We start from the raw sequence: 144,179 nt of genomic DNA, 5'->3' as shown, positions 1-144,179 counted from the left end.
GATTAATTCTGTCTCCATCCTACCCCCTTGCAGAGATTCCTGATGGCTCCAGCATCCCTACAGCAGCCAGCTCAGCCCTTCCTGACTTGAGTCTTGTCCTCCCTGAAATGAACAGGGCTAATGCCTTTATTAATGTTCAGCTCTTTATTAAAAAGATCAGCTGGGCAGGGGGCTCGACGCAGAGCTCGCCCCCGCGGTCGTAGCTTTCCCAGGCAGCCAGAAGGAAGGCGGCGTGCAGAGTCGGTCACTGGAGTCCCGAGCAGCAGCTGTCCTTTCTCCTTTCCTTGTGGCACACCGGTGGCCCGAGGATGAGGAGGCGTGGTGTGCAGAGTCTGTTGCTGAAGTCCAGAACAACAGCTGTCCCTGCTCCTTCCATGCTGGCAGCACCAGGGCTCTCTCTCTTTCTGTCTCCCTGCTTCTCACAACCTAATCTAGTCTGTTCTTTCTTAGGTGATGGCGACGGGTAAAAGTCAATCAGGGGATGTGTTTCCCTCTTCCTCAGCTAGGGCATTTGTCTAGACTCCTCTATTGTGTTCAGTTTTTGATTTATATTCCTCTTTATCTCCTAAAAATACTCCCATGATCCTAAGGGTTTTTTATTTGCATGTTAGTCCCAGAGTGGCAGCGTGGAGGGGTGGGAGGCCAGTTATCTCCAGGTAGTTTAGAGAAAACAAACAGAGCAATTAGCTAATTAGCATTTCAATATCAGTACTTAGCTAGAGTTAGTAGTTTTTTTAGTGTTGCCATGGGAACTAGGAAGGCCCTGCCCGCGTCTCTGGGGAACATGTGGAAACTCTTCATAACACTCCCCATCACCAAAATACAAAATGGGACTGGGGCCATTCTCTTCCTCAGGGCTCAGGCAGCTGCCAGGGATGTGAGAGGTGAAGTCTCTTTTTGGTGGGCTGAGAAATTAAACAGAGGAAATGCCATAGTCAGCCTGACCAACAAAATTAGGAAAAAACCCAAATGGTCAAGCTAAGAAACTTTGGTCTCATTAGTCTGAACAGCAGCTGGGTTTTGTTCCATATCCTCCTGATTTTCACCTCCTTCATCCAGCAGTAATTTTCCAGGGGTTATAAAGGTGGTTGTTCTACCTCTGTACAAACACACTCCTGTCTTTCAAATTTTCACTTTTAAAAATATATTTAATGGGAAAAAAAGTGCACACTGAGTAATTTATTGCAGCTGTTTCTGTCCTGTCACCAGGGAGATACCCAAAGAACAAGCCTGGCATTATAAGAAGGTGGGAAGGCTGGGGTAGAATTGAAATAGGAGATGGAAAAGAACAGGCAGAGGGGGGAGCAGAACCCCCCTGTGTGTGTGTACATCTGTGTCCATAATGTCTGTGTACATTTACTCACCATATCTGTGTACATTTAAATACATACCTGCACTGACGTGTGACAAACCAGCCCAGGGAGAGTTTATTCATTATTGCTGTTATTGGCAGGAACTTTTTCTTCCGGTGCCTAAATAGAAAGGAAACAAATCTATATTATTGTTTCACACCAAGTTGTACAAGATGCCAGTACACAGGTTAATGAAAAAAATGCATGAATTTGGATAGATATATAAAGGTCCCTTGGGTGTTCAGTCATAAATCTTTGTAGCTGGAAGGCAGAGCAGACATAAATAGGCCTGATATAACCAACTGTTTTACATACAAATGAATGCTTGCCTTTTATTTAGTTGACAATATTATTATTTTGAATCCAAGGAGAATATTAAATGAATTTTGTCATGCTGTCTCCATTAGGAGTGATCCCTGATCTGTGAATTGACTGTAGTGCAGGCTTTGGGCTCCACGCAGGGCTGTGGGACGTGAGGGGGTGTGCTTTATTTCATATAATGGGGCAAGTGTCACTGAAATGCACTGGGTTCTTTAGAGAAATATGCCCTCCCTGAAAGCTCCACTGGGAAGGAGGAAAATGGAAATAAATTGACTTATGATGGCCCCATACTTGTAATTATGGGTTCTGTACAATGGATTTCTACTGAACCGACAGCAGCAGAGAACTTATTTCTCTTTAAATATAAATTATTTCTTTCTCATGCCAGGCACTATGTGCTGGTGTAAGCTGCCAAGTTGTCAGTGCTAGCATCCACATTTGCTTATTTATTATCTGTGGGGCATGCACAGATAATAAATGCCTTCCCCTTCCTCTGCCTGGCAGCTGGAGGGGGTGCACAAGGTGTGGGAACCCCCAGATCCCCCTCTGGTGCTCATCCTGCTGGAAATGGGGCCACAAACCCCCAGTGCAGTGACACTGCTGCTGGGCCAGGCTCGCACTGCAGCCTGCTCGGTGTCAGGCTTGCAGGGGGGCCTTGAGAGGAAAAGGCTCCATCAGTCCCTGGAGTAAAAATAGATGTTCTGTGGGATTTCCCTGCAGTACCACCCAGCTCCTTGGAGTTACTGGTCAGTATTAAAAACATAAATAAAATGGTGCTTTGTTTATCCTGGCTGCCCACTGACTGCAAACCCAGTAAAAAAGGACTTGCTGCACTTTACTGGGCAGTAAAATATATCTGGAGGGACTGTGCCAAGCAGAATGAGGCTTTTTGAGTTAATTTTGTGAAGAGTGGCAAGAAAAGGGCAGAAGTGTGGCTTATGGGCCTTGTACAGCTTGTTCTTTAAATTGTTTGTGTGCCTTTGAGTAAGCAACACAAGAACAACTCCAAACACTCTGACAATGCTCTCAGCATTTCTTAAACACAAAACAGTCCCTGTGTGTTTGTCTGGGAGTTGGGGTTGGTCATTACTGAGCCCGGTCTTTTTGCTGAGGAGGTCCCAGCACAGCTGGGCTTTTTAAAAACTGTTTAGTAGAATCTGTGGCTCTGAGGTGCCTTTGAATGCCTGAACGTGATTTCCTCACTGCTTTTGTGTCTTCAAGCTCACAAAAACCATGGTAGGTAAATGTGATTATTTACCCTTTACAGACAGTGGATGGGACAAAGAAAAATGAAATGATTTGGTGAAGGTTGCACTCACACACGACCTGTAGCCAAGCTGAGCTCCCCACAGCTGGGACTCAGCTCCCACCCGTGGACCACCCTCCCACCAGAGCAGTTGGTGCAATTTTAGTTTTCCACCATCTTCCTTGGGGTAGAGCAGATGTTATCCCAGAACCTACAGGTGCCTCTGCATGGGCTTAAACAGCCTGAGGGAAAAATGAAATCTGAGAATATTGCTGAATGTGTGAGTATTGCTGAATGTGTGGAAAGGACCTTGGTCACCCTTCCAAATTATCCCTTTGTTATTGGGTAAAACAGGAGGATACTTGAATCTACTCAAATACTTTTTTTTCTTTTTTTTTGCCCAACCTGCTTTTGTTTGGCTGCTTCAGTGAGCTGGCTTCTCTTCTGGCCCCAGCTCTGTGCAGCTCCTCCTCCTGAGCTGCTGCTCGAAGGCAGATGAGTTATGCAGGAGGTGCCCTCCTGGTGCCTTTGCATTTTTTAGCACTGCCAGACACAACCATCCCGCTTTCCATTCCCTGAGTTTAGTTCCAGGCTATTTCTTGCCTCTTTGGGTGCACAAAGCAAAGCCCAGCTTAGCTGGGTTGCTACAGGTCTTTGAGGCTGGCTTTGCTCTTGGCTCACCTAAGCCATGGAAATATTGTAGCTATTGAAATTTCTATGAAGGGAAGTTTAATTTTAAAACAAAGCCTTCAAACAGTCAGAGCCAGCCAGCTCAGAGGATTGTGCTTTCAGAAAAATAAAGGAAAAAAATTAGCATTTGAAAGCAAATCTTCCTGATTCCATAATAATCTGGGAAATTAATATTTTAAAAAATTTACAGAGCACCACAGTATTCTTATTTCCTCAGAGCTGAGAAGCCTAAACCTAACAATGGAGGGTGCTCCTGAATCTAAAAATGTGGATATTTAAAATTTTAATCTGAATTCTCTCTCTGGTCTCAGGCAGAGCCCTTGAGAGGCAAGCAGGAGCCTTGGCCCCCTGTCCCTGTGCCCGTGGCAGGGCAGCTTTGCTCCTGGGCTGGTGCCCTGCTAGCAAACCGTGGGAGGTTCTCCTTCCCTACTGCATGGGGAGGTGGTGGGCTCTCCTCTGGAGTGTGGGGAGGTGCCTTTGAACCACAGCACTGCTGCAGCCCTGCTGGCCCTGGGGAGCCCAGCTGGGATCAGCTCTGCAGCAGCACCAGGGGTTATGGGCTGCTGATCAAAGAGCTGGCAGGAGAAGAGGGCAGGGGAAAAGGCTTCTGACAAATATGCAGCTCCTTGAACCACAAATGAAATAACGAGGAATCAAGTGCACCCTTTGCTGCTGGCTCCTCTCGCTGCCTCAGCGAGGTTTGCTGCAAAGCCAAAGCTTCCTTTGGATAGTTGTGTTTAAAAGAAGCCTGGCCAGCACGGGGGTGGTGGGCGTGTGGCCCTGCAGAGAGCCAGGCAGCTCTGCTCCAGGACCAGCTGCTGCTGCTCCCCAGTAAGACACAGGCTGGGGAATTAGGGCAGTGGGCAGCAGGGAAGTGTCTTGGAAGTTATTTTTGGACCGAATTATAATTAAAAATAACTGCAGGATAGAATGAGCATGGACTACAGAGGAAAGATGCAGAAGCACTTGGAAGTCTTTCTGTTCTCTGCTGTCCAGCCTGGCCGTGGGCACTCCAGGGATCCAGGGGCAGCCACAGCTGCTCTGGGCACCCTGTGCCAGGACCTGCCCACCCTCCCAGGGAACAATTCCTGCCCAATACCCAATCCAACCCCCTGTCTGTCAGTCTGGAGCCATTAATGCAGGATGTCCTCCTGCAGGAGCAGAACACTGCATAGCTGTCACTTTAGGAACTCCTTTAGTGTCCAGCTTCTACCTCCATCGTTATCAGCCCCAAATACTCTCGACCATAGTAAGAAAAGCAGCAAAAGCTGGGATCTGGGCTCAGACTGCCCAGATTTTTTGCCTTGCTGTTAAAGGTGCTGAGAACCACTGGGTTCACAGTCACTACAGATGCCCCAACACCACTTTATAAATCTTTTTGCCATTGTGGCAGAGATTCATCCATATCTCAGACCCTCTTCCTCCAGGTCTGCTGCACCACAGCTCCCGCCTCTGGGCATCACTTTGCTGGTTCTTAAAATCTCATGTTCCTCTGCTGCTGGAAATGTTGTAAAATAGCTTTGTTCAGCATGTTGTAAAGGGCTACACTAATAGCTAATAGTCTTGTTTCATTTTTCAGCTGTAAATAAGAAAACAAACAGCAGTGGACAGCGCTGGCTCTATGGTGTGTTTGCTAATGGGAGAAGTAGTTATTCACACACCTTTTGTTCATAGCTCCAAAAACAAAGGGAAAGGAGGAAAAGCCCTGTGAGCCCTGCAGAAGCAGTTAGCAATTTGCACGGGGGGCTGTCAGGGATCTCTGGCCGCCTCCCTGGGAAATGCCTCTGTGAGCCCCTCAGCAGCACAGGCTTCCTACAACGTGTGGCTAAATGCAACTTAACTCCTCTTTTATTTGCATTTAACGTGCCACGGCTGAACAGAGATGCAAGCCCAGGTAATGAGCACAACTGCAGTCTGTTTGTACAGCAAATAAGAGTCATATTTTCCCTGTACAATGCCCTGTAGCCTGGTGAAGGCTTCACTGAGCATGCTGCTCAGGGACTTGGAATTCTGGCTCTGGCTGCAATTCCTGTGTCTGTTGCGACCCTGGTGTGATTTCTTGCAGATTTTTCACAGCAAATTTCCTTTGGTGCTTCAATGCTGGCTCCTGGGCACGGCAGAGAGGAAATTTGAATGCTGCTGGCACAGAGCAGCTGCAATTAAGACATCAGGATCTGTGAAAGGGCTGCTGTCACTCAGCATATTGGCTGATATGAAGCATTTGTTGGCGTTATTGATTTAAGCTTTTCTGTATCACCTACTCCTTGTCACTCACTTGGTTTTTGTGGTTTACAAAAGAAAAACACCTGCAAAAGAACAGGAATCCCACCTGCCTGACAGCTTTTGCTGGTGTCCAGCCCGGAGAGAGGGAGGGGAGGGGGAGCTGTGCCAGCCCTGGGAAGCAGGAGGGGATTGGGATCAGCTGTGCCTGGGCTGTCCCCACCCCTGCCTTGTGATGAAGTCAGAACTTAGTGCTAGCCCAGATCTTCGCACAAAAGGATCTTCAGCATCAAATTTGAGGCTTTAACCCCCAGCTGGCAGCCAGGCATGGCAGCACTATCCTTTGGCCTCTGATATCAAGCTGACGTGAGGGAAATTTCTTCCTCTGTGTGCTTAAGAGGCCCCAGGAGAGCTGCCTTACACTGTGATTCCCATTGCTGCGTGAACAGGGCCAGGAGCAGAGAACAAAACACTCCTGCAGCTCTCCTGGGCACGTGCAGGGGATATTGCACTCCTCCAGAGGGAGGAGGCAAACATAAATACCTGTTTGTGCCAAAGGAGTTACTGCTGCTCTTGCACATCATCCGGGGGGGTGTGTGGGAGTGGGGAAACACATCTGTGAGTGAGAGCTCTGGGAAGGAATGCTGAAATGATTCTGCACGGAGAACCTCGTGTTCAGGTGCCTGGGGGCTGCTCTACTGCAATTCAAATGCCGTTAAAATAAGGTTTGTAAATGGGAGGTGTCTCTTTAGAGGGCGGTGATCACAGCTTTTATTTGGCACACAGAGATCTCCCTGTCCTGCTCAGAAATGGGAATAAGTTACCCTGCAAACTTCAGAAAGATCAGTGCTTCCTTAAAGAAATGTTTTCTTTTGCACTCAAACTGCCCTCAGCTGCAGGGGTCTCCTAACTTCACCTGCCCAGGATGAATCCTTCGGTCCAGAAGAGCCCACAGATCATGGTTTGGTACAACTTGTGTGAGACAGACTCGATATCAGTGTGAGACTTCTCCTCCATGGGGCTCGTGCTGGGACTTGTGGGTGTTTCTGTGGCACAGAGCAGGGTCTGGGGGTGTTTCTGTGGCACAGAGAAGGGTCTGGGGGTGTTTCTGTGCTGCAGAGAAGGAGGTCTGGGTGTTTCTGTGCTGCAGAGCAGGGTCTGGGTGTTGCTGTGGCATAGAACAGGGTCTGGGTGCTGTTGTGGTGGGAGCTCATGTGCAGCTCATCCTCTGCTGAGGGGTCAAAACTTGTGCTGCTGGTGTGGGACACTTGGGGATGCTGCTCTTGTTCTGAAGGCAGTGGATGTAGGCAAGTTCAGAAGACAGAAAGTGCTTCACCATCCATTATTTAATCTTTGGAGGAGAGAAAAAACTCCACGTGCTTTTTATGAGCTGCTCTTTTGCTTTGAAGATGTGAGCCTGAGTGAACTCCCTTGTGAAAGCCCTTGGGGAATGCTCTTTCCTCAGGCACGCACCTGGCTTTGGGGAGAAGGAGGAGGAGGAGACCTGGAGCTGTGCCCCGGCTGGGCAGCCAGCAGCACCAGCCGGTGGTGACAATGGGCATCGCTGGCTTCCAGCTGCAGGAGGGGACTGCAGCAGTTGCAGCGATGCTCTCTGGGACTGAGCAAGTGATGTGAGTGTGAAACAGCACCTCTGTGAGGCGTCAGCAGCTGTGAAACACGGCGAGCAGAGACAGGAGTGTGTGTGACCTGACTCTTCCCCTGATCAGCTCACAGGCTGTTGTTAGTTGGCTTCCTCCTCTGGTGTAATCCTCATAAAAAATAAACTTGGCTGTTTTCCACCAGGACTGGGGGGTTCCTTTTCTGTATTTCTTTATCCTGAGGCTTTGTCCATCTCCCTTCTTGTCTGCACAGAAGGGGGTGGTGAATATAGAGATGAAACACAAGCAGCCAGGAACTCCCACTTACTGATGTTTCCTGCATTGTCTGCCCAAGACAGGTGGGCTCTGAGGCTGGGGCAGGAGGTGAGTTTCCTTTTTGATGGATTCAAATAAGAAAGCATCTTTTAAGATGAATCCCTCCTCTTGTTGCTCACTTGTTCATTTTTAAACTGTGTTTTATTACTTCATGGGGTGTATTATTTCTGTTTTTCCACTTCAAGGAGGACTCAGATTCTTCCTGCTTTTTTTCCTAAGATCAAGCTGGGCTTTTAAGAGAGTGAGGGACTCCTTGGTGACTCCTTTCCTTCTCCACCCACTGTGAGCTGCTCCTGTCTACAGCAGGGCCAAGCTGCAGCAGGTGGGAGGAGAGGAGGGGAAACCCCTCTTTATTTATGTTTGAAGGTTAGAAATAACAGGGTTGGGGATGGTCATGAAAAATGCACGTCCCTCCTGTGGGAGCTGGCCTACATTTCCCACCAAATGCCTCCTGGCCAATGTTTTGAAGATACACCCCCTGTTTTGAGCTGGTTTTCTGTTGTTTCTCTGCTGTCTGCATGGATGCATTTGGATGATCTCATTCTCCCTGCACTGTGTAATTTTCCTTTGAGGTGGAGCTGGGGATGGATGCTCTATGCTGTCAGTGGTGTGTTTGAAATGTGGCCACCTCAGCAGCACCTCAGTGCCCCCAGATTCCATGAAAACTCCTCTGCAGGAGGGAGTTCAGCACTGCTGAGCTCTGGTGAGAGCACAGCGTGCAGGCTGTGCTGGTGGAGGATTCCTCTTGCTGCCACAGGGGCTGGATAAGCGTGGGGGGGGGACACTAAACTCATCATCAATTAATTTCTGTGTCTAGGCAGCACTGGCTCTCAAGCTGTGTGGCATTAGCAGTGGTGCAGCCCCACAGGGGGCTGCCCAAACTGCAGATCAAACTGCAGATTTGGTGTGTGTGGGCTTTCTAGAAATAGTCATACAAAAGGAGGCTGGGAGGCTGCTCCCCTGCACCCATGCATTTTGTGCCTATTGCCTTCATCTCCCTGCTCACACTGCGACTCTCAGACTCTGTCCCCTCCATTCTGCACCTCACATCTTTCATGCTTTCCCCAGCACATCCCATTTCCCCTGTGCAAGGAATTGCTGCTCCACACAGCTCAGGTGCTGGGCTGCCCTTGCACGGAGGGATGTGCACAAACAGGACCACCACAAATGTAAGCTGGAAGGGTGATTTGGCAGTCAAGTGGTGCCAGGATGTGCATGCTCTGGCTGCCCTGCTCAGGCTCCTCCTGAGCTCCCTGTCATCTCTGCTTTAGGTGGTGCTGCAGACAAGGACACTAATAACTTAAGTAATTACTCATGTCCAAATCAATTTGCTGCCCTGTCGGCTCCATTTCCTCTTTGGAGCCAATATCAGCATTGATTCCAAGTCACCCTTCACATCTCCAGTACTGAGTACACACTTCCAGTGACTTCTGCAACAGTCTGAAGGAAGGCTCTGCCTCCAATGGAACTTGTTTCCCAATTTTTGTAGTAGTTTAAATACCCTTATGTGGGTGAAAATTATTTTCCTGGTAGGTCGCGGTGATCTGGTAAAAAGGCAATCTGAATCCAACACTTTTGCTTAAAGTAACAACACACTGAAGTTTCTCCAACCTCCACCCACAGCTTGGAAATAGATGAGAGTTTTTGTCACCTTCAAAGTGGAAAAAGCTGGATCACCATCCAAACTGGCTGCTGGATGAGGGGTAAGGGGCTGCCTGGTCCTCAGTATCCATCCAGCTCCATGGAATCAGAAGGGTTTGGGTGGAAAGGAACCTTAAAGCTGATCCGGTTCCACCCCTGCCATGGCAGGGACATCTTCCACTGTCCCAGGGTGCTCCAAACCCCGTCCAACCTGGCCTTGGGCACTTCCAGGGATCCAGGGGCAGCCACAATCCTCTCATCCTGTGGGATGCAGCAGAACCAAGGTGTGCAGAGATCAGGGCAGTGTTGATTCTTTAGTTCCCATGTGTTGAATTTTTGGGAGCCTTTGCACCTGTGTGCCCTCTGTTGGCTCAGCTGTGCTGCCCTGGCTGAGGTGGTGGATGAACACTCCCTGTGTTTTCCTGTCCTGGGAGCTGATTTATGTTCTGCCTGCAAAGAATTCTTTATTGGACGTGTGGCCGATAAAAATGAATGACTTGAAAGTAATCAGATATTTTAAACTAGAAAATTACATATGAAATTCTCACCATCTATATTAAGATCTTAATTTAATGTATTTAAAAGAGTTACAATAAATGAAAATGCTAAAGCAAGACATTTAGTGCTGAAGTTTTCTGATTCTTCAACCCGCTGAAAGGATGGATGGAACCTGCCTAAAAACTTGCATTGACCTTGCTGAAGGGCTGCCTCCACTTTAAAAGCTGGTGTTTTCAGGAATTACAGAAAGAAAACTTAAAGTAATTTCATCCAGTAATAAAGCTCAAAAAATAATTAATTCAAATTTGATGAGAACAAAACCCAAAAGTTCAAGAAAAAGGGTTTTCTTTCTGCTGCCTCAGACATTATCTTCTTGCACCTGATTTTCATTCAATTAGCTGTAGCATCTCCAACGTTTTGGCCCCCCATGTTGGAAACAAACAATTCAATTTTATTGATCACATGTAGTTCTTCTTTTGTGTTGTAAATCAGATTGAAATGCAAAGCATGTTTTAATAAAAGTATTTTTGTTGCCTAGCACACACAAAGAACTTGTAATTGGTAGAAAGCTGTTTGAAATGCTGATTTGTGCATTTTTATTCCGTTCCAGTTGTCCAAGTACAGTTGGACAAGTGGAAAATAAACTATCATTTAGTAAATAGTAAAGGGATCACTTAACATTGTTTAACATGGCAAAAAATTGGAAAAACCAGACTGTGAATGAGTGCAGGTATCTGTATTTGTCTAAATGCATACAGATGAGGTAGTGAATTGAAAGTAAAGGCTAAATTTAATTACAGTTCATGTTTTAATGGTTTCCCACTGATAAGAATAAAACTTTCTGCTCAGCAGCCACTCGAAAGTACAAACAGAAATGGGATTGTGACCAGTGATTTTTGCTGGTTTGAAACACTTCTGTAAATAAACCCAACCTTGACAGGGAGGAAATGAAAAGACTTCCCCAATATTGGTGCAAACCACTGACTGCAGCAGTCCTGGTGCAGGATGGAGCTGCTGTGGTCCCTGGTATCCAGAGCTGGAACTGTCATCTTTTCTCCCATTCCTGGAAGAAAAGAAAAGAAAAGAAAAGAAAAGAAAAGAAAAGAAAAGAAAGAAAAGAAAAGAAAAGAAAAGAAAAGAAAAGAAAAGAAAAGAAAAGAAAAGAAAAGAAAAGAAAAGAAAAGAAAAGAAAAGAAAAATTTCCAGCCATTCTGAGGACAAACAGTGAGAAATAGCAACTAATCAAATGGGGTGTGATAGATGGCTGTTAAAGGAATAAAAATCTGCCCACACTGATAATAAACATTGCAGCTGCTTCCAAAATCACTCCCCAGGGCAGCTTCGTCAAACTTTAGTTGTGGAGGAAAAATAACTGTGGCCAGCAGAGCCAGTCTATTCAGTGATAAAAAAGAACATCAGGGGAAAAGCAGCGTGGAAGAGCAGCCTTGGTGCCTCTTGTGGCTTTTGGCGAGGATGCTGTGCCCCCCGAGTCACTGGGACAGGACTGCCCAGCTGGGTTTGAGCCTCACTGACTCTGCCTGGCTTCAGTTTTTCTCCTTCCTTGTGCCCTTCCTGTCCGTGTCCTTCAGGTGATGTTTGGCCAGAAGGTTCTGTGTAGGTGCAGAACTGGGGGGAGGAAGGAGCTGAGAGCTGCTCTAGCCCTCCCTGTGTGGTTCCTTTGGGGTACTCTCACTGATTCTTCTGCTGTTTCTGGCTCCTTGCCTCATCTGAGGCTCACCATGTGTAAATTTGGCGTAGCAGTGACCAGTCCTGCTGGAGGGCTGGAGGCCAAAGGGTGACAGGGGATGTGTCAGCCTTGGCAGTGGAGCTCTGCCTGCTCCAGGTGTAGTCACAGAGCTCTTAAAGCTGGGAACTCCCTCCCTCAATGCCTTTCTCAATCAGAGAAGCTCTGACAGCCCTTTTGAAGGCATCCCTTCAGTAGCAAGGTAAAAGCCAGGATGATGTCTGCCTTCCCATCTCCTTTCCTTCCCACAGAAAAGGATCTTTTGGGTTTCACTCCCCAAAACACCAAGAGAAGTGCAGAACTGATCTTGCTTTCACCCTCCTCCCTCCATCCCTCTTCAGGAATTGCTTCTAGAGGCTGCTCCCTCTTTCTTAACAATTTAACTCCTGTAGAATTCTATCCCTAAACTATTGTTCTCATGAAATGCTATGCTTAATAAAATGTGTGGCACATCAATAATTTAGGTACTTGTGACAAAACATAAAACTCTCTTAAATATATCATCAACTTTGCCTGGTGTTCTTGATAATTAAAAATGGATGTAATGGCAAAGTATTGTAGGTATTAACTCTGTTTCAGAGTCCTTGCATTTAAACCAGAGGCCATCAATTTTAAAATACCGTAAAAAGTATGGCAAGGTTTTTCAATATGTCTGATATACTGTCCTATCTATTTAAATTATTAATATGCAATGCAACCAACAGGAATTGAATTCTTCCCAGCATAAGCTCTAGGCAATCACTCCAAGAGGAGCTCAGTGAGCTGTGGGGGAGTGGAGATAAACCCCAGCAGGGGCATAATCCCTTCCTCTGGACTCGGGTCTCCTCTGCCTGGCTCCACACAGAGCCATTCTCACCTGTGCCAATCCCAATTCCTGCCTGCCTTGCCCTCCACGCTGCATTTCACACCTGGATTGCATTCCCAGAGCCAGACTGCAGCTTTATCTCTGCAGTGGGATCCTGGGCATCCCAGCAGGGAGCTCAGGGCAGGGCTTTGGGATTGCTGACAGGGTGGCTGAGAACAGAAACCAGAGTGGTTTTAGTATGGGAGGAGAAAATCAGCCCTCAGGCGCCTGAAATTAGTGCTTCACTGAGAGCAAAGCTGGGGAGTGTTGGTGGATGGACAGGTTGGGAAGAGAAGTATAAAATAACTAGGAGAAAAGAGAGATAAGGACCAAAACCATGGACCTGCTACCAGACCTTGGGTCAGACAGAGCACTCTGACAGTGGAGATCTGGAGCCAGCCAGGTTCTCACTCTGTGTTAGCAGTTGCTCAGCTAAAATTTTGTTTTCAGGGTAATACCTGTGCCAAAGTCATGAATGAAGGGAGTTCTGCTGATGCAGATCAGAAATTTGGGGTCCTTGGGCAGTGTAATACAAAGGCATGGCCCATGTTCTCCAGGGAATGCAGCTCCCTGGGGATAGCAGCAGAAGGTAAGGGCTTGACATAGCCCCAGTATTTTCACACCCATACACAATAAATAGATCCATTTCTTTGTGCTTGCTCCAGACTCTGCCCTACTGCTGTGGTTGTGTCTTTGTTTTGGGACAAAAGGAGTGAAATGAATAGGTAGCATTGTCTCTTCCACAGCAGCATCTCTCCAGGAGTCCTGGCTGAGGGAAAAGCTTATTTTAAGGACATGGAGTTGATGTGGGGTGAGGAAGAGATGCATCATGAAGTTCCAGAATGCAGGAAAATGTTCCATGCTGGGAATTGCACTTTGTTTGTAAAAGTGAACAGATTGAGCGGTGGGAAAAAAAAAAAAAAAAAAAAAGAAGAAGAAGAAGAAAAAAGAGCATTAATTCACTTTAGTTTGGTGCGCTGTTCCTGGACGTACTGTTTTAGGAGGCTGTGTCTCAGTACAGCACTCAGGGTACCTGGCCAGCTGATTAATATTTTCTCAGGGTGTGAATTTATTGCTGGCCTGGCACAAGCGGATGATGAGTTCATGTTTTTGATCCTGAGATTTACAGTGCTGTGCCATTAAGGAAACTGCAGAATTCTGTGTGTTTGGGTCTGGATTGGTGCTGCTGCTGTCCAGAGGAGCAGGGGGATCCCAATTCCCTCCCTTTTCTGTGCTCCTTTAATTTTCTACTCCTGCCCTGATCCCCTGTCTAACCCAGCCGTGTGAGGGCTCCTGTGCTGTATCAACACCCCTTCTAATCCTCTGCAGGCAAGAGCTGCAGGTGATATTTCAGAGAAATCCATGTGAAGGGAAAACTGGCAACTTTCACTCTGCATGAAATGACAAACGGCCCAAAGGTTGTTTTTTTTTGGGGGGGGGAGGCTGCTGTTGTTGGAAAACGCCAGTGTGCTGTTTGTCTTTGTAAATGGACTCCTTTTGTGGCTGTTATGAGAGTGTGTTTTACTTTCTGTTTAGTACCATCGTCATTATACACCAGGATGGATCTCCCCACGCAGCAGAGCACATAACAAAGAATTAAACGTCCTGTTCACAGGGTCACTAACAGTGATGAGTGGGGCTTCTCTACAAGATGGTTCTTTCTCCTTGAAGAATAGTGAAAACTGATAAAGATAATAGAAAACAAAGGACACACAGCATCCTCCTGACATGCAGTGTATGGGGAACACCTTCCTGGGCAGGCACTGCTGGGTGCAGGGGAGACAAATTCAGGAGGGGAGGCATTTTCATAGGATCATGGAATATCCTGAGCTGGGAGGGCACAAGGATCACCCAGCCCAGCCCCATCCCTGCACAGACACCCCAACAACCCCACCCTGGGCACCCCTGGCAGCACTGTGCCAACGCTCCTGGAGCTCTGGCAGCCTCGGGGCCGTGCCCATCCCCTGGGGAGCCTGGGCAGTGCCAGCACCCTCTGGGGAAGAGCCTTTCCCTGATCTCCAGCCTGAGCCTCCCTGGCACAGCTCCATGCCCTTCCTGGGGTCCTATCAGGGTAACCAGAGTGCAGAGATCAGTGCCTGCCCCTCTGGTGGGGAGGTATTTTACCTGGTCTCACCCCCCTTGTCCGTGTGCCTGACCTTTTCCCAGAAGCTCAGTGATGGATGTTTGTTGTGCTTTCTGGACAGTGACTTGTGGTGCTCTGCTACCCCTCAAATTCAACAGTTTCTTTTGGCTCTGGCCCTCAGTGTGCATTACTGCAACTCAAACATCTTCATCCTCACTCCACCCTTAGCAGGAGAGGAGGATGATCTGTCCATCTCCCTGTCTGAGGCTGTAGTGCTCCCAACATGAGGATTTACCCTAATTTACCTCTACAACTTCTCTTCTTAAAACAGAATCCCAGCTCCTTTGTCTTTCCTCACAGTGTCCCTGTCCATCCTTATTTTCCCCAGCATTTTCCCAGCTCAGATGGTGCTCACAGTGGCCCAGGATGGATCCTCAGTGCATACAGATGTGTTCCTGCAGTGAGAGCTGCTCTCTGAGCGTGTTTTCCACCTCGTGCACCTTGACACTGTCACCTAATCACAATTCTGTGCCTTGCTTAAAGCAGTGTCATGTAAAATGATGCCAAAGGCCTTGCTGTGGCCCTTGTATACAACAGTGACTGCCTCTCCCTGAGTCCTGCTGCCCTGTCATGGAAAAATATGAGATTGGCTTGATGTTTGTTCTTGACAAATCTGTGTTGGCTGTCCCTCACTGCCTTTTTATCTTTTTGGTGCTTAGAAAGTGTTTGCTTGACGATTTGTTGCAATATTTTTTCTGGGAATTGAAGTTAAGCTGCCTGGCCTGCAATTCCCTGCTATGTTTGCTGTTCTCTGCTCTTCTGGGACTCGTCACAGTCCCTGAGTTTTCAAAAATAAGTGCTAACAGCCCTCAGATTGTCTCCACCACTTCCAAGTACCTGGCAGTGAATTTCAGCAGCCCCAGCTGATTTGAAAAGATGTGATTTATATAAATATCTTCTGGACTATTGCTTTTCCCTTGTAGTCTGAATTCTTACCTTTTTGTAAGAAGTAACCATTGAAATATCTCTACAAATGAATCCATCATTTTTATTGGGAAGCATTACCCTCTGCAGTGACAGCTGGGAACAGCTCTGCTGAATGATGGAGGAGCTCTTCTCCTGGCCATAAAATTATTATTAATTTGACATAATTTTTTGGTTTTCAGTGTTATAATTTAGGTTCCTTACAAGCTCTACAGCAATATGCAACCTAATCTATTTTTAATTTTATTTCCCAGGTGTATTTCCTACTCATTTACACAGTCCTTAGCCTTTTGAATGTTTCCACAACTGACCTGTCTGTGGTCCAGCATCACTAGATGATTTTCCGTTGTTTATTTAGTATATGAAAAGATACTTTTTTATTTAGTATATGGAAATATATACAGATTTTTTTTTTTTTTTTGAATATTCAAAGTCAGGTAGGTCTAAAGGTGAGAATATTTTGTGCTGGAGTGGGTAGAAATTCCCTGGTGTGCCTCACACCTCTGCCATGCCCTGACAGGCTCCAGCCCCTGGGATGGGTATCCTGGGTTATCCCACAACGCCTGGGGGACATCGTTCTCAATTATCTTAACTTTCCTTGCCTTTAAGATAGACCAGGAGAATTTTCACTTTGGGACGAAGGACAGTTTAAACTGACTTTTATCTTTGTCTTGTTTTACCATCTTTTGTGACACCGTGTTAACAGGGATGAACAGATTTAACTGATAATGGTTCTATGACAACCTGCTAAACAAATCACATTGATGTTTTTCTTCCCTGCCTTAGGGATGGCTGGGGTTTGGCTCGAGGAATGAAACATCAGGGTTTTTATCTGTGTTTCAAAGCACTTCCCATCTAGTTTACAATGAAATGGTTTGACAGTTTTCAAGTAGGCAACACTTTGATCTATGTGTCAACTTGCTTTAACTCACTTCATTGGAACAAACAGGAGATGTTTTGTTCTACAGAACAAGTATTTGGTGTCTGTTGTCCCTGATATTTTTTAAATAAAAAGTCAGGAGTGTTTTGATTCATGCATTCCATCATGGTAGAACTTGTCAGTCACAGTAATGTGTTATAAGTTACAATAGAATTGCCATAAACTGGGAAAAAAAAAAAAAAAAACCAAACAAACCCACCAAAGATGAACAACAGAAATGAAACTAAAATTTCTCAATTCTGAAAAGAGATCCTTAAAGGAAAGTTTGAGAGAAGAGCATGTAATTTCTTAATTTCTTACTGGTGATTGGCAGAAAGGGGCATTTTTCAAATAACTTCATTTTCAAAGAAAGGGAATTGTTTGAACTGAAGGACATTTGGAAACAAAAACTAACCAGACAATATGTCCTTGTCCCTACTCTGAGATGCATAAACAACTCCTGTGTGGGTGCTAAACATTGGATCATGTTGGAAAACATCTCTGCCTGTTAATCATTCCTTCTTCTTGCAGGAAGGGCCTTGTCCTTATGTAGGAGCTCTTCTGGTACTCTGAACAACCTGCTCTAGTGGGAGGTGTCCCTGCCCATGGCAGGGAGCTGGAACTGGATGAATTTTAGGGTTTCTTCGTACCCAAATCATTCCATGACTGAGGATGATATCAAATAACCAGTTAGTACTGTATCAGTGCATTCCTACAAGACTGGCTAAAAAGAGAAGTACCACAAACCAATTCTTTACATCATTTGCAGCTCTTTTGCTTTGTAGAAACCCACTGGGCCCCATCCTGTCCCTGCCTCAGCCTGGCCCCTGTCTCTGGATCTCATCTGAGTGTTTCTTTTCCAAAAGATTTGCGTTGGAAAATGGTTATTTGAAGATCCTGTGTTTTTGCAGGTGCAGCATACAGAACTGGTATTGATTTGACAGTTTAAGTTTTCAGGGGGAAAAAAAAAGGCAGCATTTTGGAAATTGATGGGATTCAAATGACAGGTTTTGATATTTTTAGTTTGAAATAACGTTTTAATTCAAAATACAGAAAAGGCAAAGGGAGGAGAAATCAGAAGCCAAAACTGTAGATAAACAGCAGTTGATGAGATTCTTTTTCTTCTCTTTGGAAAGGCATCTAATAATTTCACAAAGGAAAAAAATACTAATAAAAAATTTTACATTTCTATTCATCAGGGCAAAGAAAAGTTCAAGATTCTGTGGCCAGTCCTTCACCAAGTGTCTCCCAAGAGTAAAAGAGCTGCAGCTGGGAAGAAAAGGCTCATTTCTGCAGTGTGAAACCTTCCATCCCTTCCCATTCCATCCGGCCTGGATTCCATCACGGGGAATGTTTACTCTGAAAAGTCCTCCCGGCAGAGTCAGAGCTGCACTGACCCCGTGGCTGCCACCCTGGGTCTGGATCCTGCCAGGGCTGCCATGCTGCTCCTGGGGCACAGCCAGGGCCAAAATCTGCAGCTGTTAAAGCTGGGCACGCAGGGGGCTGTGGAGAGACACAGTGAGGACTGTGTGCATGAGCTCCTGCCTCCTGAGCCACTGCTAAAACCAGCAGCAAGCTGCCAGAGGTGTGCCCTGCTCAAGCTATGCAGGGTTTGAAAGGTTTGGGTCTAAGCACTGGCAGGTCTCTGCAGGGCCCAGTCTAAGCTGACAGATTGGCTGGCTCTGTAAGCAATATAATAATGAATATAATTCTATGTAATTTCCAACTTGCCCATACCCAGAAGCCAGTTGGAATAACTAAAGAATCCTAATTTCCTTGGCACAAGGACGTCCTGTTTGGAATTGGGTGAATAGCACAGGATTTTCCATTCATCTGCCCCATGAAACATTTCGTCCCCTGCTCTTTGCTCTCACCTTTGATGCACAGACCCCTCCTATTTATTTGGTGGCAGGAGGCTTCCCCTGTCAGCACACAGGACACACTGAGAAATGTCACCCTCAGCCATGGTGATGCCTCAGGATTTAGTTTTTATATTTTTCACATTCTGTGTTGCTTTAGTGTGTAGGTCTGGGTTTCCTCTCAGGGGATGGGGAGCTCTCTGCACAGAGCAGGGAGACAAAACAATTCCTGCTCCAGCTGGGCACCAAGGACAAATGATCCAAACCTCAGGCCCAAGAGCACAAACAACATGGGCTGGAGAGAGAAAAACAAGGAGGATGGGACTGCATGGGCTAAAGCTGGAATGGGACAATGAACTGCAAGGTGCAAATGGAGCAGAACTGATCAAAGTGTGAGACCCTGTGACCTGTTGCACATTTTGTGACCATTTTGAATTGTGCTGCCCAAGGTGGATCTATTTGAGGCCTCTAAATAAATCCCTACTTTATTCTTTAGCTCCATCTAGTCTCTGCTCTAGGTCAGCCTTCCCAAGGCATCAGTGTCACCCTCACCCTGATGGTGTGTTCCTTCAGCCCAGGTTTTGTTGAGATTTGCCCACAAGACAATGCCCAGTCCCCAGTGCACTGTGCTTAGGATGGGGCTCAGGAACAGAGGGCTGCACTTAGAGCAAACCCAGGGCAAATCCTGGCAGCAGAGGGTACAGCTGGGTCCCGTGTGGCAGCACTGCTGGAATTTACAGATTGTATTTATCTCTCCTTTGCCAGGGCAGAGGAGGAGCCCTGAGAGCCCTGCAGCAGCACCAGGAGGTCAGGGCTCATCAGCCCTGAAGTGGGGGCTGCAGGGCAGGGTTGCAATTTGCTGAACAAACCATGCTTGGGCACGTTTCAGATGTGGCTGGGGGATACTGAAATGCTGGGAGGCAGATTTGCACTTTATACCTTTCTTTCTCCTTTGCCATTCCTGCATGTAAAGACATTAAATCCTTTTGGCCTTGAGAAAATTACTGCAGGATCTTTGGTGACTGCTACTTGTCAGGAGAGCATCCTGTATCTAAAGGGTTTTTTTTATTTTGCTATAAATCTCCAAAGATATTTAAGATCCGTGACTCTTACCTTTGAAAGTCTACTGTAAAGTCCTGGAACATGAAATACATGCACATAGAGAGAGCTTGGCACACAAGAGGACTCACCTCCAGCTTGAAAATTACTAAGATCTGCAACATTCATCCCAAAAACCTTGCTATAAATAAAGCTCAGGGAAGGAAAAGGCTTTGCTGGAGTTGCCTCAGCTGGGAGGTGGAGGGGTGCAGGGGCTGCAGCAGGGCATGGGGTGATGTGCTGCTGAGATTCCCAGGGCAGCTCCCATCCCAAGGCCTTTGGCTTGGTGAAAGGAACTCGACCCACAGCAGACAGAGAGGAATGGATACCCATGAAAATTAAAACATATCTCCTTTGCCTATTTTGACTTAATTTTGAGTTATAGTTTCACTTCTGCAACTATTTTTTTAAAAATTATTTCTAAACCCAAAAGTATAAGAAAGGGAAAAGTTAAAGTCTGAAATCCATTCAAAGCTTTTTAATTTGTGGATATTTAACATACTGCTTCACCTTGATGTTGTTTGAGTTCTTGGTGCTGAAGCTGAATTCTAATTATGCTCCAGTAGCTTTGCTTGATCTTCCAGACTCATATCACGTGGAAGCTTAAAAAAAAAAATAATCCAGACTTCACTTTTAATCTGTCTAATTTTTAACAATTTATCCTTTTTGAGATACCTGATTGCACAGGCTCTTTTAGATAACCACATGGTGTGTGTGTGTGTTCCATCTCTGTTGGCAAACAGCATATCTGATCCCTATGGAATGATCCACTGGGGAATGAATGTAATTTATCTCTAACAAATACAGATTTGGAAACATCTGTGTAGATTCAAGCTTAGGGAGCAGGACTGGGGAACAGGTTTCAGCAATGGGAAAGTGAAAGTGAGAGAGTGAGAAAGAAGAAAGGTACCAGGCAAATATTGCAATTGAATTAAGTCAGCTTGAGGAAATTAAATCACGGGAAATTGGAAAGTGTCATATTTTTTGATCTGGATTTCTGGCTGTTATGAGATTTTGAAGAGAGCTAGTGAAGAATATAGAAGATAATAAATTTTAATTATTTTTCCTGGTGACTCAGAGGAGAGGTAGATGAAGCCCTTTCTGATTTTGTGATAATTAATGTGACTCCCATGGCAAAGTGAAATGCAGTGATTAGTTATAAGTCAGCTGAACTCTCACAGCAGATTTTCAGAGAATTTCTCATTGTTTCAGTCCTGTTAACAGCCCAAGCTGCTATTCTTGCCTGGGCCTGTTCTATCTGTAGGGTGAAGCTCTGCTGAAGAAATCTGGTTGCAAAGTCCCAGTTAAACCCATGGCTAATTTAAAGTGCACAGTTGTGTATCAATAGTTATGAGTGTTAAATGTGTTCATGGAAAACGACACTTCTGACCCGTGAAAATGCAGATTTAGCTATTCCTTTAAAAAGAAAAGTGTAAGATGCTAGGAGTGCATTTACAGCAGTGCCCAGCAAGAGATAAATAGGGCACGTGGTCAGAGATGGTGAGAAAAGAGAACCAGGGACCTTCTTAAAGATTTCTGCTCTCAGTTTCTAATTTATGCCAGCTTGTAAATACTGTGGGTATCGTTTTGGTAACCACTCACAATCCAGGGGGATCACAGCTGCCATAGCCAGAGCTCCTGGGCTCTGGAGCACCAGAGGTGTCCAGCAGGTCCCAGCAGGTTGAAATTCAGCAGGGAGAGTGAGGGAGAACAAAGGCCCTTGCACACAGCAGAGGAGTTTCTGCTTCATTTTTCATGGTGACTCGGGCAGCCAGCGCCGTGCTGACAGAAAATGGGATGTGTCCTCCTCCACGGAGACTGGCAAAGGGAGTCCATGGAGAGAGAGGCAAACTCTGGGAGCGAGCAGATCCTCCTGTGGCTGTGCTCTGCAGGAGGGACAAAGGCACAAGGGAGAATTTGCAATGGCTATCCAAGGAGGTGCAAGTTACCTGCTCCTTTCTGGGACCTGCTGCCACCACCTCCTTCCAGAGCCTGGCTCTTCCTTGCTCAGGATGCTGTGGGAGAGGAAACCCAGGGGTTCAAGGGTTCAAGGGCTCAGGTATGACCACCATGCTCCCAGTGTCTTATGAGGAGCATGATGTGGAATTGGAGCCATAAAATCACAAATAGTTGGAAGGGACTTTAAAACTCATCTCATTCCATGGGCAGGGACACCTTCCACCATCCCAGGCTGCTCCAAGCCCTGGACACTGCCAGGGATCCAGTGGCAGCCACAGCTGCTCTGGGCACCCTGTGCCAGGGCCTCACAGGGAAGAATTCATTCCTAATATCCAATCTAACCCCACCCTCTGTCAATTTGAAGCCATTCCCCCTTGTCCTGTCACTCCAGCCTCTTGTAAGTAGTTTCTTTCCATCTTTCTTGTAGCTCCTTCAGGCCCTGGAAGGCCACAATGAGGTCACCCCAAAGCCTTTTCTTGTCCAGGTGAACAGCCCCAGTTCCCTCAGCCTTTCCTGCCAGCAGAGCTGCTCCATCCCTCTGATCCCCCAGTGCCTCCCTGGGCTCACTGTAAAAGTCACAAGTTTTTTGGCACCCTCACAGTGACCATCCTGAGAGAGTGGAGGGAGAAGAGGAGAGTGGGTGAAGGAAAAAGTTTATTATCTCCCCCTCCCAAAACCCCAAAAACTCCTTCCAAGGCCTGCAGGAGAAATGCACTGGAGGCTTGCTAAACATGCAATTGCTTTCCAAGGGGGGAAGCAATGAATGAAGGCACTGAGGGATCTGGTGGGCAGTGAAGCAGCTGTCCTCCTGTAAGTGTGGTTTTAAACTTATTTTTCTTAAAAATGTAACAATGCTTTGAGTAGAAAGGCTTTCAGGACTGCATGGCCACAAAAGGAGTCCTTCACACGTGCTGATGGTGAAGTAATTATTTTTGCATTACATTGGAACTTTCCTTTTGGAAAAATACAGGGCAGAAGAATCTGCAATTATTATTTTTCAGAAGTTCCAACTCAATCTCTTAGACATTCTCATAGAAAAGGCTGATGCTCCAACACATTTGAGCAGAATCTTTCCAAAACAAGCCATTATTTCTGCTTGCAGACAAAGAATATAAATGTTTATGGGCTCTCTATGGAGCAAATGTAGGGGCTTGGTTTATACCCATGCTGCCCTAACAATTTTATGTTAATATATGCCATGAGATTTTTTTTTTCCCTTCCCTTTCTATTTGCACTTTTTGCACCTCAGGTATTTATTTCAGCTCCCTGACAGGCTCTGAGAGGCACCTCTAGTTATTTTAAACAAATAAATCATGTCTGGTCTGTAGGATCACCCCAGGGTGAGGAGCCAGCAAGGCACCATTTCCAAATGCTGCAGTGATGGATTCCTGCAGCCCTGGGGGACAGCACGGTCCCCATGCCACGAGCCAGGGCAAATGACCTGTCAAACCTGATGCACTCACCTGCTGGGTAGGAGAAGGGAAGTTTGGGATGCTGCAGTTGACTGGGAAGGACAAATTTGGGTTTGGATACATTTTCTCTGGGTTTTCCCTCTAGGTGGGAAGTTTTTTGCTAAAATTTCCAAATTTTCCGATTTTCTCTGAGTGATTTGTTAATCTGGGTCTTGTTTCTGTTGTTTCTTGGTCATAAAATGTGGAATTCAGCTTAAATCTGGGAGCCCAGCAGGAATGATGCAGGATATGCCCCATATCCCCATTTACAACCTAATTTCTTTGTGGATGTTTTCAAGTAAAAATAGAAAAATAAATACATGTCAAAGCGAATCCTAGATACAATCTCTAATTAGATTAGGACCCAGAGTTATGGAATAATAAATTTTCTAACTACCATGGTACAGCTTCTCAGTGCTTTTAAGACTGATTTTTGCCTAAGGCCCTGGGAAAGTGACTTCAACAAAACTTAAAGAGATTAAGCCTGATTATTAAGGGAAGTTAGTTTTCCTGATGCCCCTTCCAGACACACAAGCAGAGGTGTTGTAGTGAGCATGTTAAAAGCCAAAGAGCCCCTGTGCAGCTCTGGCAGCTGCGTGGAGCATGGCTTAGTTCCTTTACCTGTGCCCAAAGCTGAAGTTAATAAGTCAAATGCTGACCTGCAGATGTGACAGTGAGATGATTTTTTACTTTCAGTCCTTCTAAATTAAAACACATGCCCTGGTGTTTCGAGTCTGAGGACTCTATTAATTTCTGTCATTGTGGTACATTTGCAGCTCAGAAGTGATTCCCAGCATCATCCATCTCCAGCCTGCTGATTTTATCCAGCTGAGCCATGCAGGGTCCATTGCTAAAAAAGAAACTTTATTTCCTCTTGGCCATTTGCTGTGTGAATCAGCAATGCTTTTGGCTCAAACTGGTTGATCACCCAGTGCTCCCAGTAACACACACAGGCACAGCCACATCCCTTTCCCCAGGAACAGGAAACAGCAGTGCAAGGACTGAAAATGTTGAGTTCAGACCCTCAGGAAATCACTCTGTGCATCACTCACCCAGCTGGGAATGCTGGCTGTGCTTTTGGCCATGCAGGCACGGGTTGGATGCTGCTCATGAGAAAGGTAAGTGCCTACCTGGATTTTAGGCCAAGCCTTGACCTAACTTCATGAACCTGGCATGCAGATTTTTAAATTTATTTTCTTTTTTTTTGGCTTTGGACAATAAAAGTGCATGCTGGGCTCATAGGACTGTTACTAAGGAGTAATTAGACAGTGGCTTTGAGAGCTGGCAGCTATTATTTCTCACCTGCAGTGGAGTTAGCAAGCCATGTACTTTGTTTTCCTTGCTTCACAGCACACTGCAAGTTGTATATGGAAGAGTTTCTCTCTGCCACCCAGGAGCATTTGGAAACCATTATTATTAATCCTTGTGGCCAAGAGTAGCACTGTGCAGGGCACTGGCCTCTTTCCTTTGGATGTGCAAGAACACTCTGTCTCATAAAAGCACACATCACTCACCATCCATCCTCACTCTCAGATTCTTGGGTTTGCTCTGTCCAAGGAAATCCTGGCTTGGGAGGGCCATGGGAGTCAGCGGGTGCTGAGGTGTGTGCAGAACCAGTTCCCCAGAGGAACTTTTAGCAAAGCTCCAGCTGTGTGTGGAGCAAGGATGTGTGTCACTGCAAGTGATCCCCAGGGTCCTGCCCTGAGTACCTGGCAGAATTCACAGAATTCACAGAATGACCAGGTTGGAAGAGACCTCCAAGATCATTGAGTCCAACCCAGCCCCAACAGCTCAACTGAACCTGGCACCCAGTGCCACATCCAGGCTTTGTTAAACACACTTGCACTACCTCCCCGGGCAGAACATTCCAGAACTTTATCACTCTTTCTGTGAAACACTTTTTCCTAATATCCAGCCTATATTTCCCTTGGTGCAGTTTGAGGCTGTGTCCTCTGGTTCTGTCAGTGCTGCCTGGAGAAAGAGCCCAAGCCCAGCTGAGCACAGCCACCTTTCAGGAGCTGTGAGAGTGCTGAGGTCAGCCCTGAGTCTCCTTTTCTCCAGGCTGAGCACCCCCAGCTCCCTCAGTGGTTCCTCACAGGGTTTGTGTTCCCAGCCCCTCTCCAGCCTCGTTGCCTCCTCTGGATGTGCTCGAGCGTCCCAAAGTCCTTCCTAAACTGAGGGGCCAGAACTGGACACAGCCCTCGAGGTGTGCCCTCACCAGTGCTGAGCACAGGGGTAGAATGACCTCCCCGCTCCTGCTGGTCACACAATTCCTGACACAGACCAGGAGCCATTGGCTGCCTTGGCCACCAGGGCCACAGCTCAGCCCAGCTCGTCAGCTCCTCGTGTGCCATCAGTGCTCAGAAGAGGTGAGCAATGAGCTAAGTTTGGAATAGTTTCTTCTTGGAAAATCAGGCTTTAGACAGGGTTTTACACCTGCAGCAGGTTACTGGGGGCTGCAGAGGCTGAGGGGCTGCTTCAGTTTTGCTGTCATGGTGCTCCCTGCAGAATTGGAGTGGTGCTTGTGGCTGGAGTGGCACAGACTGGAGCACCCATCCAGCAAAGGGGATGTGATTTTCCTGATGAACAGGAGGATGTTTTCCAGCCTGTAATATTTAAGTCAGAGCCCAGGAGTGAGTGTAACCTGTGGAAAATGCACCTCTTGGTATCCATTATTTGATATTGGCAAAAGTGAGTCTTACCCCCTCATTTCCACCTTAGTTTTGAAAATCTTTGGCCTTTTCTGGTCTCTCCCTCATGGTTTCTGCAGAGCAGCCTTTGCAGAGAGGTGCCACCAGGACCCTCTGCCTCTGTGCTGCTGCTGCATGCAGAGGGGAGAATGAATTGTTCTTTCCATGAGTATTAAATATTTTATTTTGTGACCTTCCTCTAATCAGATGCTTTATCTCAACCATCTATTAAAAGCAAAGCAATAAAAAAGGAATTTAATAAAGTTAACCTCCTTAAATTGTGTAATTGTCACTTTCCCAGGATATTAGGGAAGCTGTAAGGGGGAAAAATATGTACAGAGCAGTTTTTGGTGCATTGATAATTTATTATCTAATAATCTCTTCTCCTCCACACTATTCCCAGTTTTCTCATTACTTGTGTGCAGCACAACACCCTGTTGCTGGCAGCAGGCTGCTGTGCTCTGCAGAGCCAGATCTGCTCTGTGTCACTGGGGAACACTCTGGTGGCAGGAGGGGCTGTCCAGGCACAAGGGTATTAAAGCTGTTGAGTGAGTTGATTTCTCTCTGAATGCTTTAGAAGTGCAATGAGAGACAACTCTCCTGCCCCAAGGCTGTGGCAGGTGTTTCTCAGAGGGGCAAAACCATGGCAGGACGTTCAGCACAGTGCCAAAGAAAGGCATCCCTCAGAATCCCAGAGTCCCAGGTCACTTTGTATTATTATCACTGCTAGTAATGAAGGGATGGGACTATTTTTGGGCTAAGAACGATTTATTGCTGAGATAAACATCAGTCTCAGGGGCTGTGAGATTTATGAGCGCAAGCATTCGGCCATAGCTCAAAAGCAGTCACAAGTTCTTTGTTACAAGGCAATATAGAACTTTCTAAGCCAAAAAATAGATGCCACAAGGTTTATTTTGCTTTTCTGACCGATAGCCTTTACTGAATTTTGCTGCACTGTGGATATTTTTGTCCAATAGGCTTGTGTCTCACAGGCACACATCTGGCTCTATTAGAACTTCTAAACTCTTAGCTTACTTTATACAATTGCACCTCTACATTATAAACCCTTCACCACCTTATCAATGCAGTTTCTCATTACTTAAGGCATATTCTGACTTACAACTAGAGAAACAGAAGTTTATGATTTTTCTGTTTAATGTCTGTGTACTATATTTTTACATCAATCCAAGCTTCTTCCAAGGCTGCAGATCAAATCCTTCTGTATCTGTGGAAGTTTCTATCTTCCCATTTCCCACAGCTTTGGGTTGGAAAGGAGCTTAAAGCCCATCTCATTCCACCCCCTGCCATGGCAGGGACACCTTCCACTGTCCCAGGCTGCTCCCAGCCCTGTCCAGCCTGGCCTTGGACACTGCCAGGGATCCAGGGGCAGCCACAGCTGCTCTGGGCACCCTGTGCCAGGGCCTGCCACCCTCACAGGGAAGAATTTCTTTTTAATACCCAACTAAATCTACCCTCAGGAGGCCAATGTGGTGGGCACAGGCATCCCCAGGCATTTGTGAAGGTGGTTGCCATGAAGTTGAGACCTAGGTATGAATCAGACCCTCTGGATCCCCTGTTTCTCCCAGGGAACTGTCCAAGCTGATACTTCTGGTCTGACTCAACAACACTGATAATTTTTATTTACTGTCTTGAACACTGAGCAAGAATTGAGAGCACCAAGTACCTCCTTGGAGAGATCACAGGCTGTGCATCTGCTGCAGAGAGTTTGTATTTAGGTTAAAACAGAAGACCTGAGGTAGCTGAGGACTTGCAGGGTCTTGGAGACTTGCAGCTGGTAACTGCAGCATCTTGGAGAAGACAGAGCAGAAGTTTTCCTAACCCCTAACTGGCATCTGGAACTACCTGAAGAGGGCTGGGGTGAAAGTGACCTGCCTTGCTCTTCACAGGGATGTGGATCTGCTGCCTTGCCTGTCAAAAGGTGGTTCTAGCAAAATGTTTGTGGTTCAGGAGTGAAGAGGCAGTGCCAGGCCAGGTATGCACTGGGGAATCAGGGCTGCAACTGGAGAGAAGACTTCTCCTCCTGGCAGCTCCCTGTATTTAAAAGTGAAGAATTCTCTCCTTTTACAGTTTACCTTCATATGAGGATTCATGTGACAGCTTTACCTGCCAGAGGAGAGCTTCTCCCAGACATAAATTCCCACAGCAAGCCACGTCTGGATGAGGAGGTTATCAAGGAAGAGGGAGCATGGGTCAGATGAGTGATGCCTTCTGCAATTTGCAGTTACAGAGCACGTTTGAGGACACACAGGAGAGTGTTACTGCTGTGCTTTGGGCTGGGCAGATGATGGATGTGATGGGATTGAAATGGTGATTACAAAGAGCTGGGGAATTAAATGGAAAAGCTACTGGTTAAGAGCCAAATGTAAATTTGTTTCTCTTCTTCAGAGCTAGATATGTGTTGGTTTGCATCTGCATTGCCCAGGAAGGGCTCAGTGCACAGGAAACAGAAGCTGGCACGTGCTGGAGGCACCAAAATGTGATGTGGCTGTGACTAACTGAGCAGAACCTCAGCTTTGACTGCTGGGCAGGCAAGCATTGCCTTCAGAGAGCAGAGCTAGGCAGTCTTGCTTATCAAGGAGAAAAACAGGATGATGTGGGGGCTGGTGGTCATGACTGAGGACACCTGAGTTCACATCTTGCCCCTGAAAGTGTTTACAGAGTGGCTGCACCCTTTGGGATGGGGTCAGTCAGTCACTGGTGCTGGGGACAGTCTGGGAGTGCAAATTCCTGGGGTTTGTGGGCTTTTAAAAGGATTGTTATGAATTTAAATGCAGGAAAAGCTCTGCAAAATCAAGATTCAGGAAAACAGTGTGCAGTAGCCAAGAAAAGGATTTTAACTGGGATTTCTCTCATGGTCTGCAGGCACAATGGGGTAGTTGGAGGCTGTGGTGGGAGAGGAGAGTTATCAGAATCTGACTTCTCTCTGTTAGTGGTGAATTTCAAATTCAGACTCAAACTCAGGAGCAGGGGAAAGGGCTTGGACCCTACTGCTGCCCAATCTAGTGATAGAAATTGCTGCCACTGCCCCTGCCCTGCTCTCCCCTCAATTCTTGTGATTTTAAAGTGTAATCAGTCTCACTATTCAGGAAAGTCTGGCATGTGTCTCCCCACCAACAACAGGGATTCTGATAAAAGAAGTCAACAAGGCTAATGTTGTTTTCAGTCACTAAATCTGACTTAAAGCTAGCCTAGGAAAAAGAGAATTCATCTCTGAATACATTGGCTGATGACTGACAGGAAAATATTGCACATGATGTAGTTGGTGTACATTTTCAATCACCTGTACAGCTGGCTGAATATTGGAAAAACGTTTTTGCAAATGTATCGCAGTAATTGGCAGAAAAGAAAGAAATTAATATTATGCAACCCACAAATCACTCCATTATGTGCCTACAGCAGCAAGGGCTTCCTAAAGCAGAATTGGATTCAACATCAAAATCCCCATTTTGGGCTTCCCAGGAGCTCTGTGAGGAAGGGAAGTGTGCTGATGGGGGAGAGGGGCTGATGGAACAAGCAGGGTGAGGTCACCTGTCCTGTGCCCAGACACTGGCACTGGCTGGGCCCTCCTGGCCACCTTGCTGTGACCAACAGCAGTGGCTCTGTGGGAAACTTGCCCCTGGCAAAGGCAACTCTTACAGGCTGACAGCAAGGCTGGAACGGGGGGAGAAGCCTGGCAAAATCAATGGGAATGTCAGTTAGGAAAGATAATTGATCATATTGGCAGGTGGGAGAGCAATGGAGTGGAAGAGGAGGAATAATCACTGGGGAAGTTCAGAATGGAGGCAGACAGGGCAGACAGGCCCTGACTGAGTTTAACATAGGAAAAAAAAAAAAAAAAAAGATTTCATAGACTAGTGGCCCAGTAGGATTCAGAATAAACTTAGAGTCTTTAGTTCAGATTTCCTTTGGCTCCAGGCAGGACTTGAAGTGCTGACTCAGTTTTCTGAAAAAATGATGCTTCTCCCTCCCTTTGACCTGCCTGCTCTGTGTGCACCTCCCTGGACTATCAAAAGCCTCAAGATTTCTCCAAGGGGCCCAAAAGGATCTGAGCAGACAGGCCAGACTTTGTGCCCTGTCCTATGGAACAGGGCACAGACAAACCCTAATTCCTGCTGGCTGGGTCCCTGCCTCACACGTGCTTATTGCAGCTGTGGGACTTCTCCTCTGAGCTGTGTCCCTGGATCTGAAATGAAAGCAGTGTAATTGGGTGCACCACCATAGTGGCCAATGACAAACAACATTTTTCTGCAAGCATTTTTCCTCCTGTTGCTGAGAGATTACATCTGATGTTCTAAACCAGCATCGCTCCCTGTTGGTACCACCTTCTAGAAAAGCTTCTTGTTATTGCAGAGTGTTCACTGCAGCAATCTAGGTGAAATTATTTCTTTCAAGCTAGAAAGAAAAAAAAAATGAAGACAGAATTTTTGTCTTGTGTTGTCCAATATTTGAAAACCCCTGGAGAAAAATGAGGGAGATCGACCCAGACCAAGATGGGGAGAAATTATCATTTTTAAGATAAGAGGAGCAGGGTGTAGGTGGGGAACAGAAGGGTGCAGACAGCCTGGGGGGATGCTCACCCTGTTCAGAAAAGGAGCCTTGAATTATACAATGCAAAGTAGGGTTTGTGTAGGAATTTCCCCTGACCACAGATGGAGATTTTGGAGGGAAGGAATCTAAAGTCATCAAAAAGTCATCTCAGTGAGTTTGTGAATCTACACTGTGATGTTTTAAGAGAAGGGAGGTGTCATTTATCTACATTTAATTGTCCTTAATGTCACCTTCCTTTATCCAAAAATAAACTTTTCTAAGCCTAACCCTAATCCTGGGCATTTCCCCATGGTCCAGGGCATCCTGGTTTGAGGGCTGTCAATCCCACAGGCACCATCCTCATCGGGCTGGCTGGCAGGAGGGAGGTTGTTTGTTGGATTTTGTGAAATTCTTTTCTAGAGAGAACAAGGGCTGTGGGAACATCAGATGCCTGGAGCCCACCTGTCAGACTGCTTTTGTTAAGGTTTGAAGAATTGGCCAATTTCAATGCAATTTAACTGACAAGAGCTTTAAAAGGGAATAGGTTTCTGAAAAGCTCTGTAAAAATAGCTGGCCAGGTAAAAGAGAGACTCTTCCATGGGCTTAGTTGAGGGGAAACTACAGCATGAACTCACGTCTTGGGGATGTAAAAATATCTGCTCATGTGTTTTCCATTAGAAAGTAGGACCCAGTAATTGTCCTGGCTGAACAGGAACTTAGGTGTGAGAGCCTCTCTTTTCCAGGTAAAAGAAGGGAGGGGACCTGCAGGGTTTGATGTCCTCCATGTTTGAGGCCTTGGGGACCATTGGAGGCCACCTAAATTAAAGTGGACTTTTGTGGGAAGAAGAATCAAAAAGGAACAAGACCATGTTGAAGGAAATAACAGGAGCAACCAGTTCCAGGAGAAAATTAACTGCTCACAGTTCTATAATCCAAGGGCACTGTGGTACCTTTGTAGAAAGCTGGTGGGTGTCTCCATCACTTTTTTTACAAGTGCAGAAGTAGAGACACAAGGGCATGGGAAGTCTCTGAGCCTCCTGGTTCACCTCTCAGCCTCTGTCAAGGGCCACTTTATTTTCTTGTAGTCAAGGAGTAGCCAGGGGGAAAGGAAATGGAACAGCTGTTTGTAGCTGCCATTTGTAATGGAAAACTTGAGTGGTATTGCCTATTTTTATATAGGATTTTTAGAAAGTCTGGCAGGATTGATTTTAAAACTGTAGAATTAGAGAATCTCTGACATCTGTAAGTCAGTTGTTCTAAAGGTTAATAATTTCTATTAAAAACAACTTTTGCTTCTTACAGAGAGTTTCAAGGTGAGGAATGAAGGCACAGCTCTGCTTTCCTTGGTGTTTTTGCTTTGCTGGCTGCTACAGCCAGAATTTCTTCTGGGGCCTGTGCACACTGACAGTGTGGCTGCTATATTTAATGTTGTTCCCAAATGTCTGAGCAGGCAGGTGGCTGACCTTCACACCTGGCTAAATAAATCTGCTCTGCACTCCCTGCACTGCCAGGAGACCACGTGCAGAAGCCACATGGTGGGGCTGGCAGGAGCCTGCCCTGCTGGGGGAGTGTTCTGCAAGCTAAAAAAGAAAGTTTAAACCCATCAGGATGTCTCTCTGAGCGGGGAAGAAAATCGATCGGAGATTATCCTGAGCCTCGCTCCCAATCAGCCCGAGGTGGTGGGAGAATTGTATCCTCCTGTGATTTAATCAAGGCAGACACAGCGTGGTCCAGACATTCCTTGGAGGGTGGGATGAAGACTGGGATGAGGCTGGGGGCTGGGATGGAGGCTGGGATGAAGCTGGGATGAGGCTGGGATGAAGCTGGGATGGAGGCTGGGATGAAGCTGGGATGGAGGCTGGGATGAGGCTGGGATGAAGCTGGGATGAGGCTGGGATGAGGCTAGGATGGAGGCTGGGATGAGGCTGAGATGAGGCTGGGATGAGGCTGGGATGGAGGCTGGGATGAGGCTGAGATGAGGCTGGGATAGAGGCTGGGATCCTCATCCCAGCGCAGGGTATGGCAGCAGGAGCAGGGCTAGCACATCCCCTGGGGGCAGCAAAGCAGGGCCTGGGTAGATAAACTACCTGAAAAATGGTCACACTCCATTCCCTGCTCAGCCTCCCCATCCATGGCAGGGCTGGCTAATAACAGACAGATCCTCAAATGGCTATTGAAGCTGCTGTGAGGGAGCTGCTGCACTCTGCTAACTTTCAATAATCGGTGAAGCAATGGCAATAGAGTTTGTGCACTGCGGTGGAAGAGATCTATTAAAAGCCCCTTCCAAGGGAAGAACAGTTAATTGAAACCATGGTGCTTGTTTTAATTGTGTCTGTCTGTAAGCCTTTGCTGGAATTGCTCTGTCAAGGCTGCTTCCCCTCTGCCAGCCCTCTCCTCAGCTGGGTGATGCTACAGCGTCGGTGCCTTTCACAACAGGCTTGGATTTACTGCTGGGAAGGGCAGCAGGACTTCAGGGCTGCTCAGCCTCCCTCCTGCAGAGAGGCAGGGATCCATCCCTGGCAGTGTTCAAGGCCAGGCTGGATGGGGCTCTGTGCAACTTGGCCAAGTGGAAGGTGTTCCTACCCGTGGCAGGGGTGGGAAGGGAAGGAGATGCACTGGTTTTGGTTCACGAAGCCAGATTTGGAGCTTTGCTGGGGCCAGTCTGCCACTGTTGAGTCAGGAACAGGAGTGAGGTGACACAAGACTCTAGGTCTCTTCAGGAGTTACCAATTTGAGTTTATTAGAAACTTATTCTTTTATACACTGTTCTGACACAGGTGGATATGATTGGTCATTTAATCAACACAGTCACACTATTGGTTAATTAAGAAGACTCTCTGCTAAACATCCTTATGAGAAAACAACTGCTCAAAACACTAGTTGTAAGATTGTTTTAATTCTTTTTCTCAGCTTTCTCAAAACTCTCCAGAACAATTCCTGGGAAGGTTTATCTGGCTTTCTTTCTCTGACCAGACTGTCGCATCCCCAGCATTCATCCCTGAGTGCAGAGGTGGCATTTCACCACCAAAGGATGGTGAAAATCACAAATGCAGATATGCAATGCCACGTCAGGAGAATACAGAAACACAATCAGCACCGAGATACCCCAGCTCAGAGCCAGTCTGGGGACAGGCACAGGGTGCTGTGGGGCAGGTTTGGACTCGGCTCATGGCAGTGGTGTGTGATGGAGTGGGAGAACTGCCACGATGGAGATGGCAGTGGTGTGGTGGCAGCTCCAATGCTCCCAGTAATGTTGCCCTGATTTTTAAGTGTTAAGTTTTCTTTTATAGTTCTTTTGAAAGTTTTAAAGTTCTCATAAAACTTCTTTAACCTTCTAATAATGTTTACATATTTGAGAGTCAGAGTTCCCACACAATCTCATGTATAAATAGAATAGTTTACACATTTCTCTGTGGGTGGAGAGAAATGATTAATTGATCTTTAGACCAGTGTGGTTGGAGAGGTGGTAATTCCATCCTTCAATCCACGGTCACCTTTAGAATTCTATGAATACCAGATGTTCGAATAAAACTTACTCTTTTTCTCTTTTGAACTCCCCAAGCATCTGTGTACTCATTTCATGTCCAATGGTGACACAGTAACTGCTGGGAGTGCTGTCACTGCTGACACCTGCCAGCCTGAGCAGAGGAGACCAGGAAAGATGGGATATTCCTGATGAAAGTGACCCCAGCAGAGCAGGGTGAGGAGGAGCAGTGCCAGGAGAGACACCCGAGCGTGAGGCGAGCCCAGGGGCAGCCGTGGCAATGCTGGCTGTGGGGAAGGGATAATCCTGCACGGGAACAGGCTGGTGGGAGGGAGCCAGGGCTCAGCACCACAGGCTTAACCCAGCCTTGTGCCAGAGCTGTGCTGTTTGCCAGGCTGCTGTGAAATCAGAGGAAGCCCAAAGAGCAGTTTCTGTTGTGCATTTGTGCCAGGGAGGTCAGAACCCAGCAGTGCTGGGCTCCCTTGATGGGTGCTGCTTTCCCAGGGCTGAGATGAATGCTGAAATTTAATAACTGCAAAGTTAATCAGTGAAGTTTATCTGTGTTCTGTGCCAGCCTAAATCTCCTTGTTTGGCCATTCCCTCCTTCAGCCAAACCATTATTTTGCCTTTGGGGAGGGCCTGGCTGCTGGTGTGCTGAGCAGGGCTGGCTCTGCAGGGCACATCACCTCTGCCCTGCTCCTGGCACCAGGGGAAGGTGATGCCATGGGGAGGGCTTAGAGAGAGGAAATCCAAAGTGAGAGTGGTTATTGCACGGCTGGGAGGGACCAGCCCAGTGGGGTGAGGAATTCTCTCCCCTGGGGAAACCACCCCGGGGTTGGGGCTTGGCTTGCTCCCCAGTTTTGGAGCCATCCCTCCCCTCAAAATGAGCATTCAGCACACTCACTGCCCCAGCCCTGTTTGTGCTGTGCTGGCACGAGAAGGGGACCTAGTGTAAATTAAATTGAGTGTAAATTACCCTCATTTCGAAACCCGCTTTGCAGTGCCAAGAAAGTATAAAATGGTTTTAAGGCTACATGGGAACCAAACTTGTTGTTTTACAGATCTGATCACCTTGAGCTTGGGACCCCCTGGGAGGTTTCAGAAGTCTCCAGCAGAGTCTTCTTTGTTTGCATGGATTAAAACTGTAAATATATTTAGGCTATGAACACAGAATGGGAAGAAAGGAAAAGATTAAAAAATATTATGTATTTCTGATTTTTAGGTTTATGTTCTTCCACATGAAAGTGTGAATGACATTTATTTGGCTGGCTGCATAATCCATGTTAACAAGACAATTAGTATGTGCTGAAAGTTATTATTTTCCTCGGCACGTCAAAGTCAGGACTGCTGCTAGATTTGGAATAGAGCCTTGATTAATTTCTTCTTTGCGGTAAAAGATAATATTGAATTTTTCTCCAAAGATCTTGGCAGCATGTAATTAATATTTTTTTTCCTGCCTTAAATAAAACGGAACAAAACACAACAACCTAACTGAGGAAAAACTCAGTAAAAAATGGACGTTTCCTCTTTGGTTGTGTGCTGAGTGAATTCCATGTTTCTGGCAGGCACAGAGGGACAGCCAGGGATAGCTGCAGCTCTCTCCTCCTTCACGGAGCAGGCACAGGACTAACAGGGGCTCTGTATTTTTTTCAGGTGTCCCTACAGAGGAATTTTGCTGGACTTTCTCACCTCTTTTGGAGCACACTCAGAAGCCTTTGGGTGGCAGAATCTGGCGTTTGGAAAAAAACCCAGTGCTGCTGCATAAAGTGACTGTGTGTGACTTAAACTAGAGCCTAAGTCCTGTGGTCACTGCTCAGCTCTGTTCAGGGGCAGCAGCCTGGGCCAGGGCTTGGTGTCAGGTGCTGCAGGTTTTTTCTGCAGCAAGGCTCCAGGTAGTCTTTATCAAGGCAGTTTATCAATGCTCTTATAAAAGCACATTTCATAGCAGCGTCTTCCACTTTTCTATTAAGTTTTCCTGCCCCTTTCCCTGTTCCCCACCCTGTGGCTGTGTGAGCTGCCCTGTGCTGAGCAGGGCTGCTGCTTCCCTTGCCCTGGCAAGGATCTGCTCAGCTTCAGAAAGTTTTGCAGCCATGGCTGAATCTGAATCATCACAAAGACCCAAAATATTGAATTTCAGATGTCTTCTGGTGTCTGCATTCAGCTTGGAGGAGAACAGCCCCTCTCTCCCGTGGCTGGGAGGGATCAGGGCTGGAGGCAGGGGGGGAGGGCAGGGGTGCAGGAAGGGGCTGGGGCAATTATTTGAGAGGTGCTGAGTGCAGAGAGATGTGGGGTTGTTGTGAGCATGTGGGTGACTCCATGTCTCAGATTTCACATTCACTTCTGGCACAGGACTTTGGTTCCTAAGGGGAAATGAAGCCTGTCTTGGCTGAGGAGTGGGGGCAGCTGAGTCTGGGAGGAGGCAAACACAGGAACCCCAGAAATGCTCCATTTTAGCTTGTCCATTTTATCCTGTGGTCCCTGACTCTGCGCTCATCCTTCCCATGACACCACCCACAGTAAGAGCAGCGTGATTCCTAGGAAGGGAATAAAGACTGAACAGCAAAGGAGCTGCTTTATGAGCAGTTTATATCAAAAGGGAGACAGAGCACAGAAAAATAGGTTAAGTGCTGCTGGTCCATTGCTGGGGAAGCTGTGTGCCCCTCTCTGGTACCCAAAGTGGTGATCACCCCTCTGGGGAAGGAGGCTGCCATGGCTGGGGTACCCAGGGAGGTGGGCAGCATCCTCACAGATTTGATTTCCTGCTGGTCTCCTCCTGGCATGGTGGGTGTCCCTCTGCCCTGGCTTCCCCACGGGCCACAAGGGCAAGAACAGTTTTCTGCAGAGAGCAAGTGGTTAATCCTTGAGGCAGAATGATGAACACCCCTGGAAAGGTGAGGAATAATCCAGCACGAGGGCTGGAGGGGTGCAGTAAATAAGGCAGAGGTTCCCCATGGAATGAGAATGAATTTAAGCACTCAATAACTCTCCTGCTCCCCAAGCAGTGTCTGAGCTGGATGGAAAAGTGTGGCTAAATCCCAAAATACACTTCATCCAGGGGGACAGGAGGAAGTGGCTCCTCCCTGGCAGGAAGAGTGGAGAGGGCAGGTCTGCACATCCTGAGCTGATCCCAGGAAATGCCACCTCCCCCAGGAGTGTGATGGGTGAGCTGGGGCCAACTGGCTTTGACAAATAGCAAATACGGCAGGGAAATTGATGAAAAACTGCAGAGAGGTGAAAAGAGTTAGGGTTAAGCATGAAGACTGTAAGTGTTCCTGGCAGCATGACAATCTTCAGAATCATATTTTGATTTCCTAGATGAGAATGTTTTATTCAGGAAGGTCAGAGGTTTCCTGGCTGGCCACCACAGATAAGTGGCCAGGTTTGCCCCTCTTGAAGATGGAATCATAAACATAATTGCTGCATGTGTTTTCTTTTTATTCAAAACCAACTTCTTTATCCCATCTCCCTGCAAATTGTTTGTTGATGAGGAACTTTAATTGCTCCAGAGAGCTGGTCCTGTGGGTACAGCTTAATTCCTCTTCTCTGACACCCTGGTGGCCCCAAGCTCTGCTGCTCCAAACCACAGTGAACTCATTTAAACCATTAACTGTGATGGCAGCAACATGAGCCTTTTCAGAAATGCTATTGGGTGATATGTGCCCAAAATCAGCCCCAAACAAAGGTTAATTTCATTCATCAGGAGATGCAATTAAACCCCTTTAGCTGGGAGCTGTTTTTCTGGGCTATACCACCTGTTATGAGCATTTCAGGGGTCGTGATTTCTGCATTTTCTCTTGCTATCCAACACTAGAATAAATTAGGCTTCAACAACTCTAGACGTAAATAATTCCTACAACATGGGTTTTTTTTGGTTGTAACTCGGCCAATCACTGTTATTATTTTCATAATTATGCCATTCTCCATCTGCTTGATGGAGTTAATGTCTCACTTTGTCAATCACTGGCCTATCATCCTTCCGTGTCTCAGCAATAGACAGCCAGAGTATGCAGAAATTGGGCTGTTTTCCAGGCATTGAAATGACAATTTTAGGGCCTGTGTTCGTCTTTGTGTGTGTTCATTGACTGGCACTCAATTCTGCTTCACCAGGGAAGATGAGGAGGGGCTGAATCCTGTGTGTTTCGTGGTGCTTTTGGGCACAGCTGGAATGCAGCAAAGAGGGACTGGTCTCTCAGGCTCCTCTTCTCCCCTCACAATGACACTCCTCTCCAAAATGCAAACCAAGGAAAGCCCTGCATGGCTACAGGCAGACAGGGGGGTGTGTGAAAGAGAAAGTATCTCTGTGCACAGCCATATGAGCTGTACCTTGCAGAAACCAAGCCCCTGTTTTCCCATCTATGTGATAATATTGATAATTATCAATAATCATCGATAACATTGATTACATGTTGGTAATTCCAGCAAGAAATGGCAGTGGGGTGAAGTGTGGTCAGGTGTTTGAGGGCTCCCAGAAAGGCCCAGTTCTTGCTGCCCCCCCCCCCCATTTTTAGGTGGAGAACTTTGTGTTTTGGGTGGCCCTTTGTGTTCTTCTACTTCTCCATTTTATATGGTCCAGCCTTGCCAAAAAGGAGTGAGACAAAAGTGAAGGCAAGGTCACCGTCAGAGACTGTGGGCTGGGTGGGTGAGCAGGATTTAATGTGCTGCTAATCACAGCTGAGCACTGGCTGGAAAACCTGCTGGAAATCTGGGAAGAACCCACCAGACAGCCCACCCTGGCCTGGCACCCTCCTGCACCCCACCAGTGGGGTGGGGCAGGCAGGAGATGCTCCTCCGCCCCATAGCAGGTTTGAGGGGATATTAAAAACATCTCTGAGCTTGCCCATGTGGGGTAAGCTGAGCACAAGCGGTTCAGATGGACTCAGACTGGTTTAGGTACTAGGAAAAATTTCTTCACTGGAAGGGTGGTTTGATGCTAGAACAGCTGCCCAGAGAGGTGATGGATTCACCGTCCCTGGAAGTGTTCAAAAATCTGGGGACATGGTTTAGTGGTGAACACAGTGCTGCTGGGTCACTGCTTGGATGCAACGATCTCACAGGGCTTTTCCAGCCAAAATAATTCCATGATTCTGTGAATAAAACCAAGGGAATGGTTTGTGGTTCAGCCTGCTTGTGCCAGCACAGCTCAAAGTGGGGCTGTACAAGATCCCGGGATATTTTATGTCTCCCCAAAGCTCATGATTGTGGCTGAAATACAGAACCAGTGCAGCACCCAAGCTGGCTCAATTAGAGCCAGTTTGGGAAGTTCTGCTCAGCCATTCCCTAAGGAAGGAAGCAGTGATTATTTGTGCTGCACAGCAGTTTGGATACCTGTAAGCAGGCATGCATCCTGCTAAATGTATCCCTGGTAACAAGCTGAGGCCGTTGCCTAATTAATATTTCAAATATTCCCAGGCTAGATTGATATACTGTAAATGAACAGTGTCAGATGACAACAGAAATTAGATAAGGAGCAGCTGGAAGTGATCTGCTTGTGTTTAAGATCTAGCACTACGAAACTGTTTTTATTACCAGCAGCTCAAAAAAACTTCAGGGATTTTCAGAGAGATGCTGCTGATGGTGGGTGAGAAGGGGGAGCTCATCTTCAGGCTCCCCAGTACCCACGGTGAGGAGCAGATCCTTCATTAGCACCAGCCAGCATCCCTGAACTGTGTGGTGCCAGCCATGTTCATTAGCTGCCTGTAATTAGCCAGGGGTCTGGAAATGGCATGGAGGATTAAGGGTCAAAGGAATTCTTTCTGAAATTCTTTACAAAATGAGGAGCTGAGCACAGAGATTTGAATTTCAAGTGAGGATGCTCTCCTTAATGGAAGGTAGGATTTCTTCAGTGATCACTAAGGGCTACAATTTGTAGGTTCCCCAAGCAACAAATACAGCTGCACCACCTTCATCCTGGGGACACATTTGCCTATTTCTCTTAGTTATTATCTGTCTTGATGGAGGGTTTGCAATTCATTTTTGGCATGTTATTTGTGGAGTGTGGATTTGGTATCAGATCTTTGATTGCTAATAGATTATCCAGTTTAACACCGTGGTTATTGTTACACTTGCCTGGACCCAGAGTCATGTTATTAACTTCAGGGGAGATGCTACATCCCCTTCACCCTGAGTGGTTAACAAAAGTTTGAAGGCTGGCTGGTTTGTTTCTGTCAGGATGAGAAAGCAGTGATGTGTGGCAGCTACATTTTCTGTGTAGCCCTTTTTTAATCATTCACACACGCACAAAAAGGAAAATGAACATCTGTCTTGTTTCCTTAAGCACAATAGGGAGAATTCAAGCAGATTCTTAAACCAGAAATCAACACATCTGTTACACCAGTGAGTGCTGTGACCAGAAAACTACAGGAAAACTGAATCTCTCAGGTTCCATGGAGGTGATTTCTCCTGGTTTCTGCCCCTGGCCCACACAGCAAGTGAGCAGGAGGGCAGCACTCTGCCCTTTCCTGCCTCCTGCTGTCTCTCACCCTTGCTGATGAAGGTCCTGACTGGCAGAAGAGCTCCCTGACAGATTGGCCAGGCAGTCCAGATTGCCTGGAAGAGAGAGTCTGAGTCTCCAAGTCTTGGAGAACTCCTTCAGGATGCTCGTTGTGTACCAGAGCTTGGAAAAGGCAGCTGGGAGAGGTCGTTGTCCCATTGACCCCATCTAGAGGGCAAGAATCAATGTCTCTCTGAATGTCTCCTGCATTGCCAGCCCTAAAATATACTGGATATCATTGTAAGATACTGAAGAGTGCTCTTCTTCTGGTAAGATATATTCTGTTCAACAGTGAACATCTATCAACTCTATTCAGTGTGTGTTTGACACTCATGAGTTTCAGGGGTCTGTGACTGTTCCTGAGTCCTGGTACCAGCCACGTGGATTACAAATCCTGTTGGGAAACAAAACGACTCTCTGGTCATTTACAAGGCATGGCATAAAAAAGATAAAATGTGGTTTTGGTTTGGGTGAAGAACACTTGCAAAAGGGAACCTCTGTGATAGTAAAAGCAATTGCAAAAAAGGAAGAGGAAAATATTCCTTTTATGAAATGCAAACTCCCTGCTGTGGAAAACTATTGAGGCAAGTAGATGAGTAAGATTATAAAAAGGATTAGATATGGATTATCCAGGATTAAGGTAATGAACTCTCTTGGATAAAATTCACAAGTGGCTTTCATCCTGATGTGTTTGGGGTCCTAGATAAAACTGTTATTTCTAGGTAGATAAAAACTGCCCTCTCCTGCATCACAAGGACCAACAGCTGTTTGTGTTTGCTTCATTTTATTCTTGAAAAGCCCTCCCAGCTCCCAAAGTGAACAAGGGCTGAGTGTAAAGACCTCATTATAGTGAGTGGTAACATAGCATAGATGAGGTGGGATGTAGCTGGATATAAACTGTGCACACGGGGGAGAGAAACCACAGTGTTACACACACATATAAATGTCCTTACCTATTCATGTGTGTACATACACTCTGATGGTCCTTGACCTCACCAGAGACCTGAGGAATGAGATGTTGGACTTAAACCAGAGTCCCTGTTGAAGTGAGAGCTTGCTGAATCAAACAGGTCATTTAAGCGTGAGGATTTAGCAAGGAATAAACAGAGAACAAAGCAGATCTTGCTGCAGCACTGTGCAAACACAGCTGATCTCTGAGCCCAGCTGCTGCCAGGCCTGGCTCCCTGCTGCTGGATGTCCTGCAGGCTGGACAAGGGGCACAGAGCAGCTTTTCCCTCGGGACCAACAGCAAAGGGGCCAAGGCGTCCAACCTGGAAAAGCAAAACTGGAGGGGAGGGTGTGACATGACTGAGAAAAGCAGGAGTGGCTTGGATTGGGAAGTGAGGTTCACTGCAGCTTCTAAGCACGTGCAGATCCAGAGCTTTGATCCACAGCAATATCTTCCACAAGGATTTGGCCTTGAGGGCAATTCGGAGCGGCAACAGTCCAGGCTATCAGCTCCACCCTGTTTCTAATAAAAGAGCTATTGCTTGGTTGTAGACAGCGAAAAATAATTTTCAGATGTTGCTGCTACTCACAGCAGGGTGTAATAGAGACTCATTATCATTCACAAGTTTAACTTAATTACATTTTCTTGAAGGATTTTATGCTGTCTCTGTGGGAAGGGGGGCTCATCTGCATACATTCAGGGGCTGTCTTTTCAAACCTTGGTAATATCTATGGTAAATGCCAAAGAAAGTTGGGGAATTACTTTAGGACCTTCATTTGATCAGTGCAAGCTGCAGCATGGATTCACCAGACCCACAGGAAATATTATCGTGCCCAAAACCTGAATTGTTATACAACAAGATGTTACCTTGCTCCTTCTGTGTGTATGGCTTTCATCACATGGTCTGAACATGAGTAATTTCTTCATTGGTCAAATCTTGAAGGCTTTTCTGGCTTTATTCTTATAGAAATTTTCCTCCATAGAAGCCTCAAGGCATCACTGAAAATTGAAAAAGCAAAATAAAATTTCAGTCTGGGATGATCAAAGCATTCCTTGTTCAGCCACAGATGATGTCTGTGGGCAGCCTGGTGCTGTCTGGGTGGGGTGGGGGGTCCTTCTCTCTGTTGTGGGCACCCAAGGGATGCAGCTCTGCAGGTCACCCAGCAGTTGGGTGTGGGGAGCCCTTCTCTGAGCCCAGCTCCTCCAGAGGCTGCTCTGCATCCCTGCCCTTGGACCTGGCGCGCCACGCTCCGCAGGGTCCATCAGGGAACCAAAAATACCCAAACACAAAATCCCTTTGGGCATTTTATTCACGGCTCAGCTGTCGCGAGGGTCAGCAGAGCTTCAGAAGCCTGGGAGGACTCTGCAGCCTGAGCCCAGCCCAACAATCACTGCTGCAGGGAGAGGCTTGGGGTGGGTGGTCCTAACCTCACAGCAGCGGGTCAGGGAGGGTGACCTTTGCAGGCAGGAACAAAAAAGAGGTGAAAAGAGGTGAAATCAGCCGTATAATTAGCAGTGTAATTAAACTTTCTGCAGGGCAAGGAACTCGAGAGGCCAGCTCTGCCTCCTGTGAAGTGCAGCAGCACCTCCAACCCCTCTGACTACAGAGGAATGAAAGCAGTGCTGGGGAGTGCTTCACTGATGGACAGCACAGATCCAAAAGCAGTTCTGGTTGCAGGTTTAGCAAATGTCTTTGGGGTTAAAATGGAAGGATTTAGCCGTTGTTATTGCCTGGTAATGCAGAAGGCCCCAGTGGGACAGAGAAAGGCTGAAACAAAGCAAAAGTAATTAAACAGAAGCAAAGCAGGCAGCACTTCTCTGCTGATAATCTATGCAAAGGACAAGGTTTCTTGTTTGGACAATCAATAAACTAGCCCATTTCATTTTATTTTTGTGTGGTTGCATGTAGTGGTGTATTGTGATAGAAACATTGTGAAACATTGATTCACAGATAGAAATATATCTGGGTTGCTTGTGGTTTATTAAGAAGATCAAGATAACAAGTGCTGCATTATTGATCTAACCCAGAGGGACACTTCCTTTTTTTCTGCCTGTCAATGAAATCCCATTGTAATTATTTTTTCCTTTTTCTCACTCTTCCTTTCCTCTCACCTCTCCCTGTTTCTCTGGGGACGCAGTAATGAAGCAAGCACAATAAGTGTCAGTCAGGACTGGCAGTGGGCAGGAGAAGGGTAGAAGGGACACAAGCAGAGGGACTGCAAGGAAAGAGCATCTGCCAGCTTGTGTGGGAGTGCTAATTCCCTTCATCAAGGCTTAACAGGGTCAGAAGCTTAACAGGACCTGAAGTGGCCCTTTTTGTTTGCACTTTAGAAATCTTTAACTGTGAGTTTAAATCTCTATTTATTTATATATGTTTATTTATTAGGCCTGCCTACCGTGCACAGCTGGATTTACCAAGCACTGGGATGGCAGTGGGAAAGGGAAGGGCAGAGCTGGTGATTTATGAGCAGAAGTCCTGCAAGTAGACAGGTTGAAGTGTGTATATCAGTTATGACCACAATGCAACCGTTTTTGGGACAAGCACAGAAAAAAGACATTTCTTGGCTCTTGCCTGGAGAGGCAATCTTTGAAACAAGACCAACATTTAGTGGGGCAGGGCTTGGTGAGTCCCAGATGAAGCTTTGGTCTCCTGTGTCCCTCTTTGGGTTCTCTGAGTGAATGTTTTGTCACCTGTCAGTATCAGGTCACGCAGAACTGGGCAGGTTTCAAGCACACCTTGTCTTCTCTTCCCTCCCCAAGGTGTTGCTCCTCCTGTGAGTTGGAGATCTCTTTTCAGGCAGACACTGATGTTTTTCTATCCCTAATTTTTTCATGTAGCCATGGGTACCTTGGCTGTGCTCTTCTTATGATCAGCCTGGAAAATTCCAGCTGTGCAATAAAAACCATTAAAGCTTGGGAGGACAGGCCAGTTGTCCTGTCCTTTGCTACAGCGTCACCCTGAAGTGTCTCAAGGTGCCCTTACAGCAAACCAGTGAAGAGTCTGACACCTCATCTTTACCTGGAGGGCTAATGCTGGCCTAGAGGTGGAGGAGCATGGATGCCATTCTTTGCTGCTGCAAAGGTGATGCTGCAGCTTTTTGCAGATCTCCACTCGCCTTCCCATGGACCTGCTTCAGCACAATTCAACTGGCTTGTCCACTCGGAGGATCTGGGGCATATTCCTGTCCTTTATATTTTTTCTATTTTTGTAGCTTTGTATTTTTATGCTTTTTATATATTTTATTGTATATTTTTAACACTGAGACCCATTGATCTTAAAGGCCTTTTCCAACCTAAACAGTTCTTTGGCTCTGCAGTTCTACACTCACCATAAGATCTTGTGTACTCAGCACGTTGTTTCCTCCTCACACCCCTGGGGCTGCAGCCCAGGGCTCAGTGAGACCTCAGTGCTCCCAGTGCAGCCCTGCCAAGAGCTGCCTCTACCCAGCACTTGCTGCTGTTCTTCCTGCTGCCTCTATTTGTTGTTCAGTTTGTAGAGGCTGAGTTTTCCCACTCCATACATCCCACAGCCCTATAAAATTGAAAAGACTTGCCTGGGTGTAATTGGGTTGTGTTTTGTTTATATAACCATAGGAATAACACATTTGAGAGAGCAGCAGAGCAAAAAGTCGAGCACAGCAGAGTTAGGAAGAGGCCAGGATGAAACTGGTTTGTACTTTTGCCTTGTGCACACACATGTTCTGCCCATCTTTATTTGCAGGGCCATATTGAAAAGCTCCCTGTCAGCACTTTGTGTCCTTGGCAGGAAGATGAGGTGCTCTAACTCTCCCAGTAAAAGCGTCACTCACGGGCTGGTTTTCCTTTCAATATAGGAATAATTTTGTTTGTTTTGTCCTGTTTTCTGAAGCATTTCTGAAACTCATTTGGACTGAGCTGTTTCAAACCTCTTTAGCCTGATGTAGGCACTCCAGATATAAAATTCTAACCTTGTGGAAAATTTGTCATTATAAACCTAACTTGATAAGCTCTGATAAAGGTCATTTGCTGGGCAATACTTCTGGTCCTGATGGTGATGCATGTGGCTGACAAATACAATTTATTTATTTATAGAAGAAAAATACAGGCAATCTGAAGAAACCTGAATTTCCCTCCTTATTTGAGAAGTGACAGACAAGTGCTGGAGTGAACCAAGGCTCAGAACTCATAACATGACAGAGATGAATGGTGCTGCCATCAGCCTTCTCACTGGCCTAGGAATGGGTGCTGAAATTTGAAAGGTTTGTGAGAGTTGTTCAAGCCCAATGGTCACTTTGTGTTTGTGCCACTGTCAAGGAAGAATAAGGCAAGTCCCAAAAGCAGTTCAGGCTTTCTGTAATTCATAACTACACTGCTGGTTTAGGTGGATGTGACAGGCAGGTAAACTCACTTTTGCCCAGGCAAAATAACAACATTTCCTACAACAGCACCAGCTTTACTTGCAGAGGTGGGAGAGGCCATGAATCAGAGAAGATAAATTTTACATTCAGAGGTAGTCTGGCAAGTTCTTATGGCACTTAATAGCTGGCATACTCCCACTGCAAGGGAAGGAGAAAGCAAATTCAATCATTTATGTTACAAAAGTCCCACTGCTCTTTATTATGTGCACAGATGGTGTCTCGGGAGCTTTGCTGGCTGGCAGTGCTCTGCATGCCTAATGCCAGGCAGGGAGCAGTGCTTTTCCAGCCCAGGTGACAATGGGAAAACTCGTTTCTTTCCATTTCATAGAACCATGTGGGTTTCCAACCTCTTCCATTTTTACATTGCATTTAAACCAACCTTCCAGCAAAAAGTCAAAATATTATTGCAGAGGCAAGGGCAGAGAGAACAGGAGGTGCACCAAAGAGAACAGATGATGCACCATGGAAGTGAAAACCTACTGCAAACAGAAGAACAAATATAGAGGTATTGCAGGACATCTAATGGGACAGGAAATGGAGTTGCTTTGTCTTAAATCCTTTCACATAATGGAGACTTTTAAAGGGTAAAGTGTGAAATCAGCTAAATCGGTGGAAATCTGTCAGTGGGGAATGGAATGACCTCACCCAATGGCTTCTTGTTTTTATGAGGGTTTTTTAAAACAGCAACACCTCCCATAAGAGCTGCATTTGTGCAGCTATTTACACCCAGCCCTAGACTGGCCTTTTCAAATGAGTGCCATGTTTCTTGAGCTGCCCACTCTCTGCTGCAGCAGTGTATCAATCAATTGCTCTTCTTCCCTGTTGCCTGGCTTTGGGAGCGTGCTCTCAGTAAAAGTTACAGGGCTCTGGAAAGGTCAGATGTGCTCAGCCTCTCTTTACAAGTGCTGCTCTAAGAGTACCGTTTACTTTAGGCAATAAAACACCGGGTCTGTGCCTCCCCCCTCCAGCCTAAAGGTCTTGCAGCACTTAACAGCTATTGTGTTATGATATACAGCACAGTAGCACACAGCAGAGCACCACCCCACCTTCAGAGGTAGGAGTAAAAGAAGACACAGAAGACTTGCATGACTTTTGAAAATCACAGATCTTATCTCAAAAATGCTTTGGGCCAGTAGAATTTAATTCCGAGGTCCTAAGGGCTGATTGAATTTGGCATGGATCCATCTGATTTCATGCTGATAGAAGAATTTGTGTCAGCTGAGACATTTGGGGGCTTAAAAAAACCAAAAACCAAACAACCCGGAGGAGATAAATACCATCATGTTGTAGTAGTTGCTGGGTTTAGTCTTTATTTCTGCTTCTTGTGTGCTGTTGGATGGAAGTGAGCTGCACATGGTCAGAAGGCCAAAGGTTTGTGGAATAAGAACAAATATTTCACTTTCAATGCACATCTGGGGTGCCGGTATATTGAATATGCTGGAGGTTGTGGATTTAATGTCTGTGACATCTATCTGATTTATTAAAGAAATATGGATATTGATCTATCACCAATATCCAACTGTGATGGACAAAAACTCTCTAACAGTTTAAAGTTAGAAAGTGTATGTTCATTGCGGCGCCGGGCAGCGTGCGGGATAGCTCCCAAATACACACTGCACCTTTCCAATGATTACAGAGTCCTTTTATCCACACCAGAATTGAATACCCAAAATACAAATACATATTCATCATTTTGGTACATCCCTTTTTGGTACATTCCTCGCTTCGTGTGCTAATCATTCCCAAAGCTGTTAAGCATGCGTAGTTTGTTCCTTGAAATGGGTCGGTGGTCCCTTTCATGGGGAGGGGTCCTGAAATGAGGAAGTAAATGAAGTCTTCCTCATTCTGCCCTTTCTACCTTTTCAATGCAAATATGACAAATGAACCTTGGTAGAACTCCCATTCCCTGTCTTCAGTTGGTTTCAGAACAGAGGAGGCCCACAATTGTCTTATGTTCCTAAAAGCTATTTGTCAGTTTCTATATTCTTCATTATAAACCCAGCTAACGAAACTTTGTGTTGACAAGCCATCAGTTATTAGTTAACTACTAACTCTTAACTTCATCAAGGCCTACTTACAGAATCCCTTTATTTTAATTAACTCTAGTAAGGCTTATCTCTAACTTAAATCTTAGCTCCTCTAAAATCTCTAAATCTCTTAAAGTTTATGTTTCAAATCAGGCCAACTCAGATAGTGACTGCAAAGGATTTCAGGTAGAATTTCTTCTGTTGCACCCCAGTCTAACTAAACCTGAATGATTTCACCAAACCACAGCCTCTGGGCTGCCTCTGGCTCCTGCAGCAGAGAGGTAAAAGTGAGTTCCACAGGAGAATATCTCAAGAGTTCTTGATTCTGGGCTTGTGCCTCTACTTCCCCTGGATGTCAGCAAGTTTGAACACTCGGGTTCCTCTGATATTCTAGACCTAACTCTCTCAGAGCTGAACACCCACAAATGGAGACAGAGCTTAGTGAGAATTTTGTCCTGGATTTTTTTCATTTTCCCACTTTCTCTTTAAAGGGTCTTTGCTACAAAACTTTCCAGATTTCCTTGATGATCTTAATTAATGAGGCAGTTTTAGAGCATGTTATAGGCCTGTCCTCTTTCTCTGTTTAGCCTATAATCAGTGCTTTTCTCTTGGTCTTCCTTACTGCTTTATTGTTTGGGAATTAGAAGGCCAAAGAAAAGAGCAATACATGTTGGCCATGCTCAGATTGCCCTGATGCCCGGGGAGAAGTGGAGGTCATGCTCAGGGCTCTGAGGGGTGGTCATTTGCCTTAGCACATAATGCTGCTGACTTCTGGAAGAAATTTCACATTTCCAGCCTTTCACCTTCACCAGTGCCTGCAGAGCTGACCCGAGGGGCTGGCCTGAAGGGAGCTAATGAGATAACTTGCACTGGGAAGCTGAAGGAGTTGATAACAATGAATATTTAAGTGGTAAAATTTTCCACTGCCACCACTGAAGGTTTTTTTTTTTTTCCCTACTAATTACTGCCATTAATAAAGTCCTGCCAACACCTGACTAATGAGAACTCGGCACCAACTTTACTCAAACTATGGCCTTTTGTTTTCTTGGTTGTGTAATGTGTGTGACAGTTGCCAGGTTGCTGAGCAGGAAGGTTTTCGAGAGGTTAATAGAATATGGAAACAGCCTTACAAGAATTCCATGCCGATGAAAATATAAATTATTATTGAAAATAAGCTGAAAAATTCAGAGAAATGTTAGTTCTGCTTGTTTCCTGTCAGATGTTCAGAGAGGTGGCTGGTGGTGTCTTCTGCTTTCTAGGCTGGCACACTGAAAAACCAAATCTGAAGATGTTGCAGCTCATTACAATTAGGAACACTGGAGTAGAAAGGCTTTAAAGATCACTTAACACTCCAGCTATTCTATGTTTTGTTTTCTGCTGCTGGAAGCCAGGATAGAGTCTGAACTCTTGAGTTTCAGTTTGACTTATATACACCAGTTTATGAAAAGCAGTGCTCAGAGAAAGGAAAATAAAAATCTCCACTTTCTTTGTTCAGAGCTCTTTGTTGAGGCTGTGAACTCACCTCCATCTGGATGACTCCTTTTATGGTGTTTAGATAGAGGTGAAATTCCCAGACTGTGTGCAAGAAGTTAACCAGCCCCTCAAGACACCTTGCTACAAAGAGTGCTTTACAGCTGAAAATTAACTTCTTTGCAGCTTATCCATAAATCTTACTGAAGAGGAAGCTTTACTTATTTTTAACTCTTTCTGAGTCAAGTGCCTCAGTAGTTGACCCTGATGGGCACAGCATTGTTTCATTTTGAGTTCTTGTGGAGTGGGGATGTGGTGGGAATGCCTCCCAGCTGAGTTTTGTAGGCTTTAGGGGAGTCTGTGCAGGGCAAGCTGTGATGTGGAAGTCAAACCCTTCCCTCAGGAGCAGATCTGAACCCTCTGAGGTGTGGAATGGCTGCTGACAAAGGTGGGGGGTGTAACTGCAGAACCAAAAAGTCAGCCTGAGTCCCATGGAGGAGATTGGGGCTGTGAATTTCAGTTGACACCAGTCTTTGGCATCATTTTAGAGTAGTTTCATGTTTATACAGTGTAATTGCCATTAAATGCAAGCTCTCTGAGCTTTATTAAAAATAGCACCACATTAACCTAATGAGTTTTTACAGAAAGGGTCGATAACATTTATTAAAGGGTGTATATAATGTGTTTGTCTGCAATAAGAGATTGACCTGAGAGGTCTTTCTGATCCCAGTTGCTCCTGTTCCAGGCAAACCATCCACGAGAGGATACCAGAGCCTCCTGTGCCACTGGTGGGGCTGTGAAAGGAGCGTAATTGAAAAATATTTTAATGCTTAATGAATTTGTCAGCTCTAGGAAGAATATTTGCTCCCGTTCCCTATTGTGACAGCCTCCTTTGGCAGTGCCACCTCATGGAGCTGGTGCTTGTGGAGAAGGTGGTTGGATGCCATGGGACATCAGGAATTACAGAGGGGTTTTTGCAGGAATGTTCATTTATCAACATTCATAAATGAACATTTCTCCCCACTGCCATGTCTGGTCCTTCTCTGTGGGTGATCCAAGAGGTGGCAGCTCCCAAGCAGCAGCAAATTACTCAGGGTGGCCTGAGGGAAGGGCGGCTCTGTGCTCCTGTCCCATTGCCTCTGGACAGGTAAAGTGCCTGCAGTGATTCAGGGACCTTCCTGCCATTCCTCATCGTGCTCAGGACAACCCAGCTCCTGAGCTGCCTGAGTCCAGGACATCCCTTTGGCTGCCCTGGCTGTCTCCAGACCCTGGCAGGGGGCTGGGAGACCTTGGCACGAAGTCAAAAACACCCGTGGCTTCGATTTTAGCCCGTGGGAGAGGCTGCCAACTCTGTATGAGGAATTAAAATCCAAAAGGGTTTGAGTAGTGTAATAGGGGAATTGACACAGGGTGGAAAAGTAGAATTTTGGGGTTTTTAGAATGTAATTCAGGGGTACAAGATGGAGGATTTTGGGTGTGTCCTAGCCTTCTTCTCCTTCTTCTTGTCCTCCATGTCCTGCTGTGATGGTGACACTTTTCTATTGGTTTAAGATAGAGATTCACTGTCTAACATAGCTGATGGCTATTGGCAGGAAATTGTAAACCTACCACACGTAGTTTTGAGTATATAATGTGGGAGCCACCCGAGGCTTGAGGCAGACTGCTGTGGTTTCTGTACTAGATGGACCTTGGCAGGTCAGAGAAAGAATGTTATAGATAAGGAAAAATAAACAACATTGAAAACTCGACCTCACACATTCCAGACCTCTTCTTTGGCTGCACGGGCTGGGGAACGAGGACTTTTATGATCTTGGGGTCAGCCCAGCATAGAGAGCCCGAGACTGAGTCATGGCCATAAAAGCAGGAAAATAATGGGGGTGTCGCTGTGGAGCCTCTGTGATACATTTCAGCCGTGCTTTTCCTTAAAAATAAAAGGTTGAAAGGAATTGTAATTGAAATGAGCCTGGTGAGGGTGGGGATTTCCCTGGACAAGGTGGAGCAGAGGTCAGAGCTGGAGTGTGCAGCGTGATGTGACCAGGTCCTCAGTGCTGCCTGCCCACAACACTGTGGGAGTCAAGCCAGGCTCTTCTAAACATCTGTATTCCTATTTTTTCATCTCTCTTTGGAGTCCTTAGGGCTTATAGTTAAAACTGCCCTCAGCAAAGTCTGGTGTTAGAAAACTGAAAATTCTTTAATTGCTGGATTCAGCCCATCAGATTTGTTTCCATGTAACTTCTGGGCTTTCTGGACATGGGATCCTGAAGAGAAGCAACTGACACCTCTCTTAGGATGATTTCAGCTGTGGGGTGAATGAGTGCAGCTCCCCATCAAAAAGGAAAGCCCTGGAAAGCGGCAGCAACCCCCTTTGCCATTGCTTCTTCCAGGGAGTGTGCTTAACTGTTGGCATTTATGCTGTTGTTGGGGGTTTTTTTAACTTAAACTCAAAATTTAAGTAAATAAAATAAATGAACAACCAAAAAAAAAAAAATCATGAACAAAAGGTGGTAGAGTGTGAGATGGAAAGACTGGTGCTGAATGGCAGAATTGATGCAGGAGATCCTGGGGAGAAAACTTCAGGGAGCCCAGGGAAATAGAAGACCAGGAAAAGGGGTAGAAGGGGAGAAAGAGCAACTGTTGCTCAGAAGATGAAGAAAAAGTAGCTGGAAAAGAGGTGGTGGAAAGATGGAATCACCTGATGAGGAGTTTTCGGCCCTTGGTGGTGCAGTCAGGAAGGGAGCTATGTGTAAATATTTAACAGGGAGGGTGTTGAGGGGAAATTGCCTGCAGCCTGTTTGTCTGGGGCAAGGTTTCAGCTGCTCTGCCACGTGCAGGGAATGCAGCAGAGCCCTGTCAGTCACCCCCGCGGCCAGCAGGGACAGGACGTGACAGGGATTAGAACAGAGAGAGCCAGGCATGAAAAACTACTGCTCCCACAGACTTGGAAATAAAAGCTTCAGATGGCATTTTTTTATTTCCCTGTGTTGTGCCTTTGTTTTTAAAAGGAGGGAAAAGAACAAGGTTATTTGTGGAGGTGTTAAGCAATAGAAAAATCCCTGTCTTCAAATTGCTGCTGGTTTCTCATTTTTTATATTTTTTTCTTTTATCCTGCATGCATCACTCTGCAGCATCTTCATAGGCTGAGGGATAAAACATGACATAACTAAGATGTACAGTGTGCTTTTTGGCTAAATGGTGGGACTGGTGAAACATTACAATCATTTTTCTGCCTTTTATTTGAAATCATAAAGAGTTAAGTGCATCAGATTGCTGGGCTTATTTTTTCTTCTCCTCTATGAATGAAAAATTGGAGGAGGAGTGTGGTCGTTAATTTAGGAGTTTGTTGGGAGAATATACTCACTATGACACCATTAATTGAAATAAAGAGCAGGAAACATCCTGAGCCACAGGGAAAAAAATGCAAGGGAATGTTTGGCAAAGGACATAAAATATGAGATCTCGGGGTTCAAATTTACTGCTAATGCAGTTTCCAGTTAGCACTCAGTGGGGAATGTTAAGGAGCAGGGAGTAGAGCAACAAGGTGGGCTTTGGGAGAGGATCTGGTGTGGAGGTTTTGTCCCAGTGTCTTGCAAATTAATAGATATTTTTCAAAGTATATTCACTGAATCCCTACAAATGAGCTACCTTTCAATCTCTCTGTTTTAAGGAGTGCACAGTAATTGTGGAGCAAGTTTCCAAATGTACCTTCCAATTAAGGTAGACACTAAATCTATATGTAGATACCCAATATTTGTGGTTTTTTTGGCATTTTGCTGTCAGAAAATGGCAGCAAATAAATAATAAAAGGTGTCTCTGGGTGCCTGGGATGATTATTTAGGTACATTTGTAGATGTCTCAGAGCACTCTAGATGTTAGAAAGACTGACCAGCAGAGGATCATTTATTATAAATAACACCCAACTAATAGTCCTGTAAACCCAATGTGCTGCTGTTGAAAATGGTTTCTTTGTCTTCAATTCTTTTGATTATCCTTTGTGCTTTAATAGGATTAAATAAAAAGAGTACATGAAACCCTAGAAATGCTCTTCTTTTCCTGAGGAATATTAGTGGAGGGAGGTTGCCCAGAGAAGCTGTGGCTGCTCCCTCCCTGGAATTCTTCAAGGATGAGGCTTGGAGCAGCCTGGGATAGTGGAAGGAGTCCCTGCCCATGGCAGGGGGTGGCACTGGATGAGCTTCAGGGTCCTTTCCAACCCAAACCCTTCTGTGGTTCTATAACATTTACCTTTGATGCCTCTCTTATGGAAGACATCTCTGAGTTCAGAGGAAGGGGAGGAATTTCCTTCATGGTGTGAAGCCTCTCCCTGTGGGCCAGCAGCCCTGCAGCATCCGTGTCAGCTTTGGCATTTCTGCCTGTGACCTCGGTGATGGGAACAAGGAGCTGCTTGGATGGGGCCAGGTTCCTCTGGGTGTGTTCCTGACTCTTCCACCTTCCCTGGCCCCATCAGTGGTCCCATTTCGGTGGTTTCTGAGGGTGCTACACAGCTCCATGCCTGAGGAAAACAGTCCCCTGAATAAAAATAAATTGACTTGTAAACACTGGCAGAGATAAGAAGGGACTCTGTGGTGGGAATAAGCGCGTCAGGAATGCTGCAGTGACAAGATCAATTTGCTTCGATCAGTGCCTTAGACTGCAGCAGCAGCTCTTGTCTGAAGGAACATGTGCCCAGGGAATGTGTAGGATGGGCTCTCGTGGGCTGCCTCTGCTCCCAGTGGGCAGATTAAGTGTCCCAGCAGACAGAGACAGAAGTCTAGGAAACATAATTGTACACCTGTGTATCTTCTCTCAGAAGATGCTCTGCTTTGAAGTTTAAAACTTTAAGGGTGGGATATTAGCACAGAAATTAATTTTTAGACAGCAGTGCTATCTGGTTAGAGTAATTGCTTATTATCTGCTTCCCATGGGTTTGAAGCTCTCGGAAATGACTATTTACATTTCTGTGTGTGCTTAAAGGCAGGAGAAAATTGCACTCCATCGTTTCAAACTCTGTTCTGGCTCTCTGAAGTGCCAGGAGGAAAAGAGAGTTTAGAGAAAACTTTCTCCTGACCTGTCTGCTCCAGGAAGTTCCTGGGTTGGAAAGGACCTTAGAGACATCTCATCCCATGGGCAGGGGCAGCTTCCACCATCCCAGGCTGCTCCAAGCCCTGTCCAACCTGGCTTTGGACACTTCCAGGGATCTGGGGGCATCCACAGCTTCTCTGGGCACCCTGTGCCAGGGCCTCAGCACCCTCACAAGGAACAATTTCTTCCTAATATCCAATCTAAACCTGCTTTCTGTCAGTTTGAATCCATTTCCCCTTGTTCTGTCACTCCAGGCCCTTGTAAATGTCTTTCTCCATCTTTCTTGTAGGCTCCCTACAGGTGCTGGAAGGGATCCTATAATGTCTCTGATTTTTAATATTATTTAAGCCACGAGTGACCTCAGTGCTGGTGAGTGGCCGTGCTGGGGTGGGGGAGATAGAGAAGTTTTATTCTTTCTCTTTGTATTTCTTATTTATTTATTTGTTTGTTCCAAAGTCTACAGTAAACACTGCCATAAACTATGCTGGTGTAAAACAACTGCAAATTGAGGCATTATTTCATGTTATTTGTACCACAATTTTATTGCATTCACAGTTATTTACAGTATGTAAATAAGCTTCATAGTGTAGAAAAATGTTCTGCTATAACTCAGTTGTTTGAGCATTAAAAAGAAGGGGAGGGAATCAACCAAACCCCATAGATGCAGGCAGCAATAAGAGATTATGGATAATAGTATGGATATTTTTTTTTGTTATAGGATTAGCTCTGTTTGAAAATAGCACCCATTTCCTGAAACACTGAAATCTGTGTACTTCAGCTACCTGCATTGTGTTATAAATCCATAATGACTATTTTCCATCAAATGTTGTGTTACAATTTGAATTATTAAATGCTAAATTGCTGTGTATGGATTGTAAAGCAATGAGAATTTCCTGCTAGTTGAAAGGGAGAGCTACTGTGGGTAAGAATTCAGTCTTTGATGAGCATTGCAGCGTCTGTAGACAAAAGCAATTATATGCAGATGGAGCCCAGGCAGCACGAAGATAAATGGAAGGTCCTTTTAAATTCTGTTTGCAGCATTCCCTACATGAACATGGACTGCAGTGTGATTGCTGGCTTTTTCAGGGCTTAATTTTCATCCCACTGAATGTAAAGGTAAAAACTTGTATTCATTTCAGCAGCAGCAGGGTGGGGTGCTTTGGGAGTAGATTAAAGCAGGATAAAAATTTTGGGGGAGAGAGAGGTAGCAAACTTTGGCAGAAAAATATTACTTGGGTGCAGGTAGTTTGAAGAGCCTGTTCAGGTGGGGAAGAGGCTTCTGTTCTTACCTTTATGCTTTGTATTGGTGTGCTGGGTGCATTTCCAGGACCCTGATTGAGGGGAGTGTCACATTTTTCCCTGGAGGAACCGCAGTGTTTGGCAAATATAGCATGAAAATAAGCCATTGTAATAAAAGGCAGTAGAAAGGAGAGATCCATTCTGGCAGTCTTGGCCAAAGAAAGGGATTTTTGAGAGCCAGGTGAAGTTTGTGTTTGGTGGACCCAATGGGTGTGCCACCAATGAGGAGACAGGGTACCTGCAGGTGGTGTGTTCCACGTGGTTAGAGGAGCCAGTGGCCTCCCTGGACAGGGATGAATGGACACTGTCAGCTCCACACGTTTAGAGATCATGGGAGGATGGGAGAGGTGCTGTACAGGGTTCATAGGCAGTCATGAGAACGTGTTTCTAGAAAATGAAGTCCCATGTCAAGCTGTCACGGGTGATGCTGGTGTGGCTGTGTCTCACCCAGCCACTGCTTGTCTCCTGCTCCCTGTAGTTACTGACAGCACATGATTGCTGCTGAATGTGAGCACAAAGCTCTTCATCCTGCTTGGAATTCATATCCTGGTGCACACAGAGATGAACTCTCAGCTTCCCTGCAAAATATTTAGAAAACTAGACAAATCCCTTCTGTCAACTCTCATCATGGACTGCGGTGTGGAGATGGCTCTTTCCCTTCTTGTTAGGACAGGCAGCCTGCAGGGCTGCCCCTGCCTGCTCAGAGTGTGCTGGAAGCTGTGCTGGCTTGGAGGGACTTTGTTTCAGGGGCAGTTAATCTCCTTTTTGGGCAGCAGGATTTCCCACTGCTTTTCCCACTGCTTTTCCCAGCAGCCAGATGAATGCACCTGCATGCAGCGTGCTGTCACACTGTTGGGTCTGGCTGGGAGCTTGGCACCTGTAGGAAAACAGAAAGTCTTGGAAGGCCTAAAAGGTAGAAAAAGCAAATATGGTTAAAATCCAAGTGCTGGGTCACACCTGAGTGGGGGTGTCTGCCCTGCCATGTGTGGTTTAGCCTTCACTCTGTCCTTCTGCCTTAGCTTCTGCTTTAAAGCCCTCTCAAAGGCAGAGGAAGGTGCTCCAGTGGTTGTGCCATGCCCCAGGACAGAGCAATATGTGCTGCACCCTGTCCGGTGCTGAGCTGCTCTTCCAGCGTGTGGAGATGTGTGGTTGAGATGTATCCACCTGGATGTTTTGAAAGCACGTCAACATCAGCTCTTCACAAAGCTCCTTTGGATTAAAAACCATGGAAAACATATTCCTAGCCCCTCTTTAAGCCTGATGGCACTGCAGTGGTGCACAGAGAATTTGGAGTGGTTTGAAGAGCAGAAAGAAGCTGCTCCTTCATTATTATTTTTTTCAAGCAGCACACACCTGGTTTCTCAACTTTCATTGAGACTGATGCTGTCAGATAGGAATCTACATTTCCTTTCACCCCCAAGTGCATCCCCCTGACACTTTTATCTTTGCTTCCTTTCCCCTGTTTCTAGGAATCAGGTCCAACATCACTCTCCCAAGTTCAGGGTTCTGGGATTTAATTGGTATCAGAAAAACCCCAACCAGCAGAGCAGGATGAGCTGTGTCCAGGGCTTCTCTCTGTGTGTTTTCCATGGCTGTCATGGCCAGACTCCCAGTAATGTGCTGCAATGAATCAGCACCTTGCAGACATGGAATAAATTAGTCTTGGGAAAAGAACTTTACCATAGAAGCATCATAAACTTTGTTGTATTACCCTAAGGTGCCCAGTAATTGCTGTTGATTGGAAGGGAAAAGCCATCCAGAGCAGAAATGCAATTTGTTGCTGTGGCTACTAGCTCCCAGATTTATTATCTCTCCTCATTTTCCCTTAGTGTTGTAAAATACACCACACATTCAGCTTGCTTTCTTTTTTTGCTGTTGTTTTGTGGTTGTTTTTTTTGAATTTATTTCAGAGTAAACCCTGTCTGCAGGTTTATGGCACTGGCAGGTGCAGCATCACTGTGGACCTGCACTGTAACTGCTCAGTGCTGGCATTTGTTCAGAGGCTGCCACTGAAGCATTAAACACCTTTTGTCCTCAGTGTCTCGTCCTGAGGTGGAGCCAACCTTGGCTCTGTGTTAAGGGAAAAGTGGAGAAAATATCTGGGATGTTGAGTGGCCACAGCAAGAGTTTTCACAGTTTCAGGGTTCTAATGCATATACACATATTGAGGATGAAAAAGAAATACATTCGTTTCAAAGATGAATTGCACGTGCAATGTTTTATACTTATAAAAAAATGTTTTATACTTTATATACTTTATATATACTTATTGAGGAGGCAGCATGAGGCACAGAGAATAATTTCAGAGTGTGAGAGAGCAGCGTGCAGTCCCAAGGAGGAAGGGAGGGCCTCTCCCTAAAGGAAGAGGCAGAGTTGATTCTCCTGTTCCTCTCTAGGATTTTTGGGTGAGCTTGGAAAAGTCCTTCCAGCCCCTGAGTGCAGTAGCTGGTGCTGAGAATGGGCAGGTATTGCTGTGAGGTGCCTTAGACTATTAGGGATGCTATTGCTCCTCTTCACACTGATAAAACTCATTGCAGCGTGTGCATTTCTCCTCTGCTTTCATTTGCACCTGCCTCCCACTGATGGGATTTTGCTTTTCATGGGGTGAGTCCCAAATTCCACTAATTTATCTTAAAGGTATGTCCTGCAGAACAAAGCCATGTGTTAGACATGGCACGGGAAATTGTTATACCAGAAATGAGAGCTAATGCATCAAAAGAGCAGTGTCTTCTTCAGAGGCTGCTTTTTAGCACAGTAAATAAGGAAAAGATGTTGTCAGCTCTTACATGGTCTGGGAGTTAAGAAGTCTTAGTGGTATCTCCTTGACAGGAGCCTGGGAAACTGGCTCTTGATAGAGGAGTCTCTTGGGCCAGCTGCAGCTAAGATCTCCTAATTTCCTCTGAAAAGATGCTTAGAGCTTTATTTGGACTGCCAAATTAATATTTTGATTAAACATCCTGATTTACCATTTGGAAAAAGAAAAAAAAATAGTATTTTTTCCTCACTCTGGAAGAGAATTAGGCTGGCAGAAGAAGAGAAATTCAGTAGGGTACAGGAGACTTGTGAAGCAACCACTGTGCTCTTCTGGGTAATAACCCTCACTTTTCCCTTCCTCATGTGATTTGTCTACAGGGATCTCATCTAAAGATCCTTCATCTATCCAAACAGAGGCTAAAATCCAGCTCCTTACCACCACCTCATACTCTTTGCCTATTGCTGCCTCATGTTTTCCTACTGTTTGCTGCCCTGTGGTTCCCAGGCTGGGCACGCCTCTGTTTTCCAGCAGGTCATGGGTTTCTGTACCCTGTCAGCCACTTTGGGACTTTGTCTCCCAGTCTGATGTTCTTGCTCTCTGCCCTTTCACTTTGTGCAGCTCCTTGCTGTGCCATTTCAAGTTCCACAGGCAATGGAGCTTTTGTTTTGCAGCTCCTCAGTGCTGTGGGGTGAGGGCTCGTTCTGGAGAGCTGAGACTTTATCTCACTCAACACGGGGCTGCATTTTCCAAATAACTCAGATTTTGAACTGCTCAGGCAGCAAAAGAACTCCAGGTTTTTGAACATGCCTCACCTATTAACTCTCTAATGATGGACTTGATGTTTGTTAATAAAATGGGATTTGCTCTGGGATCTTGATGGCAGCCTGAGCTTTTCTGCAGACATAAGCTGCAGCTCCTGGGTGCTGTGCACTTGCAGAAACACAAGTGTTGACACGAGGCAGAGAAGGATTGTGCAGCCCAAAGGCAACATGGCCCATGAGCTCAGGCAGAGGTGCCATGAGAGCCAGCACACTCATCACCACAGTTCACTAATTACCTCAATTACTGTCACAGCTTCCTGATCCCACGCCAGCTTTTGAGCTTGTTCCTTGATCCCTGTTTAATGGCAGCGTTCTCCCCTTGTTAATTTTTATATTTATGGCCCCTGCCCTCGTATTCTTTGGGTCTGTTAAATTTTCTGCTCTGTGAAACTGTTCAGGATTCATTGTGACCCTTGTGCTCCTCCAGCTGCTGGGCACCAGAGCCAGCCAAAGTTCCCAAAAGCTTACAGCAAAAGAACAGGAAACTTGAAAATTCTGATGCAACAAGTTCAAAGTGGGCAAATATGAAAAGTGTTCTTGGAATTCTTCGGCCTCTAGAATGGGTTTTGTGTCAGGAAACCTTTTTACTCTAATTAAAATAGGCACTATTTTTTCACAGGAATTAATTAAATTAATTAATTAATTAAACACATAATCTCTATGTGTTGTCTCTGGAATTTGGGGGATTTCACATTCTTGTTTGGCTCATATTCTCTATCAGATAAAAATAGTGGATTTTAAAAATGATGTTACAGCATCCTACAATTTATTTGTAGTTGCCATCAAATACTATTTAAATTCAGTGGTTGGATATTCTTATTTCATGTATAATAGGTCATGGATTTCATTACATTCATAGACTGAATTGCTGTTATAATTTAAATGAAGGCTTTTTTTTCCTGATCCAATTGAAATTATCACTTCAGCCATAGGTTTTTAAGAGAAGCAGAGAGATTAATGTAATAACCCAGGCTAACTTTTTGACTAACACAAGTCATAGGATTTCAGTCACTGACGTGTCCACCCCAAAAACTTCTGGCTGACCTGGAATGAAAATATGTGTATGTGTGTATAAAATTCAATCTTCTTTGAAAGATAGGAAATGATGGAAAAGCTACTGCATCCCTTGGCAATCTGTTCCAATTTGTTAGAATAAGCTCTCCGAACTCTTCCTCAGACCTTCATTCAGATAAGGTTGGAATCATTTAAACTGCCTGTCTCATCACTTCTTTGCCTGCAAATGTTTACTGTTCCCAGTGCTTCCAGCTGCTGTTCAGGTCATTCCCACACTTAATTTCAAGAGTTCATTGGAACCTTTCATTCTATGTACAGCCCCCTGCATTTTCCATGGCTGTCATGGCCAGACCCCCAGTAATGTGCTGCAATGAATCAGCACCTTGCAGACATGGAATAAATTAGTCTTGGGAAAAGAAATTTACCATAGAAGCATCATAAACTTTGTTGTATTACCCTAAGGTGCCCAGTAATTGCTGTTGATTGGAAGGGAAAAGCAAGGTGTCTTGTTGTATTTGAAAAATCAGAAGTATTTGATTGGCTTCCATAACAAAATGGTACAGGAGCACCTCACACAAGGAAACAGGACAAGTCAGCCTGATTGTAGGAAGGTGTCAGCTAACCCCACATACTGCTGGGTGGGTAAATAAAGGAAATGGTGCTTGTGGTTCTGATTTTCCATCTGTAGATAACACAGTCACTTTTGGAGGCCAGTCCTGGTTGAATCCCAGGATCTCACACTCCCATCTGGAGCAGACTCTCCATTCCATCAGGGAATGGCCTTGGAGCACTGCCTTGGAGCAGTGCAGCCCAGGTTCTGAGTGTGCTCTGAGTGCTCTTTGCACTGAGGTTTGCCCTGGAGGCAGCAAGTGAAGCTGCTGGGGTTTAGCTGGGGTATTACTTGAGGTGCATTGCACTGCTGTTAGAGAATCAAGGAGTTATTTAGGTTGGAAAAGACCTCCAGGATCACCGAGTCCAACCTGTGACGGATCCCCACCTTGTCAGCTAAACCAGAGCACTGAGTTTAGCCCAGCTTTTCCTTGGACACCTGCAGGGATGGGGACTCCCCACCTCCCTGGCAGCTTGTCCCAGTGCCTGACCACCCTTTCAGTGAGGAAGGTTGAAGGTGTGAATCCAAGGGGGCTGGTGCCCTGCTAAATCCTGGGTTTGCCCCCCACCATCAGGTCCATGCTTTCAGTCTGGGCTCACCCTGGCTGTTGCAGCTCACCTGGTGCCTGTGGAGAGCACAGCTGGCTTGTTTCATCTCCTTGCTCATTCTGCTTTGTTTCATTTCCTTCTGACTCTCTGCACTCTTCTACCTCTCTTTGCTCCCAAGCCATTGCCCTGCAGCCCTGCATTGCCCTTCCACTTGGCCTCCTGTTCATGGTCACTGTCCTCTGCCTTATTCCCCTCACAATTCAGTGTTTCCTTGTAAATCCACCTCAGCTGCTCCATACCTGCCCTGTGCCTCCAGGCACTTCTGCCAGCACAATTTCTGAACATTTTGTCGATGTTTCCATCCCAGTTACCCACCGGATCTGCTCACTGCCTGAATTCTCTGGCTTTTTAGCCGATCACATCTCTGGGCATGAGGGGGAAAGAAATAATTGCTGCAGGGCACAGGGGTCAGGGTGTTTGGCTGCTCCTCTTCTACTCTTTAACAGCCTGAGTGTTGGCAATTAACCATGGTAAAAACAACTGCCTGTTTCCAAGTATATTTATGAGTATATTTTGAGAAGACATGGAAATCTGGAAATCTAATAGCTAGAATTTAAAATGCTAGGGTTCTTTTTATTCTGATCAATCAACATATTTTTTCCCTTGAGCACTGCCATTCTAGGACAATAACCCTCAATTAAAGGAATATTTAAACCTGTAAATTGCAGTGAACAGAAGTGACCAGAATTGGTACCCACTGCTGAATTGCAGAGCAGGGGTACTCATGTCAGCAGATGAGAACCTGCCCAGCACCACATCTGCCAAATCACTGGCTGAGCAATGCTTAATTAGCAAGCTGGAGCTGCCAAGGGATGCTCTGAGGGTGTGTGCAGGCACTGTGTGGGGTTTGCATCCCCAGAGCAGCCAGGGAGGGTCTGCAGCCCTCAGCTGATGGTTCCTGAAGGAAGGGCTGCCTGCACCTGCAGTGTGGGGATGCTGGAATCATCCAGGGGGTTGCAAGCCAGAAGGCAGCTCTGGAGAGGAGCCTGGTCTTGTTTTCCAGGCTCCACCACCAAAGCTGATGGAATCCCCTGGGCTTCAGTGGTTAAATGGCTGCTTAAATATTTTATAATACTTTGCATCTCTCAGTAAAACAGACCTGAGGCTGCCAGAGTCCCCTGAAGATCCCAGCCTTTGGCTATGTGGTGCTGAAGCTCTCTCCTGCTCGTGGAAGTCAACAGCAGTGATGTCAGGGAATCCAGTGGAGGTGCAGGTGCTGTAGAAGAGCAAGGGAAGCCAGTGTGGGATAAAGATTTAAGGAGAATTTTCTGATTTCAAAAGAAGTGACAGACTGCTGCATCTCTGGGACCCTGCAATCCCAGGGTACAACAGGGGGAGATGCTGCAGGAGTACCATGATGGATGATAATAAATGCTTCTTTGCATTAGATTTACATTTTCTAGAGAGAAATGTTTATTAGTGGTGAGTGATGGTGTGGTCTTTGGGGTTTTTTTCATCTGCTGTTTTCTGATCCACTGTTAAATCTTAACTCTTCACATTCTAGCTGTTGTTAATAATCTGAATGACCCTTTTCAGAGCTGACTGGCATTTGGGCAGGCTGGGCAGCCTGGCCCACCAGATCAGCTGGAAGTCTGTCCAAGTGGAAAAACAAAAGCAAAAGGAGTGGGAGGCAGAGCTGGCACAGCCTGCCAGCTCTTGGAAAGAATATTCCAGCTCCAGGGGGACTTGGAGAGTTGCTTCCTTTGGATCTTGCCCCAAATGCCACCTTGGCCTTTCTTGTCCCAGTCCCCAGTCTGGCTGGGCTGGGTCAGTTTGATTCCCACAGGATGCAGGGTGGAGCCAGGGCAGATTCCTGGATATCTGGGGGAGGAAACCTGGCCCTGGCCAAGTCCAAAGACAATCTTTTCCAAAAGGGTTTTGGTTGCTGCTCCAAAGTTGCAGTGATGCCAGCTCAGGAAATAAAGTAGGAAACAAAAAAAAAAAAAAAAAGAAAAAAAAAAGAAAAGAAACCAACCTTCTCCACAACCCACTGAATCATAATCTTTAAATCATGAGATTTGGAAAACAAATAAAATGTCATTAAATTTTTTATTGTGGTTTCTTTGACTTTTAATCTTCTTATTCTCATGGATGATATTGTTCTTCATTTAAAATTCCCCATAACCACAGACTCCTCTGATGGAGGCTGGGATAGTCCTTTCTGAGGAGAGTTGCCATGCATTAATTGCTTGTCTTGACTCTTTTCCTTCCCTCTTTGCCTACTTCACCCTACCTTTTTGTTATGCAGAGACCTGCACTGGAGCTACAAAATGTGTCTGGGGAAAATGATAGAAAAAATTAATGTGACTACTTCACACATATTATGTCTTCTGATTATTTTTTAATAAAAAATTATATTGCTTGCACAAAAGTTATACATGAAAGTGTAATTGCATCATCAACTGCTGTCTAATTGCTAGGAAAAATATTAGCCCAGACAGAGCTTAAGGTAACTTAGTGTTATAATTAAATCTAGAATCTTTCAATGTATCTTACAAAATGCTTCTCAGAGATTCCAAGCACTTAAAATAATTTTAAATCATTCTCATTTCTTTATACAGTTTCTGTCACCTCCATGGTGATATAAATTATTCAGTAATTACGGTAAATATAAGCTTAATTAACTGTAATTAACTGTCCAAATCACTACTAGTAATGTATATTTTATTTTAATTCTCTTTTGATTTCATGGCCTCAAGAGTAATTGCTTGCTTGGTGGTGGAGAAGAGAGTGAAACATTGGCCTCTGCAGAGTGATCTGGATGAGATGTGTGAGATAAAAACCCACCAGGAAGTGGGCATCACCTGTCTGGGCTGCATTCTCACCTGTCTGAGGCAATTCTCAGCCTCTATCAGTACCTACCTGTGTTTAATAGAAAAAGTTAAGGCCATCAAATATCCCTTGGGAATGTTGGTTATTAATCCTTATTCCTCGGTCTGTGACAGTTGGTCTCATTTTTTATTTTGCAGTGAAAAAAAAAAAAAATCACATGCACAGAGCTTGGGATTTATATCCACCCTACAAAGGGTGTGTTCCTGTCAAATCCATCAGAGGCTGCCAAGAGATTGTTGGTTTATTTTGTTTTTTTTTAATTTGATGGGAGAGGGAAGGAGAGAGGGGTTCCTGATACTTTCATTCAACTGACTAAAGAGCTCATGTCAACATTCTCTTCTGAAAATACAGCACTGGCCTGTGTGTGAAATGAGCTTTGAAGTGCAGAGCTGACAAAGCCCAGGGGGAAGCGTGTCTTTTATTAACAACTGCTGGTACACTGCAGCAACTCCACTGGAATGTTTAGAGGAAGCCTTTTCTGTGTGAGCAAGAAGGGTTTCTGGGCTGGGACAGGCCCTGGCTGTGGCAGGAGGCTTTGGTGACCCTTTGTCCTCCTCCTCCACCCCTGGGAGTGCCTTGAACCCACAGGTGGGAGGACCAGCACCTGACAGTGATCAGCAGTGAGGTGAAAAAGTCACTGTGCAATGGAGATCTTTGAATTTTACATTAGTGACATGGTGGCTGGTTAGGGTTTGGGGTGTTGGGGTGTTTTTGTCTTTTTTTTTTGGGGTTGTTTTGTTTTGCTTTTTGTTATTGTTGTTTTGGGTTTTGATGTTCTTTTTGGTGTAGAGGTGTCTTAGAGCCCCCAGATGGCATTTCAGTACTTCAGTGTCATGCTGGGTTCTGGTTCTTCAGGAGGGCTTAGGTGCTTTTGGAAAACATTTTAACAAAAAATCCACAGTAGTGTGTTATACATCTATACCTCTGCAGATGTATTTTAAATATACTTGCATAATACAGTGTGTGGACCCATTCTTTCCTTTCTTTAATCTACCTTGCACAAATGGAGATTTACCTGGGAGACACGAGCCTGCAGCTCTCTTCTCACTCTCCTTCCTGCAGTGATTTCCATCCTTGCTTCTACATCCTTCCTTTGCTTCACAGAGCCCCAAAATACATCCTGCCCACTGATGGGACTGTGCTGAGCACAGATTGGTGTCATTAGGAAAAAATCCTTCCTTGTGAGGGTGAGGAGGCCCTGGCACGGGGTGCCCAGAGCAGCTGTGGCTGCCCCTGGATCCCTGGCAGTGTCCAAGGCCAGGTTGGATGGAGCTTGGAGCAGCCTGGGACAGTGGAAGGTGTCCCTGCCATGGCAGGGGTGGCACTGGGTGAGCTTTAAGGTCTCTTCCAATCCAAACCATTCTGTGATTCCATAATCCTATTAGAGATATTCTTAAAAGCAGCTTAAAAGCCTGTCCAAGGCCAGAGGAAAAGCTCAGTACCAGTGCTGGGGTTAGACACTTGCAGCTCTTGGCTTTGAGATTTGGGGATCTGAGGCTGGCTGATGCAGATTGAAATACGAGCATCCTGAATTTTTCATGTTGCAGTTCAAGTATATTTGGGCTAGATTCATCAAAGGAATAACCGGGAGAGATATTTTTCATTTGTAGAATCCTAATGAATACATGACACCACTATTCATAATTTATCTGCTTTCGTATTTTAATTAATAGTTCTACTGGCCGTTTCTGATTTTTTTCCTCCCCTTATTTATAGAAAGCCATCACTTCAAAAATATTGAATCATGCTGCTGTTTGTTACCTTTCATAAGTTTTCCTTAATATTAAGACAGAGTGAACTTTGCTGTAACTTTTAAACACACAAATGAAAGAGAAGAATGCCATCTATTTTGCTGTTCCTTTGAGTCCTGTCAAAATTTGTGGTTTTCCTCCCCCAAAGTGCTGTAAAAGCAGCTGACATAATTTTAGCCAGGGAATGTGGGTTTTGTGCAGGAAGGAACCACTAGAGGACACCACCAGACGACACATAAAGCAAACAAACACTGCTGTAAACAGAGAAGCTGGGGGGGGATTAGCAGGGATGGGGAAATGCTGATTCCTAAGGTTTTGTGGGGATGAATGAAGCTGGCCTAACACCTCCTTACTGCCAGCCAGAACCCTTGGGCTGGGAAATCTTTGCACCATGCCCGGGGTTGTCCTGTGAAGGGCCAGGAGTTGGACTTGATGATCCTTGTGGGGCCCTTCCAGCTCAGGAGGTTTCATGATTCTGGGACTGGATTCCAAGAGCTTTATTTCCAATGGTTCCAGACCAGATCTGTTGGGAGGGGGCTCTCCCAGGAGCTCTGCAGAGCCTGCAGCAGGGTAGGGATGAGGGTGAGGTGACATTTCTCCCTTGCCACCCCTGCAGTGCTGGCCCTCAGTGGTTTCTGCAGGACAATCTTTTCAGGGAGGAAAACCCTCTTGATCTGCTGAAGCAGATGGTGGAAGTATAAAGCAGACCTCTCCCTTGCAGGTTGCCCTTTAAAAAAGTGGCTTCAAACACAAGGGAAGGTTTAAAACTTTCAAATCATAGATTTAATGACAGGATCATGATGTCAACAAAGCAATTAGGGCTGGGACATGGCACAAATGTCAACATTTTCCCTGTACAAAAGCTATACCCAAGCCTGGTACAATGGTTTTTAGATTTGTGAAAACACAGTGCCAAAATCTACCCATTTTAAGCATTTCTAAAATACTCAAGGCAAATTAAATGTGAAGTACTTGCAGAAGAATCAAGTTACAAAGTCTAATTCTTGGGCTCTTGTTGCTATTGGACATGAAATGAGTACACAGAAGTTTGGTAAGTTTAAAGGAGAAAAAGAGCCAGTTTTATTCAAATATCCGGTATTTATAGAATTCTAAAGGTGACCGTGGATTGGAGGATGGAATTACTACTTCTCTAACTACAGTGGTTTAAAGATTAATCAATAATTTCTTTCTACACACAGAGAAATATGTAAACTATTTTATTTATACATGAAATTGTGTGGGAACTCTGACTCTCAAATATGTAAACATTATCAGAAGGTTAAAGAAGTTTTATGAGAACTTTAAAACTTTCAAAAGAACTATGAAAGAAAACTCAACACTTTTAAAAATCAGGGCAATCAGAGGCTCTTGCCTCTAAACCAGAAGTCAGAGGCAAAAGGGGACAGGGAGATAAATATAATTTCACAAGACTCTGCAACTCTAAATGCAAAACCCCCACTAAACCTAGCTGAATAATTGCCTATTTTCTATGTATCTCTCATATCTGTGTGGTGTGGTGGATATCAGAGGAGCTGTAAGCTCTGAGGATTTCTTTGAGGTCTTTTAATCCCACAAAAATTATGTAAATCATGTGAAATCAGCTCTGATGCATCTCCAGTGTGATTTATGTAGATTAAAAGTTGGAGTGGCCAAAAAGCACTAGTATAATACTTTTTTTTTTATGGAAAACTGTGGGGTTTACATCTCTCAGAGGATGGTGTTGCTCTCAGGAGAGCGTTCCTGCCTTTCCTTTTTTTCAGCTGGGATCAGGAGTGGCACAAAGCTCATCCTTCAGATATGGAGCAGCGGTAACTTCCCTTCCAGGCTGCTGATGGCGTTTTCTCTGCAGGGACAAACCTCCACAGACAGAATTTATTCCCGGAGGAGCAGAGCATCCCCTGCTTCCAGTGGGGATTTTCACAGCCGGAGCAGCTCCTGCCTGTGCTCCCGCTGGGGAAGGTGCAGAGCAGCCCCGGAGTGCTCCCTGCCTAAGGAGCTTCCCATCCAACTGCTTCCTTCACCGATCTTTTTCCATTGAGTTCCCTTTCCTTTCCTCATTGCCTTCCCCCTCCCTCTTTACTTTTTCCCTTTTTCCTCTTATTTTGTCTTTTTGCCTCTTTTTTGTCTGCCTCTTTTTTCCTTTTTTTTTTGTCTTTTTTTTTTTTTTTCCCCCATCTCTTTCCTATCTTTTGGTCCCTGTATTTTTTTTTTTTTTCATCTCTTTTCTCTGCGTTTCCCCTCTCTCTTCCCCTTTTCCTTCACCTTGCTGTGACCATGTCTCTGTCCTGCCCTGCGGTGACAGCCCCGGTTCCCCTCGGAGCCACCCGGGCTGGCTCCGCTGTGTCCTTGCGTGTCGCGGTCACCAGAGGGGGACAGAGCCCCACGCACGGCACCCGCGGAGGGAACGCCACCAAAAATCCCCTGCCAGGAGAGATTTTGGGGTGGCAGCTGCGCCCCTGGGTGCCCCAAGCCCAGCTCTGGGTGTGATGCTGGTGCCACGCCAGGGACCAGCCTGGGGTCCCCTTGCTGTCACATGGCACCAGTGGCCCTTTACCTGGAAAAGATGTGTGTGCTTAAAAAGAAACTCTCCACCAGCCCTTAAAACAGCTGTAAATTGCCTGGGAGTTAAGCAGGAGATCGAGCTGTATCCCAAAGTCGGCTTTGGAGCTGCTTGGTTTTTCCTTTCTATTATTGTAACAGAAATGCTGTTTAAAAATGACTGTTCCTATGTTTAAAGATACCCGTTCCCCCCAGTTTTGGTCTGGTTCACTGAGAACTGGCACACAGCAAGTATTTAAGTTAGCAGCACCCATGCAGGAGAGGAGTTTGCAGCTGACAGCATTGGAAATGAGAGGAGAAGCAAATTTGATGAGCATTTGGCTTTTTCGATAGCTGGTTATGCCTGATTGGAACCGTGGGGAAAACAAATGCAATTATTTGTGTGAGATTGAATTCCATTGCCAACAGAAAATATAAAATCTGTCACCTGCACGCTCGTGTTGTCTGGCAATGGGCTGGAGGATGCTCCTGCAGCAATGCTGGGGGGTACCAGCAGCAGCAGCCAGCCTGAGCCAAGGCCTGTGCTCAGGTACCCGTGTCCTCCTGTCCCACTGCCACCTGTGACTCCTGAAATGTGGGTCACCCATATGGCCTCCCAAAACCATGGAGATGGCAAAGCAGTCCCTGGAACTGAGGACCAGGCTGTCCCCAGGAGGATGTCCTGTGGGCTTTGGGTGCATGGCCAGCCAAGCCTGGCAGAGCAGAGTCTGTGAGACCTTAAGACATATAAACAATCCTTGGCTTGAGTCCACTTCCCCAGCTCCAGCCAGCCTGCAGTGTTCTCTGGGTCCTCAGGGTCAGACCCTTGCCCCAATCCAGCTGTCTCTGGTAATTGAATTTTCATGCCTCAGGCCGGGAGTTTGTGTCTTTGTTTGAAGTGAAGCCTTTCAGCGTGGTCACCCCTGGGCTTTGCAGCTCCCTGTCTGCCACCAAGGATGGTGGGGACAGTGCCATCCCCATGGGGGCAGCCACTGTGCTTGGCCCCAGCTGAACCCAAGCAGCAGTTGATTTTGGGAATTGAGAAACTTTCTGTTGTGCAGATGGGAGAGACCTGACAGCTAATAAGAGTTTATTCTGGTGGATTTGAAAAATGCATTAAATATTCTTGAGAGAGCCACCAAGTGCTGTTTGGACAGCTGGTGGCACCTGCTGATGTGGCCCTGCTGTCAGTGATGGGATAGGAGGCACTGAGCTCCCCACAGCCCATCCTGGGCAGTGACATCCCACAGACCTGGAGCAGGTCCCCATGGTCACAGGCAGGGGAAGCCACGAGCTAGAGTGCCCCCTCTCTGCAGAGGAAAGAGGGATTTAAGGTGGAGGCAGTGACTAGAAACCCGGCAGAGCTGATATCTGAGACTCTCTTTCTCCTCCTTAAACTGTTGCAGTGTAATTACCGTGCAAACAGAAGGCCTGGGTGATTATTACATGGTTTTGTGGGTGTAAATTTAACCTGTCATTCCCATGCAGCCACACAGTGAGGGATGACTTTTTCCTTTGAGTTTTTATCTTTTACTCCCTGCTTTCAGTTTCTCCCTGGACTTGGCACAGCCAGTAAATTCTCACCAGAGTGGGAAATAGCTCTGAACGTCCCTCAGCACCAGGGACTGGCACTGCCATCCTGGTTTGCAGGGAGAAGCAGCAGATCTGCAGGTATTCTGTGACCCGGCCCAAACCACAGGGAGGGGGATGCAAAGTGCAGCTGGTGGTTGTCACAGGGCTTCTGAGAGCCTCCTTGTCCCCAGGCTTTGGTGGAGAGTATGGCATGGAGCTGTGCCAGGGAGGCTCAGGCTGGAGATCAGGGAAAGGCTCTTCCCCAGAGGGTGCTGGCAGTGCCCAGGCTCCCCAGGGGATGGGCACGGCCCCGAGGCTGCCAGAGCTCCAGGAGCGTTGGCACAGCGCTGCCAGGGGTGCCCAGGGTGGGGCTGTTGGGGTGTCTGTGCAGGGATGGGGCTGGGCTGGGTGATCCTCTGGGTCCCTCCCAGCTCAGGACATTCCATGAATCTATGGTGGTTCACGAGCTCCAAGGGGACACTGAAGCTAACAAATCCCATATTGGAGTGCTGGGATTTATTTGAGGATCCTGGGGAGCAGCAGCATTGTGTTTCACTTCTCCAGAGCTCTGGAGGACAGAGCTTGTTGAGCTAAAGCACCACTCTCTCAAGTTAGCATAGAACAATTGTGCAAATGTCTCCTAGGGACAGTCTTTTGCATTTTAAAATCTGACTTTAACATATTGCACAAAGAGTTGTCAATTTCAGCTCTTATTGATTTATTTATTGTAAGAAAATTTTCCATGGAATTGCAGCCATTTCCCCTTTTTTTCTGGCCATGACAATCTGAATTTTGCCACAGCCAGTGTTCGACTTTAAGCGCAGGAACAAATCACCCCGAATGTGGCTTGTTGGAACATTCCCACAGCCCAGGATGAAGGAGGTGGCTGCAAACAGCTTGGAATGTTGGTGTGCTCGTGTGTTTGGTGTAACACAGCCGGGCAGACCTGTGCTGCTGTCTGAGCTGCAGAACAGATGACTCAGAAAAGACTCTCAAGTAAGTTATAAATTGTTTCCTGTCACCCCTGCTGCCGTCTCGCTCTGCTGTTCTGCTCCTTCTATTATGTTTGTTTCCTTCCTCCTTCCCATTCCCTGTATAAAAACAAACCTGAAAGTGCTTGTGCTGAAGGCACTCGTGCTGATGCCCTGCTCGGAGTATTTTCAGTAGAATCCCCTGGGTTTGGGCTGCCCAGGTCCCACAGATCACCCAGTCAATAAAGCCCATTGCTGAGCAGCTGCTTTTCTGCTGGTTGGATAGAGATGCTGTTGGAAGCAGTTTCATTTTTCAGTCTATCTTTTTTCAGTTTATCTTTTATTTCCCACGTGTAGCATGACCCGTCCTGCTGAGAGTTCAACCTCTCTGTGCTTTTGGACCCACCTCCACTGCAAGAGCTGATATTTTGTTCCAAGCCCACAGCACCCAAACTCCTTTCATTCCCAACCCCTCCATGTGGAAAGCTGGAGGTCTGTGGTTGTGCCTACAAAGATCCAGGTGTCCTCTGGGGCATCCCAGGGGCCTCGGCCTGCTCTTGGCATGTGTCTGAACACAACGGACTCGCGGTGGAAATAATGAGGAGGTGTGGGAGCAACAAAGGTGGAAGGGTTATATTTTCCTTTCTCCTGTTTTCCCTCTTGAAGACCACTGGATCCTTGCTGTCTCTGGGCTATAAAAGAAGATGAGTGGGAAATTGAGATATAGAAGAGAGAGCCCCCGGCCTTCATGCTTCTAACAGGAAAAACATTTTCTTGTGCTGGAGTTTTCCGTGGTATCCTTGCAGGTTTTGGGGATGCTCTGTGTATTTTGCCAGCACAAGATTCCTTCAGCTGGTGGTGCTCTGGCCACAGGGGAAGGACGTTTTCAAGATGTGGTGATTTCATGCCCCAACCTTGCCTTGTAGCCACAAGGCCCAGGTAATTTTTGACTTTGTGTAGGTGCTTTTAGTCAGTCCAGGCTACCTCTCTAAATATAAAAATACATTTTTCTCAAAGCTCAGAGAAGTACAGGGATACTTTGATAAAAAAAAAAAAAAAAAAAAAAACCAAAACCCAGATCTGGAGGGGAGCATCCTGAGGATCTGCCCTGCTGTCCACTTGTGGTCACCCCCCTGATGTGAGTGAAAAGGGAACATGCCAATTAATTTTGTTTACTTGAACAGAATGAATGTTTTTCTACATTTCTAAGAAGATACTTCATCTGGCTTTGAGCATTTTTTATTTGAACTTTAAAAATATTTTCTGACTTTTTTTTTTCAAAATCAAGAGGACATATGAAAGTGAATCTTTCTTCTGATCAGCTTCCACTTAATAAATGTGTATTTTTTCAAAGGGCTGATTATATCAAAGTTTTCTAATGAGCCCCATGGACTGGACATGGCCAAGAAAAATGTCTGGCTTAAGGTACTGCTGGTTTTGGTTTCCTCTCATCTGTGGAATAAATGGAAAAGCATTTTTATAGGTGATAGGATGGGATGGTGAAGAGAACATGTGGAGAAAAAAAAAGTCCCTTATACCAAATATTTTTTGACAAAGATCTAAAAACACTTCTCAGTCTTGTACAGCAGGGTTGCATCCTGCTGATGTAGCTAGTCCTGGATTTTCATCTGCCCTGATAAGTCTGAAAAATTACTTTTAATGTTTAGATGCTGCCATTATTTCTGCAGTTTTGGAATTTCATTCCGGCTTGTTCTGGATTTGAGCTTCCCCAAGGCTGTTGGGAGTCTGGGCTGGGCTAATTCCTGGGGAAGGAAGCAGAAGAGCTCTCTTATTTCTGTGTTCTTTTAATGTAAGTTCAGAGCTCACTTGTACATTGCCTTGGAAAGTAACTGATAACAAAAGAGATTTGGAGTTTGGATAAGATAAGAATCAAATTGAATATTTGTCCTCACCCAACAAAGCACTCTATCTGTTCAGGAGATCCAAAGGGTTGCACTTGTTTTAAAACAGTTTTTCTGTTTTCTCTGTCTCCTAAATGTCTCTGTGCTGATGTTGGGCTCAAGCACTAAATCTAACAACAGTCACAAACCCCATGGGATGACAACTTTAGAGATTTGTCTCTAAAATGTGGTGATAGTGAACTTTCCCATCCCTCCTTTATCATGGCTAAGTACCACGGAGTTACAAACACCTCAGAGCCTCTGGGGATACTTTTACAATTTGTCAAGAAAGGGGTGACTCCCCAGAGCTGCTGATTTCAGAGGTGGCCCTGAGCTGAAATCTCAGTGTTGTCCCAGCTCCTGCACTCGCTGCAGCTGAGCCTGAAGCATTTCCCAGCTTGGGCAGGAGGCTGAAGTCTGGGTAATCACCACGTGCAGGGCACCCCTGAGCAGGAATTACACGCTGAGTTCCCAGTGCATACCCCTGAGCCTGCTGGCTTTGGGGAGTTGCACTTTATTCCCCTTGGACCGAGGCCTGGTGCCTTCCTCCTCAGTGAGGAGCCCTGTAATTCCTGTGGAATTCCATTAGTTCCAACCAGACCTACCTACAGCACACAGAATATATTTTTCTAACCTCCAGATCCTACTGAAAATGATGCCTAGGTCCCTCCCAGTGGGAACTTGTGCTGAGCAGAGACACAATGACAGAAACAAGCCTTTTAAAAATGATTTATACAGCACTATCAGCAGGACCGGTGAAACTTAAGAAGTGTTAAGTGACAAGGGGTCTCTGGTTTTGCTTTTATTGTCTGAATCCTGTAAACCGGAGTCCAGGAGCCTGGAGATATACCAGGAGGTTGCAGTAGACACTGAAATGGCTGGTTCTTCCCTGTCCCTTGATATTTATTTAGAAAGCACTAGAAAAAAATATTGCTTTTTCTGACAAATCTGCCAATAAATTTACTCAGTAGGCATAAATAATTAGTAGCATGGGGACATGACTGGCAGATTATAGTCTTGGCATGTTTGTAAGCAACTCAAAATCCATTACCATGGGATCAAAATTGCATAAGAGTCTAAAAAACACCCACTGAATCAGGGCCTAAAATCTAATATATCAACTTTGATAAGCTACCTAGTAATCAGCTCCAAGAAAACTTATCTTGCTCAGGTTGTATTTCTAGCTGGCATAGAGACTGAAAATTAAAGAATTAGCATATTTGTGGCAAATAAAATATTATGCTCCCAAGCAAGTGACTGTCCTTATTTAATGCCCTGCTTTGTATTTAGTGTAGCTGCAGAGGCGCATCCTGTATGTGCTCAGTACAGCAGCTGGGTGATGTGTTTGGAATAATTCGTCAGATAAATTCATGTCCATGAATAATCTGCATTCAGATCATGACCTTTACCAAGCTGTGCTTTTTCCAGGGCTCAGAACTTCCAGCTAATGCTGGGAAGAAACAAGAGGAACACAGAGGGAGCGTTCTCCCTTCTCCTCCATTCCAGTAGGATTCCTCATTTGGGAGCAGGGCAGGAAAGCCTCAGCCCAGAGCATTTTCGGAGTGTGTTGCTGGAGCTGGGGAAACAGTGTTTTAATTACAGACAAGGGGTTTGGGGCACAGCTCAGCTGTGAGAGCTGTGTGCCTTTGCCAGCATGGGCTCCCCTGAATCCCCCTTGCTGTCCCTAAGCATGGACTAAGAGCAGAAGTGCATTGCTCAAAGCTGATCTGGTGTGTGAAAGCTTCCCAAGCCACTCCTCTTGAGCCCTGGGAGAGGTCAGACAGTGGGAGCAGCTCTCACCACCACTGCTGGTAGCTCTCACCCCTAAGCCTGGGCTGCAGAGTGAGTCCATGCAGGCACTGAGCAGTGCTGGAGCTGTCTCACCATCGCTGGATTCTGGGAAATGAGGCAGGACAGGCTGTCCAGCTGGTGAAGACACACATGTTTATCCACTGAAACAGCTGGCTGCTTATCCCAGCACTTACCTGGTGGGGAAAGCGCAGATGAAGCAGCTCTCACGGGGTGAGTGAGCTCCGCACGCTGACTGCAGTGCGCTCGGGAGGACAAAGCCAGAACAGCGTCAGGACCATGGACAGGGGCTCCGAGAACCTCCCACAAGTGCTTGGAAGCCTTGGTAGGTTTTGCTCGCAGTGCCAAAAACTACCCGGAAACAAAATAGCCAGAAAGCAACAGGGCTGTGAAGTGTCAGGAGCAAAATCTGAGCCAGAGATTGCCTTTTAGCAAATGTTATATCTTGATACTGGATCACTCTGGTGTTAGGGATTTTAGGAGTGAACTCCAGCATTTTTTGTATGAAACATTTGCATCCTCCCTCATTTGCTTGCAACAATTTCACAGAGCTTTGTGCTGCACTCACACAGAAATGTCTTGTGAATTCTGCAATGCATTTATTTGCTTCTTGTGTTTAAGATGGTAAAAAATATTTTGTATAACCTGTTGCTGTGGGCGTAAGGCTCCCCTGGACATGTTCCTCAGATCCTCTGGATCATCTGGGTGAAGGATAAACCTCCCAGGCTACCAGTCATGTTATGTGGCTGGGGACACTGTGTTTAACTCAGGAGACTTTTGTGGTTTGATTCACCAGGTCACCCAAGAAGCTGATGCTCCTGCAAAGTGAGCAGGAAAACTTGAAATTTCATTTGCTAGGCTGTAGTCCTGACTTTGATGTTCCCCCTCTGGATGAAAGCAATGACTCAGTTTCCTTGTCTGTAAAATGGAAGACCAGGATTGTTTTCCCATTGTAAGAGTTTGAAGAGTGGATGAGAAGCTCAAAGCAGATGTTTTTCTGTAGGACACGTGTGTGAAGGAAGCTTGAAAGGGATCTGCGTTCAGCACTGTGAGGTTTATTTGCTGTTTCAGCTTGTTTGTTCTTTCATCAGGCCATTGAACAATAGCTAATGAAAGGGGATGACCTTATTTTTTTTTTCCAGGATATTGCTGCTCTTGTGTCTTTGAACCAATTAACGCAGCAGCTTTGTGTGTGGAATGCAGCAGTGTTGGGTCCTCCCTGTTAGGACTTTGATGACTGCTGCAAAAGCAAAAATGTGGCTGAATGGAGCTTTCATTATTTCATTATTATCTAAATTTATTTTAGGCTGCTAAAGAATTAATGTGAATAATTTTCCCATTTCACCATCTGCTTTAGACTCCATCTCAAAGGGTTCCCAATGAGCATTGCAGGCAAAACCCTTTAAAAATGATCCTCTCCATATTTCCCACACTCAGCAGTGTGCTAATGTGGCCAATAGATCTAGGTGATGGGCCTGCATGATTTAGGGAGCATCATTAGGGTTATGATGAGCTATGCAACTGTCTTGTTTATTCACACTTAGCAATTTCCTCACAGTGCCTTTTGTCTCAGAAGCCTTTTTGTATTTAAGCTTTTGCAGAGAGAGTAGTGCCAGAGACACTCAGTGGGTGAGACATCCACCTTGGGCTCAGGAGCACGAGCTGCTCCTCTGCCTTGTGTCTTATTTCCCCTGTGGCTCGGGCTGGACACGCTGAGGAGCTCTGGGGAGCTCTCCATAACTGACCAGGGGGGAAGTGCACGTCTCCTGCTGACGTTCAGGGGGTTACTCACAGAGAGTTTACATGTCTTCACTGTCTAGTCTCTGTCTCTGTATATTTCCCACTCCAATCTCTTGGGCCCAAGGTTTTTTTTTTTATTCAGTGTTTGCTTACTGAGTTTGAACTCCACTGAAACCTCTATTAAACATCCTTGCCACGATGCCTCTCAGAGCAGCCCATGACTGCCCTCCTTCCTTGTGAGGAGGGGGAGGAGGATGATCAGGAAGCTGAAGTATTTAACTTGCCTGTCAAACAAAATTATTCATGGCAGGTGAGTGGCTGAGCAGCATTTTGCAAGGTTGCTGTGAACAGTACATAGCATGGTCAGTCCTGGCACGGGAGTGTTGCTCTAACTTTAGAATAATTCCCATGCCTGGAATAAAAACTGTTCACATCTTCCTATGTCTCATTTCCTGTGACAGGTGTGAAGGGATGCTTTGATGGTCAGGTGTGAGCAGCTGCAGCTCTGCCCTTCGGGGCCGTGCCTGGGGTCTGAGCGTGGCTGCAGGGCTGGCAGAGCAGCAGAGCCGTGTCCTGAGCAGAGCTGGTGGGCTCTGAGTGATCCCATGCTCCTGGGATGAGCACACAGAGATTTATCAGCGTGGGCACAGCGGGACTGTGACGAGCTTACACAGCTCTGGGATGGCACCTAGCTCATCTCCTGCCAGCCTGGGACCAGAGGACATAAACGTGCAGCCACCCCTCGCTCTCCCAGTAGGTTTTGTTGGCAGAGCAGAAGACAGATGGATGGCCACGCACACAAATGTGCTCAGAATTCTCCCCTAAGTATGATGTCATTCTGGTATTTTATATTCAGAGTAAAATTTTATAATGGCACTAGTTCCTTCCTTCAAGCAAAAAATTAGTTGAGCAGATCCTCTGTTCTTATGAGTCTATTACTTTGCTGGGAATTGGATTTTTTTTTTTTTTTTTAATTCTTGAAAGGGGCTGCTTTCTCACACAAAATTTTGGCTGAAATACAGCTTTACTATGTTTTGCAAAAGGACTCTCACTTTTGATTATACATAGAAAGTCTTAGCTTTATATTTAAAACTACTGGCATCATATAAATTAAAACAAACAAGAAACATTCCAACTTCTTTATTGGTATAAACTTTTATTTTCACTTGCTCTTCCCTCAGTTAACCTGCATTAGCTGTTTGCTCACCCTGGAAATCCACATGGTAATAAAAGGGAATAAAAGTGTGCTTAAATCCCACAAAATCCATCACTTCATAAACACCCACACACCTCTCATGGTCTGAAAAGTGCATTTTGATCTCTGTTTTGTTGATGCTGACATAAATGAGTCACAATAATCTTGGTGCAAACTCTGCAAGTCAAAGAGAGTCTGTCCATTGACTTAGAGACTTTGGCTCAAGCATTTTGATGTACAGAAAAAAAAAAAAGAGATTGAGAGGCCTGGCTGACCTGAAAGGTGCCATTTCCAGGAGCAATCCATGAGAGGTATCAGGAGAGGATGGATGTGAGGCACCGAGGGGTAAATAGAGTGGGTGTTACAGCTTTAACAAATGGCTGCAAGGGCACTGGAGTGAGGCCTTTCATTTCACATTAGGATTCTTCTTGTATTTGTTAGATAGAACAATATTAACCTTTTGAATTTATTTAGAAACTCATTAGTGCTTTTTTCTATAGTCCATTCTTTTCCTGATTAGCTCTCCTCATTACAATTCAAATTTCTTTCTGCTACATTTACCACATTGTCCTGCTTTCTCTCATCTCTATTGTTACTCAGCTTAATTTATTAAAGCAATGAAAAAGGAAGGGGGGATCGGTTGACACAGCAACCTTCCAAGCCTTTGGTGTTTGAGGAGGAAGAGAGAAGAAGGGAAACACCCCTGAGTTTACCTTTTCCTCCAGTAAAAGGGGTGGGAGGATGTGGCAGCAGTTTCTCTACAAGTGTGGGATGAGAGCATGGTTCAGAGTGGAGCTGCAGATGAAAACCTTCTCTGGGCCTTAGTCCATGCCCAAAGGTGCCAGCAGGGCACTGAAGTGGCCACAGTGACATACCTGCAGTGACCCTGCAGCCTTGCAGGGCTGGACTTTCCTGCTTTCTCACTTCAGCCATTGCTCAACCCCAGAGTTTTTAAATGAAATTCACTCTGAGGGTTCAGCATCTTCATCCTGTCCTGGAAACAAGCAGCTAATGCTCCTCTGGCATCCCGTACCTAAGGTTGTTTTAAAACTGTGGGTAAGCCTTTAGCAGCGTTTCTTTTGTGCACTTTTCCTTGGGATCAAGTTAGAAGTTGGGAGCTGCTGTAATTCCTCTTGACTTCCCTCAGCTCCAGTGGAATGTGATTTGATGCTCTGATAGGTTTTTTTAGTGAGAAACTTGAGTGTGTCCCTGTTTTGGGGGAACTGGAATGGGAGATGCTTAGATTCTTTTGTGTATTTGCTGCCCTGATTTGCAAACTATTTTTTATTAGGAACATTTTATTTTTTTTGTCCTGTTTTTCTTTCTTTTAGTACGGCTCTCCTTTCTCAGCAGCAGTGCTGCCACATCCCGTGTGCCTGTGATTAAAGCTGCATTCACTCCTGACAAGAGATGATTAAATGCAGCCAGATGATTTCAGCCATCCCAGCCGTCGTGGTTCTCTGATTATTGGTGTGTTTGAACATCTCACAAATGTGAATGAATGTGTTTACGCAGCAGCTATCGTAAAGCAGGGAAGTGCCAGAGTGTTTTATTTGAGGAACAGAGGGATTAACTCAGCAAAGGTTATATAAAGAGGTTTTGGCAAGGCCACAAAAAGAATCTAAATTTCTGAGTTTCTACTCCAATGCCTTAATCATAAAATCATCTTTTCTCTGAATACTTTTCTGTCTGTGGTAATTATAGTTTTGGCTGGGTTTATGTCCTTTATAAAAACCTGTCTTTCACACATCTTGTGAAATTGAAGAAAAGAAAAAAAGAGAAGATAAAACAATCATAATTTTCCAAGTGTGTAATTCTGGATTCCAGTGGAGACCTAAAACAAGTAAGGTAATTATTCCACTCAGTTCAGCACCATTTGGAGAATTAGGCTATTTCGTGAATTGTAGTTTTAGAATAAGACACGTGGACTGGAAAAAGTTCAATGAGCAACATATAAAATAAAACAAATGCTTGCAAAAATCAGCTGAAAGAAAAGGAACTGTCTGTAAGTGAAGGTGGCTGGAATAAGATGGGAAAGGTCAATGATGTTGAGGGAAGGTTTAAAAAAAAAAAAGGAAATAAAAAGAAAGATTTTATTATTTCCTTTAGTTCATGAGGAAAATGCCAGAGCATCTTTTCAGGGCGAAATTAATTCTTGGTGCAAACTAAAGATAAAAAGATTTTCCCCAAGGATGGATTTGGCCCATGGGCAGTTACAGGAGGTCAGTCAGGGGAAGCTGCCAGGGAGAGGTGGAGCCAGCTAGTTAAAGGCTAGGCAAGACCATACAAGCACATTTGTTAGTGATGGTTAATTAACTTGTTCCTGGCAATCAGCCACCAGGGCAGGAGGTGGACTTCATTTGCAAGTCCTGATTTCCAAGAAAGTCACCCATAATTGCCTGTCATCTTGCAGCTTTCTAGTTTTCACCTTGGTCTCGTGTTCCCCTTAAAATGGTGCTTCTGGAGTTTTTTGTTTTTGTTTTTTTAGGTCTCTCTCCACAGGTTCTTTGCTTCATAAAACACCATTTTCATACTTATTGCTACTGATGTGATTGAACCTTTGCTGTGGTGTGATTTTGGGTGCACATCCCGACGTCGCTGGATCCATGGTGAAGTTGTTGGGTTTGGGGCATTTTGGGAAGGATGCTTCATTTTGATGCACTGTCTGAGCAGAGAGTGGTATCCAATCTGTGAGACAGGAGCAGTTGTACCTGCAGAAAGAGACTGAGGGGAGTGGGGTTTTGCTGAACTGGAGAGGAATAAAAGCAAGAGGATGATATTAGCATGTAATTTTTGGAAGTTGATGCACTGCATAATAACTTCAATTTCAAAGCTTCTCATTCCCCTCACTTTGTGCTTTATTAAGACTCCAACCTATATTTAATGGTGGGAATATCACTTTTTGCTTCCTTAATTCTCTGTCTGCTGTTGATCTACATAGCCTGCTAAATCTGCACTCAGCTCTCTGAGGCATGTAAGGCTTCTCACTGCACTCTGAGAGTCACAAAATTATAACCTCAGCCTTCCCTTACAGTGTGTGTGCGTTATTGTGATTCCGTGCTTCCTTGTGCTACAAGCAGAATTACAGAAGAGTATAAAATCTTATTTTCAAATATTTATGCCATGTTCTCAAGGGTGTTCCTAGCATGCCAGTCAGGTTTTGGCTCAAACTGCTCAATTTCTTTTCCTTCACATGGGATGTTCTGTGTCCAGACAAAGAAAGCAAGAAGTATGTATTTTATTATTTAAAAAGGCACTTCAATCCAATCGACTGTTTTATGAAACAAGTTTTCATAAATATTAGACTTGGGAAAAGGCCTCGTTTGGCAAACCTAGTCTGGATATTTCTACCCTTGATACATTGTTTAGTGCCGACTTCTTTCATTTTTCTGTCTGTAAGTGTGCTGTAGACCTTTTCCAGAATATTTCTTCATGATGTGACTCATCTAGCTTCCAAAGTGCAGCTTACTCAAACTATTCTAACTCTACTTAATCCAGGCAAATATTTGGACATGTAAAACAGCAGTAAAGTGCTACGATGTCTATCAGGGCAGGAGAGCACACAAGATCTCTGACACTGTCAGTCTCTTCCCTGTGTGCTTTATCTGGAGTTATTAAGTGGCAGACAGCAGTGTAGAAGTTTGATTCACACCCATACCTGTGCACAGGCAGTGAGTGAAAGCTTTGCACAGGTTTGAGGTCCATTTTCTCAGCACTAATTCTGGTTTGCACTGGTTTTAGGTCCATTTTCTCAGCACTAATTCTGATTTGCACAAGCTCAAGGCTTCATCAGAGCTGCTTCCCCACCAAGGGGCCCCAAGGTTCCACAGTTGCACAAAGATCTCTCTCCTCTGTGTCACTGGTTCAGTCTTTAAAAGCCAAGAGTTGTCATGAGCTGATGGCTGCGTAATGGATTCCTCAAAAGCAGCTGGTATTGCTGTTGAATTTATCTTACACTTTATCTGGAATAGTTTGGGGTCTGGATCTTACTCTCAGGGATTTCTCAAGCAGTTGCTGATCGTTTTTGCTCCTTAGTGTGACTGAAAAGCCCTGAGAGCAGGAGCTGTCCCTGAGCTGGAGCCCTCCTTGCAGCAGGACACGCGTTTTGCCAGCTGGTGAGACAAGGTGGAGATTTCTGCACTGGCCAAAAGGTCTGGTTGAAATTTTGTGCAAGTTCAGTTCAGTGTGGCTTGGCAATTTCACACTCTCATCATGGAAGGGATTTCAAGAGGGGCTCCTCCTGTCTCCAGGTGAAACTGGACTTTTTTTTTCCTGGAGACTTGTTCTCTGAACTGTTGACAGAGGCTACTAGAGCCCACCTGGTATAAGTTGCCATATATGTGGTTGGGAATTTGTAGGAATTTGGCAACATTTCTTTGCTGCCAAGGTTACAGATGTGACAGACTTATGTTTATCCCCCCTTTCTTTTTACTTCTGGCTGCCTGAATTAATGCATTTCGCATTGATTCTCTAATGAAGACAGAGACCTGAATTCATACATTGCTTTTTATTTGCATTTTTACTACAGTTAGTTTCATTTCATCGTTGCTGAAGGCCATTAGCGGTGCTGGGTAACTTGTCTATGCTTCTGCTTTTTGTAGTTTTCCAAAACTCTATACATAATAAATCAGACACTCTTTTTTGCTTCTGCAATTAACTAATCCACAATGCAACAGGAGAAATAGAATTGATTGGATATGTCAAGCTTTAGGCCTTATGAAAAAAATGCAACAAAATAATGAAACACTTTTGTGATGATGCCTTTCAGAATCGTCGTCCTTGCTCTTACACAGACCTAGCCATGAAATTAGGATGGATGAAAGATGTTGCCACTATATTCCCCTCCAGTCAGTCCTGACCTGTGTTTGAAATGAACTTTTGATGTGGCACATTCATGTCTGCAGCTGACGGGGCTTCAGCTCTCTGCTCATCCTGCCTGCAGAGAGCAGCTCCCTCTGCTTCCCTCGAGGCAGTTTGTGGTCCAGCAGCAGCACCAGCAGACATCAGCTGCTGGATGTAGCTATTCCACGGCAAAAACCTGTGATTTGTCCTTGATGGAGACCTCTCAGTCTTGTTGCTTTGCCCTCTTTCTCTGAAGAAGGAAGACTGAAGCAAAAGAAGGCTGAAGGACGTTTCTCAGCAACATCTCTGAAGTTGCTGCCTGGCGCTGAGCCACAGTAGTCACTCAAATCCACATTAAGCTGTATTTCTACAAGGAAGTGTTTGAGCTCAGTCTGACCTATTTTCTGAAATAAGGATTTAAAAGTCCTCTCTTGCATAATGGGCTGTGTTGGCACAGCATCATGAAAGCAAAGTTGGATCCTGAGTTCCCTCTGTACCAGCAAAGTACTCCTGGCTCAAACTACTTCTGCTAAGCCGATCCCCATTTTCTTTAAAATATGCTTGTCATTTATTTGGTTAAAATAGTTTCCTTCCTTGTGATATTTTACCCTGTGAACTTTCCTTTATTTATTTATTTTTTTTTTTTTTGTACAGGAAGCCATGGGCCATTTATTGTGCAGTTCATACTCTCAGGTACCTCTGTTCCTTACTGACATGAATTCCTTGTGCAGTTCAGCCTCAGTGAGCTTTTGCAGTGCTGCCTTGCAAAGTTACACTACAGAGACGCTCTGCTCACACCCTCAAGCATGCAGAGCTCCTTGAATCAGCCCTTGCTGATTCCTCAAGAAGGGAAAAGAAGCCTGGAAAAACTGAGGTTCACACCAGCTTCCTTATTATTTTTTGTTTCAAGAGCCCTTCAGTGGGTACTACCTGCCACATCAGCTTCTCCAAGGGGGAAATGATCCTCTAGGATTAGGTGCTGGAGGCAGGTCCTTTAGTGCTCCTGTGCACTGGATGGGACAAGAGATTTGATATTTCTATAAAAAGGAAAAGCAATTTTTTATGGGCAAAATGCACAATTCTTGTGCCACATCCCTCCTCCTAAAGACAAGGCACTAAAATGCTGGAATTTCCTCCAAATGGAGAAAGAGTGTTGGCAGTTCCAGCTCTGCAATTGTTACCCAACTTCCAAGTACACCTACAAAATATTGCCTGCAGCACAACGTTGGAGATGATGAAAATGGTTTTTTTTTCTTGGTAAAGATGAAAGACTTTATTACGTCTCTGGTAAATGTAAAAATATTAATTGAATGAAGTATTAATTATCAGTAGAAGAAGAAATGTGGATTAAAATGCATGTAAAGATGTCAGAATTTAAAAATGACCTGATAATGTAGGAACTATAAAACACAAAAAATACTTAATTAAAACATACACATTTGAGAAGGAAAAGAATTGTAATTTGAAGTATTCTTCATTTTAATAGATATTTCCTCAACTTCATTGAGCCTTGGTGCTTTTCATTGTAAATAGCTCACATGTCCTGTATTTTCTATTTATTAAGCAACGCCATTTTTGCTGCTTGTTTGCTACTTTCAGACCCTTCTTCGTAGGCTCAAGTGAAGAGCAGCTTCTCCTGAAGGTGTTTGTAGAATTTGGCAGCTGTTCCACACCTGTGAACTTCATGAATGCTGCAGTAAGGACTCTGCAGATCAACCCCAAAGTAGGCAACAGCTACTTGGGGAAGTGAAGGTGAGTTTTGTCCGGAGTGACAATGAAAACTGAGCAATAACTTCAGCATTGAGCACCTAAAGAGGTGAAAAGGGTCACACCAGCTTTTTCCTCCGGATTAATCCTTGCAGGGCTTTGTGGCAGCTCCTCGGTGTGCTCACTGCTGGCCCTGCAGATGTAAATCAGGAGGAGAACTGCCCTCTCAGATCTCAGATGAGGAAAGGGTTTATTTTTGCTGGTAAGAGCAAGCTCTCTCTTCAGCTGTCACAGCTTGGGTCAGGAAAGCAGAAGGCTCTGTTTCCTGGGAAGCTGCTTTGTCTCTCTGCTGGGAATTAGCCAGGCATTAGTCATGGCTTTGCTGGGACCCCTCTTTGCCCTTTCCAAATAAATGGCTTTGGAAGAGGAAGGCAGGGCTGTGAGTCTTGGAAGGGATGAGGCCAAGCTTTGCTTGGGATGAGTGATTTACAGGGCTGGAAGGAAGCTCTGGGGAACCCATCTCCCATGGCTGAGCAGGAGTTCAGCTGATCTCATTTCCCCCTGAGACTGGTGGGGATGAGGCTTGGTGCCTGGGCACTGAGGCAGCCAAGAGGCTGTGCCAGAGGGGAGTGCAGGCACATTCTCGTGCAGAGCAGAGTGAGATTGTGCTCTGCATCCCATCTCATCCATCTGTTGGGAAGCATTCATCAAATTCCATCATGTTTGTGAGGCAGCTGTGATGCTGCACTCCTCATTCTGAGACAAATGGCAGAAATCTTGCCCAAGCATGAGAGAGAAAGGCTCTATTCCTTATCCTAAAGCCAGTGGAGGTCACGAGGCCATGGCCACTTCCACATGAGAGCAGTGCTGCTGGCAGGATGGGGCACCTTGCCTGATCTCTTACCACCATGATGGACAATGGGAACAAAATCCTTCATGACACCCCCTTCCATGCCAGTCTGGATATTCTACTAATGAAAGAACTCCCAGGGATCTATGGAAACAAGTGGGAATGCTTTGCTGCTCCCTTTGGACAGGATTCTACCCTGTGCTTCTTCAGGCTCTTTTCTGTTTGTCGCTGTTGTTTTCACCTGTTTTCATGGACTGTCCTCTCCACACACCGTTTTCACTTGGGATTGGAGATATCTGCTGCTGTCAGGCCCAGAGCAGCCAGGGACTCCTTGAGGAACTCTGCTCATTGCAGAGATGGGAACTGCTGGCATACTCGAATAATGTGAATTCTCAAAGTATTTTCCCCCCCTGCCCTTTCTACACCAGATTTCCAACAAATGCCCTGGGTTCCTGGGTTAGTTGTGAGGAGTGGGCAGATGTTCAGCTTTTACTCTTGTGCTTCTGAAAACTGCATTGGAACAGACCCTACAAAAGGGTTTGTACAGGCTCCATTTCATTCTCAGAGTAATGGAAGATCCAATGCCAAGCTCAGACCCAGGGCTGGGCTGAACTGTGCTTAAGGAGTGGGGATCAGGCTTCCACTGCCAGTCCATCTCCCATTTGGCCCTCCACCTCTGGAAAAGGGGAGGAAGCATCTTGAAAGGAAACAACACAATAACATCTTCCCGGTGATCTGCCATTAACCTTTGTGTGGGCTTAAAGCAATATTGCACAAGAACAAAAATCAGCAGATACGTTTCCAAAGGCAGTCAAAAACTGTTCTTTATCTGCTCAGATCTTTGCTGCCTGGGGCTATCTGAGTCATTCTTCTCACTAAAGTCTGAGGATGATTTCCTTTCTCTTGCTGTGAAAAGTTTACACTTAGAAGACTCATGCATGAGGGACCAAAAGACATTTGGTTTGGCTGCACAGTAAAAGAGTTTAGTGTCTTCATTGCTTCATTACTTTATCCTGGTTGCCACAGATCAGCTTTCTCACAGCTGTTGCTGCTAAAATCTGTGCTGGGGCTCTGTGCACTGACACATGCTGCAAAATGTGCAGTTTGCACCGATTGTTTCCTGTGCTGGAACAGCCTGCATGGAAAAACAAAAAAATCTTTTCTCCAATTCATGTTACTAAGTTTGTACCACGTGGGTGTTTGTCTGTATTTTCCTATTTTAGTGACTTTGAAAACTTTTCACAGGGCAAGAAGAAGCATCAGGGATGCAAGAAGAAGAGATGAGGGATGAGGTGCTTGGGGAACACAGAGGCACAACAAAATAAAGCTCCAAGAGGAGAGGGATGGAGCAACAGGTCCCTTTTCCTGAGCCAGCTGAGGTGCATCCTCCTGCCAGTCTGGTGCACTGGCTGTGCATGGCACAGGCTCCTCTCCTGCTCTGAAACAGGCTTAGCTCTTTCAAATATGTGTGGCTAGTGGGGGTTAAGTGTTACATTAAGACAGGGTTTGTAGAGAGAGATAAAATCTTTAATAGATAAAGAGAGATGGTCAGGGAAATAAAATTGCATTTAAAACTTTCTGTAGATTTACTTCCCATAGCATCTAGCTTGCCTTCCTTGAGAATGTCAGTTTGTCCTTAAATCTTTATTTTTCTTTTTTATTTTCAAACTTAAAAATGGTTGGTTTTCGATTTTATTAATGGGAGAATTTAGATTTTATTGATGGGAGGTTTAGATTTTACTGATGGGAGAATTGTACATAAGCCCTTGCTTTCACCTCTGTTTTCAATGGAAATAAGTGTATTGCAACTTCTTTACTGGAAGTGCTAACGCATTTTTGGATTGGTTACTTAGTGAAAACTGAAAAATAATAACAATTCCATTAAAACTGGGAGTGTTCCTGAACATGTCCTTTTGTAGAATAGACACCTTTTCTTTGGGGAGTGAAACTTCTCACTGGAAAATTTTTAGTCTGTCTTGATTTGATTTTTGCCTTTTCTACATTTTGGTTCCATTTCCCCATCAAATCATTTGCCTTTGCCTGTGCCCCCTTGTTCCCCATCTGCCTCACTATAATGGGAAATAAATCTTGCAGCTCTGTTCTATTCCTTACCATCCCATAGTCTTCTGCTCTCACTGAATCACTGGGATGATACAGCTCCATTTATAAAACTCTAAAAGTATCATTTATATTTTTCCCACAATCCCTTTTGACTGGTGTCAGATACAGAAACAGTAAGAAAATAAACCTCCAGGATCAAAAAGAAAATCCTTGTGGCTCTAAGTGCAGTAGGGATGGGATCCTTTTCCAGTAAAGAGGGATGATCTGGCTTCTCTCCCCTCTGCAGCCATTTTTCCCTGGACCAGCCAGTCTTGGGAGTGTAGGATGGGACAGAGGTTGTTTCTTCTGTGGGCAGTGGCCACAGCACACCACACTGAGGAAAGGCTGAGAGAGGTTGGATTGTTCAGCCTAGAGAGGAAAAGGCTCTGGGGTGACCTTATTGAGGCCCTTTGGTACCTGAAGGGGCTCCAAGAGAGCTGGGGGATGGCTTCTGTCAAGGGCATGGAGTGACAGGACAAGGGGGAGTAGCTTCAAACTGGAAGAGAGCAGGTTTAGATGGGATATTGGGAAGAAATTGTTCCCTGTGAGGGTGCTGAGGCCCTGGCACAGGGTGCCAAGAGAAGCTGTGGCTGCCCCTGGATCCCTGTGAGTGACCAAGGCCAGGCTGGACCAGGCTTGGAACAGCCTGGGCAAGTGGAAAATGTCCCTGCCCATGGCAGGGGTGGAACAAGATGCTCTTGAGGTCCTTCCAACCCAAACCACTCTGTGATTCTCTGAGCCAGACCTCATTTCAGTGCTCAGCACAGCCCTGGGGAGTCAGGGCACTGTCAGCCCCCAAAGGCTGGTGAGGGCTCCTCTCTCTAAGGAAAAACATCACAGCTGCTGGAGTCACCTCTCAGCAGCACCGACTCCCACAGCCTCGCAGTGCACCTGGCTCATTTTCATCTGCCCTGAGCACATTTGCCTGCTCCCAGAGGCAGCATGGGGAACAAAAAGCAAAGGAAAAGGGGAAAAAACTTTTGATTCCTGTCAGGTAGAGGGAAATTTGGGTTTCCTCCTGCTCTCCCCTGCCTCCAGGAGAACACACTGAACATGGAAGGTGACCTTTTGTCTCCTTGCTGCCCATCGGAGCTGGGAGTGACTGTGTGACACATGTGATGACAGACAGACACCAGCATGGGCAAATTAGGCTTGAACTCGCTCCAGAGGAAGTTGTTGCAAGGCGTGCACAGGCTGGGCTGCATTAGGGAGAGCACAGAGCAGAGGCAAATTTTGTGTCATTTGTCAATGCCACTGCGAGGGGACACAGGAACAGATGAGCATTTTGAGCTCTAAAGGTTAATTCAGAGAACATAAAATAGTGCTCTCTGTTCGACTTTTGAAGATTGCTCTCATCTGGGGGGAGTTTGGATGAAATCAAATTAATCACTACTACTTGGATTTTTTTTCTTTCATCTTCTCATTTTATTTTATTTTAAAGTTGATTTCTTGCTTGCTGTTTTTTCCCCCACAGGAAGTTCCTGAATCCTTGCTATTCACCTGAATTTTAGTTAGTGTATGTGCTGAGACTTCATGGTATGACTGGAAATTAGTGAGGATGGATATGGAAGGATCTTAATGCTGTAGAAACTTTATAAGAATAAAACTCTAATCAAAAAATCCCAGATGTTAAAAAAAAAAAAAGAAATTAAAATTATTTAAATGCAAGAAGTTTGAAAGCATATTCTTGCCTGCCCAAATAGTACTTTCAGGTTGGTCTGCAGGAAAGGCCACAGTAACTCATTAGCTCATCACTGTTTGATGAAGAACTGTGTGTTCTGGCCACATCCAGCACTGCCACCCTGCTCTGAACAAACTCCCTGACTCCCTGAAGATGCACAGCCCTGAACCCTGCTGAGCTCTGCTTTCAGGCCAACGGGAGCTTCCCTCCCAGCACCTTATTTTAAAGTATGAAGAATATTTTGGAATTAAAAGAGTACCATACTCACGGCCTCTCTCCCAAGCACAGCACCACCAAGCCTCTGCATCCTTTGACGTTGGACAGACACTCGGAGTTCAGATGCCAGCTCTGTCCCTGGGGTTTGGGCAGAATACTGGAAATACACAACTCATCTGTAACAAGTTTGGCAAACAAGGGAATGGCATGCCAGTCCTGAGGGTTTCATTATTCTGTCTCTGTCCACGGCAGGCTGATCCTGCCTCTCTCCCTGGAAGTGGCTGCATGCCAGCACCATCCATCTCACTGTCCTCTGGGCTGCAGAGTCCAGGTTTTTAATGGACACAGCCTGAGCAGGTTCAGTAGGTGCCTGGTGGAAGGGGCAAAGTTGAACCTCTGAACATCCTGAAGGATGGATGAGCATTAGGCAGCCTCACAAATTATTGTCTTTCTAAGGTCAGAGGATGTAAGGGTGTGTTGTCACCATGACAGATCATGTGCTCTGTGTTTAATCCCAAAATATTCCTTACATCTTAAAATAAGAAGCCTGGAAGGCTCCCCACCAGCTCCATTTCAACATATTCCAGTAGAGTTTTGCTGTTTGAGCTGGGGGTGATGTATGATAATTTTGTCAACATTCTGCTACCAAAACTGCTGCCTTATATTTATAATGTTTTTTGTTTGATTGTTCACATGGTTGAAGAATTAATTTTGTAATTAGTTGTTTGCCTGTTAGCCCTTGCTGATCTCCCCTTCCTGTTTTGTCTTTTATGGCAAGGGGATTAATTTTCTAGCATGCAGCATCTCTCATTCATTTGGGTTTCTGCTTCTAGACATTCACCTTGTTTACCTTTAAGCTGATACAGCCCACCCTGGCTGGAGTAAACTGTGCCACATCAGCAGAGCTGTTGGACTATTGAAGGAAGACTTTGTTTGCCATCATCTGTCCTTTTCTGGAGCCAGGTTCTTGCCTGAGCTTTTTTCATTTGGTGCCCTATGGGGTCTGGGCTAGGACAGAGGAATGGTTTTAAATGGCTTGTGACTTCTGTGGCAGCTGGAAATAGCCTATGGAAAATAGTGGCAGGACAATATCCTGTAGTTTAATTAACTTCTGCCTTCTCAAACTCCAAATTGCATTTAAACCCAAACTAACAGCTCATCCAAGCAGTAGCCAGCCTTTTATCCCTTTTCCTTCCACCCCTTCCTCCCAACTTCATCTCTCCCATCTGCTTTCCCTGCATTTGGCTTTCAGCTGCTCCAGGCCATGATGAGCTACCTCACATTCCTGTCAGCAGTTTCAAAGGATTTATTGAATGGCAATAGGACTTTGGGGCTTTTTTTTTTTTTTTTGAAAATATCTTTATTTGAGTTGGAGTCCTGTTGTGACATTTTCAAAGGGATCTGTGTGGTGCAGGAGCTCACATCCCAAGGAGCAGCTGTACAGAGGGGTACCTTGATCCCTTATGTGCTATTTAAAATCCCTGCCTGTTGTCCTGGTGCAATCCACTCTGAGGATGAAACCTCTGTATACCAGGATTTGCATTTCTCTTCTGTAGTCCAAACCAGAAAATGATCTGTTGATGGGGACAGTGAGTTTGCTGTGCTTGTGGTTGTTGGATGAATTTTCTGTTGGATTGGATTTGTAGTTAGATGAGAAATATTCAGAGGACAGAGTTATGTGGTGGAATAAAACTGTGCTTTTCCATCTGAGCAGGAGGTCTACATGGCTGCTTTCAGGATGTACTTTTCCTCCCCAGAAGAAACAATACTTTGAAGTAGATTCTAAAAGCCATGGTTCCTCTCCAGAACTGCCGCAGACCAAGCTGTAGACCGTGGGTTTTGTGACTGTGAAGCTTCTCTGGAACTGCTGCATGAACCCTCCTGCTCTGAGGAGCCAGGGAGAGGGTTGCTGTGATGTCTGAACAGGTGGAGCAGAGGACGGTTAAAAAGCAGCCACTTATGGGAAATCTGAGTCATGAAAACCATTGGATAAATTTAAATACATTATTGTAGCTTGGAGGAGGAGACCATCTGGGTAAGTTGAAGGATGTGTGTCTTGCTGAGGGAAGAGTTACTTCAAATGACAAAAGAACTGTCCTGAGCTGGAAAAATCTACCAGGCCCAAGATTAAAAAAACAGCTTAGAGTGACACTGACTTAATGTTTGCATGTCAAGAATCTAGCTAAGGGCCATCATATTTAAATATTTTTAAGATACTTTTGCTGGTATTTGCCAGTTATATAAAGCAGGAAAGCCTGGAAATTTCATCAGACCTTTATATTATAATGTTCTTTTTAGAGATTTTTAAAGAAATTGTGCATTTGAACTCCAAAATTCCATGATGGCTCTGCTTTAAACAAAAAAGCTGGGACCAAAATGGGAGGATCTCCCTGGAGCCAGGTTGCAGTGGGCTCAGACGAGCTTTTAACTTGTTTTTGAGAGTTAAGGCTCTGGTTTGCCACCTGGCTCATCCCTGAAGGTCAGGATTAATGGCTGGGCAGCCAGGGGTCTCCTGATGGACGTCCCCCATCTGCCACAGGGCACAGAGCTGCCAGCCCAGTGTTCTGGCTCTCCCTCCTGGCACTGGCCTCAATAACACGAACCTGGTGTGCCAGCACTAACCTCAGGTAGCCTCCAACCCAATTCCATTCACTGCCCCAAAGAGCAGGTCCTCATGGCAGGATCCCTCCTGGAAGCCAGCTGAGGAGAGGGGAGGCAGAAGGAGAGAGGGGACGTGCTGGTTGTCCCAGGTTAGAGAGGGAAGTGGGGTGAGTAGCCCAGCACTGAACTATGACTGAGATAGAGGAAATGAAGATGGTGTGAGGCAAACAAGCTGAAATCAATGACTGAATGCCTCTGGCTGTGCTGATGGACTGATCAGCCATAAAGTCTGTAAGACAGCCCCTCTGTCACACTGTCCTGTCATCTTCTTGTGGAATGGCCTGCACAGTTCACAGTGCCACCACTCCTGGGGACACAGGGACAGCTACAGCCCCCAGTGATCTGACCCTGCAGAGACTGCCAAGGTCAGCAGGGTGGATCCAGGCCTGGTGCCACGGCAGAACAGGATTTGCAAAAAAATCCTTGCAGGTACTGCTGCAAAGGCCCGTGGGGCTTCCTCTCCACCCCTGCTTTAGGCAGACATGGTAATTCTGAGTTTTACTATATTTTTTACAAGCATAGATCTCAAAACCCTATGGTACAGACTCATCATTACCACCTTACAGATGGGGTTGCTGAAGCAGAAAGATGGGAAATGACTTCCCTGGAACCATTAACTGGGTAAATGACAGGGCTAAAAATAGAGACCAGATCCTCAACCTTTCATACAACCTACTGCCATTCCTGTCTCAGGGGAAAGATGCCAAGGGAGTTGGTTAAAGTAGGTAACAGCTCTTTAATACAGAACCTGACTGTCCTGGGTAAGATGCTTTTATGAGATGCTGCACCAAGATCACTCCAATAAGCCCACACATTTTTGGATAAAAAATGGTTGACAGAAAGGCCAGTGAGCCACATATGGCTGTAGTGCATGTCAATCACACCAACCTAATGCGTTCAGAAGTTCCAAATGCCTTTTAAAGCTAATGGTCTGTGCACTAATAGCTCCTGGCCCTGGCATCCAGGCTAGCAGCTGGTGCCCCTAATTGGTAGCCCTGAGGTTGAGCACGTGGGCAGTTGACTGGTCTGCAGGAGCAGGGAATGGATTAGGAACCCTGCCTTGCTAATTCCAGCTTTCAGCATGGTCTTTAATCAAGATGAAAAGTCAAGAGACCGCGAGGGGGTAACAAACAACAGCTTTGTCCCATTACCAGTGTCCAGCTCACCCAGACCCGACAGGCACTGCCTGGAACAGCCCTGCCAGCACCAGCTTGTGCAACTGCCTGTGCTGCAGCTGTTCTCCCTCCCCGTGTGCTGGACAAAGCTGCAAATAGCACCACAGAACCATACGCCTGTCTCTGGCCTTTTTGGGGATGCAGCTTATCTGAGGGGTGGATGTCAAGTTGTATAAAAGCATGCAAGCACCTCCAGCTAAGCCCAGCAGAAACAAACAGCCTGTGTGACACGGGCTGGTGGCACCTATGGTGACAGCATCAGCATCTCTCCTTTTCTCCTGCTGGTCTCTGCCCTGGGGGGTGTGGAGGAGCCTCGCCTTGTAAGGCAGGGCCACGGCAGAAAGAGCAAGAGCACTGAAATGGCCAAGGAAGGTTGCCAGGGAGCTGAAGCCGTTCAAGGAGATTCCAGGTGTTGCTGAAGGAAGGATGGAATGATCCAGGCCACAGCAGGAGGGTGCTTTGAAAGGTGATGTGTTACTTGAGCTGTGCAGAGCAGTGGGTACCACCTGTTTCCTCGATGCAGGAGGTTACAAGGCCATTTTTAACCCACTAATTAAAGTTTTGATATTCCCTCTGAAGCTTAACCTGGAATTCACCCATTTGAACACCCTCCATGTATGTCCCCTCCAGAGCAGGGGTGGCTCAGACACAAAGTCCCTGCAGCTGCTGAGGATCTCCTGCTGATGCTCTGCAGATGATCTAGGACCCACTCCAGTCTCCTGGATGAATTGGGGTAATTTGAGATGGATAATCTTTTGGGGAGACTCTCCCTGCCTTGCTGACTGAGGGTTTGTAGCTCCCAGATTTTGTCAGATCTCAGACCTCTTATCTTCCCAGTAACTTCCACTTAGTGGTTCCAGATGATGCAGTGGAGACCAGAATGTCACAGTGAGACACAGAAAGAGATCACCAGTTCTAAGCACACTCATCGTTAACCTTCCCACTGTTCTCCAGAAATATCCTTTCCCTCTATGCTTGTGACTGAGTCTGAACCTTGCTCCAGATGGCAGTGGGCTGAGGAGATGAAATTTTCCTGCAGTCAGAGCTCAGAGATGCACAAAAGAGGGAAATTGTGAAATTGCAATGACAGGGTTGTTTGGGTAGCTTGTGATGTTCTGGCTTTAGAGAAATCCATGCCTAATGTGCCTGCATGGCAAGGTAAACTAAAGACCATATAATTCTATTTCAGCTTAACATAACAGGAAGAAACCCATGTCTCCTGGACTCCTGGCTTGTCTGCAAGCATTAGGGCTGGTTTCTACACGTGCTGCTCAGACACTCCATGTTAAAGAGCTTAGGATAAAGTGTTCCTGGGATTTGGTGACTACAGAGCTTAAAGGCTTGGCTCTGCCATACTCACGCTTCCTTTAGAGGATGAGGCACAGTGGGACCTTTCAGGCTTCATGGAGGAGAAGGGGCCTGGCACACCCCATCTTTTCTCCCCACTCCCCTGCTGCTGTAGAGATTTTGCTGCTTATTTTTTTCTGGTTGTCACGAGGCTGGGCTCAGGATGAGGGCTGGTTCCAGGAGCCAGGCTGGAGCTGTGAATGAAGTTTGTGCAGTGATGGGATAAGGATCTGTGATTTGGGGTGCTGGGGTGAGCTGCTCATCCTAGACAAGGCACTCACAAGTGGATGGTGCCTTGCAGAGCTGGAGGCTCAGCAGGGAGTAAGGAAAGCACCTTCCAGCACTGTGAGGTGTGGTGCTGCATCTCTCTGTGTCACACTGAGTATCCTATGGGAAAGGCTGAATTCCTTGGAGCTGGTGGAGTGTGGGCAAACCTTGAACTCTGTCTCCACTTTTCCTCTCTTTGTTTCCTCTTCTACTTCACTTCTGTTGGCATTTGTCACTGAATTTTCTCTCCCCAGCTTCCTGTTTTGTTCTCCTGATCTTCACAGTCCTACTTCCAAGCCTGGAACATTAAGGAGTGTTTAAACTTGGCAAATATTTTCTCTTCTTTTCAGTATGGGACTTACAATGTTAGCTGAGTTTTAACACAGCACCATGAATGTCAGTGTGCTGAGGTTAGATCATTGTATAATAAACATGCAAAGAGATACTTTTCACAAAAGCTGCCTCATCTTTCACTGTATATTAAAAATGCAGTGAGTTCTAGATCATCTGTCCCTGTCACTGCTGCATTTTGATACACTCACATGGAATAGTTGTTGGAGAGCAAAATACACAAGGATGTTCCCTGGCCTTTTCCCTTCTCCCCAGCAGTAAATTTCAGAGATTCTGTATGGGCAACCAAGACTGTCCTGGCAGCAATATTTTGGCAGTGTCCAAATGTGGGGTCTGGACATGACCTGGCATGGGGTGAGTGCTGCTCTGAAAGGTTATGTTGGTGCAGACCTCGATGCTCCCCTGAATCACTTTGAGAATCCTCTCCCGTGCCAAACAGTGAAACCTGATTAAACCTGATTCCCACTGACATCTCTGATCTCCCTCACACTCTGCAGGGTATGAGCACCCATCACTGAGCACAGGCCTGCCTGGAGAACTGTAGGGCTCTAGAAAGGAGCCTGCAGGGAACTGGCCAGTTTAATTAGTTCACCCTCTGACCCTGAGGTTGCAGTGGGCTTCCACAGCATGCTGTAGATTTTTGCACACTGACTTTGTGAAGTGGTGTGTGTCTCTCGTAACAACAATTTTTGTTGAAAAGGTGGGAGAGAGCTGCACTGCTGAGCTCCAAAAGTGGGCAGAGGCTGCACAGATGGGGTGGGCTGCCAACCTACAGCTCCCAGCTACTGCTGGTTCCTCCCCAGGGAGGGTCTCTCTGCTGTCCCCACAGAAGTGACAGGAGGAACCTGGGCTCTCTCCCCATGCACTGCAAGATATTTTTCTTAATGAAATTCAGCCCCTCATCTGGACACCTGCAGGAGGCAGGACTGAAGTGAGAAGGACCCCTTTGCACCATCATCTGCGCAAACAGGGCTGGCCTTGGTGTGGGAATGCAGGGTGCCAGGAGTGCCCTGCCTGTGTGGGCAAACACTGGCAGCTGCTGCTGAAGTGCTCCAGCCTCCCGTGCCCCAAAAGCCACAGCGCAGCACTGCTGTCGTCCCAAACTCTGGAGTGAGCCACACTCCTCCTTTAGCCTCCCTTGCATTCCCAGAGGTGACAGTGGTGGCAGGATCTTGGCTCAGGGATGGGTTTTCCCTTGCTGGGTGTCCAGCTGGAGCTGTGCCCTGCTTGGGGCGAGCACAGGGAGATTTGTGTCCTGTGGGGCAGCTCATGGGAGAGGTGACATTGCTGGGGAAAGGCCCAGCACCCACAGGCACAGCCAGAGCCCAGGGACAGCATGGCTGGGACCGAGGGGTGGCTTTCTGCAGGGAAACACTGTGGGACTCTCTGGAGCAACGAGGACAAGGACTGAGCCTCCCAGAGCTCCCCCAGGCACGGGAACATTACAGCCCCAGTCTGATGTCATTAACAAGACATCCTGCTTTATGTAATAATGTGTTTTGTGTGACTCACCCTAATGAACAAAAAACAATCCAATGGGCCTCCTAAATGGAACTCCTGGTCTTTATGTCCCAGTGCTTGCCATGAATTATTTAAGACATCTGGAGGGATTTGTGAGTAATGAAATCTTTGCTGATTTTGTCTCACCTCAGATGGCCTCAAAGGTCTGGTGAGCAGCTTTGGTTCTGTTTCAGTCTCATCCGTCACCTGCAGGGCAACCAGCTTGAAAATTTCTCTGTGTTCTTGTCCTCTGCTTTAACTTAGCTCATGGCTATGTTTCCTTTGCCCTCCCCCAGCTTAAAAAATAAGATTTGCCTTTCAATGTCACACGTCTGCCTTGGGTGGGCTGAATTTGGGTCTGTCAGAAAGGAAGAGGATTTATCCAGGAAATGTGTGCGAGGTGTGCTCAAACACCGTTCAGTATTCAAACTCTTGGGTTTCACAGCCCCTCTCCTTTGCAGGTGAAATGCTAATAAAATCTCTAATGGATGAGCCGGTGTATGGGTCAGTCCTATCCATCAGCAAGCTCAAGGTGGGAAAAGTGGATGGGAAGTATGAGCTACCAAACAGATTTTATGACCAATTGCAAACCAGGATTTGTTTTTGGTGCTTATGCTACAATATGAAAATCTTCTGAAGGAAAGAAAGGGATGAATAGAGGAGGAAGCACAGAACTTTGTGGCTTTGCTGTTCAAAGAAATGAGCAGAATAAGCATCTTCATGAGGGAGGAACCTAGCCACGATTTTAATGGTAGGGGGTTTTGTTTAATTTTTCTTTTTTTCTTGTGGTTTTTTATTATTAAAAAAAGAACCAACCAACACACACACACACAAAAAAAAAAAAATCACATTCACATTTTCACCCTTTGCCTTGAGGTTATATTGCATTTCTGGAATCTGAGGCTGTGTGAAGACATTCTGCAGCCTTGGAACAAAGAGCCTGAAGGGAACGTAAGGAAGATTAAACATTGCTTCCAGAGCATGGATGTGAGCAGGCAGCCAGGATTTCCCAGAGCTAGGAGCTGGTGCAGAGCTTTGGTGCTGTGCAGAGCTCAGAATGTGCCACTGCCAGGGGCCAAAGGGAGTAAAACCAAACATCTGCCATCCGTGGCTTTTGAGCAGAGAGGGGAAATCCTCCTTATTCCAGAGATGAGAAGCTGATTTAAAGCACTTTGTGCCCTGCTTTTACTGACATGAGAAAGGCACAGATGTCAGGGTAGAGTTTCTATTTTTAGGAGCCTGCCCAAGATTACAAGTCTACAACAGAGCAAAGGAGAGGGAACCAGCCTCTGATGCAGGAATGAGTTTGGAGGGTTCTGTGGGGGCCAGAGTGAAGGGATGGGTGTTACAGTGCTGCCATGGGTGGGATGCTGCCACAAACCTCTTGGGTTCTTGGTCTTTTCTCTCTTTTGGTGCCCATTGCCCAAATCCCTAAACATCTAACTTGTCAAATGCTAAAAAAAAAAGCAGTTCAGGGGAAAACTTTGAAACACCTGTTCTTACAAAGCAGTGGCTGTTGCAAGTGGGCAAATTAAGCAGGTGTGGAGGGATATTTTTATCCTTTTTCCCTGAGTAGGAGGATTTAAGAACACTTTAAAAACAGAACCAATGTTAGTTTTAAGCTCAAAAATTCAAATAGCTCGGAATTTTTCTAAAGCCATCAGAGGCCAGATCTTTAAGGTCCAAGCCTTTGTCTCACATTTAATGCCACAGAGAAGATTTTCAAACAGAAGCCAAGGAGGTGTGAATTGTCAAAGTGGGTGGTGGGGGCATATCGTGGATGATGGTGTGGCCTTTGGCAGTGGTTATGTCGCACTATTAGTTAAAGCCTGGAGTATTTTTAATTCCAGCAGATGTCAAATCAGGAAGGGTGGTAAGAGCTGCTATTGCATCTCAGCTTTCCTGGTGCTCCTGAGTCAGGGCTGGCAAGGCTTGAAGGAATGACTCCTGCAAATACCAGGCCTTAGTGGATTTAATCAGCCATCCTCCCATGAACACCTTCTCACTCCTCCTCTTGTAAAAAAAAAAAAAACCTTAAGAACATTATTCTATCTTTGCATGCGCCATTAAAAAGAACACAAATAATCATGTTAACAAGATTTATATTTATTCCTGGTATAAATTTCCTCACTAGAGAAGTTTGTCTTAATCTCTTCAACAGACTGCAAATGCTTTGTCCAGCAGATTGATGTGCTTTGTGAATTACCAGGTCTTAGTCAGAGGATGACTTGGCTCCGTTTCCCTGAGAGCAATGGGAGAAACATATGGGATATGATGGGAAGAAAATTTTATAAAGGAACCTGAAGTCTCTAAGAACACCATGATTGCTAATTCTTCCCAAGATGCAAAGTTTAAAAAACAATTAGATGGAGGCACAAACTGTGCTGGCAAATCCAATTCCGTGTGCACAGTTTTGTCTTAGCAATTGCAAATTGGACGGTGAGTTGAATTCTCCCCTGTGGGAAAGGAGAAAGCACAAAGGCTTCTGCCCCTCTAAAATCCTGCTTGTCTCCGTGGTGCTCACAGAGGCCTCATTAATGAGCTATTTAAGCGTGGTGCAATCATACTGCAGCCCAGGAGAGCAGGCTCATTTTGCAGCACAAACTGGAGCACAGGAGCTGTGTTAACACTTCCCTTGGCTCGGCTGGCCTGGGAGCTGCAGCCTGCAGCATCCCAAACCTCAGAGCTTATGGGCAGGCTGTGCTGCAAACCCCACCTGCTGCCGTGCAAGGTAGCGAGGGCCCCTTGGAAGGATCCTTCTGAGAGCCTCGGGGGTTTTTATCTCACCTTCCCCATCACCAGGTGACTCTTACAGAGCTGGCAGGTGGGGACAGGCTCAGCCCCCGTGCCTCTACCCAGGCAGAGAGAAATGTGTTCTGGCTGCAGGCTCTTACTCTTTCTCCATAACTATTTTTATCCCCATTTTATGGCTCTAGGTAGCAGGGAATAAGAGGATGTAAAGTGACTTTACCATAACTGAGAATAAGGTTCTAGAGATCCCAGGAAGTCTGTTAGCAAACTCACTGATGTGTGGTAATTAGAGGTGCTTAAGTGTTTGTGTGTACAGATAATGCAGTTTCTGTAAAAATATAATCTTCCATGAAAAAGAAAATATTTTAAATCAAATCAATGCATAGAGTTTTCTCTTTCATCCAGAAGATTTAAATGAAATGTATCATTCCAGTCTAGTGGATCCAGATCAAACTATCTTGGCATGTTAAGCCAAATCAAAACATGTCATTTTCAGTGAATTCAATATTTCTTTGTGTTTGCCAGGGCTGGTTCAGTTCCTGCAGGAGCTCTAGGTCGGATGTTCTGTGATGTCCCACTGCTGCCTGAGAGTGTGGTGCCTCCTGTTCCTCCCTGGGCTTGGTCCTGCCAGGCAGGACAGAGGGACAGGCAGGTGTCCCTCCGAGCTCTGCTCTGCTGGGGAGCTCAGACAAGGAGTGTGGCTGAGGGCTCAGGAGGAGCCCAGCTGCTCAGCAAAGCTAAACTTCTTGATTGATGCAGGTAGAAATGTTTATAAACAAAATACATTCAGGTAATCTGATTTTCTGATGGATGGGAGCTCCACTTTGCAGTGTTTTCCAACCATTCTTGCCTATGACACACTTGGTTTGCTCTTTCTTTAGGCAGAATTTCCCCTGTGCTACACCTTGCTGTGCTCTGGGCTGAACCAGACCAGGTGAGACCTCTTAGAAACCCCTTTTTTTTTTCCTTTTTTTTTTTTTTTTTTGCAAATCCTGAAACATTTTCAGATTCGGCCACATCTGAACTCCTTTCCTCTCTTTTAATTTGCAAATCTTCTCAGGTGCTTCTGTAGCTAGAGGCTTGCACAGGTACTTGAAACCACACCATTTACAGCCCCACTGATAACAGGGGTGTAACAGACCCAGAATGGACAGTCTATGTGCATCCTATAGATTGACAGGCAGATCTATCTCTAAGCCACCTTCTTTAAGTGAGCCAAAGCCTCTGAATCTCCAGGAATTTCCATAAATATAAATTTGGAGCTCGCTGTGACTCAATTAAGTTGACTGAGTCCACTTAATTAGGCTCTTCCTACACACATTTGTAAACACTGGTTGTGCTCAAGTGAAATGTCAATTGACTCTAACCCAAGCTTTGCCCCCAGTGAGCAGCACAGCTCCAAGGGCTGCCCACAGGTCCTGATTTTGTGCCCCAAACTGTGGCATTAAAGCTGTGAAGGATTGGGGTGGTTGACAAACACTCAGAGTTTGCCTGAGTAAATGAGTAATGTTGATTTTCTCTCCCAGGCCCACTGGGTGCTGAATGTGATTAAAGGCAAGTCAGGAAGGACTGCAGGCTATTAATTCTATCGAGGAAATCTCCTGCTTTATTCATTGGATGTATATGGCTTTTTCTAGGGGGAGAGGAAATAGGAAAGCACCTTTGGTTGTGCTGTAACATCTGTGAGTACAGCTCACAGATGGCTCTTCTTCTCTGTGTATCACTTATTATGTGCAATTTGGATGTTTTCTTCTCCAAACTCAGATTAAAAAAAAAAAAAAAAAACAAAAAAAAAAAAAAAACACCAAAAAAACAAAACAACTCACCTCTAAGGAGAAGAAACTTGCAATGCTTGTTATTAGCAGGGCAAAGCCCTCACTCCTCTGGCAGAGTCAGGAATGGCCACACTCCTGTTCAGCCTGGGCTGCAATGTCTGCTGTTATGTGTCAGCCTGCACATAATCAGGTAATTTCATGTAATTCCTACACTTTCAATCAAGTCTGGTGAGCAGATGGCAGAATTGAAGCCCATAGATTTTGTGTAATGACACAGCCTGATTCCAGACCCAAAGGCAGCACAGCCACTGTGCTCAGGGCAGAGCTCAGCTCCTCTTGTGCCTCTTCAGGGTGGGCTTGGGCTTGAGAGGCTCCAGGCTGGGATGGGGTCATCCACCACAGCCTCACCTGGGTGGAAATGAGATTAAACACCTTCCCCGTTTGTAAATGGCTGACACCATCTCTTGCTGTGAGGACCAAATGCATGGGGATGGGAGCAGAGATGTCCAGGGTTTCTATGAGCTTTCTCTGCCTTGATTCATAAGTTTGACCATGAAATGTGATCCTCCATGTCTTATTTCTCTTATTTCTCCTGCCTCTAAAGAGCAGCAACACTCCCCTTCCACACTGAAGGGGATGCAACGCTTAACCCACAAATGTCCATGAAGTGGTTTGATGAAAAACAGAGAGCAAATCTGAAATGTTTGGTTTTGGCCAAGATTTGAGCATCTCTTTCCAGACAGCTGGTCCAAAATAACATTTTGCTGTTGCAACAGAGGAAATCTTGTGTGTGCTGGGAGGAAGGCAGACCAGCTCCTCCTGGGAAGTGCATCTCCACCAGCCTCCTTTGGGAAGCACAGCCTGGCACGTTTGCTGCTCCAGAGCTGGGCTTTAATAGCTCAAAACACAGGATATTTCCTTTCAGCCTCACCTGGCTGCTGCCTGAGCCCTCCCACTTGCCCCTGGGCTCTCCCAAAGAAACAATCTGAGAGTTACATGAAAGAAAGAAAACTTGAATATATCAGTGTTGCACAAACATTAGTGACACCCCAGGAGAATTTCACCATGCATGAGATTAATGTATGTGGAAATTTTCATTCCCTCTTCCCATTTGCTTGAGAATTTCTCTCTTTGATGCAGTGGCAGCTGGGGAAATGCAGCCAGTGCCAGAGAGAACACTGCTGTTTCTGGGGAGTGGGACAGCAGGACCAGGGGCCTCTGAGCATTGCAGGGCTGCCATGGAAGCAGCAGAATTTTTGAGGGAATCCCTGGGGATGTGGTGAGACTCATCCTCCTCCCCAGAGCTGATCTGCTGATTGCTCTGGGGGAGCTGTGCTGAGGCACTTTGTCCCAAGCATGGGTGGGTCAGTGATTGATGCTTTCTGCTCAGTTAGGACTGAGAGGGACGTAGAAGGTCTCCTGGAAGAAGTCTTAGCTCCTGCACAGGTGCACATTGTTCTGGCATGAGCAGAGCTGATAAATGAGAGGACACAGATGTACACAGATATATCTGGGGTGCTTGGGTGCTGTGATGCCTTTTGTATGGACACTCCCCTGGTGTCTGGCTGGATCAAGGCAGGAGGAGAGTGTTCTCTGCATGCACGGCCTCTAAACTTGGGAGCTTGGTGAGCAAAACTTAACCCAACTGTTGGAAACATTGCCCAGGGAGAGGGAGGCTTTTGTCTGGTGGGAAAAAATGACAGAATCCAGGAGGGAGACAAGCATGTTTCTCTGCAGCTTTTGTGGCACGTGCTCACATTTGTACAGGTGATCCTTCTGCTCCCTGCCTGTGGCTGCTACCCTGACACAGCACTGGCAGTGACCAGAGTGCTCCACTAACCCCTTGCTTCTCCTGCAGCAGATGGGAGATCCATTCCCAGCTGTGACAGGCATTGTCTCCTGTGCAGGTTCCTCAGGTGCAACACGGACTCAAGCTTGTCTGAGCCTTGATGATAAGCTCTCCCTGTTAAAAGCCATTATATTTGCTACTAGCTGAGGATAATTCTGACTGACTACAGCAGTTCTCCTCTGCATGTAATTGAATTCATATTCATCATAAAGCAATGAAAAATAAATTGTGTGTGTGTTTTTTTTCCCCCTCATAAAGCAAGGCATGCCGCTGGCTCTGCCTTCCCTCTAATCTCCCCCTCTGCAACCTATTGTAATAGAATTCATGGGAACACAACAGCCAAAATAGATTGTGAGGTTTTGACCCACCTAGCAGAAAGTGAGTTTATTTCAATGCCAAGGAGGAATTCATTAATTCAGTTGGCTTCAAGGGAAGGCTAAAATCCTAGCTGAAGATTCATCAATACCAAAGAACGGTGCTGGCTCGGCTGTAGGCTGACTTTGGTGGTGTGGCAGAGGACCTGTGCCTCAGGTTGTGGTGGGAGTTGCCAAATACACTACAGATCCACCAGTATGAGTTTGAACTCTAAAAGAATTAGTGTTTCCATGAAAGCTTATTTGTTATTCTGTGGCTCTGCTGTCCCTGGGGCAGAAGAGGGGAACTCGTGTGGGGCTATGGGGATCAAAATTCGAGGGCACTGCTGTGCCACCTGCTCATTCCTGTGCCTCATCCTGCCCTGCAGCTGGTGGCTGCCATCATCTTGGTCTACTGAAGAGAAGTCCTCAAGGCAGATATCAAAATATCCTCTCCAAATTCTTTTAGAAACCTTGTAGTCAGGCATCTCACAAGTGGCAGATTTTTGGTGGGAAGCTGGTCAGCCGAGCCCATCATCTCCCCCCCCATCCATGTTTACCTTTCCCTTTTATTTTCCTGTCTTTGACAGGATCCAGAAGCTGGGAGCTGATGGTGCCTGTGAGCAGAGTTGCTGCTGAGGCCTGTCAGAAATGTTCTGACAGGAAAAAAGCAAGGTTTTCTGCAGCCCCTGGCTTGCTGCCAGCTGTGGGATCGCTGCCTCACGGGCAGAGCAGACCAGACAGTCCTAATGCACCAGAAAATTAGTGAGTTTTGTTCAACAAAGGGTCTAAATGTCTCTCTAGTTAATTAATAATTTCATTATGGTGAAATCATTTATTACATTTTAATACTGAAAAGTGTTGCTTCTGCAGCTTGTGGAATGAACCTTAGGAGAAGAAATAAGGGGGAACTTGTTGCTGATGGGCTCTGGGAGTTGTGTGAGTGAGCAGCAGAGCAAGAGAGGTTGGGGCCATAGAGATTCCTCTCTGATCAGTCCAAACGATGGAACCTGACCAAGAAATGGGATGAGGAGGGTTGATACACAACTGTGCTCCAAGACAATACAAGCAACACCCTGCTCTGGGGACCTTTGCACTGGGTAGTTTGCTCTGGTGGCTGTGTCTTATCTAAGGGAAAAGATGAGGCTGTGAGGAAATAACAGCTGTCTGCAATGGTTAAAATAATTCCTCTATCTTCTGCCTTGTGAGGGAAGTCAAGAATTAAAACCTGAACAAGGGAAATTTGGTGCATGATGCAGTAACTCTGCTGGGCATTTGACAGTCTTTAGAAACTGGAAGCCTATTTTTGATGGCTGCTCCTTGGAGTATCATATTAGGCATAAATACTCTGTGTTTCCACCCTTACAGTTCTGATATTTTTTGTAGCTCAGTAAACATTTGCTGCTGGAGATAGGAGTTGTCACATGAGATCAGAAAAGTAATTTCCTTAGGTCAGAACATTTTCCAGGCCAATAGAGACAGTTCAGATGCCACCAGGTATAACCCAGAGAATCAAATTAAATTAAGTGTATTTTTGGTATTAGTATGATCCCATGGATCCCATTGTGAACATCTTTTAATTTTCTGACAATATCCCTCTTTTCTCCTTAGGAATTGGGCACTTCCAGCACTGCTAGGACCCAAAGTGTGACCAAGTAGAAAATCCAAGTTGAATCGATGACTGAGCTGGAAAAAGAAGCAGGAACCCAGCTCCTCCAGAGCATTGCAGGAGAGGGAATTACCACAAATTCCTGTTTGGAGTGTGGCTTTCTGAAGTTTATTGCTCAGGAGATAGAGTCTTCACACCTGGATCTTCCTCTGAAGCCCCCAGAGACAGGAAGAAAAAGGAGGGTGAAATATCCAAACTCCTGCTCCCATCCCTCCTGCAAGGGATGTGTAGCCTCACCTGGTGGGTGACTGCCATCCGTCCTCCCTCTGAACCACAGAGCAGCTCGAGAGGAAAACCAGCATTTCTTGGCAGCTGCTGGAGCTGATTGCATCCCTGATCTGCCTGGTCAGCCGGTGAATACCCATCCCTCCCCTCCCCAGTTAATCACCGTGCCAATCAGCGCTATTGAGGAGAGCAACAATACATTTCAAAGCTCAATCACCTTCGTAATCGTCTCACTGTCAGCACACGCATCTCCCTGGAGAGCGGAATTACTGACAGATGAGGTGCAGGGTGGATTTGCAATGGAAATATTCGCTCCCGTGTGCGTGGGGCTCCTGAGCACACACATGACTAACACAGGAGTGTGTTTGGCTCTTAAAGGTGGGCTAAGTGTTGGGCTCAGCAGGTGTGCACACGGCAAGCTCTGCGTTTGAAGTTTGAACAGAAATATGAGAAATAGGCTAAAAACCACTGGTCAGTGTTTAAATGCACTCAGTGGATGGAGAGGGCTCACGTGGGGATGAGCTCCTGGGAGTCCCTGTGCTGGATGCTCTGATGCTCTTCCTGGTGGTTGTGCAAGCTACTTCCCTTTTTTTATTTTTTTATTTTTTTAATTTTTATTTTTTTATTAGCAGTGACTGGAAGAAATCGGAAGAATTCAAAGAATCTGCCTGAATGTGTGGGGATGATCGGTCATAGGACAATCTATTCAAGTCCAGGTAGATGCTCATGTCAAGAAAATTAATCCACAAACACTAGAGGTTTATGTCCAAAACGGAGACAGAGGAGTCCTTTTACTTTATTCGAATAAAGAGAGAGACTATGGGGCATTCCCCTGGGGTCTCTCAAATTTTTGGAGGACGCAGCCTCCTCTTTATCCCAATTTCCCAGCCACATTTGCCTCTCTCTTCCCATTGGCTGAGGTACCTGAGAGGTTCAGACTTCCCGGAACGCCTGATAATTAAGATTCCCCTCTAATTTATAACCCTCCTTTTCAGTTGTTAATTCTTACGGAATTTAGGGTTTTCCCCATTGTTTCTTTCGTCTTTCAATATCCAATTTCATTTATCAGCAAACCTACAGTTTGTTTGTAAAGGCAAATGTCTTTTTTTTTTTTCCATTCATCAATCAGTGGAATCCTTCCCATTGTTTCTTTTATCTCTCAGTGCTGGTTTTATCTACCAGCAGACCCACAGCTTGTTTGTAAAGATAAATCCATCATTCCTCTCACTCTGGCAAGGTGAGGAAGTCCCGCTGCACACCCTCCATCTCCCTACCTTATCCCACCACAAAGGTTCTTTGAAGGTTTGCACTTCCCCATAGAAATTTCCAGTTTCAAGAGATGAGGATTTACCTGCAAAAACCTCTGTAAAATTTCCAACGCTACTAGCTATCCACTCACTCTCTCCCAGCTTTCTCTCTCCTTCATCCCTGATGATGTGCAGCAGCCAGAGATAAACCTCCTTAGTCTCCATGCTCTGGAGGGGTCCATCTGGCACCTGGCACGAGTCTTACCCTCAGTTTTGGGGACAGCACAAGGAGCAATGTCACCCCACAGCCCTGTGATGGCATTCCTTGGATCATTAACTCCTGACCAGCACCACAGTGCAGGACTGATGGTAAATAGTGCTCTTTTGTGATTCATCGCCCCAGAGTTTAGATACTCATTACAATCTGCCTCTTATCTAGGCCACTAGCCTGTAATTTTAATCCCAAACATTTGGGTGTGTAATTAGACAATGCTTTTCTGTCTTACATCCTGGTGTAACCTGTGATTTGTAATGTGCTGGAAATACAAAATCAAATAAGAGGGACTAAAAATAAAACAACGGCAGACTTTTGCCCTTTGACATGTAAAATTGTTGTGATGACTTTAAGGTTTGCAAGGAAAACAACTGAATGTCTGCATCTGTGTATTTCAGGTTTTCTGTATCTGTGTAAAGGTAATTTTCAAGGTTTTCTTGCCTGATGTTCTACAAAGCAAGTCCTGATGTGCACTGACCCAGAGGGAATTCTGTGAGCAGGATCAAATCTCAGTAATTTCTGCCTTTGACTTAGCAAGACAGACTGTAAGTACAATTCCTTGCATTCCCACAGGCCAGATGCTGCTCCTGGAGGCTCTGGGCAAAGCTTTACTGTCCCTGCCAGTGACTTCTGGGCAGACACACAGCTGTGCTGGGCTCAGACTGTGGGTTGTGGAGCCCAGTCCTGAGCCAGGGGGTGCTTTATTTGCTGCACACGTCATTTTCAGGGTATAGATGCTGCTGCTGCTCTGGTGTCACCACCTTGAACAACGTGATTGCCACAACAAACATCTCAGGGCCCCGTGGCTGTGCAAGCTGATGGACTGTGGGACGTGTCACAGGATGCCAGGATGGTTTGGGGTGGAAGGGACCTTCAAGATCATCTCATTCTTCCCCCTGCCATGGGCAGGGACAACTTCCACTATCCCATGGTGCTCCAAACCCCATCCAACCTGGCCTTGAACACTTCCAGGGATGGAGCAGCGACAGCTTCTCTGGACTACATGCTCAAGTGCCTCCCCACCCTCACTGGGAAGAATTTCTTCCTAATATCCAGTCTAAACCTACTCTCTGTCAGTTTGAAGCCATTTCCCCTCATTCTGTCACTAATGTTCTTGTAAATAATCTCTCTTCCACTTGCAGCTCCCTTCAAGGCTGGGGAAGAGTGAAGATGTGTGAAGTATTGGAAAATGTGGTTGTAAAATCTGCACCAAATCAGGAGAGTGCCCCACGGGGAGGAAGATCATTGGGAAGAATGTGGAGATTCTGGGCACCTTTCCAACAAGGAACAGGAGAGCATCTGGGCCAGGCAGTCTGGCCAAGAGCTGGATGCCAAGAGGAGAAAGGCAGGCAGGATCAGCACCACCAGCGAGTTCACAGGCAAACAAGGCCCTGTAAAGTGCATCCTAAAATTCCTTGTGCCATAAGGCACGGGCCACACACCTGAAAGAGCTGCTGGGCCCCAACAGAGCTGCTGAGGTCTCCCAGCATCAGCCCTGGGGTTGCCAGGGCTCATGGACCAGCCCTTGAAGCAGTGGGGGGGATCCAGGGGTTTGAGTGCCACCCATGTGTCCTGATGTCTTCAGTAAGTTTGGGGGAAATACCCGTGTTTGCCAGGGACAACCCCTGGTTTAGCAGGTGTGTGGATGAGGTAAATGTGTGGGCAGCAAGAGGTGAAATTTTATTGTTTATTTTTCCTAAAGAATATATATTATTAAAGTTGAGATGACATGAGCGAGTGAACAGGCAGCAAAGACCACAAAACTTGGGATTTGAGCACTGGGAGAAGAAACCAGATTTCCTTTGAGAATGACAATGAGGAGGAAAAGTCAAAGTACCAAGCTGGAAGCAATCAATGTTACGGATTTTAAACTAGCAGGAAAAGCAATAAACTTCTTCCTTTTGGCTGCTTGTCCAAGCAAGCCACTTTGGATGGAGGGTTTCCCCTGCAATGAAAATTATATGATCTCATCTTGGAGACTGGAGTGATGTAATAACCATGTAGGGACTGTTTTAATGTCTTTCATGGGTCATTGAAAACTGCCTGGCAAATTGGATCATGGACTACAGGGAACACTTCTGCTACAGCAGGAAAATGGTCTGGATATAACAAGTGACCGAAGGGTTTTGAAAAATCCCACTGTATGTAATAGTTCCTGGTTTCAGCCATAAAAATATACCTTTAATTTTCCCTCTCTTTTTTTTTTTTGTTGTCTTTTAATATAGTCTTTCCTTCTCATTCAATAACCCTTCTTATACCTTCATTCTCCCTCTATATTAAGACCTGACAATCCATTAAGGCAAATCCTATATTTTGAATTGTATCTAAATTGATAGCGGAACATGGACTGCCTGCCTCAAAACCACTTCCATTCTCTTCTGCTGGAGATTAGACGGATTTTCTTTCTGAAAACAAATGAAAATTTTGATTATATGTGTCATTCAAACTGCAATTCCATCTTATTAAATGGTTCCAGGCAGTTGGTGCTGGGAACATTGTAATAAGGACTCCAACATCTGAGACTGTTTGGCTGAATCATTTGGCCAATTCCATCCTCTTTGTCAGGAAATTCTGGCTGTGGCAAAGTGTGCAAGCTGAAAACCACATGAAAACACAATGAAAAGAAGTGGTTAATGATGTGACTAATATTTAAAGTGGTTTTTAGGATGGCAGCTGTTCCTTTCTGCAAATTTCAATGCCTTAAGGGAAAGAATTCTTGGACTTCTTTTTTTAGTGTAAACCTTGGTGTTACAGCATCATTCATCTTCCCTCTCTAACATCCCAGATGTCCCTGAAGTCATTGACAAAGGAAACCAGACAAGAAATAAATGCTGGCTTAGACTAAAAGATTTCATTTCAATTGTGCACTAATCTTTTTCTATTTTCCCCAAACAGGTGCCATTTGTCAGCCATATCCAAGGAAGGACGTGGGCTTTGCAGGTTTCATTTTTAGGCATGAAGGCCTTGAGAGGCACCCAGCATCCTGGGAAAGTCCTGGCTCTACACAGCACCAAAGGAACGCTCCCTCTGATCCCAGGTGGACTTTTCTTAGACCTGCTTTTCTCCATGCAAGGTCCACAGCCTGGAACACTTTCCTGAGGAAAGTACTTCCATCTCCATATTTAAAGTATCACCAATCAGGCTTGTTTTAATTCACACAGAAACCTCTTTATTTCTCACAAATCCCTTCTTTTCAATCAATCCCCAAATCACCGAGGAGCTGTCTGGGGGGTGCATTATGGAGTCCCTGCTATGTGAAGGTTATATGTGGAGAAGAGTAAGATTCATGGAGGGAAAGCAAACAGGCAGCACAGAAATGCTGTAGGTTTGTGGAAGTCGGATTAAAAGAAAATAACACAGATTATGTTAGTTTGCATGGGCCAGCCTTTCCCCTTTATTTAGTTCACTGAGCTGAAAAGGAGGCAGGACATTTCCTTGTTGTGTTTCTTTTTTTATCCAAGTCTGATCTTTGATGAATGTGAAATTCAACCTCTGCTCCTGGGAGCTGCAAACAGCTGAGTACAAAGGGGATGTGCAACACCCCAGCCCGGGGCAGTGGTTGAGTTGAGGGGTCTGGAGACACCAACAGCACAAAATCCATTACAGACTGGTCTTGTGGAAGGTGTCCTTGCACACATCAGGGAGCTTGGAACCAGATGCTCTTTAGGGTCCCTTCTAACCCGAACTATTTTGTTATTCTATGATTCTATAGTGTCACTTTTTTTCTTTTTCTTTTTTTTTTCTTTTTTTTTTTTTTTTTTAATTTCTAAAATCCAGTTGAAATATTTTGTCTTTATTTCCAGACCACAAAACATTCTGAGTTGGAGGGGATCACCAGATCCAGCTCTCAACCTTGGTGTTTGTAGCACCATTCTTTACCCAGCTGAGCTGATCTCAGCTAGCTCCTGCCTGGAACCTGCACAACCCTTCCAGGTTAAAACAAAGGGGTTTTTCCCCCCCACCAGCTCTGCCTCCCCCAAAACCCCTCCACAGAAGCAGCTCTCTGCCAGCAGTGTCAGAACAGGCCGGGCAGCATCAGCTGGTGCTGACACAAAGGTGCAGAAAAGAGCTTAGAAACACCTGCCTTGCTACTCGCTCCTCTCTGCTCCAGGCAAAGAACGATTTTTAGGAAGCTTTCACGTGGTTTGAGTAAAATCCCGTTAAGAAGCCACCAGAGGGGGCAGCTGCCACTGCTGCACAGCCCTGGAGAGCGGTGCCAGCACGGCACACATTGCTGCTGGTATTTATAGCTCCCTACCTATACTTATGTGAGTGGGGCTAATTAGTAGATGGAATTAGCCTACTGCTCTCGGCAGCGTAATTGTAAACAATTTCCCAGCGTTTCAGTCCCTGAGTAATGAGTTTCTCCTGGAAATACAAAAGATGAACTAATGATAATCTGGCAGTTTACAGCAGGAGGACAAACATTAATTAGATGGGATTACAATGTGATCCTCCAATTTAAGTCAGGTTGGCATTTCTAAGCAGAGTTGGATCTTAAGAGTTCTGTGGACACTTGTCTGAAGCATTTTATCTTCTTTTTTTAAATTTTTTTTCCTGGTTTCAAACTGTCTTTTAGCTTTCTCTTTTATCCACAGATCTAACCACAATCATCTGCTTTGAGGCAGAGCTGTTAGGCCAGATTTTTTTTTCATAAGACAGTGGTATAATTGTGCATGAAAAATATGTACAGTATTAAGCTTATTTTTCATTTAAAGATGACCACACCAGGAGACCAGATCGCTGCATGTCCAGGGATGTAGCTCAGCTTTGATTGCATTTATCATGGAATCATTTAGGTTGCAAAAGACCTTTAAGATGATTGATAAGCTGTAGGCTTAAATATGGGATGTGGGATTTATTAAGGTCAGAGCTGGAAGATGGTGCAAATAATGCTGGGATTATAAAATATTCACTGAATAAGGTCATGTCAGCAAACTGGGCCATGTATCTGTCATGTTTGTCATGGCACTGCACTGACTGCTGATGGTCCCCAAGAGATTCCTTTGAGCTAAGGTGCAAATACTGGATTTTCCAAATTTCAGTCCTGTTCCACCCCTGCCATGGGCCTTCCCCTATCCCAGGCTGCTCCAAGCCCTGTCCAGCCTGGCCTTGGACACTTCCAGGGATCCAGGGGCAGCCACAGCTGCTCTGGGCACCCTGTGCCAGGGCCTCATCACCCTCACAGAGAAGAATTTATTTGTAAGGTTTAATCTGATTTTTTTTAACATTTACATTAACAGCTGTTCCCTAAAAATATTCTGACCTTTATCTTCCCCTTTGTAGCAGATGAACCCAACAGCTCTGGGTGTGTCACAGCACTCACAGCACCTGCCAGCTGTGAATTGCCATGGAATGAGAGCTGAAGGGGGCTGTGACTCCCTTTGGGGCCACACCAATCCACATCCAGCGCCTGCCATGTCTTGCCTTCTTCCCTCTCTGTAGAAGAATAATGGTGTTATCTTCCCCTTCCAGTGTCTTTTCAATCAGTGGAAATACCTCTTTCTTAAGTTCACCTAATTAAGTGTCAGGAGTTGATCTTTGGGCTGAAATTCATACTTGATTGTGGGAACAAGTCTTACAGAGAGATTTTTGTTATTTATTGGCAAGTCAAATGCAAACAGCCAGGGTCTGGCTCAGCTGAAGGTTGTCATCTGTAGTTTCTTTAGGTTTTTTTTTTTTTTTTTTTTTTTTTAATGTAATAACTAAGTATTGAATTAATTTGTTTATCACTCTGGACTCAATCACATCCCTCCTTTTAGATAAAATGTTTCATACTCCTTAAAATTCCTGATAAAATAAATCCTTAATTTATCCATCCACTGTTCAGCAGTTCTTCCCGCAAGGTTGTTGCTGAGCCCCAAACACATCTCTCTGTAAATTCCTTGTGATTCTGCCACATTTAAAATATTTGGGATGCAATTTTTCCCATCAGGTCCCTGCCCCCAATGACTTGGTTAGGAAAGAGTTCAGGCAAAAGGATTTTGATTTTCCAAGAAAGAGGATAAAGAGAAATGTTGTTTTGCTCACCCAAACAGGAAAAAAACCTCCATCAGTCTCTCCTTTTAGAAGATGCTCCTTGCTTTTGAGCTGGGATTTGAAACCCCTGTTGGGGCTTTTCCTTTCTTGAGACTACATCAAGCATGTCCCTCGGTGCATTTGGGAAAATGCAGTGCATGGAAAATGAAGATTTGCGAGCTCTTTGTTGCTGAAAACGCCGAGGTCTTGTTTCAGTTGCACTGGAGGTGCTCATGTGTAGGATGAGGATCTCTGCTGTGGCTGGGGGTGTGAGAGGCTGTGAACCTGCAGAACCCACGGGCACGTGGAGGGCAAAGAGCTGTCCCAGCATTCAGGGCCTCTTGGTGATGCTCAGGCAGGGGGACATGAGGAGCTGAGAGCTCTCTTTGGCATCAGGCAGTGCCAGGAATGGTCAAGGCCAGGCTGGGTGGGATAAGTGCTGTGGGAATATGACCAAGTTTAGAGCCTGGAGGAATAAAACACACACAAACCCCCAGGAACCTGCATTTTCTGTTATCTCCTACCTTCTTCCCTTTACACTTCCTTTAATCCTGAGAGCACCACAGGACAAGGAGTTCTTAACAGCCAAATTGATTCACTCTAACCTGCATTTAAATGAGGGCAGTCCAATCTCAGAAGCTGAGCTGTCAGTTTGTTATTTTGTTATATTACTTTAATTGTGTTTATTTGGAATTAGAGAGCCAAATTCTCTCCTGGCAGAAGCTATTGTCACTAGAAGGGATTTCAGCTATCAAAATCATGTTTGTTTTAGTGTTGTGTATTATTTATCAGCTTATAAAGCACCATTAGCAAATGCCACTGCACAGTGATGGATCCCCATTAATTTTGCATTAATACACATCCCATTGAATATATTCTGGAGTGTGGCACTGGGATCTCTGGGCTGTTTTCCCTCACATACCCACTGGTCCTGTCCTTTGGTGTGTCAGGTGAAGTGGGGTTAATGGTACCTCCCTGAAATAGTGCTGTGAGAACAGGTCCATTCACACCTCTACAGCAGCACTCAGAGATCTTCCAGAGGAAGCAGAGGGTAAAAAAAAGTATTTAAATCTGGATGGACTTGAGTGATAGCTCTTGGTATCCTGGATTTGTAAAAGAGGACAAAACAATCTACAGATGTTTATTTATGCTAAATATCAAAACGGGGCTGACAGAGGCAGAGAACACACTGATTAGGAAGGAAGCTTGGATAACCTGGAGAGGGCAAAGCTTGTGTTGCATGATGGATGTGCCATCCTGCCTCTCTCGGGTTGGAATCCTTTCTTCAGACGTCTGGGCAGTTCAGGGCTTCTTTCCAGAGCTGCCGGCAGAAAATAACATTAAAACTCCTGAACAGATAAGAATTTAAAGTTTCTTTCATTTGTATCCAGCCAAGAGAGCTGGAGTGAGAGTCTCAGCTGGGTGAGTGCCCTGGAGCACTAGGAAAGTGCAACAGGACTGGGGGACTGCAGTGGTCAGTCAGAGCAGAGGAAATTCAGAGCAAAGGGCAGTGACTGGGTAACAAATGGGCATGGTGTGTTCATTGACATTTGTGAGCCAGCAGAGTCTCAGCTGGCTGAATGCTTATGGCTTGTCTGCATGCCTAAAGGAAAATAAGAATTTATTTCGCTTTTCTTTGTGGTCAGTATCCACTAAGAACCATTTCCTGGCTGCTGTTAGCTCTGTGCTGTGGTGTTTGTATCAGGAAAATAATGAGACACTATTTCACACCCTGGAAATACAGCATGAAATCCTGGCCCTCTGGAGCACTGTGCAAAGATTCCATTAACCCTTGAGGCACCAGGATTTAATCTCAATCCCTTCATTGAATGCCCCATATTTACTGACCCTGGACATCTTTCTAAAAATGATATGTTTCTGAGCCAGCCATCAGGTAGTCAAAATGATCTTTTCACTCCTATTTGGAGGAGAGGAGCCAGGGTTTGTTCCAGTAATTTCTAAGCTGGAGCACGTGGGACACTGGGCAGTAACAGCCTTAGGGGATGTTCCTATGGCCCCAGAGTTCAGTCCCAGCTCCCTCTCACTGGGGCTGCAGTGGGCTGGTCCCATTCACTGCTGGGAATGTCAGAGCCTTGAGCTGGACTCTGCAATCCCCCACTGTCCCCTTTTGGTTTTGTCTCTCCTCCTTCAGTAAATGCCTTTAATGGTGCTCTCCCCGTGTGGAGTGAGGTGCTGCCTATGCACAGACAATGGGGCTATGCCAGGATGGCTGTGGAGGGCCAGGGGCAGTATTTTTAAATAATCTAGCTGCTGGGAAACCAGGCATGCTTTCTGAAGAGGGCCTGTGTGCCCCCAGCTCAGTCCAGGCAGAGCTCAGGGCTCCTGGCAAGCTTCACTTGACTTATTTACTGTTCCCTCTTGCTGTGTGCTGCAACTCCAGACATCCCTGAGGAGTTTTTTCCACCTCTCCCTTTCTCCATTTCCACAAGACATCTCACTTCAAACAGTGAAGTGGATCTCCACAGGTGTGCAGGGACCTCCTCCAATGTGTGCCCCATGACTTGGAACCAGCCTGGGCCCCACTCTCATCCTGCCTCCTCCCTCCCTGTCCCTCCTTTGCCACCTGCCCTGTGCCATTGCCAGGAGCACTGGGTGGCCCATGGCACCACTGGTGGGTGCTGCACATTGGAGGAAGTGTTCCATGAAATCACAGAGCATCCTGGCAGATCACAGCCCATCTCCTCTCCTCCTGCTGGTGTCTTGCACACACTTTGCACCTCTCAGGCTGCCTCTGCTCTGCATCTCTCAGCTCCTGGGGTGTTCCCCTTCCCTGGGCTGTCACATCCACCAGCATGAAACCCTGGTGTCTCAGCAAAGGGGACATTTTGGGAAGTCACTTTTTATCAAAGCACAGCTGCTGAAATGAATCTGTTATTTCTGTGGCCTCCTTGGACCCACCCTTTCCTCACACTTTGCTCTACCTCTCACTGTCTCTTCCTAAAGTATCACTGACTTTTCAACTCCACTCTTTGTGTTGTTAGTCCCACCAAGGCATATTTGTAGGGCCAGAGGGAATGGAGGAGGAAGAAATATGAGAAGGAGACAAACCTATTCTATAAAACCTGCCCCAGCTCTGGCTTGCTCATGAGGGTGAGCATGGCCTGGGAACAACTCCAGGCTGCTCTGAGATGTAGAGAGCACTTTATTTTTGGAGCCATGTCTGCAGGCAGCATGCTGATGGGATGGGTCCTGATTGTGCAGATTTCCACCCAGCCTCCGTGCTGCTGTGCACGTGGAAAGAGCAAGCTCAGGATGGATGAGCTGAGCCTGCAGTAGATTTGCAGTCAGATCCACCGTAGGCACAGATTTATACCAACTAAGGATCCAGCCTGTGCAATCTGGTTGAACCTTAATTTCTGCTCAGATTCCACTTTCCATTAGCACTCTGTGAGCATTTGCTTGACAGCAGAAATTTTTCACTCTCTCAGGAAAGGCAGTCACGTTTCAGGGAAGGCTCCTGCCTTCTCTTCATCTCCACACTCGCCTGCACTCCCAGACCGGCACAGAGCTCTGCTTTGCATAATCACATTGGTTCTTAACCATGGCAATACATTCAGATCTTCAGACACCTGGCAGCCAGACCCAGCTCTCTCCAGCAGGTTCCCTGCTGGAAAAGCAATTATATTTGTTCAATTGGTGGAGAGTTTGTAGGAAACTGCTGGCCTAAAGGGAGCTGAGAGTTTTTTAGGGGAACCATTGTAAGGGGAGCATTGCACCCAACTAGTTATCAAGTGATCAAGAATAATTGTAATCTGCATTCAGCAAAGAAAAACAAACTTTAATTCATTAATGGGTGTGTTGATTGGCTTGGCTTCCACTTTGTGGTTGAGGTGTGTCAACCTCTAGGGATGAAATTCTTTGGCAAAAGGAGGCAGAACCTCTTTTTCTGAGTCAAAGCATAATTTTTTAAAAAAAAATGCAAAAGTAACCAGTTCCTACCTCTCCTGTCCATTTTTTTTCTGTACAAACCAGGCTGCAGCAACACTCCCAAGCTCTCCCCACTTCTGTTCACTTGGGCTGAGCTGCTGATAATTGCATCTCCTGCCCATGGCATCTCTATTAAAAAAGTCCATCTCTAATGAAATAGTCTCAAGCAACAGTAATTGCATGTTCAAATTCATAGTCCCTGCTGCTGGATCCTGGGGTTCCTCATTGAATTGCTGCACCATTCCCTGTGGCTGGCACCTGGCAGGGAGGGCTGATCCCACCCCAGGTGAGGAGTTAAACCAGCCCCAGATCTCCTGGGGCTCCTCAGGCCCTGAGACCCTGCCATGCAGGAGGCACACACCTGCTTTGCCTCCCTCTGGATTATTAGTTAGATAAAAGAAAAAGCCCTGCCACATGACAGAGAGATGGGACTGCCACAAAGCTGAGGAAACAGAGTTCTTGGGGAGAAATTAAATAGAAAATCCAACTGTCTCCAGTTCAAAGTCTTTGTGGACACTGGAAGGCAGTTTCATCCAAGACCTTAAGTGACTTAAATGAGAAACTTAATTTAAACAAGGAGAATATTTTTTTGTTTTTGTTTTTGTTTTTGTTTTTGTTTTGTTTCTTGTTTTTGGAACATAGATGTCATTTGGGTACAATGAAGAGCTGGAGCATTGTCTTTACCTCTCATCTTCATTGAAGAAAAGGAAAACGAAGGATGGAGCCAAAGAATGATCTTGCTTAATGTATCCAGATGTAAAGCTGAAGTGAATCTCATACTATAAAATCCAAGTGTTTCAGGTTCCCACTTGTGTAACAGAGATAAAAGTCTAAACAGAGGTTCCAAAAATCCTCCCAAACCTTCCAAGGCTCAGTCAGACCCACATGCATAGTCCAAAATAAATTGAATTTCCTGGAATAGGTCCAAGATTATGTCTAGAGTGATTCCAAGACTTCTCCAATTCAAATGAGCCCTATTACACATTGTGAATGCCTGCAGCTTATTTCATAAAGCCTTATTATCTATTTTAATGCATACAAAGTAAACATGAAAATGTCTCTTGGACATTTTTTAGTTTCTGTTCTATAATTTCATTGTGCTCTTTGGTTACTTATGAAAAGTCTTCAGGAAAAAAAAAACAAAACACTTTTGTGATGCTTATTTTAGCTCCACAAGGGCTGTGTCAGACTCTGAGCTTCACTGGGGTGTTTAAGTGACTTGGGTGAGTCTGATTAATTGCTGGAAGTGTAACAAGTCCCCAGGAGTCAAGTAACACAGTTTGGGAAACAACTCCCACCTGCAGCAGCTGCTCATCCACCCCAAAAATGAGGTTGATTCTACTCTTTCCTGGCTTCATATGAGCTCCAGCATCAGATAGAGGCTTCACTTCATGCCCCAATGGATGTCATAAAGCTGTGTGTGCCTTAACATCCTCAGACATCCCAGATCCCATCACCAGACACCCCAGATCACCCTAAACATAGCCCCTGCTACTCTACACTGTCTGGTCCCACTGGTGGCATGAAATGTCTGCCTGAGATGGGAGATCTGTTCCCAAAGCCCTGTTAGGGACTGTTCTGTGCCTCCCTTCAGCCTCTTGTGCAGGGCAGCCTGTCCTTCCTGCACCCCCAGGTGTCTCCTCTGCTGTTGCCTGCTCCTCCTTTTGATTCCCAGAATGGTTTGGGTTGCAGGCACCTTAAAGACACTCCTGTTCCAAATCCCCTGCCATGGCAGGGACACCTCCCAGGTGTCCAAACCCCGTCCAGCCTGGCCTTGGACACTGCCAGGGATCCAGGGGCAGCCACAGCTGCTCTGGGCACGCTGTGCCCAGGACAGAAAGCTGTGGAGCTGTTACAGGAGCAGATGTGCAGAGCTGTGGAGGTTAAAATCCGGGTAGGAAAACACCCCCAGACTCTGATCCCTGTCCATACACAGGGCAGGATGGCCCCCTGGGTGAGGATCTCCTCAAAGATCTGCACGTGGAAAGCAGGCATGAGCTGTAACTGCTCTCCAAACTCCAGCTGAGAAAGTGGCATTTCAGCTGAGATCTGACTGGGATGTTAACACATTGCTGGCACTGAACTGAGCACTGGGTGACACTTCTGTGTCTCGGCACTGCTGAAGGCTGGTGACCTTTTAACAAGTTCCCTATTTAGCATTGCATAGACAGGTCTTAAATGCAAACTGTTACCTTTCCCTTTGAGGTGCAGAGAGTTACAGTTCCAGGGCTCTGACAAACATCTGCTTCACTTTGCATTTTCAATTCCGGCTCAGATGATGGGAACTCTTGTACAAGAAAGAGAAAAACAGCAAGAGTCCCCATTATTTACCAGTGGAGAGGTATAAATCGTAGAGCCAGAGCCCTGCTCCTGTGATTTCACTTTTATGGGTCATTACTGTAACTGGCTTGTGCTGCTCTTCTTTCAGCATACAAATGGCACCACTTTATTTCCTGTGGGTGGGATTGATTCCCCTCCCAAGGGGTCCCCATTGAACCCAGCATTATTTACACTGAGCATGGAAAGAGGTGTTATTTCTTCAGTCATGGAAACCCTTTTTTTTAAGGCTTAGCTTTGTTTTCTCTGTTGCTGAGCCCCCTCACAGGCTGATAACTATTGTGGCACTGTTAGTTCCAGCAGGAGCTTAAAGGTTTGTGGAGGTAAGGGAGTTAAAGATCACTGTGCATATGTCTGCTTATTTATATCAAAGTGGTAATACTTAGAGTTTTGTAAGAGTGTTTCAAAGTATGTTGGTAATACAAAGACCTGTTATAAAAAGCAAGGTATCTCTTAGCCACTGTAAAAAAAAATCTGAGCAAGTTCAAGTCCTGCAACTTGAACTCTTTGTCTTTGCAAGAGTTTGGGAACCTCTGGGTCTGCTTCTGCTGCCAGGGAGAGGCTGTGCCATGGCATTTTGGGGACGGGGCTTCTCTGATCAGCAGGTCCTGGGGTGTTTTCAGATGCAGCTCAGGGTTTTGTGAGCTCCTGATGGGACTACACCTGGATGTGCCAACTCACATATTCAGGGGGAAGGTGCAGTGACAGCTTTGCAGAGATCTTTGCCTGGGATTTAAAAAATTTTACTCCTTCAGCTTGGCACAGTGCTGCACACTTGATGTTCTTGAGTTTATAGGGGGAATGCACTCATCTCCAGCTACCTGAAACCATCTATACATGGCATCAGATTCCTAAAGTGATTGGTTACAGCTCTGTGCAGGTGCTCAGCATATGGAGCTCTTCTCCATGATTCCAGAAAGAGTAGATTGAGCAGCTTCTAAAGTCCTGTACTGCAAATTTTGTGTCTCACTTTTACAAGTCAGATCTAAAGAGCAGAACTTTGTTGGTAGTGCCTTGCACAGTAGAGCCCAGCTGAAGATGGCTTAAGGTTTTCCCAGATGATTTTTTCCTATGTGAAACACTGGCAGATAAGATAAATAAGAGAAGTTACAGGAGGAATGAGAGGGGCAGGAGGGAGGCTGCAGGACAGGAAAGAGGGATGGCTTGGTCTGCAGCTGCATCAGTTCTGATGCAACTTTTATCCTTTCTCACTACCCCATAAGTGGCATGCCAAGTGCTGCAAATACAAATATTCATTTTTCTTCCTGTAATAAAACTGTCACAGACAAAAACAAAACATCAGGCAAAAGCTCTGCTGCTTTCCAGATGGAGAAGCAGCTCCATGGTGCGAGCCTTGTCCTGAGAATGAAGTGCTAACAATGGGGTTTGGGGGCCTCAGGGATTGGGGGGTTTGCTGTGTGGGTTTTTTTTTGGGGGGGGGGTTTGTGGGGTTTGTTTTTGCTCTGGAGGCATCAAATACCCTGCCCATACACAGAGGGGGAAGGACAGCAATGTGATGCAGACTGAAAGTGAGTGAAGCTGCAGAAGGTGGTGCTCCAGTCAGCAGACAGCAAAACAAACTTAGGGCATTGAGGGCATAAAGTTGTCAAATAATTACCATTTTGGAATGTTGCATAGCAACAATAAAGATCCTCTGAGTTTTTATAGTCAGAGTGGGCAGTATGGTCTGCTGTCCCATCAGGAAAGAATTGAATCCAAACCCCTGAAGCCAGTGGGCACAATAGAGCCAAACATTTAATGTTGTTTACTTGCTGTAGTCTTCTGTGTTTACTGTCAATGATTCCGATTGATCCTGCTTAAAAGCCTATCCTTGATAAAGGTGTTAAATTAAAACAGTTCTCTATAACCGATGGATCCTGTTAACCTTCTTTGGCAAGGAGCTGAGTCTTCCTCCACGTCCCTCCCTGGCTCAGAACAGCACTTTCTTAATACATTTTATTTCTGAAGTGCAGGTTCACATGGCCATGACAGCACCTTCTTCACCCCCACCTTCCATTTGGATTTCCCCTGCCTTTGCCTGTGATTCTCTGGCGGAATCTCTCTTCCTTCTGCCTGGTCAGGTCTACAAGAGCAGTGATTAGAAATCATGTTAATTGCTAAACTGCTTAAATCAAAAGCAATAGTGGAACAGGTCCCACACGGCTCTCACCCTCCTGCATCACAAGCTCCCTGCCCCATGTTTGTCACAACAAATATTGACTATTTTGATTGCTATTTAACCACATGGCTGTGCTTTGACATGAGGTGTCTTGCATCCTGCTGGGTACCTGCAAACTGCATGGGCTCAAAGGCATTTTCTGTGGCCTTTTCTCCATTGCAATTAGAGGGTCAAGGTCAAACAATCACACAACAGAATTGCTCTCTGCTTTGTTGCTGTGATCTTTTTCTGCCTCAGCTGGAGGTGGCTTTCATGTGACCTGCAACTACTCCAGAGTTCAAAAAAAAAAAAAAAAAAAGAAAAGATAAGCCATAAAAAAATCCAACCTACAATCAACACATACACACAGAGCTTTAAAGGTATTGCACATTATTTTGTTGGACATGGACTTCTTCCCCCTGTTGTGAAGGTCAAAAACAAAAGCTGTTTTTTTCTCTCCAAGTGTCACTCTCTCAAAAGTGAATGCTGGCAGCCTTGGAAATGAAAGCTCAGCTTATCTGGCCCAGGTAATGTCAGCTTGGACTTTCTCAGGTGTGCACACCTTGGCTGAGAGCCCTGACTGTGCCTCCCCTGGGAAGCAGCAATCCCATGGGAGCACATCCCTGGTTCTGCCACAGCTCTGGCTGCCAGCAGCAGCCCCAGCTCTCGCCAGGCTTTGAGCTCTGCAGACACCTGCCCTCCAAGGGCTCTTTGGAGACCTCCCTCAGCCGCTTTTACGAGCCCACACATTGATTTGGATTCACAAGCAGCTCAGATGGACTCGTCGTTTTCTGTCCAAAAGCTTGAATTTCTACAGCCTGCTGCAAATCTTTTTTTCTGTTGGATCAGGTGGAGTTAATGACACACTAGACAAAACCATCTAGGCTTTTTTATTCTTCCTACTCTAAGCTGAAGGATGCTTAAATACTTCATTCCTTTTACTGCTGGAATCCTTCTAATTTCCAGCCTAAACTTACTCTCCCCCAAGGCATCATTTCTCATTTGTTCTTGTGTCATGGTTATATTTTATATCTGCAGCAAGGACAAATTGCAGATTTAAATAGCAGGGATGCTGCAAAGTTTTGTTTGAGTACAGATGGAACAACTTTCTTGCAATGATTACATAGTAGTTACTGTTCTCATCTGATTAGCTGGAAATATACTGATTTTTCTCCTCCTGTACTTCCAATAAAAGTTCCTTTTCATCAACAGTTTATACAAATGTTACTCTGTAGGGGGCTGTTGCAGTTGCTGTAGATTTAAAAAAACATAATATCTTGTTTTTAAATAGGTCTGATCATTTGCACCACTATTACTCCCTTTATGACATCCTGGAAAGGAAACAGCAGAGGAGGATGTGGAGATCCATAGAGCTATAGGAGGGAGAGTGGATTGACATTGATTTCTTACTATTTCCCCCCATTCCATGAGTGCCTGGAAATTAATATGAGGGTTTCTAAGTATACAGAATTCGTCTCCAATTCAGCTGGAAGCACTTTGGAGCTGGGAGGGGAAGGTGTCACACAAGTTTTCCCAGTTATCTCTGCCCTGGGCACACCTCAGGTGAGTTATGTCACCTCTGGGGAGCTTGGCAGAAGCACAGCAGGGCTGCAGTGGACTTTGTGACCCTGGTCCACAAGAGCCTCAATAAAATTGACAGAGTTCATTTCCCCTCCAAATGTTCAATGAGCATCTGTGCTTTATTGCATGAATATATCTTGGTTCTCACTTATTCCTGCCCATAGCTTGCCTGAAAGGGAGGCAAACCCCTGATTTTAAGGAATGTTGTAAAACCAGAAGACTTACAGAGGCAGATGGGAAAATGTTTAAATGCACCGAAGCATCTCCATTGATTTCAGCAGCAGTCAGCTTTGTAAAAGTACCCAATTTAAAGGTGTAAATAAATAATTTCCACAGTGTGAGTCACTGAAGTTATATATACTGAAATTCCAACTGGAGTAACTTCTTCTTCTCTCTAACCACTTAAAAGCATTTAAAAGTACCAGAGAGCTATTGTTTGTGCTATCATAGGAAAAAAACCTGAAGAAAATGGAGCTTGCTGAACCCACTCCAAGGTTAAATCTTCCCAGCAGTGTGCAATTATTCCAACCTTGTTTCTGAATACTCTTGATTTGAAAATGTCAGGAAATCACTTTTCTTCCCAGTACAAGTCTGTTCCAGGTATCTGCTGTCAAGCAGAGCCCTGTGAAAATGCCATCCCTCCTACCCCACCTTTGACGTCAGCACGTCGCTGCTGGATGTGTTCCCTCACTGCCTGATGTTACCTTGAATTTGAGCAGAAAGCCCACAAGAATAAAAGGAGAGGAGTGTTAATGCTCAGCCAAACATATGGAGAGACATGGAAGTGACTCTCCTAGGTACATCTGTTCAGTTTGGTGTTCAGGAAAGGAAAAAGGATGGTGAAGCAAGGGTTTGTATATTGAAGGGTTTTGTTTTTGGGCTTTCTCATTGCTTCTTTAGCCAAGTCTTCCTCTCTGAAGCAGTGAGAAAGGAAGGTGACTCAGCCTTCTACTCTCTCTGAGTAAAATAAGATAAAATAATGTACTCTCTGTGAAGGCAGCTGTGTTCCAGGAGAGTCTTGCTGGTTTCTAGAAGCTCCTTGCTTGTGCTGGATGAAAATGAGCTCAGTCCCCGGTCTGGGTTTGTAAATGGGAAAGTCCAGCTTTGATACAGGTGGGGTAGGAAAGTCTGTGCTTGTGAGACTCTCTGCTGCTTCACAGATACCTGGGGAGGTCTGGGGAGTGGTTCAAAGCCCAGCATTAGATAACTGGGAGCTGTGTGAGTAAAGGCTGCCAGTAGAAAAATATGCTGGGGGGGCTTTTAATGAAGAATTGCCAGACTGGGGCAAAGGATGGAGCAGTGTAATTAACACATAAATGCTGCTGAGAGAATCAGTGTAAAAAGGATGAGGGGGGCTCAGGTGAGTGACAAAATGGACTTGTCCACTCTGCACTGGCCTGTCTCTGGCCAGGTAATGTCAATTAATAGAAAATGAAGAGTCTAACTCTGGAAGCCGTTGTACAGGTTCCTTTCTCATTGAAAGAATGGAGAATAATTTCAGAAAAATCCTTTGGGAATCTAGAGCTGGTATTTTCAGGTCATTATGACTTTTCAGCCAGTATCCATGGCAGATTTGTGATACAGGAAAAAAAAAAAAAAAAAAAAAAAAAAAAAAAAAAAAAAGTAAGTAAAAAGTGATAGTGTGGTATAGCAGGAGGGGTTTTCTCTGGGAAGTTTATGGATTCAGTTTAGAGGTATTGATCTGCTCAGTAAATGCTGAAATCTCTGAGTTTCTTCCTGCAGTCAGGAGATCTGGTATCTAAAATAGCACTTTTTTCCCCTGATATTTTTTGGCTCACAGAACTATTTGCATGTTAAGGAGTTTTTCCCTGAGCCCAGATATCGGCCAGCTTGAGTATGTACCAGAGCCACAATGCACAATTGTGCTGGCCCAGCACTCCTCATTAAAAGACTCTTTTGTCCTTTTTTAAACAAACAGCTTAAGCTGAAATCTTCTGTGCTGGGTACCTGTCTTAGTCTGTCTCTTTTCTGAAGGACTCAGCAAAAGTGTCTGAGCTGTTTCCGTGAATAGGGCTATGGATAAAGGATTTTTTTGGGAGTGCTACGGATGTCTTCTGTTGCTGGAAGAAGGATGAGAGCTGGTACACTGGAATAATGTCCTAAAGTTTCAGAAAGTTTTCCACAGCACACACATGGCAAGATGCACTGGGAATGGGGACACCTCAGGGCAGATCTCCACAGTGGTGGAAATTTTCATGTGGGGCAAAGGACAGTGGGATTGAGGTTTATTTTTAGCACTTCTGTTGGGCTGAATCCAGCAAGCCAGATGATGCTCCTTGTGATAAGCAAATGTGTTTTAACTGGCTTCAGCAAGCCCATGTGTACAGCTGAGGAGTTACGTTCCCCTTAAGTAAATTCTCCTGATGTGAGCTTCCAGTCTGAAGAAATGGTTTAGCTGCAGGACCTTCTTACTGAGCACCTCTGCTCGGCAATTCTGTGCAGCAGCACATCTGCCATTGAATTTAGCACAACCTGCAGAGCTCTGGCAGGTTGGAAGAAAGAGGATGGGTCAGTTTCTGGCTTGGAGAACAAACTCAGGACAAGTTGTGACTTGAAGCTCCCTGAAAGACCAGCACTTTTGACATTATGCAGCTGGCAGGTTTGGCTGAGCAGCGCTTTGTAGGGAGAGAGCTGAGCCAGGACCCGAGCCTTAGGGACACTGCTGGAGGAAGATCTGCAGCTTTGGAGCAAAGGAGCAGTCTGCTTTGATCTGGCCCCATTTCTCATGTGCTGCTGTTGGCTTTCTGTAAGAAACTTTTTAAAGAAATAAAAGCAATACAAAACCAAAAAATCTCAATTAAGAAACCTCCTTGTGTTGCAACCACAACTACTACCAGCTTTCAAATTCTGCCTCTTCTTGCCAACTCCTTGCTCATTTCTTGCTTCTCACCTCAGTCGTCCTCTGGGTTGTTAACATGTTTGCTTTCAATATTCTTCATTATTTTGCTTCTTGTGGCAGCAGCTGCTGCTCTGCCAAAGCCAGAGCATTGCTGGCACATAGTGAGATTGTGCCTGGCAGCAGGGCCCTCACCTTGAGCAGGTCACTGACATCCCAGCCTCACAACAGTGCTCGTCTGTGGCACCTCCTGCTAGTTTTTATTTGTAGTTTTGCTCTTTCTGTTCCGTAGATCTCCCAATTCCATGGTTAGTCATTTTCTGCTTCATTCCTACACCTCCCATTTCCATTTTCCCTTCTGGCCAGTTGTTGGTTGGACCACCTTCTCCATCCTCCTTATTCCAGCTTGGCTGCCCCGTTGCCTCTCTCCATTTGTCTGTGGTGTCACCCCCCTGTGCCAGTGTCCTGTGTCTGCTGTCACTGCAACGAGAGCCTGTGCTACAGCTTTATGGCCATGCCCTCACCTTCCTTTGGCCATGGTTTCTGCTCCCACAGCCTGGGGCAGCACACACCTGGAGATGAAGTGGTAGCCAGGTGGGTGTACAGTGTTCTGTGTGCTCCAGAAAGGTCAGGAATTACCTGCAGGAATGACCCCTGTTTGTTTGGCTGGTTGGTGACTGTTCTCCACCTTTCTGAGATGCTGCAGTAGATGTTCCTTCACTGGACCAGAGCAGACGTAAATGTGAGGCCCTGTTTTGGCTGTCCAGCTCTCTCCAGTGTCCCTGGGCTGTTCCTCACACTCCCCTTACTCTCTAACCTCTTCTACAGCACAGCTGTTGGAATTAGACACAGGAAGAGGGAGATGGAAGGTGCCGTTAGACACAAGAGGAGGAAGATGAGAGCTGCAGGGGGGTCCTTGGGGCAGAGCTGGTGGCACCGGGCCAAGCAGTGGCCTCTGTTTGTGCAGAGATCTCAGCAGGTTTCTTGTCGAGCTGTTCCCTCTGCTGTCCCTTCCCAGCTGAGCACACATCCCCTTGCAAGTGCTCCCCTGTCATTGTTTACTGCTTAGCCAGTGATAAGGAAGTATTTCTCTCCTCCTGGGCTACAGTCAGCCCTCAGTGACATAATGACCAGCCAGTGTGAAACTGTTAAAATTACCTCATAAATAACTCCTAATGCCCAGAGAACCAGGAGCTGCTGTTGCTCATAGATAAATTATTCACTGCCATTATGGAACATTAAACCATGGCTAATATGGAGGTCTCCATAGGGGTTTCATTAAACACCAGAGGTTTCCTATAGATTTAACCATCAGGGAGCTGCACATCTCTTGCTGCTTGCCAGCCCTCTCGTGTTAGAGGTAATGCACTTCTGCACAGGAGTATGGGGATGTTAATGGCCAGGAAAATGTCTCTTAATGGGAGGGAAAAAAATGAAATTCTCAATGTTGTGAACATGAAGTGGCAGAATGCTGTTTGCAGCAAGGTTTTTGATCTCTACATTTTGGAAGTTGTTTTTTTTTTTTTCACATGAAGATATTAGGTGTAAGTGGAAATTGTCCTCTTCCAGTCAGGAGCCAGCAAAAGGACAACACTCCAGACTTGCCTGTCCTACCAGCAGTGGATCTTTCCAAATCTCTGCAGTTAGCTTGGCTGGGACAGAGGTGCTGCAGTATGTTGTGGTGGGCTTGGCAGTGCTGGTTAATGGTTGGACTCAATGATCTTGGAGGTGTTTTCCAGCCTCAGTGCTTCTATAATTGAATGGCTGTGTGTTGCCTGTGATGGAGGCACCATAGGCCTGTCTGCCTGTGCTACTCCCCCAGCCTCACACTGCCTGGACAGGCACCCTCTGACAAGACTCATCCTCATCCTCATCCTCATCCTCATCCTCATCCTCGTCCTCGTCCTCGTCCTCACCCTCACCCTCATTGATGTGTGACTCCTCTGACCACGGCATTTGTCCAACCAGACCATTCCACCCAACCACAGCCACCACCACAGGAGCACCCAAACTCCCTGAGATGACCTGGCTGAGCCCATGCATGGTTTAAATCCCCCTTTGCAGACTCTCCATCCATTGTGGGCTCCATGGCAAGGATGGTCTTTGCACCGAAGGGGTGTGGAGCACCCGCAGGTCCCCAGGCCATGGCAGAGTCTTGCAGCTTCCACCATGAGTGGTTCAAGTGCATTTGTTCTCCTAAAACTCTCCTGCAGCCATGGCAGAAGAACAGCTGGTGCCTTCCCAAGGTTTTGGAAGGCCTAATGACCACCATGGAATTATTTATAGCTTCTTCTTCCAGGAAATTGTTGGTAAGTAATTACCACAAGCATTGCACAAATTATTCCTACAGTGTGTTTCCCCGTTTTTTTTTTTTTTTTTTTTTTTTTTTTTTTTTTTTGTAATCTTGTCTATTGCTACTGTAATATAATCTATTTTAATATTGAAATATTTAAATCACAATTTATTTATTAATACATTCAGCTTTGTATTATGTCCAAGACCTGTCCTTTTTGGCAGTCTGGTGAAATTGTACTTATTCTCAAGGCTGTTTCAGCTGTCATTCACATGTAATTAATGTGACCACACCACTGATGACTCCGCTGACATTGATTAGAGGTGTGAATAGGAAATCACACCCAGCAATGCTGCCTGTTGGGTTTCCAGTTCCACCATCCCAGCCCCACCGTGTCAGCTGGGCAGTGGGTGGACAACTGCCAAGTAGCCACGTCAAAGTGGACTCGCTGTGGCTCAGGGAACGCTGCATCCATGGCAAAACTCTGGGTTTTCTTCTGTGCAGTGGGATTTGCACCGGCTTTTAGACCAAATCAGTGCTCTGATGGTTCTTCAGGGCTTCTCTGCCATGGCTCCAGCCACTGCTCACCCCAAGTGAGCTGAAAGGGACCAGGTGGGAGTGGGAGTGCTCAGTGATGCACTCATCCCTGTCTGCTGCCTGGCCTGAGCAGCATCTGGCTGAAATGTGCCCCAGCTCCCTTCTGAAAAGCAGAAAGGGAGATGAACCAAGGGAAAAAGAAACAAAAATTTGAACAGGACAAGGATGGGCAGCGCTTCTAATTTTGTGTTCGAAGCACAGCTTGAGTCTCCCTTTGGAATCATCACTTAGTTTCACTGATTATACAGAGAAATGCAGCTTCTGACATTAGGAGGCTAAATTAGGTGAGGTGATTACTCCTCTAAACTCAAATCAGGTACTAATCCTTCAGGAACCCTGATCTTTCTGGCTTCTCTTCCATTCCATCCTCAAAGTACAAATTAAAAAGGTGAACTATTAAAACTTAAATGTTTTTCAGAACTCTGATTATTTTTCTGACCCCCATTTCTCCCTCAGCAGGATAGAAATGATGCTCACTGAGGCTGCAGCAAACCCAACCCTTTACCATGATTAAAAAAAAAAAAAGAGATCTGAAGGGAGAAGATAGAGGGGTAAATAATTAACTGTGCTACTGAATGATCAAGAATTTTAATCCTTTACCTGCAGCTGGGCTGTGTTTTGCTGATATGGGGAGGAGAAAAAACTTCAGTTTAGGCAGTCCCTGAGCCTCCCAAAATGTCCTGCCAAGTCCTGCCCAAGTTTTGTCCTCTAGGTCTATTCCCCTCTGCTGGCATGGGCAGGGTTTGGCCTGGTCAGATCCTTCTAGGATGAAAAAATGGCCCTTCTAGGTAATTTATTTTTTCCTAGTGTGACATATATGAAACAGCTAAAGAGAATGTGTGGAAATATTGAAAGTCTTCAGAAATATTTTATTCTGGTATCTGCATAACTCCAAGTCTGCATGGTAAGGTTATTGCTGTGAATATCTGATGAAACAGCATTCAGTGGCCAGGTATTTTAAAGTGGCCCTGATCTTGTTTGGTTGTGATAAAGGGGATAAATAGATAAATGCACATATTCACGTTCACATAAAAGCCAAAATTACATGTGACAGAGATAGAAACAATAAAACCTAGACTGAAGAATGAAAGGGAAGGATAAAGTCTTGTGGTTTAATAGAAAGGGAAATATATGAGAGAATCTTTCATCTCTGCCCATGTTTGCTGCAAAGTAATAAGATACACTGGCTCTGAATGGAGAAGATAAGACACTGGGATAAAAATCTAGTTTTGGTACAACAACCATAGGAGGTAAATTATTGCCTTGCTTTTATTGCTACAGGCACAGATATATAGTGAAAAGATGTAGCTACAGGGAAAAATTCCACAAACCCACAGGATGGGCTGCAAATACTTGGGGTCTGCTTAAAAGGGGTGAATGCTTGAGACACTTTCCTCTTGTGAAAGAATCACAATAGCACTGCTTGAATGCCTTCAAACTGTGGTTATAGCTCCCAGAACGGAAGCTGCTGGGAGGCAAAGTAGCAGCACCAGAAAATTTGTGGCAGACCTGAAGTGGTGTAAATTCACAGACTGAAGTGGGCTCACAAGGTGACCACCTCCTCTGCCACCACACAGCCCCAGTGGCCCACCCCTCCCACTTAGTCCAATATTGGGAATTTCAAGGTTTCTTTATCCCTATTTTAAAGCTATTGAAATAGAAATCAACCTACAGTGGCTTTTTGCAGAGAGTATTGCTGAGTTCCTAAATTTACATGAGGATTCTTAAACAAGCAGGCTGATTTTACAACATGCTGAGCAGCTGCTGAAGCCAAGAGCAAGTTCATCTGGAGACACAGCTGGGTCACTACTGTGGAAAGGGCTTGGGATGAAAAGCTCTGTGTGAAACAGTCTGTTGTGAAGTTGCCTTGACTCCACAGACTCCCAGACAGCCCCTGAGGCTTAAGCAAGACTAAAGATGCAGGTATTAGGCAGCACAAGTGGGCTTTTTGGACATCATACACTGCAAATCTGATCTCTGAAAGAAGCCCAGACTTCCTCATGGTCTTTTGTTCTAGATGTCCTTCGCTCCCTGGGCATGAGTTTCTATTTGTCCATGTTTCTTATTTGGCTTCTGAAGAAGAGGTGGGGACATGCAGGTGATGTTCTGTCTCCTGGCCACCCTCTGGGCTGCTTTTTTGCTTGCTGTGACTGAGGGGACGTCACACAGAAACACCCAGTCCAGCTCTTGAAGCACCAGGAAGGTTCAGACTTGCAGCTGAACATTTTGGTTTTGATCCTTTTTTTTTTGGCAGCAGGTCAGACCAAACTTGGGTCAAGATTTCCATGCTCAGTGCAGCCCAGCTTGGGGGATGTCTGGATCCTGAGGCAATGTCCATCTATGCTGTTAATTCAAGCTGACAGAGAACAGGTTTAGATTGGATGTTAGGAAGAAATCCTTCCCTGTGAGGGTGGGGAGGCCCTGGCAGAGGGTGCCCAGAGAAGCTGTGGCTGCCCCTGGATTGCTGGGAGTGTCCAAGGCCAGGCTGGATGGGGCTTGGAGCAACCTGGGACCATGGAAGATGTCCCTGCCATGGCAGGGGTGGCACTGGATGAGCTTTAAGGTCCTTTCCAACCCAAGCCTTTCTATGATCCTATGATTAATTCAAACCCACGTTGGCAGGTCCCTCACTGTGCTGCCCACCACACTTAGTGCTCAGAGGTACCTGGCTGTAGAGTTCTCTATTTATCTCCCTGGAGAGTGGCTCTTTGCAGCCCAAAGCAGATGTGTTTTGGGATGCAGATTATACTGCGTTCCCATAGTGAAATATTATGCTGTATTTCTTTATTTATATTGTACCTAAGACCATAATGCTTTATGTAGCAGTGACAGCAGCTTCACAGTTCTTTATTATAGGAGGAATCCCAGTGTTATGGGGAAAATACAACATATTTTGTCAAATATAGAGGGTTTTTCCAAAGAGAAACTCTCTCAAGAGCCTGTTTCTCCCAGTTTTCACTAGAGCTCTTAATGATTTGGCCTCTCCATCTGCCCTGAGTGGGATTGTCCACTTGCCTGTAAGCACTCTTCATCTGGACCATATTAAAACCATAAAATCAGAATCACAGAATGGTTTGGGTTGGAAGGGGTCTTGAAGATCATCGCCCTGCCATGGCCAGGGCCACCTTCCACTAGACCAAGCTGCTCAAAGTTCCATCCAAACCGGCCTTGAAAATCAATAATATGAATTGAAACAGCATTTCTGCTGTAGTTTGAGGAAAAGCTTTCAAAGGACCTGCTGAGATAAAACCAGAGCTACTGGGCTTGAATGCAGTGATAATTCCTAGAAATTACCCTCATAGGACCTAGGTATAATTTTGTGATAGGAAAGGTAGGTGGGACTCTGGTAGAAGATATCAGGAGGTTTCAGCAGACAAATGTCCATACCACCCATCACCTTGCACTGCTAACCCTGGGTCTGGTGGTCTGAAAAAGGACTTGGAGAAAGATGAGGCAGCTGTGACCTGCACAAGGGATGGGAATGTAAGGGCTGTTAGTTTAGAAGTTGAGTCAATTTTGGACATGATAAAAAGTGGGTCTGCATCACGCTGATTTCATGGTGCTGAGGAATTGCTAATGTTCTGTTGAGGAGCAGGACCAGGAAGTCAACAAACAACAACAGATTTCCTCATTTATTCAGTGTCAAAATTTCCAACATTTCAATTCCAAAGCACTAAAGCTGGAGGTATTTTTTCATGTGAAGTGATTGTTTCCATGGCATCAAAATATTTCATTCTAATTTCTGGTTTTTTTTCAAAACCTTTTATTTAAAAAGTTGGTTCTTTTGAAGTTCCAGTTCAAGAAAAAAAGCTCTGCCTATCACTCCAATCTTATCAGATTGCTGCTTTTGTAAAACAAAGTTTTGTAGGGTTGACAAACATGCTTGAATTTAATAGCTTCTTTTGGTTTGAGATTTCTTTAGTGAAAAATATTCCCATGGATTCCATTTGAGACCTGCTGTTATATGCTTCAAAAAATAAAAAAATCCAACCAAAAAGTGTCATAAAGCAGAATGTGTTTTATTCACCCCGAGATAAATTGCAAGTGTAACAATGCCTGTGAGAAACAGGGAACTAAGGAGAAATTTTCAAGCACTTCAATGTGCCAAGAAAGCCATACACTCATCAGATATTTCTGCTGCAGCTCGAGCTTTTATGAAGTTGAGATATTTAAACAGTTCTCAATAAAATCTGGAATCAAAAGAAATAATATTTTCATTCTGGACATGAGGTGAAGATCAGGTCTCTTGAGAGTTTAACAGAAATTTCTGATCTGGGTCTGCCTTGGGGAGTATATCTGGTCCAGCCCAGCTTTCTTGTGATTTTTGCACTGAAGGCCTCAAAAAGAACTTAAAGCCCTTAAAATACTGTTTCTTGCTGATATATTTATAGAGCTAAGAAAGAAAAAAATTAATTTAAAAAATAATCTAGTGGAAAATCCCTGCTCATGGCTGGATTGGTTGGAACAAGATGATTTTAAGGTCCTTTCTGACCCAAAGCATTCCCTGATTCTGTGATTAAGGACGTAGAATTGGTGCTTGAAATTATACACCTGGCACTCAAGAGTGAGAGCAGGGGGACACAAGTTATGGAAATGAGTGTGGTACATCATCAGGGGATACTGCAGATCCTGGTTTTCAGAGGGTAATTATTAAATGTGTGAGGATTTGCCTGCCAGCAAACTTGGATTGGGAGCATCAATGCTATTCACATGCTCACACAATCATAAATCAGATTCTCCTTCCTTCAAAGACTTGGCGCTGAGTATCTTGGCAGTACACAAAAAATCCAAATTGTGTGGAAATACACATCTGTATTACATACACTTAAATGTATACTTTTGAATAGCATGGAAAGCTCATAGTTTTGTAAAAATTTAAATATATGTTCATTAAAATATCTTGCAAGGGAATTTTGTGAAGTTTGGGAAGCATCTTGTTCACACAGGGGAAGATTGGATACCATCTTAACCAGGTTGGAGATTCCACAGTCTCCTGTCTCACCTGTAGGCAGAAATGAATACCTGGCTTCTCATTCTTTCCCACACTCTCTTTGTCTTCAAGAAAGACTTTCTATTTTTACAAATAACTCTGCCAAAAGTTTCATCAGGGAAGCAGGAAAGTGCAGCTGTTTGGGTTTTTGTTTGCATGGAGAATTGCAGAGGGAAGGAGGAATGGAGTTGAGGAGGAGGCACCACCAGATGCATCACTGAAGAAAGTCCTGGCTGAGTCTGCAGTGAATTTAATGCCAGCTCTGGATGCAAGGAGCTGGGATTTGCTGCTGTTGATTTGAGTTCATTGATTTTCATATCTAAACAGGTTTCTAAGTGAGGCTCACCTGGGCTACAGCTACTCCCAGAGGAATGGGTGAACATCAATGGTAAATTGAGATTATTTTTAGCCAAATTCTGGAGTCCTGATATACCTCAGTTTTCACTTTCTCAGCACATTTTATTCAATTTTATTAGGTCATTTAGCAAATAATTTTAATTTTCTGCTTAGATCTGAATTTCTGAAAGTAATGTACTGTTGTACAGTTAATGAGTCTGCTAATAAGCTCCAAGAAAATGTGATTTGCGAATCATTCCAGGACATAACTGTCACTCAGACCCTATGCCAATTAGCATAACCATTAGCAACTATCCCTAAGAGGTCCTTGAAATTTAAATTAGCTTTCCTAAGATCCTTTTTACCGGGGAGGTTGCCTCTGCCTCACTTGGAAAATGCAGCCTGGTGAAAAGCAATAATTCATTAAAGGCAAAGCAGATCTTTAGAGGCAAATGCCCACCTGGGTTCTGAGCAGCAGCAGTGTCTCTGCAAGGCACTCGGTGCCTGTTTGCCCGCACGCTGATGTTGAGAGGTGCCATGGCTGAGTGACCACTTGAGCAGCCAAGAGAGGATACAGCAGCAAAATGGGCAGATTTTTACTGCAAAAACACGTCAGCAGGAGGGGGTCTTTAGGGAGCAATATTTCACCAACAAAGTCTCTACTAAATCCTTCTGGGTTTACTGACTTGGTGGATTTAGCTTTGTTGGGGAAAACAAGCTGCAGAGAGGCTGTGGAGGTTGTGGGCAGTCTTACAATGATCTTGGGTGCTGCAGGGACCAGGGCTCCTCTGATGCAGGCAAATTTCATCTGGCTGCAATTCCCACTGGAAGTTGTCCTGAATGCTTCACTTCACAGCCCCCCCCCCCCCCCCCAGCTCAAAAGAAAGCACTTTCCTCAACACTTGGCTTTATTTTACTCTTTCCCTCTCTCAGCCCATTGTTCTTTGAGCCCAAAGAACAGGAGCCCAGGACTGATTCCACCATGTGGTTTTGAAAGACCTAAATCTTCAAGGATTTGTTTAGGATAAGAACCTCACAGAGATCTTGCCATGCCATTAAAGAGATGTCTTGCTACAGGTGAAGGTTTAGCCAGGATATCCATCAGGCAAACTGTTCCAGATTGAGAAGCAAGAGGTTTTCAATTTTCCATCTGTATGGCAGTTATCTTCTGTTATTTGGGCAGTTTTCCTTATCTCTTTCACAACCAATCGTCCCCCTGGGGAGACATGTGCTGATAATGGGCTATCGAATGTCACTGCATGACTGATAAAATTACAGCATCCCATTGTGAGATGCTCCACCTTGAGGGAGCAGCCAAGCATTCCTACCTGGATAGAATCTGGGTTTTGGGGACATCAGAGGCAGCCTTTCCACAGGTTCCCAAGAGGAACAGTTGGGGTTTTCCGCTGGACCTTCAGAGGAAGACTACACCCTTCTACAGGATCACTGCTGCAAAAGAACCACATCTGCCACTCCAGGAGGACTGCAGCCACTCCAATTCGGACTGCTACCAACACACTGGCCAAAAGGTGTCAGGTTGTATTCTGACTCTGTCAGTGGTTTTTCTTTTGTATTATTGCATGTATTTTGTTTTCTTTTTCCCTTTTCCTAATAAATTGTATTTCAGACTTGGAGTCTCTCACTGGTTTTGCTTTCAAACCAGAACACAGACACAGCACTTCAGTTCAAATACAAGAGCTTCAGACTCAGGAGGAGCCTGCTATGGCTTGGGGCTATAAAACAACAAAAAAACAGGTTGCATCAGGCAACTTTAAATACCTAGCAGAGGTTTTGGCTTAATCTCTCTCATTTTAATCCTGCCTTATCTCATTTACAAAAGGAGAAATCCCTGCACTTGCAGCTGATTTCTGCCAGTTACAGTGGGGTGGTCTATCAGGGCCCTCCATAGCCAGAGACAGCTCATGGGGTGATGTCCTTGTCCCTTTCCTCCCTGCAGCCTCCCACAGTGCAGGGAACAGCTTTTGGTGCAGGATATCGAGCCCAAAGCTGCACATTTCCTCCTGTATCTGCATGTATGTGTAGACCTGTGAATCACTGCTGCATCCATGCGAAATTGCTTTGATGGTTTGACAAACTTGGATTTGGAACCTCAGGGAGGTGCTTGAAGTAGGAGGACAGAGCCTGGCAATGAGGTCAAAGGAATTCCTCCTCCTCCTGAACTCCAAAGCATTAGACTGACTCTATCCCTCTTTTTAACTGAGCTAGTGAACATGAAACACAGGATTAAATAAAGCAATAAAGTTGTTAAAGATCTGAAGCTGATGTGAGTCATCCAGGAGAGATTAAGGCAGTCACACAACTGAACAAAGCAGGTAACACACTAAGGTAAAAGAGGGGATAAAGTTTGTCAAGATCAAGGAGCTTTCTCAGAAAGTGGTGCAATGAATTAATGGCACAGTAAAAAAGTGAGTGCTGGGCTGAGCAGACTCCTTGGGCAGCCTGTGAAGGGCTGTTTTCCCCAAAGGGATTCCCCAGCCTCACTCGCTCCTCCACCTGGAGCAGTGTTTGCCATCACCACCATCAGCAGCAGCCAGGGGCTGATTTCCCCAGACCCCACCTGCTAATGACTTGCAGTGTCACTTGTTTAACCATTTTCTCTGTTTTATTGCAACACTGGGGACTTCAAGGGCTGGGAGAAGGAGGAATGCAGAGGCAATGTCTTGCAAAACCACCAGCTGACTAGGATGATTATTAATAGTAGCACCAAGCAGCAGCTGGGACCTGGCCTCAGAGCACTTTCCAAGGTCTGTTTGTGCCTTTCTGATGGAGCCTGACCAGGTTTGCACAGCTGGGTCCTGAGAGTCCATGTCATGTCCAGCCAAGGCTCTGCTGGGCAGAATCCTTTCTGAGCCCTCAGAAAGCAGCTGTGTCTCAAAGAATGTGACAGCTCAGGCTTGGCTAAACTCATTAAAAACCAGGGCTCCTTATTTAATATGGAGACACAACAGAAATTCTTGTTTTCACTGACAAGCCTAGGAAAGGTTGGGTCTCAAAACATTTCCAGCTCAGGTTTAGTACAAAACTGGAGTTTCCTTGGCTGTGCTGGCTGGATGGATGGCAAATGATGGCAAATGGAGATGGCAAATGATGGACGATCATTTGCCATATTTTTTTTCTCCTGACAGGAAAATCTGGGGGTGTATAAATCATATTTCCAAGCAAGAGACCAGGTACAGATTTTTTGGTATTTGCCCTTAATTGCCTTCTCGTTTTTTGTTAGACAAGAAAGGATATTAACAGGATTGCACAATGGCCAATTAGTCTTAAAGGTCTTTAGTTTCATTACTTATCTGGAATAATTTGTAATCTTCCTTTGACAAAGGCAGGAGCCCTTTTTGATAATAACACTAAATCAGGCTGCTGGAGCACATAGCGATTAACATATACAAGGGATGTTATACCAAACAGAAATTCAATTTAACAGATCTCACAGCTAAAACCATATCCCAATTACATTCATATCCTTCTGCTTCTCTGTCTTACCCTCTTATCCCCATCTTCAGAGGTCTCAGCATGAATTTATCATGTTTCCTCATGTTCTTGCTCCTATTCAGCCTGCTCAGTACCCACGATTTTTTTTTTCCCACAATGTTCTTTGATCTCTTATTTCTTTGCTGATCCCTCATGATGCTGCTGGCTGCAGGGACAGGCACTGGGAGGGCTGGTGGCTTTTCTGCCATCTGAGCAAAAGAGAAAACACTTAAGTGGAAACACCTAGGGCACCAACACCAGCCCTTCCCTGCACTGTGACTGATCAGATATTGGGCACTTCCCAGCTGCCAGCTTCTTGCTCTGTTTTAAACCATTAGAAAGGCAAATGGATACCTGTAAAAGGGTTTTTTGATAGATATATAATATCACTGCCCTTGCTATAATGCAAATAGAATTTTTTTTTTTTTTTGCCTTTGACCACTGGCAAATATTTGAAAGAGAAAAGCATTAAGTGGGGCAAAGAAAACAAGCAGGGGTTGAATACCCTCTAAATAAAGCCAGTTGTATCCTCTAACAGGAAGTAAGATCGTTATTAATGTTATTGGTAATTATGTTATTGTTGTCACTTTAAAAAGTAGAGGTTGAAATCAGCTCATAAGGAGCTGAGCTGCTTAAGTGAACCTGCAGACAAAGCAGACTCTTATTCTAATACCTTCCTCTCTGTGCTATCTCTGTTTCTTCCCAGCCTTCTCTAGGTTTATCAAGGTAAATCTTTTCTGTTATCTGAGGACAGTGTTTTAAGTGGAGTTTTTTCCTCTGCACAGTGTGAAGATTATATCAGTTTTTTATAGAGTTGGACTTTTTTATATGGGACAACCTAAATGTTTTCCTGACCCTACTCAGTGCAGAGACAGCCACAGCAGCAGCATGGAGCAAAGGATGAGGCAACTCAGCAGCCAGAAGAGCAGGAGGGATTTCAGTCTATGTCCTGATCTCCCTGTCACTCCCATAAATCTGCAATGGACAGAGCAGTGATATCACTTCTGTCTTTCTATTTTCTTCCCTTCTGTGGGATTTTTTTTAAACTTGTTCACAAACCAGGAAGATTTCTTAACAGTACTTAGAATCATAGAAATATAGAACATCTTGAGCTGGGAGGGACCCAGAGGATCACCCAGCCCAGCCCCATCCCTGCACAGACACCCCAACAACCCCACCCTGGGCACCCCTGGCAGCGCTGTGCCAACGCTCCTGGAGCTCTGGCAGCCTCGGGGCCGTGCCCATCCCCTGGGGAGCCTGGGCACTGCCAGCACCCTCTGGGGAAGAGCCTTTCTCTGATATCCAGCCTGACCCTACCCTGGTAAAGCTCCAGCTGTTCCCTCAGGTCCTGTAGCAGGTCACCAGATTGCAGAGGTCAGTGCCTGCCCCACCTCTCATGTGAGTGTCCCTGCTTAGAATTCAGTGTCACCCAGACTGAACTCAGCTGTCACCTCTCAAACACCTCTGCAGTGCTGGAAGTGTCAAACAAGTTTGTCAAAATGTGGCCAGCTGCCTGCACACAAAGCATTCACCTGGCTCTGAGTTCTGGTATCATTTTGCATGCTAAGAACTGTCTCTTTCTATAGGCAATACAGGAAATAAAACCTGCCACTTTCACATAATCCAACAGGCAGAAGAATGTGGAGCCAACGAATCTCTGTTACAAAATAGGTTGTGCTGTTTGTTGGTTATTGTACAGCTGTAAAAACTAAAACCAATTGAAACATTGAAACATGTCTGAGTGCCAGAGAGCTGGCAAAGCTCCTCTAGCTGCAGGGAAATGAGGATTTGGTCTGATTCTGTGTGGATTGGGCTGGGCTTTTTGTCTGCATCAGCTGCTCACCTGTAGCAACACAGCAGCATTTCCTCCCTTTGCCAACCTCCCTTAAGCTTCTCCAGTCTGGATTTCCTGTGGCAGTGACACCTCTGCTGATGCATCCGCCTGGAGCAGAGCTTTAGTGATGGGGGCAGACGCCTGCATCTCACAGGCTGCTCAGAGCAGCCTGAGATGTGTAGGTGGGCCAGGCCTGCTGTGCAGGTGGGAATATCCTTGGACATGTTCTTCCAAGGCTCCTCTCCCCATGCTCTGTGTGTCTCTGAACGTGTCCCCATCTGCAGCAATTTCCATCCCTATATCATGTGCAGGTTTCTGGAAAATGGGCTGGTGGGTGAAAATAAAAGAAAGACTCCATGAAAGTGCTCCCAGAAAGGAGCTGATCAATGAATTTAACCCTCATAAAACACTAAAAAGCATGAGGCTGCACATATTGACTGCAGGGAAAGCTTTGGTCAATAGTCACACAGACACTCCACACACAACACACAGAGCTGTAGGAATCAGGTTTCATCAGTGCCACACATCACAAAGCTGTTTATTATATACTGTGCCTCATAGGATTTATTGTCACCTGGTCCACGTCCCGTGCTGAGGGTTGACCTGGGAGTCATGAATCCACAACTTCCATTTCTACCTCTTCCATAGTGACAAGGTGGACTGATTTCCATCCAAGTGATTTAAATGAGCCACTGGGGAACAGTGATTTAAATCATTGATGTTTGCTTTTTACATTGGCAGGAGAAGCAGCTTTAATGATGTATGGTCCTACTGCTGCAGCTAAAATCTAAATTCCTGGAATATTCCCTCCAGATAATCTCTAAAGTTCCTGCATTTGCCTCTGGCTGGCGAGCTGCACACAAGGGAGAGAATTCTTGGCTCGGCTGGGCAGTTTGGAGCTGCTGTGCTTGTACTGGCAGCCTGGAATAGGCAGCTCAGAGGGAAAGTGCCAAATGGGGTTGTATTAAGCACCTCTTGGCTGCTGCTGAGCAGAGGATTAGGAGAGAGAGTGCTCTGGAGAGTAGGCAAGCACGGGAAGGAGTTTGGCAGCACTGCTGGAGCAGACAGGTGTGTGTGCCCTGCAGCAGGATGGGGCAGGAATTGGTTGGAATGCTCATACAGGCAGGACAGGGCAGTGTGAGCCATCAGCAGCCTAGGAATTTAAGATTTCCAGTGTGGATATGAAGGTATTAAAAAACATTTCAAGTCTGGATGGTCAGTTCCTAGCTGCAGTTATACTCTGCACCCTCAGGGACTCTGAGCAGTCTGGGCTCGTGGAAGCTGTCCCTGTCCTTTGCTGGGGGTTGGAGTAGAGGGACTTTACATGCCCCTTCCAACAAAGCCATTTTCTGATTCTATGATTCTATACTATTAATGAAAATATTTTTATTATTTAAAATAATACCTTTTCTGGAAAACCTGGGAACTTTTGGATACATTATTAGTGAACAGATGGTTTCTATTCAATATGGCCTTTCCTTTTTTCTCCTAAATAAAAGAATGTTCTAAAACTAGACAAAGTGATTTAAGGATTTTGCTTAACCTTACATTAACCAGTTCTTCATTTTCACATTCTGCAACTAAAGAAGGGGGAATGTCATACTTTACCAGTGAGGAATCACAGGGATGGGATGAGGGATTTCAGGATGTGAAAAGGCAGTGTTTTATTTATGAATCTTATTCATTTAACAAAAGTCCATCAACATTAACACTAAATAACTGGGTGCAAAAAATAATGGATGAGGGCAATATTTCTTTTAGTGTGTTTTTAAAGAGGCATCTTTTTGTCTCACCCCTAATTTATACTCTTGGATGTAACAGATATAACTTTTTGACTTTCTGCATTGCCCTGTCACTACCACAGTGGTTGAAGAACCTGAAATCATGAAAACCAGTCCTTTAGTTCCTGCAAAACTGACCAGGAGTTTATGCATCTCTGTGAGCATCAGCTCTGGGTGAGCCAGATTAGTTGGTTTGACCTTCTCTTATCTGCCATCACCAGCATGTGGCATCCAGACAGAGCACTTTAGTGTTAGGTGTGTAATATGTTATAATAAACGTATGCAGTGATCTTTGAATCTGTGAATCTAAATAGACTTTTTTGTTGTTTTTAGAGCAAAAAGTATCTATGGTTTCCTTATATATATCTGATTGTGCTTTCAAAATGTTCATTTTTTCCTGTTGCTTTTATCCATCCTGGTGTGTGTTTGCTGGCAACTCTTCCTCTTTCATGTTTTCCTTTCTCCATGCACAAAGTGGGGAAAGGATATACCATAAATGTATAACTCAGTGGGATTCCCTAGCTCCAAACCAGCAATTAGTCCCAACCACTGTTATTTCTTTGTTGCAGAAGGTACTTTTCACACCTTGCATGGTGGAAGCAGCACGACACATCTCACCATCCCCTTTCCATTGTGTGCAGCATTCCCTGCCCTCCCAGAGCACGCAGCGATGATTAACACCACCTGACACAGCGGCAGTTCCCTGATGTGGCTTCCTGAGGTATTCTGTGAGTGCCACAAGCTTCAGAAAACCTCTAAGGCAGGAGAGCTCCAGGCCTGCCTCACTGTGTGGGTGGATGGAGCTCGGAGGGTGTGTGGGGCTGCGTGTTTCAAGGCGAAGCACTCAGAGATGCCTCAGTATAGTAAAATGTGGCAAACCCTGGCTCAGGGAAGAGATGATGATGTCTGGCTCCAGATCAGAAGGCTGAAGGATAGCTTTATTAAAACTATACTATATTACATTAATATACTATTTAAAGAGAGACTATCCTATTCTACACACTTCTTACTTACCTCTCTAACTAACTCAAACTTGTGACTCTGCTGAGAGCCCAACACAGCTGGATCCATTGGTCACTGACCCCAAACAACCTTCACCAGAATCCAGCCCAGCAATCACTGCAGGTGAACAATCTCCACACCACATTCCACATGGGGAAAACAGAGGAGCAGAAATAAAGATTGTTTTTTCTTCTTCTCTCTGTGCTTTTCCAAGAAATCCTGAGAGATAAAATGATGTTTCTCTGTCCAGAGAATGTGAATGTCACACCTCAGGCTTTAACTTTTATATTTTTCAGATTCTATTCTACTTTACTGTGAAAGTCTAGGCTTCATATTAGGGGATGGTGAGCTCTCCTCACAGAGTAGGGAGACAAAACAATAATTCCTGCTCTAGCTGGGGACCAAGGACAACTGATCCAAATCTCAGGCCCAAGAGCATAAACAACGGTGGACCAAAGAGAGAAAACAAGAAGGATGGGACCTCAAGGGCTAAAGCTGCAATTGGACAATTAGCTCCAATATGCAAATGAACCAAAACTTATAAAAGTGAGAGACCCTGTGACCGCTCATCCATTTTGTGACCATTTTGGGTTGTGCTGCCCAAGGTGGATCTATTGAAGCCTCTTAATAAATCCTGTCTTTATTCTTTAACTCCATCTAGTCTCTATTCTAGGTCAGCCTTCCCAAGGCATCAATGAGGAGAGCTCTGCCCTCCCCCATCTCCTGGCTCCTGTGGCCATGGCCATGGTGTGTCCTGTGACAGATGTGTGGGTCACAGGACATGCCCCTTGTCACCTGCAGCAGGGGCCTGAGGAGCAGGAGCTCTTCTTCCACCACAGCTGGGGTGATGCAGACAGTGCTGCAACCATCAGAGCTGATGATCCTGCACAGGTGTCCTCTCCTCCCCAGCTGCCTGCCCTCCTCCTCCTCTCTCCTTCATACACACACTCATCTAAGGGAGGAGAAACCAGGCAAATATCAATACTTGCATTATGAGTTCCAAAGCCAGGAAGCTTGACTGGTCTTTTTATCACTGATATGATAAGGTGGTGAGCAGAGAAGATACCATCAGAGGTTGCTTTCATCTCTGCAGATAGAGAATGAACTAGATGTGTATCTTAGACATGAAAAGGATCCTCATTGGAGGCTCTTCTGAAAGTCCTAATCTCTCTGGTTCATATGTATATTTTGAAAGTTGTTAACATCCCCTGCCCCTCCCTTGCACAGGGCTGTGAGTGTGGAGGAGCTTCAAAGAGCTCTGCTCCTGCCTCCTTGTGTTTCTGAGGGAGCCTGGGCACCAGGGCTCATTTATCGACCTACCTGTGAGGAGAAAACAGAGCTCTTACAGAACATCTCTCTCAACCACTGTGACCAAAGGGAACAGCAACACTTCGGCCTCTGTGGCTGTTTTCACGTGGGAGTCTCAAAGTGCTTTGGCGTCACTAATTTGAAGCAGAAACCTCACTAATTAACATTTATGTCTGGGATGGAGAGATGTATTCTGCAAGTCAGCGACGTTATGAGCAGTGCTGATTTACCACCAGATGAGGGATAATGTGTGGTAGAGTAGGCTGTGATAATTTGCTTTTAAAATCTCTTTTGGCTTTGGTGATAATTTGTTTTTAAAGATCTCTTTTTGGCTCTCTTTGACAGAGAGGGATCTGCAGCAGAGCTTTACACCATAGGGTTCTTTAATCAGAAGGGAATCCCAAGTATAGTCCTGAAATATTTGTACCCAATTCCTTTCTCTCCCTAAAGTTACAGGGATGTGGAGGAAGGGGCTGATGTCTAAGTGGAAATTGGAATTTTTCCCCTGTGTAATCTGTAGTGTCATCAATGTTTGATTGAACTCAGAGAAGTTTGATGCCAGACATAAGAACCATGGAAAGATTTGTGGGCTCTGCATAGGAAATCAGGATTTCACAGAAGCCATTGACTCAGAAACATTTCTGGGGAGGAAAGGCAGGGCTAACACACTGTTCGTGGTGGCCAGTGCTCTCTGGGTTGCACAGAAGCTGCCCTCAGTAGGAACTGGTGATGATGGGTTTCATGGCACTGCCAGCAGGGTCTGCAGTGCCCTGGGTGCTCCTTCCCGCTGCAGTCTCAGCAGGAGGAGATTGGGAACAAGATACTTCTTCACCTGGGAAAAGCTCTTTTAATTTCAACTCATTTCCATATCCTTTGTTGTCAGCACCCGAAACACAAACGAGCTCAACGGAGCCAAGGTGGTCTGTGCTGGGAGAGGAGAAGCCTCTGGATCAGGAGAGCTGCATGGGGTTCCAAGGTCTCTGTCTCCTCAGAGCTGTCCCTTGGGAAGCCAGAGCTGAGCGAGGAGTGCAGTTGTGCAGAGGCTCAGCTGGCAGAGCCCTGCCTGTGCTGCTCCTCATCCCAATCCTCTGCTTCCATTGCTAGACCCAGCAAAGCCTAACAAGTCCCCAAAATACAGCAGTACAATAATGAAGAATGCTGTGCAGCAGAAAAGCATCCGTAATGAGGGACTTAATTTGGAACATATCATTTGTCTGATAATTTGGAGGCACATCTCAAAACAGTGCATAAGAATGCAGTTTGCTGCACCAGCTGAAGTCACCCCAAATGTTCTTTATTTGTTGCAAATCCCTTTTTAAATCTAAGCCTTCAGAACCTGGAACCAATAAATGACATCAAAGAATGAATGTTCACAACACATATTTTGGATTTGGTTCAAACACAATATTAGAAAGCT

Source organism: Vidua macroura, chromosome 17 (genome assembly GCF_024509145.1).
Source record: "Vidua macroura isolate BioBank_ID:100142 chromosome 17, ASM2450914v1, whole genome shotgun sequence".
Taxonomy (NCBI): domain Eukaryota; kingdom Metazoa; phylum Chordata; class Aves; order Passeriformes; family Viduidae; genus Vidua; species Vidua macroura.
This window is presented reverse-complemented; position numbering follows the sequence as displayed.